Source organism: Elgaria multicarinata, chromosome 6, assembly GCF_023053635.1.
Source record: "Elgaria multicarinata webbii isolate HBS135686 ecotype San Diego chromosome 6, rElgMul1.1.pri, whole genome shotgun sequence".
NCBI classification, from domain to species: Eukaryota; Metazoa; Chordata; class Lepidosauria; order Squamata; family Anguidae; genus Elgaria; species Elgaria multicarinata.
The window spans coordinates 85966379-86077959 of NC_086176.1; the positions used below are offsets into that span (position 1 = coordinate 85966379).

At 40.1% G+C, this 111581-nt stretch overlaps 2 protein-coding genes across 5 annotated transcripts; one reads left to right on the top strand and one right to left on the bottom strand.

Annotated features, from left to right (window-relative positions):
* Positions 1-4704: 4704 nt before the first annotated feature.
* On the bottom strand, positions 4705-73003 carry DMGDH (dimethylglycine dehydrogenase). 3 transcript variants are annotated; one of them, XM_063127973.1, is made up of 17 exons: positions 72820-72838; positions 71324-71924; positions 68834-69005; positions 59911-60009; positions 58545-58709; positions 57340-57544; positions 50729-50977; positions 50007-50205; positions 45795-45964; positions 45335-45488; positions 43360-43525; positions 40672-40802; positions 35140-35357; positions 34709-34866; positions 31579-31638; positions 8683-8817; positions 4705-7827 (listed from the first exon to the last, which is right to left on the bottom strand). In XM_063127973.1, the coding sequence occupies exons 2-17, from the start codon at positions 71350-71352 to the stop codon at positions 7612-7614; spliced, it is 2526 nt and encodes an 841-aa protein (XP_062984043.1). In that variant the 5' UTR covers positions 71353-71924; positions 72820-72838; the 3' UTR covers positions 4705-7611. The 3 variants fall into 3 exon arrangements, with proteins under 3 accessions (XP_062984043.1, XP_062984042.1, XP_062984041.1); XM_063127972.1 differs by having other exon boundaries at positions 71324-71927; positions 72820-72835; XM_063127971.1 differs by lacking the exon at positions 71324-71924 and having other exon boundaries at positions 72820-73003.
* A 1351-nt stretch (positions 73004-74354) lies between these two features.
* LOC134399903 (betaine--homocysteine S-methyltransferase 1) lies at positions 74355-94782 on the top strand. Of its 2 annotated transcripts, none has more exons than XM_063127975.1 (8): positions 74355-74485; positions 78744-78876; positions 81092-81210; positions 84629-84820; positions 85958-86105; positions 89000-89182; positions 92018-92246; positions 93099-94782. In XM_063127975.1, exons 1-8 carry the CDS (start codon positions 74450-74452, stop codon positions 93286-93288), a joined length of 1230 nt encoding a protein of 409 aa, XP_062984045.1. In that variant the 5' UTR covers positions 74355-74449; the 3' UTR covers positions 93289-94782. The 2 variants fall into 2 exon arrangements, with proteins under 2 accessions (XP_062984045.1, XP_062984044.1); XM_063127974.1 differs by lacking the exon at positions 74355-74485 and adding an exon at positions 74680-74772.
* The last annotated feature ends 16799 nt before the right edge of the window (positions 94783-111581 follow it).

Consider the following 111581-nt stretch of genomic DNA (forward strand, 5'->3'; position numbering starts at 1 on the left):
GGGTGGCACAACGGGAGCAGCTGCCTTATCCATTTGCTCACTCACCTGTACACTCTCTGGGCTGCTTCCAGAAGGAGGCCACCACCTTCGCCTTGCACTACCAATTTGAAAGCATTGTGCAGCTGATTCATTGTGTTCTCCTTAACAGGTTTTTTGCGGAAAGAGAAAAGACAGCAGGAAAACACAAGGGTGTTTGGACACTCCTGTAAAATTCCATTGAGATATCAGGCCCATGGTGTGATAAAAGTCTTGTCTCGGTAGCACCCTGGAGACACTGGTGAGACACTCTTCCCTACTGTGCTACCCAGAGGGAGGGGTAGGTGTGAGCAAGCAAGGAACAGCCACAGCTTCTGTGATGGGTATTAAACCTTCAAATATTGGAGCTCACAAAGGGCCTGTTCAGATGTGCTGGGTGGGTAGGGGAACTGTGCAGGGGGGGATAAAGGAACCACAACAAGTGGGCCAGCCACACTATCGTGGAACCATTCTGTGCCCCGTGGTTCTGCTATCCACCCTCCGTAGTTAGATCACTTAGCCGCTCTGTTGATAAAAATGAAAAAAGTGGCCACCAACCATAAGGTGCCAGAGTTGAAACATCAAGTCTTGCCATTAACTGTTCTGGTAACCTTGGGTTCCCCAATTGTATGCCATCAGCTGGCAATTTATTGCCATAGTTTCCAGTGGGGTCTCTACCTGACCCTGATGATGATTTATTACATTTATATCCAAGCATTTTTTCCTCCAAGAAATTCAAGGGAGCATACATAATTCTCCTCTCCATTTTATCCTCACAATAACAACCCTGTGAGGTAGGTTGGACTGAGTCTGTGACTGGCCCAAAGTCACCCAGTGGGTTTCCATGGCTGAGTGGGGACTAGAACCCGGATATCACATCTCTGAGTCCAACACTGTAGCCACTACACACTGGCTCTCACACCAGCATATGCTCTCACAATGTGCACACCAGCAGCATTTTACTGAACTTCAAGGTTTTTCTGTCTAACCTTTGGTTGCTGCTTCAGATCTTGGTCTGTATGTCCCTGAGATGCTTTCACAAGACTCATTGGACAGCCAGCCAACATTGTGCTGGACTTGGAAACCTGACTGTGCTAGGTGCCTGATCCCTGACACTACCATATGAACTGCATTATTCAAATGCTTTAAATATCTCCACCCAGGTTATTTAGATTTGTGGTGAGACTGTATTATTGTGCATTTTTTAATATTGTTTTTCATCATGAAATTAACCCTGTTACTCAGAGCAACAATCTTAACTGAAATATTTGCAAAATTAAATTTCATAGAACTGTGTCGTAATGGTCTGATGTAAACCCTTGAGAAGAAAAGTTAAGAAAAAATGTCAGTTAATGTTTAGGAAGTGAAGTAATCCAGGTATGTCAACATTATTTCTTCAAGAGAACTTCTGTCGCTAACTTTTTTTAAAAAAAGTCATTACGATCTTCATATATAAAGATTAAATATTGTTGGTAAAGTAAAAATATGGAACTAGCAAGGAGTTTTTACTTAGTGTCTCTGGCGGAAAATTTGTGAATGCTAATATTAATGTTATTAATATTAACTTTTCTGTTCTACCAGGCAATCCCATGCATATTTAGACAGTAGAAACTCCTACAACTCCCAGTATGCACCCCTTAGGGTGAGATCCTATACATGCTTAGAAGTAAGTAAGTCCTACAATTCCCAGTGTCCTGCGGCTGGGGAACGCTAGGAGTTGTAGGACATATTTCTGTCTAAACGTGCATAGGATTGCGCCCTTAAAGTCTTTTAAAGTCTTAAGGCACAACCCAGGTTGCCACCCACCAGATGGAAAACTCTGATCTTGGAGGCTTCCGAGATTGCTATGCCCTGCCATACGGCTGCCAGCAGGGCAGGGGGAGTGACGGAGGTGATTTTCGCATCTCCATCCTTCTTTTCAAGTCTGGGCCCAGCTAATGGAGTCGTGCTGGCAGGGTCATGCCCAGGGTTGGAGAGGCCAGGATACGGAGGATCCTGACCTCTCCTTTTTGCCCACTGGCATTTCTTTTCCCTCTCCCTGTCCTTGACCAAGATTGTGACACTGACCTTGGAAAAGGAACTACTGCAAAAGTTTCTGCAGTGGCTGGGAGGGGGAGGGGGTGAAGATCTGAGGAGGGATTTTTACCTCCAAGGTCGTACCTCTGTCTATGGCCTTGGTAGTGAAAATCCCCAGTATCCTATGACCCTCAGACTTTGTCTAGGGGCCATAGAATTGTGCCCTTAAAACATTTTAGTATATTTGTGTTTTATTATCCTAGTCCTTGCAATGTGGTTTTACCTGATATATCTGATACTGTATTCCATGCTGTGTTGGCATGCTTATTAATTTTATATTTTGATTTTATTTGTAACAATATTGTTGTAAAATGCTGATTTTATTAAGTGTTTAAGAAATGTAGTAAGGAAACAATGCAATGAAGCAACAATTATATCACTTAGCAGGAATGGTATGCATAATCTGATTACCCATCCTGTGAAAGTAGTCAATAAATAAATAAAGTCAATAAATAATTAAGATATAATTAACTTATCTTAAATTATATTGTACTCATAGAATCACAGAATAGTAGAGTTGGAAGGGGCCTATAAGGCCATTGAGTCCAACCCCCTGCTCAATGCAGGAATCCACCTTAAAGCATCCCTGACAGATGGTTGTCCAGCTGCCTTTTGAATGCCTCTAGCGTGGGAGCGCCCACAACCTCCCTAGGTAACTGGTTCCATTGTCGTACTGCTCTAACAGTCAGGAAGTTTTTCCTGATGTCCAGCTGGAATCTGGCTTCCTTTAACTTGAGCCCGTTATTCCGTGTCCTGCACTCTGGGAGGATCGAGAAGAGATCCTGGCCCTCCTCTGTGTGACAACCTTTTAAGTATTTGAAGAGTGCTATCATGTCTCCCCTCCCCTCCCCTTTTAATGGATTTTAATTTTAAGCTGCTTTTGTAGATCATCTTGGTGAGAAAGTGAGGTATGAATATAATAAATAATTTGTAAATGACTCAATGAAGCACTGGCCATAATTTGAAATTGGGTAGTGTGTGTGCACCTGCATGCATATCTCTCATAGTAGCATCTAACCAGACTGCTTTGCACATATGCTCACCATGCTCCAAAGACAAATACCCTCCTCATGTGGTGTGATTTATTTATTTCGTTCCTATACCACCCAATAGCCAAAGCTAGAAACTACTATGATACAGGTTTCCAATTCCAGGTATAATGACTGTGCAAGTTGGGAAGGAAGCAAAGATTTCTTCTGAAACTCCCTTACTTGTGCAGAGTTCTGTGAGGTATGTGGGTAAGGCAGGAAGGTTTAGATTATGCCCCATCTTTCTATTTACTTTAATATTTAAAATAATTGTGTTGAATTCTAATTTTCTTTTTAAAATCTAGAAGAAAATATTGAAAATAATAATATATAAAGCACTTGATTGCAAACAATGTCACCTTTAAGAAAAATCTGATCCCTTGGTGGTTGAAAAAATAGGTTGAAATCACTTTAAGCATAAGAGAACAGTTTTCCAAATGGATTTCCCCTCTCAACTCCAACTAGCACAGTGGGCAATCCTGTCAGCTTCTATATTATATTGTGACCTGCTTTGTAAACGGATATTCAGATCTGTACAATGTAATGTCAGCTTGCATTAAATCCTTGGCAATGATAGGCACTCATTATTCAAACTGTGTTTCTACTGGCATGTCTTATTTATGCTTCAGCTTCTTTACTGAGGGTTTAGATGTATCAATTCCTTTGGAAGATTCTGCACTTTTGAGCATTTTTTGTTGAAATGACCTTTAAAAAAGGACAATGAAAGTTTAGGGTTGCATAATAAGAGCTCAAGTACAGCATTATTTTAAAAGTTACTATTAAGATTCATGGGGCTTATGGAAAGGAAAAACAATGGCTTAGTATGAAATTAATCAATGTTTTATGGATTTGATGCCTATCACTGACAATAACACTAGGTGTATTTAATGTCTAGCCCAAGGGCAATAACATTTAATCTAGGAGGGTTAACCCAACAGAAGGAAGAAAGTGACAAAGTAAAATTGTATCAGACCAAGGCCTCATCTACACCAAACAGGATATTGCAGTATAAAAGTGGTATGAAAGCGGTATAGAAAAGGCAGGAGCCACACTGCTGCTTTATAGCAGTATTAAAGTCACTGACAACTGTTGGGGCCAATTGACACATACTATATACCACTTTCATAGTGCTCTATCCTTCTTGGTGTAGATTAGGCCCAAAGGTCCATCTAACCTAGCAAAATCGTGGCCAGCAAAATGGACCTGGAAAGCAGTATTTTGCTGCTTGACCCACAGCATTTCAATATGGAGGATCCATTTTATCAGCCATGATTTATAGCCCATGATAACATCAATACATTTGTCTGCACTTTTAAAAACCTAAGGACTACATGCACGTTCATCAGGGCCTTGTCACTTGATTTGCTGCTAAGTGTAAACTGTCAATGGAAAAACATTTGGTTTGAGATTATGTGAGGCGATATAGTAATTTTGTCTGGCACTTGCCCTGTGATAGCTGTTTCATATGCACTAATAGTCATTTCATTTTGCTGGCATGAAGTTAAGCTTTCTGCCATCAATTTAGTTGAAACATCAAACAGATCAGAGTCCTAGTAGCTATATTAATCCCATAAAACAAAAGAAAGACAATTAAAGTGATACTTTTATTGGATCAATTATTATGTTCAAATGCTGGAAGCAAGTTTATATTATACAGGTATTCAAAGCAAAGCAATACAATAATAACAAAATAGTCAATGTTATAAGCCCAGGTTGATGTTACTCTAAAAAATGTAAATGCTTTTTTTAAAGGAATAGAAAGAGTTAAAGAAGAAGCCTCCTGGATTACAAACTGTCTGGCCTTACTGGAGGTTTTAGGTTGCATAAACTCCCCTCCCCAGGAAGACAGAGTGTGTGAGATTACACATGACTTCTGAGAGGGAGGAAGGATGATAGGAAAGCAGTAAGAACAAGGACCATATATAGGGTAGTGGGGAAGGACGTAGATTAACAAGAATCTACAGAGCAGAAGAATCAAGAATGATATGTGGTGTGGAAAATCATTAAGGCAGAAGAGAATTGGCAAGATCAGAAAAGTTCTAAGTGCACATACAGGGCCTCCCAGCAAACACTTTGGCTGCCTGAATGATTAAGTAACTTGGTCCAATCACAACCCAAGAGGCTCAGGCACAACAGAATACTCTCAGTGCTCACACTGGAATTGTTATTTCCTATGATAATATATTGTGTTCACATTCTGTATATTTAATGTCCAAAATCATCTTCAAATAACCAAACATTTCAAATGGAATAAAATATTGCAAATAATTGTTTTACATATTAATGTGGCTCATGTTGTACGTATTACTTTATTAGCTGAGAATAAATGAAAAATCGTGTTTAATTTAGTATAGGTATTTCAGTGATACCCTAAAATTAGCATCATAGACGATTCCACATCATCAATTTATAGCACAATAAATGTGCATTTGTTAGTGATTTGCTGTTTAAGATGCAGATGTCTTTCTTCAAGGCTCTTCCAGGAACATCACATTTTTCTTCCTGCTAGTATGTTCATTCCTTTTGTGCAACTACATTACATACTGTACCCAATGTGACACACTCCTATTTTGACATCACTAAGGATGAGCAATATAACCCATTGCCATTGCATTTTGTAAACTTTTAAAAATTATTTCTCAGCTGAACACTCTTGATGTTCAGCTCAAACACAGGAGCACTCATCTCGTTCTTTAAAAATTAAACTAAAGCAAACACCAGCAAGGTTGTTCTGTTCCAGCAAGAAAGACCCATGATTTTGTAAATCTCTGACTGTAAGGAAGCTTTTTCTGGTGTTCAACCAAGATCTACTGTCCTGTAACTTAATCCTGTTATTTTGTGTCCTACAGTCTTGGATGATAGAGAACAAGTTGTGGCTCTTTTCTGTGTTACAACCCTTTAGGTTACAGGGTAGGGAATACCTGGGGCCCATTTTCACCCACCAGACCCCCATGGGACCCCCATGGCCATGGGACCCCCATCCAAAAACCGCCTCCAAATCCACTAAAATTTAGCAGCAAACCACTCCATTGCACTACAACGGTTAAATTTAGCGTGTTGCCCACCATGCTTTAGGTGGTTCAAAGATGCTAGCATATCCCCCTTCAATCTTCTCTTCTCAAGGCTAAACATACCTAGTTCCTTCAAACTTTCTTTTTAGGACTTTGTTTCTTATCCCCTGATCATCTTTGTTACCCTTCTCTAAAGTCATTCCAGTTTATTTGAACTCATTCCAGTTCTGGATGCCTTCTTAGTGTGGGGTTGAGAACTGGACACAGTATTCAAGGTGAAGTCTGACCAGTACAGGGTAAAGTGGAACTATTATATAGTTTCCCATATTTAGAAACTATTTCTATTGATACAGCCTAAAATTGCATTAGCCTTCTTTGCAGCCACATCACACTGCTGACTCATATTCAGGTTGCTATTGACTATGACCCTTTCTAGACCTAAGGATTATCCCAGGAAAATGGAGGGATCATCCCTGCCTGTTCCTGGGATCCCCTGTGTGGCATTTGCATGCATAGGGATGATCCCTGGAAAAAAGGCAGGTATAGAAACGGCCTGTAACTCCAAGATTCCTGCATTGAGCAGGGTGTTGGACTCGATGGCCTTACAGGCCCCTTCAAACTCTACTATTCTATGATTCTACGATCCTGTTCACATGTGCTATTGTCAAGCTAAGCCTAAATGAAGAGCTTTGTGCTTGTTTCTATTGAATTTCATTCTGTTATTTTATGTCCAGTTTTTTTAACCTATCAAGTTAGTTTTGAATTTTGTTTCTGTCTTCTAAGGTATTAGCTATCCTACCCAATCCTGTATCATCTGCAAATGTGATAAGCATCACCACACTCTTCTTCCAAGTCATTAATAAAAATGTTGAAGAACGCAGAGCTCAGGTCCAAACCTTGTGGCACCTCACTGGATACCTTTGATAATGAACCATGAGGAATCCCTTTGATTTAAATGAATTTACTCTAATTATGCTCAGGCTAGTAGTGCAGAATCACATATCATCAAGCAAGAGTTAACGTTAAAAAGTAACAATTATTTCTTAATTGTCAATAAAATTGAATTATGTTATATTGCATAGTTCATATGCAATCTCCAATCAATTCAAGCCCTGTTCAGACATTAACCACCCACAAGATTAGAATTGCATGAGGAGAGCTGGACCATATTCGTTGGCCAGACCTCCTCTGTTAGTTCCTATCGCTCATCTCCATTTTTTCCTCCATGTCTTGGTGAGATAACTTTTGTAACAGGCTGTCTACTCTACTTGTGTAGGCTTTCTGTGCAATTTTGAACCCTGTTATGCAAGGTTCTAAATCATGCAGGGAGCCTATACTACCCCATTCCCACAATTCTAGTTCATGTGGCGAGGGTGACGGGGGAGGGAAATACCTGAACAGGCCTTCAAATCAAGTCAAATATGTCATATGTTAATCAAGTCTAGACTCTTAATATCAAAGAATTACATGTCTGACTTTGTTTATATTTTAGTACTCCCACCCTTCTTTTGAAGCCGTGTTCTTGTCGGTTCAGTCATTACCAGTGGTTCTTGGATGATAGTTGCTGGATACTTTTTGCCTAGTAGTTCAACTTCCAGTTTCTGCCCAACTTTACTGAGTTCCACAGGGACATAAGCAAAAGCCAGACTCTGTTGAGTACTATAGCTGTAACATCCAGATGTGGTGTTACCAATAACCTGAAAAATAACCAAATATAAAAAAAAATAGTACATGAAAGTCTACCCACTTGATGCAGTTTGTGTTAATATTTAACGTATAACACAGGCAATACATTATAAAATCAAATATATGACTTCATGTTGCACTGTTGATGTCTGTTTTAATCAAATCAGAAAAAGCTAGTATGTCTTAACAAAAGGCTTGCATCTATTTAAAGAAGAAATTCATTTTGCACAAAGAAGCCAAGAAATGGAGTGCAAACAGTGATTCGGTGTGATCTTTTCTAAGGTTTTACTGATTTAAATTGCTGTGCACTACCTTGATGGCTTTTTAGTAAGGAAAACGATATATAAATGTTAATAAAAATAATAAATAAACGGTGTCCCTTCGTTGGAAGCCCAACAAAGGATTGCATGAATTCCAAAGCCTTTATCATCTGTTCAGCTAACACAAAACACAGGGCTATTTTTTATTATTATTCACTTGTGCAAACACATGAGGTTTTATCCAATGGTGTCATTCTGCTGATGGAAACAGTTCCATCAGCAGAACTGGGGAGGGGGGGATTCCCCTCACCTCCTCACCTGCAGCCCCTGCACTCTCTTAAAATCTGCTCCAGAGGGCCAAAATACCCTCCGGAGCAGATTTTCAGACAATGTGGGTGGGGGCAGGGGTAAGGAGAGAGAAATTCCTGTCACGTTAGCAGACTTCCATTATAGTGACGTTGAATTTAACCCATGTTGGTGTTTGCAACCATGTAGGGCTATTTCCTTTAGCCCAAACTATTCTTGATTTTAAAAATGGATGGGAACACAGAATATGCTCCAGAAATATTAACTTTGGTTACTTGCAATAAAATCTACACTACTTGCCTTGTTCTTATACCAGACACTTTCATTTCCTTCTGGATCAACGTTATCTGTTTCCAAGGTGAGATACGCAAGTTGCCGTTCCAGCCCCTTTTCTTTAATCTGCTTCAGTGCTTGCTTTCCTATGAAGTCTGCTGGCTGGAAAAAAATAATGATGATAAATGATTAGTCAGGCTCTGTGACAAGGTTATAGATGCAAGCATTTAAATTTCCCTTCGCTTGTTTTCCCATCAATTAGGCTTTAGATAAAAGTAAAAATTATGGATTTCATGAATGTTATTTCATCTTGCCACAAAGTGGACATGTTCAGTTATTTTACTTCATGCTTTTCTACATTTATGACCTTTAAAATCTATACATTCCAATTATCAAAAGAAGAAGAAGAAGAATATGCTGAAAGGAGCTCTGTGGCTTCCTGCTGGGTTCTTTCTTGGGGAAGTTACTCAGGCAAAGTTACTGAAAGAAAACCAACAACCACTACTTTTAAAAATCCCCTCAAAGGAAAAGGTTGGAAACACCTATATCCCCAAGGCAGCAAATGGTAGGGATTAGGTAGAGGTCACAACTCTTGCTGTGAACAAATGGCTTTGTGTACAGAGTATTCCAGGTATCACCACTTAAAAGGATCTGAGGTAACAAGGATGGGAAAAACTCCATTTGCCCATGGAGAACCATGGCCAGCTGGATGTACCAAGGGTCTGACTCAGTATAAGATGTGTAGATGGCCACTGGCTTAGATGTCTTTAAAGGGGGATTAAACAAATCCACATATGATAGGTCTGTCAACAGCTCTAAATCATGATAGCTAAATGGCTGGTCTGTAGTCTTCCCAGCAGCATCTGACTGGCCCCTTGGTGTGATCCAGCGGGACTCTTCTTATGAATGGAGCCCTTGGTGTCTGAGTTCAACAGGAATAACTACATCAAGGGTTGGCATAACACTTCCATTGGTTATCTGAGTAGGACAGGGATGAACTCCTGCCTTCCTGCCTCTTGTCCCATAATTTGGATTTTTGTTAGGTTTCAAGGAAAAGAGACTGCTGCCAGAATCCCAGAGTGAAATAGTCACAGCACTTGGTAGAATGGGGAAACAGGGTGCTTCCAGATAGAGGGCTCCTATGGGATGCCTTCACGTTGCTGAGTTGGTGCTGTGTTCCCCCCAAACCCCGCAGTTTTGTTTACTTCGGGTGGCCAAGGAGGGAGTGTCGGGTTTCTGGCAGTCATCCAGGTACTGGATTTGCCATCCCAGCCCTCTTCCTAGCTTTTAGTTACCAATTGCTGGTTGCCTTCTGCCAGGACCAAACCCCACCCCACCCCACCCCGGATCAGCCATGGAGCAAGGTCAGATGGCGGAAGAGCCGGGGTGATCTCACTCCCACTGAAAAAGTTGGGGTAAGCCCCTGACTTTTTTAGTGTGCCGCTTTGTGGAAAAGCCCCACGGTGACTCCGAATCTGCGGCTGCGTCATGTAATTGACAGAGTGCAGATTTGCAGCCACCGTGGGGCTTTGAGCACATATAGATAGCCCCCTAGTGCTACAAACCAAAATGCATTGTGCAGCTATTCCGTCTTGATCTAATGAATTTTCTGCAGTAAGAAAAAAGATGAAATTAACTGTTGGAAAACATGGGAAAGACAATGACATCTGCACCAACACCCCACCCCTGCCTGGTAAAATTCTGTGAATAAGTCCAGTAAAAGCCTTGCCTGGAAGTACTTCCTGATCAGGCAATAATTTAACAGCCTTTTCCCATCCCCCCTACCCTGCAGTTAAGTCCCTTTCTTCCAAGTCAGGGAAAAAAACCCGAAGTCTGCTCGTGATTTCTTGTCCATTCCATAGGAAAATAATGCTGTGAAAAGGAAATTGTTGCTATTTCCTCCTACTTGTTCCTTTTCCTGAAACCTGTTCATCTGACCACACACACACACACACACATCTGAGCTTTGCTGTTCTGCTTAGTACCAGAAGTTAGGGTTTAAAAATTATGGATGAACAATTTTCTGATAAAGAAAAACATCATAAAAACAACACTGTATGAATCCAAAGTTTGTTATGCCCAGCACTCCCTAGAGATTAACATAATAACATTGATGATAATTTTAATTGAACTAATGGTAAAAGTATTCTTTGAGAGACAGGTTGTGCGTCTTGAACAGGGTGTCTAGTAGTTACCTCCTACACCATGAAATCTGGTTAACTAAATGCTGTACTGCAAATCTGCCACTTATGTCAGTTGATCTTAAAGGTCAATCCGGGCTCATTTAGGACTATAAAGCCCTGGCCTTAAGGCTAGCCAATTAGTCTGAGCAATTTGTTGCTATGAGTAGCATTTGCAGCCACTGCCTTTCCCCACCTCCTCTGAGTATGGACTCAATCCATTGCAATGCCATTTAGACTATACCATTTTCTCTGGCCCCTCAGAGCCTGTTCTGCTTGCTCGACTGTGCCTATTTGGGCTACAGCCCTGCCTCAGGTACCTCAAACCCTGACCCACTTTGTCCAGTCATCAAAGACGGGAGCTATTTTATAGCCTATGAGCAAGGTGGTGAAGTTGAGAGGCCATTTTGGCTCAACCCTAAAACTAAACCCTGATGAAGTTCCAAGAACTAAATTACTTTCCACTACTAGATTCTCGTGCAGTTTAAGAATCAATTTTGCTTATCTTGTGTGTGTAACATCACAACCTGTCTGGAACTTCATGCATCATAATTAATATACATACACACGGCCCCTTGAAGTTCAGTAAAATGCTACCGAGGTGCATATTGTAGAACAATATCCTTTACATGTATTTTTATGCAATAACGCAGGCAAAGGATAAAATAAAGCTTCCATCTGCCTATATTTGTTAAGTATATGAAAAGAAATACTTGCTTAGTCATTAAAATTGTGTGTGTATGGCTATCTCGGGGTTAAACAGAGAAAGACTATCTGTGGGTAATTACCTTGAGATAGAGGCTGTTCTGGGAACCTTGCCAAGATTCTAAGTTAGCCTCATCACAGCTGTATGTAATGTAGATAAGAATTGTGTAAGATGTGTATATAGTTTCTCACTTTGTAAAATGGAACTGATCACTGCTTACAGATCACTGCTCTATGATCACTGCTCTCTGTGTATGCCTCAGTGTGCTGATCTGAACTGATCTGAATTGAACTGCACAGAAGCCTGAAGGAAATAAACCAGCTCTGCTGTGTAAAACCTGTGTGATGTGTGTTTGTTTTCTGAGCACAAACAGAGTTCCAGAAGGAGAAAAGTTCTGGCAATAACCCAACAAAGGTTATGGGCCCAGTCCAGTCCAGGAAGCCTACGCCAGCCTAATCCAGGCAGAAGAACCAGAACTTGATGGGAACGGTGCAGTATCAGAACCAGGAGTCTGCTAAAACAGAAAACTGTTGATGAAGGAAGACATCAAGCTAAAGCCAGTGCTGCAAAGTGAGGAAAAATCTCAGTCGGCTGACTCTGAGGAGGACTCTGAGCAGAAGGACGGTGAGATACCAATTCCTAAAGCAGAGGAAATGGCAGGAGCTAATATGTCTGGTTTGCATCAATTGTTGGAAAAGCTGAATGACTCTAACTATGCATTATGGTCTTACAAAATGCAAATGTATCTGATTCAGGCTGAACTGTGGTATGTAGTCACAGAGGATCCACCAGATAGAGCAGATCCACAGAATGCTAAATGGTTTAAGGACGATGCAAAAGCAATGGCAGTTATTGCATTAGCTGTGGAAGACTCTCAAATTTCCTTCATTCAGTTTTTGAATACATCAAAAGAGTGCTGGAATGCGCTACAAGCTGTATATCAAAGAGAAACAGCGGGCAGTAAAATAATTCTAACCCAGAAACTGTATGGAATGAAGCTGAAACCAGGGGAGTCTATGTCAAACCATTTGAAAAGCATGAGAGAAATCTTCAATCAACTCAGGGCACGAGGGATGGAGTTTACAACTATACACCAAGTCTATGTGATTTTGTCAAGTCTTGATTCATCGTACGACGCGGTTGTCACCATGATGGAAAGTCAAGAGGAGAAAAATTTAACCCTCGAGTATGTAGCGGGAAAACTACTGGAAACCTATGAAAGAAGACAAGCTTCAAAACAACAGAGCTTTAAACATCCTGTGGCTGAATTTCAACAAAGCCATAAATCTTCTGACGTGGTGGCTGCATTAAAGGCAAGGAAATGCTTTAACTGTGGTTCCACAGAACACTTAAGGCGGGATTGCAACAACAAGAAGAAAAAACTGTCGACAGCAAAGTGGAGAGAAGAAAACAACATGAATGAAGCTGACTCAACAAAGAAGTGTCTTCTAGCAAGAGTCAAAGAAACAATGAATCCTTGGTTTTTGGACTCTGGGGCTTCAATAAGTATGGCAAAAGACAAACTTTCATTTGTAACCTTGGAAACTTCTACTTCAGAGCAAAAGTGTGTTACCCTTGCAAATGGAACAAAAATCCAGATTTGTGGTGTGGGTAATGTATATTTTGATTGTCTGGGAGTTGAACTACAAAGTGTTTTATATGTACCAGAATTAGAAACAAACCTTCTAAGTGTGTTTCAGTTAACAGAAATGGGGTATGAGGTTTGTTTTACTGAAGAAAATTGTACTATAAAACAGGGAAACAAGGTGTGTGTGCAGGGAATAATGAAAGAATCTTTGTATGTGATTAATACTTGTACAGAAAATGAAGTTGTAGCCAGCAAAGTCACAACAAAAACAATAGCCAATTGCAAACCACACCAAGAGTGTATCCATTTAACTCATAAAAGGTTTGGTCATGCTAACTATAAAACAATTTCTAAGATTCCAGAATTGTGTGAAGGAGTGAAAATCAAACCATGTTCTAACTATGTAGAATGTAATGTATGCAGTGAAACCAAGTGTCATAAGTCAAACATTCCAAAACATAGTGAGAGAACAACAAAAAGAATTTTTGAATTAATTCATGCAGATCTTGCAGGTCCTTTTGAGACAAGTCAAGGAGGAAACAGATTTTTCTTGTCTATTGTTGATGATTACAGTAGATTTGGATTTGTGTATGTGTTAAAACAGAAGAGTGAAACTTTTGGAAAGTTCAAAGCGTTTGTTAAGTGGAGTAAAAATAGATTTAAAGAACCTATAGCTAATCTAAGAACGGACCGGGGAGGTGAATTTCTTAGCAACCAATTTAAAAAATTCCTCAGTGATGAGGGTATACAACATGACCTTACTGCTCCATATTCACCATTTCAAAATGGAGTTGCAGAAAGGAAAAACAGAACCTTGCAGAACATGTTAAGAGCTCTATTGAAAGAGTCAGGATTGTCTAACCTGTTCTGGGCAGAAGCTTTGTCCACCTCAAATTATTTGTTAAACAGGCTTTACCACTCTGTACATGAAAAAACCCCATATGAAATGTTTTACAAAAGAAAACCTAGAGTGTCACATATAAGGGTTTTTGGAAGTAAATGTTTTGCTCATATTCAGAAAGAAAACAGACCAGGAAAACTAGCTCAAAGAGGTTTGGAATGTAAACTGTTGGGATATGATACACAAACAAAAGGCTATCGTTTGTGGTCTCCATATCACAAAAGTGTAATTGTGAGCAGAGATGTAGTTTTTCATGAACAAATGCAGGAAACAAAACAGTATGTAAGTTTGCCTGTAGAACAGAAAGCTGTAGAAACAGAAGAAATTCCTAAACAATCTCAGCAAGAGAGGGATGGGGAAGAAACTGTAGAGGAGGAAACTATGCCTGTAACTATGCCAAGACGATCAGAAAGGGAACGCAAAGCTCCAATTCGTTATTCAGATGAATACCAAAGCAAACAGGTTTCTCATAGAGCTTTACTAATAGCCTATGAACCTACTTCATTTGAGGAAATTCAGGAGATGGAACCTACAGAAGCTCAGGGCTGGCATGAAGCAATGTCAGAGGAAATCAAAGCAATGGAAAAAAATGAAACGTGGGAGCTAGTACCTTTACCTGAAGGTCGTAAAGCCATTACCTGTAAATGGGTATTCAAAGTAAAACAAAATGAGGAAGAACAGGTGGAACGTTCAATGGTAAAACACAAAGAGATGCTTTTAAAGCTGGGTCTCAGATTGTAACACAATTTAAACAACATGCGCAAGAGGAGGACTGTTAAGTATATGAAAAGAAATACTTGCTTAGTCATTAAAATTGTGTGTGTATGGCTATCTCGGGGTTAAACAGAGAAAGACTATCTGTGGGTAATTACCTTGAGATAGAGGCTGTTCTGGGAACCTTGCCAAGATTCTAAGTTAGCCTCATCACAGCTGTATGTAATGTAGATAAGAATTGTGTAAGATGTGTATATAGTTTCTCACTTTGTAAAATGGAACTGATCACTGCTTACAGATCACTGCTCTATGATCACTGCTCTCTGTGCATGCCTCAGTGTGCTGATCTGAACTGATCTGAATTGAACTGCACAGAAGCCTGAAGGAAATAAACCAGCTCTGCTGTGTAAAACCTGTGTGATGTGTGTTTGTTTTCTGAGCACAAACAGAGTTCCAGAAGGAGAAAAGTTCTGGCAATATCTCATTAAATATGGAGATTAAAGCAACCAGTATGTCCTTGTGAACCGAAGAGTTGGACAATAAGAGTCTGTAAACATTATACTTCTCATATTCAGTCAATCCAGTCAGTAATTTATTTTTGCTGGATGACGAATATCTCACAAAATAATATGAATCTGCAGGTAAGTTTTGATTTATATCCCTTAATGAAGACAATCTAAGGATTTTTATTATAATAGAAATATACTTCTCTTATAGCAGAAATAATAGTTGTGTTATTGTAAATTGTTTTTTTTTCAAGTAATGGGCAAATAGTATAATCAGTAGCCCTAGCCATTATCAGAGAAGGCATGTCTACAAAACATGAGCATTTAAAATGCATGTAGTATATCTTGAAACTTACTGAAGACAGGTGGTCTTCCGTCTTAGGACTCAACCTCTTAGGAAAGACAGCAGAGTACTAACTTTCATGCAATATCCCCAAACTCTCACATGTGCCTGCAAGGTGATTTTAAATAGCACACTAGCACTCCCATCTGCCAATTAATTTGCTTGTGATTAGCCCAGGACATTGTGTAATAGCAATCCGTGTGCTGGTTCTCCTACTGTCAAGTAAAAGTACTTGTGAGCAGGCATGGGCAGCTTCCAGTTTGAACACGCACAATTTATTTCTTGTTCTTGGTGTCTCCTTATACATATGCAGTAAATGCACTAAGCACTGGGATGATGAGAAAAAAATATTTATTATTGCATTTATATCCTGTCTTTTTTCCTCCAAGGAACCCAAGGAAGCATACATAATTCTCCTCCTCTCCATTTTATCCTCTCAACAACCCTGTGAGGTAGGTTGGGCTGAGAGTCTGTGACTGGCCCAAAGTCACCCAGTGGGTTTCCATGGCCAAGTGGGGACTAGAATCCAGATCTCCTGACTCCCAGTCCAACACCTTAGCCACTATACCACACTGAAGGACAAACCAAAACATGAGCCACCAGAGTGACTGTGGGGCAGACATACCCTTATAGAAAATGTCAATCAGGCTGTGCCCAGTAAAAGCAGCTATCCATAGTACACCAGCTGACATAAGTGAGCACACTGTTGCTTTTGGTTGTTTGCAGGAGATATGATGGAAAAGAGAGAAATCATAGGCAGAGTTTGACATTTAGATTTGTAGGATGTAAATGTGCCATGGTTAGCAGGCAGTAGTACTGCGTTTTGCCTCTACAAGCTGTAATGAAACTCTGCCTATAAAAGAAACATGCATTTAAATACTTCTAAGCTCCCCAGTGCTTACTCTTCAACATTATTCATTTGACTCTCATAAATCCATCACATATAAATGGAAAACACAGTTTGCATGAAGGTTAATGCAGCAATCATAATTGGAGCCTTGAGTATGACCTGGCAACAGATGTGAATTGCTTTAATGGGTCACTTCTAGATTAATTGCATAGAAGGCAGTTAACTCCTGTGAATATATAAACAGGGAGACAGGTAAAGTAATTTTGATTTGCCTTCGCCTTTTAAAAAAATCTCACAATTTGATTTATGCAAGAAAATTTAATATATATTATATTTATCCTTTTTTAAAAAAAACACACAACAGTTTACTAAGGGAGGAATACAATGTAGTGCAAGCTGACCTCTGCTTGTACAATAGAAACTTCCCCTCTCCTCTCCTCCCTGAAGCCCAGACGCCACCGAAATCTGCTCTGGAGGATCTTCAACCCTCTTGAGCAGATTTTGAGGGTGTGCAGAGGGAAGGTGCAGTGGGGCAAGGGAATCGCTCTACTCCCAGTTCCACTGATAGAAACTGTTCTGTCAGCAGGAGGGGATAGTTAGATATAACTTTTAGTTTACAAAATATTGTACAACAATTTATTCTATGAGCTAGAAATATTTTTATAAGTTTAATCTTTTTTTTTTCTGAAATAGCTGTTTAGTGAAGACATGAAGATTGTACATAATAGTAGAAAGAGATTTAGATTTAAAAAAAGAAAATGACAATTTGGAGTTTTGAAAAAGTATTTCCTTTCCTGTTGACAATAAGGAAGACATATAGAACTTTGATTTTCATATTCTGTCTCTCTCTGAATGACTTTCTTTATGTGTCCATGATCCACTGTAGGCATTCTGGGATAGTCACCACTTGCCCCCATGTTACAGCTCTCTCCGTCCTCGGCCTCGAAACCAATGGGGAAGGAGAAGGAGGCGCAGAGCGAGATGAGATTGCTCCGTGGCACCGCCTCTTTCCACAGCTGGGTCATAGAAACAAGGAAGAAGGTGTCTATAGCAACGTTTGCTAGAGCCGCCCCCTTCCTTATTTCTATGGCCCCACCGGAGAAGGAGGCAGCGGGGCAGAGCAAAGTCATCCCTTGCCAGGGGATGACTTCGCTCCCCACCACTACCTCCTTCCCTGGCTCAGCCACCTCCTTTCACAGTGGACGGATCTCCTCCCCTGACAACAAGGTGATCCATCTGCAGCTTTTTGTTTCGGTGGCGGCAGCGCGGAGGAATACACAGCCAAAAGCAAGAAGCCGCAGATGGGTCTCCTCCCTTGACAAGCGAGGAGACCCATTCACAGCTTCTTGACAGGCCCCTTCCAACTCTGTTATTGTAGGCCCCTTCCAACTCTGTTATTCTATGATTCTATGAATAGTGGTGCCCTGAAAAGATAAGGGGGAAGCAGCGCCACCATTCGGTGGGGAGGGCGGAGAGAGAGTAATAGCCAACCCTATCCTTATACTCTACTCCACGGATGACTTATTAGCATGTCACCCAAGAGCGACATGCAAATAACCATTCCTGGAGTGGACTATAAGGGCAGGGTTGGCTATTGTGTCATCCGAATGCGCCCTAAGCTTTAGATTGTCATAACCATATTACATACCTGTAGTAAACAACCATCACTTAAAGATAGAATTGTGTAGATACGTTTTTACAGGAATATAACTGTTGTTTCTTAATACAGTAATCAAGTATAAAATATTGTCTTTATTTTATTTATTTATTACATTACTATGTCATAGCTCTGTGTACACTACCAATATAAAAGTGATCCAATATAAAAGAGAGACATTCAAATAAACACATTTTTTAGAACTTATTCCAAAAATGTATGTCTTCATTTAGGATGAATTAATAATCTTTCAAAAACTGGTTTGTAAGAAATGTTTACCATTATAGCAAACATAATCATGTAACTTGGACTTCAAATAAATCTTCAGTGTCTAGATGCTCAAAACTCCCTAATTTACTTTTAAATTCTTCATGTAGAACTAAAAGCATAATATAGAGAAGTGATTCATATGAGCCATGCCTGACTATTCAGGGTAATAATGACTTCCTAACAGGAAAATGTTTTAGTACACTGTAGTTGTTCCATGTAGTTTGCCACTATACATGTATCAAGGTTGAATTCAGCGAAGTGAATGGCGACAGAGGTGGGATGTGGAGTACACAGTAAAAGTAATAAAGCACAGCCAAGCGTATGGGGAACGGCTCTTCCTGGCAGCTTCTGATGCTTTCCAGAGGAGAGGGTTAGGGGAAACAGGCTTGACTGGGAGCTCTCACCTCAAGGCAACTTGAAGCGGTGGCTCCTAAAGCTCTTCTCTTCACCCTTCTGTTGGGAAAAGCCCACAGGGGAGGGAGGGAGCCTCAGGAGCTGCCATTTCAAGAAACTCAAGGGATGTGTGTGTGTGAATGGATGAATGGAAATCTGTGTGTGTGTGTGTGTGTGTGTGAGAGAGAGAGAGAGAGAGAGAGAGAGAGAGAGAGAGAGAGAGAGAGAGAGAGAGAGAGAGGAGGGCAATCTACACTTCTGATTTGCTGTGGGCAACAGCACATCAGGGTTGCTTTCCACAGATGCTGTTGCCAATTCGCAGCCATTTTCCCCTGGAAAAGCCGCATTTTCAGAAACACCTTTTAGTGGGGCATTTTTTTTACATAAAGCAGCTCCCAAGCAGATCTGCTGCAGTGTGCCCCGTTCCCCTGCGTTAAATCCTAGGCATGCCTCTGTGATGTGGCTGTGATCTGGCAGTGACATGATCAAGGTCACCCCACCCCCATTACTGTTTTCCCCCAGAGTAGGACACATGGTCTGCAGCCTGTGTTGGGCAGTACTCACTTTCGCCAGTTGGAGTATACAGCTTACTTCCCCATTCATAAAAACGCCACTGCTGTTTTTCTGGGCTTCAGGGTTTTGGTATTGCTTCCTTTCTACAGGCAGAGTAAGTAGCCTGCCTTTCTCATTCATAAAAGCACCACTGTGCTGATTTGGAGCTTCAGGGTTTCCATATTGCTTCCTTTCCACAGGAAGATTAACTAGCCTGCATTCCTCGTTCATAAAAGCACCACTGCATTGTTTCAGGGGGAACTAGCCTTTCTCTCCCATTCATAAAAGAGTGGGCAGGAGGAGGAGTTCATGGTTGGGAAGCAGAGGCGGCAGCAGCAGCAGCAGCAGCCCTGCTGAAGTAGGGAAAACAATCAGATTGCTTTTTCATGAAACTTCCCTGAGCAGAGCAGCATGGAGAAGGGCAGGGAGCAAGCCTTTCTTATGGACTGAGCAGCATCAATGGGATTGGTGATGTTCACTTTTACTAGGCGGGACGCCACCCACTCTACCCCAAAGTAAGGGGAATTCAATGGCAGGGGTTTTAGGTACTGTTTACTCTGCTTTTCTAGCTGATAGACCAAAGCTGATTTCAAGAAAATTTGGATAATACCCCAACACCCTTCTCATTCTGTCCTCATTCAGACACCCCCAGAAAGACAAGGGGGGGGGGAGAGAATGGATGGACATGTGTGTTTGTGGGTGGGGGCGATCATCACCACCCCATCCTTATCTCTTTCTGTTTTGAGATTCGTAAGATCAAAATGGTTAAGAGCGGAAAAAAGAGGGATGTGTGGCTCTGGTCCTGCTCAGTGCTGGCACGCAGATCCTGAAACATTATCCCCAAGGGACTTCCCTTATCTAGCAGTGATGTCTCTTACAGAACAGCCGCTGAAATGAATGGTAGTACACAAGTATTTGTGTACAGCTTCCATTTATTTATTTATTTATTTATTTATTACATTTCTATATCGCCCAATAGCCGGAGCTCTCTGGGCGGTTCACAAATTTCAGTAAGGCTTACGTTAGGCAAATTCCTTCTGAATTGTGTGTTCCCTTTTTCTCTCCTATCCCTTATTTTTTCTTCATCTGTCATAATTCTCTTTATGGTGTACTGAATTTTCCATCATAACCAAATATAAGGAAATATGATTACACTAAAAGGGCAAAAATCAAAATAAAATCCCCAAACCCTAACAAATATGGGGAAAACACACACTAAAGTATTGTTTGCCTTTTCTTTTCTTTTTTCTTTTTTTAACAAATACTATATACTTCATGTTTTTCAGAGGAAAACCTGAGCTGGACATTGTTGTTTATAAAATGAATAAACAGTAAACTTAAATAAAAAGATATAGAACAGTAAGACAAGGACAGTTCAACAGCAATTATAGTCTGCCAACAAATTCTTTCTTTGGCATATACTGTATTTCTCTCATGGGTCTCAAAATAAATACTTAACCATAATCAGAAAAGTAATGTACATTACTAAAGTAAATGGCCAAATTTCTATATCAAATTTAAGACAATGTAGAGAAAGATGGAGAGTAACACTAACAGCAGAAACTCCAGAAACACATTAAATCTAAATTAGATGCATGAAGCCAACCAAATGCCTGCAGAAACTGAGCTCGGTATCAAACCTAAAATACCTTTTTAACAGGTCCAAATACTGACATTTTGACCTTATAGTCAAAGTAGTGATGGCACACATACATAGGGCTTTCTTTAACGTGAAAGTAGACCCAAAATGTGAAGTTCCGGGGGCGGGGGGGGGTAATGTGCAGTTCAAAAAGATCATTTATGCTGTTCAAAATTCAGGTAATGCAAAAGTTGTATTATGTTAGCTGATGTAAAGTGACTGACCCTGTTCAGATAACACACTAAGCCACAGTGGTTAAGCATTTTGAGCTAAACATCAGGGCTTATTGTGTCGTGTGAACCATTCCTAACCATGGTGGCACCCTAACCACGTTTTAAACATGCTCACTAACCATTTGCTGCAAGAGGGTTAGCAGCTTAACCATGGCCTAGCATGTTGTCTGAACAGGCCTACTGATAATAATGTGAAAAGTAAAGTGACTAATCCAAACTCTTTTAGAACCCCAGAGTGTGACAGTAAGCAACAAAGATTGCACACACAGAAGAAAAACACACAGGTGTGTTATAGTGGTGTGTGCTATGTATGTGAATTACAATCACATTTAATGGTACAGTTCTATTTCTTTCCCTTTAAAAAGCCCTGCATATACTACAATATTAGATTCAAAGGCTTGCGGGCCTGGCAATCTTTCTTCAAATATTCTGATTATGTGAAATGTGGAAAAATGAAAGAGCCTCCTTTAAACAACTGTCCTCCTCTTGGTTTTCACGCATGGATGATCTGTTAAAGCAAAGCTGTTTCCTTCATAAACCATTATCAGCCTTTTGTTCCTAAAAAGCAGAAGCACCAAGGCCAGGATGGAAATGAGAATATTTCTCACAACTGCTGCTGTAACAAAAAATGCTGCCTGTTGACTGCTTAGAATTGCTTAGTTGTTATGATTGCTTTAGTTTTGAAAATGAAGATAGAAGGGTGTCTAAAGAACAGATATATAGGCATCTAGCCTCCTATAAAAGCTAATGAAGACTAAAGCCACAGCCTTACATACATTTCAACTCAGTGAGACTTATTTCCAAATAAACAAGCATCTGATCCAGTTTAGGGTGACCATATGACAAGGAGGATAGGGCTTCTGTATCTTTAACAGTTGTACTGAAAGAATATCAGCAGGTGTTATTTGTATGCATGCAGTACCTGGTGAAATTCCCTCTTCATCACAACAGTTAAAGCTGCAGGAACTATACTAGAGTGACCAGATACAAAAGAGGGCAGGACTCTTGCAGCTTTAACTGTTGTGATGAAGAGGGAATTTCACCAGGTGCTTGCAAGCATACAAATGACACCTGCTGAAATTCCCCTTTCAAGACAAATGTTAAAGATACAGGAGCCCTGTCCTCCTTTTCATATGGTCACCCTACCTAACCAGTTGCACATAAGATTTAACTGGGTAGTTTAAACCCCTCAGTTTTCCATAGTTGAAATGAAATAACTATAAAAACAATCTGAGTTTTCTAGTGTCAACATATATGACAGAGTATGAAGAGGACTGTGTATCACATGGATACATTCATGCTTATTGTCACATATAAACTATCTAATGGAAATAATATCTCATTGGGAAGAATCCAATGGTGACCGCCCACAAGCAGCAAGCCCCACCGATTTTGTTCTGCAAGTAGCACTCAACCAAGGTGTAGTGCTTCCAGGGGCAAGCCAGAACAAGCTGAAACACTCGTTTCTGGAACAGGACAGGATGGAGGAGCTCACATAAGGGCACCACTTGCGGATGGGCAGCATTGGATACTGCCCAGAATCTGCAAGATGTTTCTAAATGAAGTATCTAAGGTTTGTCTTTCAGTGAAATGACCCGAGCAACTAATACTTTGCCTTTAGGGGGAAACATATATTCACACAACAAATTGCAAGTACTTTCCACATTCTGAATAAATTCACAAATACAAAAGAGCATCTTGGGAATATGTGATTTCCATGTAGGAAATGCTGTTGATTTTTGATGTCATTTGTCATGTGTGATGAACACAGGATTTACACAATTTCTTATTCAGTGAGACAGATTTTATCTTATTTGAAGCAGTCTGATAATAGTAGTGTGCCCATACATTTTTTTTAAGAAAATTGTTTAAAGGTTGTTTCCTAGATCTTTAAAAAATTAATGATTAGCAGGAAATTTATGTTAGTACTTTTTCTTTTTTGAAAAAGGAATAAAAATTACGAAGTGCTTTCATTTTATATTCCTGCAGTATAGGGGCTGATTTGAATATTCATAGACCAAATTGTAACACCTTAGCTGCCTTCAAGGGTTTAATACAAAGAATGTTCTCCTATACATATTTTTTTTTATCAAAGGTAACGAGAACCAGACCAGTCTCAGTAGCAGCTGCTAATCATGGTTTTAATTTGAAGTGTGCAGAGTGGTGTGGAATATAGAAAGAAACTCCCCAATTATGAGTTTGTTTTCTTATCCGGGCAGAAAAACAAAAGGAGACAATTAAGGACAATGATGCTTGTGTCCCTAGTTACAGAAATATTATAATTCAATCTGCAAAAAGCTGTCAAAAAGATATGCACACACCTTCTAGTAGTGCAATTTTTCTGGTAAATCTATTATGAAAGTTGGAATGGATCCAAATTATATACACAAAGCTACTCAACTGTGTAAGAGAGCACCAACATCTGCTGTAATCTGCTTTAACCATCACCTTACAACACACAGGAGGCCATGCCTGTGCAATATTTTGAAATTAATTATTCTTCATTGGCCATTCTTGAGTAATTTCAGGACAGCCTTCCAAATTAAATCCCCTTGATAGGTAAACATAGAAAATACTTTTTGCCCCTAGGGGCAACCAATATTTGACAGATTTTCTATCTCCAACAGCCATACCAAAACATTGGAAATATTGGATTTATTTATGAATTTCCAACTACCCATAGTTAAAACAAACCAACATAAGCCAGAACTGTGGTTTGTTCTTAAAGCGAAAGTGTCAGCTTTCACTCTCCTCCCTTTCTATGCAAAAGATGTGGAAAGGGGAGGAGGAGCACATGAGCCCAAGACTCACTGTTCCAGGTAGGATCATAATTTAGGTGGTTGTCTGAACTGAGCTATTTTATAATTGACAAAGCCAGCAGTTGGGAAGCCTCTCTCTACATAAGGAATGAAAAAGTTCAAACTGAAGGGTGCTTTGCATATTACACAATTCATACACAGAAGGCACTTCTGGAATTAAAATAAGACTTGTCTGCAGATTACAATATTTGACACATACATGCAGGTATTTTTCTCCACATGCATGCACTGGAAAGCTTCACATAATTATTAATGTGGGACTTTCAAGTTAATCTGATACAAAAGGTACTTCTATGAATTATGTCTCAGATAATTTGTTAACTAGCAGAAGTTCAATTAATCAACTCTGCTGCATAATGTCACTCAGCTTCCCAAGCCCTAATTGGGCCAGGATCTGGAGGTATGATCTTATTACCAAGGTGGGATGTGTTAGGTTTAAAAAGAGTCAGGAGCTGCAGGAGCCCTGCCCACTTTTGTGTAGCTATACTAGAGAGACCAGATACAAAAGACGGCAGGGCTCTTGCAGCTTTAACTGTTGTGATGAAGAGGGAATTTCACCAGGTGCTGCATGCATATAAGTGACATCTGCTGAAATTCCTTTTTTTTAATACAACTGTTAAAGATACAAGAGTCCTGTTCTCCTTTCCATGTGGTCATCTTAGGTGAGACTTCATGGCCATAACTTTATGGAGAAGGATAATATAGGGGTGTCCCTTGCCACAACTTCTTGCCCTCTCTATAGAGAGGTGATCTGCTTGAGGAACAACCAATCAATTAAGGGCATACACATAAATGACAAATAGATAAAATAAGGCGAATCCAATTGCTAATGATGTGTCTCTATAAACAACAAATTCTAATGAGGCCCTTGGTGCTGCATCAAAAAAACACCTGGCATCTTGTGGGAGAATCTCAAGATTCCAGATGCATTATGAAAATCCTCAACTGTCTTAAATATAAATGGACAGATGTGGACACATTTTAGCAAATCTACATGGTTTCATGATTTAAACTGGAGCTGGGAAATATCTAGAAGTTAATTTAAATGAAAATCACCCATAAAATTGGGTGATAAAATTCATCCATAGTTTCCTCTTGCTAAAAGAAAGTGAAAACAGAGATCCCGAAATGGAAATCATGCACTACATGTTTCAAATGCAAATGTGGATTTAACTGATCTATCAATACCAAATATTAGCCTCTTTACATCTTGCCTCCATATATACGCAGAATGGTTTGTCCCAACCTCTGCTGGTTCTGACCTCTGCCCTGCTTACATTGAATGGAAGGTGTGAAAGGGGCCACTTTGCATGTACAGCTGCACAATCCTGGTTCCCGAATGTGTGGAAGACATACACATATGCAGATGTACATACATGAGGTACATACAAGAGGCCGTAGCTCAGTGGTAGAGTGCATGCTTCACATGCAGAAAGTCCCAGGTTCAATCCCTGGAATCTCCAAGTAGGTCAGGAAAAATCCTGCCTGAAACCCTGGAGCCAATCTACACAGTGGATTCAATGTGGAACGAGAGATCATTAGGGCGCTGACAACGGATGACTTTATCGCCAATCTGCAGCAACCCTGCAACTTCCCTCTGGAAAAAGTGCATTTTTGGGAAAGTCATTTCAGTGCGTTGTTTTTCCTTAAATGAGGCTCCTGAGGGTTCCGGTGCAATGTGCCCCATAACCCCTCAGTAAATCCTGGGTGTGCCTATTTCTGTGACCTGGATCTGCCCCCTCCCCATTCCCTCTTTTCCCTCATTCGCAGTATGGCTGTTTTCACAATAAGTGGCCTCCTTTCTCCATTCACAATAGTGGAGTAGCTAGCTTAAATGTAGTGTACAATAAAGAATAAATAGCGGGGAAGGAGAGGGAGCAGCCAGTAGCAGGAGCCTGTAACAGCAGCATTTCACAGTATTGTTACTGCGATACACTGAAAATGCAAGACTACCCAGAGGGAACGAGAAAGGACAGCCAGTAGCTGGAGCCCGTAGCAGTGGCATTTTGCAGTGTAGTTACTGCGATACAGTGAAAACTAAATACACAGAGGAGAAGGAGAAGAGGCAACCCATAGTGGAAACATGGACAGGGTGGGGAACAAGCCTCTCTCATTCGCTGAGCAGCATCTCTGCAGTTAATGGTGTTCACTTCAATTGGTGGGACTCCACCCACTCAATCCCAAAATAAGGTGGTTTAAAGTGCTCTGTGGCTTGTGAATGCGGACTTTTAGGTGGTGTATACTCCAGTTTGCTTGCTTTGTGGGCCGCTGATGGACCAAAGTCAATTTCATGTAATCCAGGTAAAAGCTGAAAACGCTTCTGCATGCGTTTCCATGTAGATTGAGCTTTGGAGAGCCACGCCAGTCAGTGTTGACAATACTGGGCTAGACGGACCAATGGTCGGATTCAGTATGAAGCAGCTTCCTAGGTTCCTATGCATAGAACCCCTTTTTATATTTTCCACTGAACATGCAACAGTTGGGGGCAGAAAGACAGAGTCCTATTATTCTTAAACCATTCAATATATGTGTCGAGGGAAGATATGAAAAGGGCTACTAATACTTTGTAATCTACTTTATACAATAACCCATTAATCATATTTTGACTTCTTAGTTTTATTTCTCGTTTTATGTGGTTATTGATTTGTCTTTATGTTTTCTTCTTGTTTTACTATTTGTCATTTAATTTTTTATTGGTAATCAATACAAATTAATGCTACAAAAAGCTAGGGCAGGAAGCTTGCTCTCTTCCATCTTTCTCTCCATATGCTGGGTGTTATGTGATGCTTGAGTGAGAAACACGTGCATGAGATGAAGCTGTTCCAAGTTAGGGGCTTCTTAGAAGCCATGTGGTCAGTGCCATCTTGCAGTCTTTGAAATGGCCTGAACAAAAGACTTTCTAGATGTGTCAGTTTTGAACCCACAGGCAGTGCCCGATGGTGCGTTGGGAGCCACACATACATGTGCACCCTGATGGGGTGGGGTATTAAAGTCTTTCCAACTGGTAATCCTAATCCAGATTACTGTTTCTCCACTGCTATCCAGATTGGTCCAGATTGCTTTTTCTTAAGATTGCTGGGAGGGGGCAAAGTTACATATGTAAGCCACTCTGAGCTCTTCAGAGGAAGAGCAGGGGAACCTCTCGTGCAAGCACTGAGTCACTACTGACTCTTGGAGGGACGCCAGCTTTCGCTGATGTTTTCTTGGCAGGCCTTATAACGGGGTGGTTTGCTGTTGCCTTCCCCGGCCGTTATTACCTTTCCCCCAGATTACTGGTTACTCATTTTACCTACCTTGGGAGGATGGAAGGCTGAGTTGACCCGAGCCGGCTGCCTGAAACCAGCTTCCGCTGGGATCAAACTCAGGCCGTGGGGAGAGTTTCAGCTGCAGAAACTGCTGCTTTACCGCTCTGCGCCACACGAGGCTCTAGATAATAATAATAATAATAATAATAATAATAATAATAATAATAAACTACCTAGATGTTTTTAACAATGGGGCATATCAAGAGAAAATTCTCATGGCCCCACCACTGAATGACTAACACTCCAGCTTTCATTCTAAAATTCTGAGTCTCTAACTTACATGATTGTTGACTGGGGAAGTGTTGAAATATGCAGGGATGACTTTTTAAAGTCTCAGCTGTTGTGTCCTCGTCTGCAGTCTCCACAAAACCCTGTCTGTCCTATGGCTTCTGCTGTCATCCTCCTGCTTCTACTACTCATTTATGACAAATATCCTTTCCCTTCACCCACCCACCCATTTCAGCATGATTTTTGTTCTCTTCCACAAACTTTCAAGTTGCTTCTTAGAGCACTATGATAATATCCTAACAGAACACTAATGTATTCTTGGGAACATCACTACCAGTTTAGTCTGAGATCGGTTCACTTCTACATGTTGATGAAGAACTCAATTCTTCCCTCTACAGTGTGACATTTGATGTGAATAGCTCACATTTATTTATTTAGAAGACTTATATCTCGTCTTTCTGCTTGATGGTTCCCCCTCACATTTATTAGGCAGTAAAAGAGTGCACATTGCGTCTCTTTTGTATTTTATATTGGGAAAGTTCTCATTTTGTCCTTGATTATTGTCATATTATTTCTTTATATCTGCTACCAAAAAGTGCTACTCGCTGGATCAAGATTTAAAACGAAAATGAAACATTCACCGGTCCATAAGCGAGCATAGCCTTTTGTCAATGTTAGTTGCAATACTGTATCATATTAAATTCTGCATTTAGTTAAATCATAGATAAAGGTGTAGAATGTCTACTTCCCTATGCCCATCAAAGCAGTACAGTTGTCCTTCTACAGCACGGCTGCTGAACCAGCTCTCCTCTCCCCACCCACCAGAATGCCCCATGTTTGCCCCACCCAAGGATGACTACTTTTGTGACCTCAGGAAGCAGCTGCTATGGTTCTTTCTGCAGCTGCTGCAAAGGTATGGAAGGAAGAAGGGAGGGATCGGAACTCAGAGCACACCCCACACCTCACAGAGGTTGTAGGAGTGTCTACAGCCTCAGGAGGGGAATCTGTAAAATCCTATGCTCCCTGGAACACTCTTAGGAGTGCTCTCTTAGCTGCTTACTCCTGCATGCTTACAGCATTACCTGGAATAAAATTTTATAGAAACTGATGAGACACAGAAAACTAAGATGATCAACAGTATGGAGTACCTTCCCTCTAGAGAATGGTTAATGCATTTTTAGTTAAGAAAAGATGATTAAGGGGAAATATGGTAGAGGTTTATAAAATTAGGAATCGGATGGAGAGAATGGACAGACAGCTATTTTTCTCCCTTTTTCATTATAATAGAACCTGATAATGAGCTTTATCACACCAGCATTATACTGTGCAATCACTGCAAATTGCGTGCAAAGGACTCCGAAGTTTTCCACCTTATAATATGCTTTGACCGTGAAGTACTCCCATGCACCCTGCTTTAATTGTGCTACAAAGGCAAAAGACTCACCCTAATTTGCTACTAGTTTCCGAGCGTATCATTTGTTGTTTTCCGAGCAGCCACTGGGGCGCAGGAGCAGGGTTTGAAGAAAAATTAAACAAATGCTTACATTTGCGTAAGCTTTAAAGATAAAGACATCAAAATTGGCACAGTAATAGATATTAAGGTGAGCTTTAAGCATACCAAATTCGAATCGGATTGGGTCATCCGTTGATTTTTTATGATTTTTTTTACATTTCCCCCCTTAAACCCATTTCCTGGTATGCAAAGGAGCGCTGCCACCCGTTAGCAACAACAACAACAACAACAACGCTGACAGCTTAGCGCTGTAGGGGATAATTCGAGGGAAACAGGTACATGGGATGAAGCTAAATGCTGATTGGCATTAGATTTAGGACAGAAGTTCTCCCATACAGCACATAATTAACTTATGGAAGTTACTACCACTGGATGGCCTCTAGCTCTACAAAAGAACAGAACAACTTTATGAAGATTAGGTTTATCAACAGATATTAAACATCATAGCTAAGTGGAACCTCCATGTCCAGAGGTATATTCTTTTGAATACCAGATGTTAGGGTGACCAACTGTCAGGATTTCCCCGGATTTGTCCTGGTTTTTGTTCTTTCCATGGTGTCAGGGGGGATTTTCTATAATTTTCAATAATGTCCTGGAATGACACACCTTCCCCTTTAAGGCTGCCATTAGCATGGCAGGAGGGAATGACATGCTTTCTTGAGGCACATCATTCCCCCACCCCGAGCTCCAATTGAGGTCTTAAAGGGGAAAGTGGGTCATTCGTGGACATTATAGAAAAGGCCCCAATTGGAGTGGATGGTGGTGGTGCAGAATGAAATCCTTTCCCCTCCTCCACTCCAATTGGGTTCTTTAAGGTGGTGGGGGAATAACGTACTTTCTGCAGGACTCAGAAAGCTGCTTCCCCACACACACACTAGGTGTCCTCTTTTTTGGTTTCCCAAATATGGTCACCCTACCAGATGTACAACAAGAGATTATCATTTATTTATTATACATTATATTCCATCTTTCTTCCATGAACTCAGAGTGGCATACATGGGGTTTCCAAGCAGTCCCCCCTTCAGGTACAGATCAAACTCAGACCACCTTAGTTTTGGCAAGATTGCTACATCATGTCCCATTAGTAAGATTGCCAGAGGCATTTGGCTGGCTGTTGTTAGAAACAAAGGGCTGAATTCAGATTTAGTTATACTTATTATCTATTTATTTATTTATTTAAAACATTTATATCCCGCCCTATATCAATAAGATCTCTGGGCGGTGTACAGATAAAATTCTACTTAATGTAGAACCACTGGATTCAGTTAGCCATGGCTAACGTAAGGGCTTCTTCACATGAGCAAAATAAAGCACACTCATGACTGGCCAGTCACGGAAGTTCATGAGCCCTTTTGATGACCTCAGCACCAGCCAGGACGTCCCCTGCAGCTTCCCCCTTATTCCATTTTAAAAAAGATCAGAGAAAAGCTGGAATAACCCTAATGGCGCAAAGTTGGTAGTGGGTAAAGCTGATTGGCGCTATGAACTTGCTGAGGAAGGAATTTTCCCGGATCGAGGGAGAAGACGGTAAAATGCCAAGAGCACTCCTTTAAGTTCAATGGGGCTTACTCCCAAGTAAGTGTGCTGAGGGTTACAATGCGATCTTATGTAGTCAGAAGTAAGTCCCATTGTGTTCAATGAGGCTTACTCCCAAGTAAGTGTGCCTAGGGTTGCAGACTTAAAACATAATCTTACATCTTCTCAGAAGCAAGTCCTGGCTTTCCTGGGGCTGAGAGGAAACAGTACAATACAAGTTAATCTAGGAAAACAAGACTTCCCTCTTTTCCTCTGCACACATACCATGGAGGGAGGGAGGTGCTCTCTCAATTCAAACCTTTAAAGGAGCCCCAGGGAGACAGCAGGATCTTCCGCCTTGTCGCCCCTCTCCTCCTGTTTAATCAGCTCATATCAATCATGCTAAGAACCAGGAAGCACAACAGCCCCAGGTAAACAACGTGATTTCGCTTAATGTAGAGACACTCTAAGTCCCGTTTATTTCAATCAGTCTACTCTAGATCTGAAATCAACCCTGAATGTTGGACTAAATGGACTCAGGGCAAGTGATCTTTTTAAAAATCATTCATATACATTTCTGTTATCCATTAAGCAACTAAAACTTCTATGTAGTGCATTATCCACCACATTTACAGCTGGCTGATCTGATATATAAATAACAATATTGCAGTACAAATTGAGGATAGTGATTAATTAATCAGATCAATCCAGAACCCAATACCAAAACAAAACTAATTTCAAACAAATGAGGTATGTGGAAGGTAATCACTCAGATCATCAAATTCTTTATAGGTGTCAAAGATTAATTATTGGAGCATAATGAGGATCAAGCTGCCTATCAAAACAACTTCATGTATTGAAAGAATTCCTTTAACGAGCAAAAAGGAACAGCGCTGCAGAAAAGTATGAATAAATTTGGATGTTTGGCAGAGATGATATACAACATTTATTTGCAAACACAAGAATAATTTCATAAATAATTATATAGCTCTGAAAATGTTTCAGACTTACCTTATTTAATTTTATAAAATATTTCAGTCCAGCTTCCAAAGGATTGGTGTCACAATTCATCTGTTTAAAAAAAGATGAAATATTATATTTAATCACCATTATAACCACTAGGTGGCATATTTCCTTCACTTCTTTTGAATTTCTCATATTGTTTTGCAATTATTTATTTTATGTCCAGTAAATAAAATCTCTGCTTTGTTAAAGAATTGTAATTCTTAGTGACATTTGTATAACACTGTTCCTAACTACGTTGAGTCCCAGTACTGGGAAAAAGGCGGGATATAAATAATAATAATAATAATAATAATAATAATAATAATAATAATAAATATTAATAATAATCCAAAAATTCAAGTACACATTTCTTCATTATCCACTTTTAAAAGAAAAACAAAAATAAAAGTCTATCTTGCGAAACAAAAATAAGCATACACAAGCATAAATCACTGGAAGAGACTCACATTTTTGAAGAAGTGTAATAATAATAATTTGCTAGCAAATCTGCCTCCCTGTCCCTTGTCTCATGGAGAACAGGTGATCAGAAGCAGGAGGGATACCTCAACTGTTCTCATTTTCAACAGGTAGGATGGTGGGGAGGAATCCTCCAGTGGGACTGAGTTGGGATACCCTCTGGATGCTGCAGGGTATCTTGTGAATGAGGAGAGAATGATCTGCATTTTGAAGGACCTATTGTCATAATAATATTAGAGAGCTACCAGCCCAAAGGCCAGAGCACTCTGATGTCAGAGGCACTGGATCATCCCGTGCCCTGCTGGGCTGTTGCCAGCAGGGTGGGAGGAATGGCAGACAATTCCCCCCCCCCCCAGCTTCCTTAAAAGCATTTTGCATCAGAAGGCCATCTAATTTATTCTCCTTGGCCATTGGTCCATCCCAAACACTCTTATTTCCTCCCTTCCCAAGGTCAGAATTCTGACATTGGGAAAGAGATGCTGCAGAGCTTTTGTTGCAGCTGGGAGGGGAGTGGGTTCCACAGCTGGATTTCCTCCTCTGAGGTCAGAGCTATCTCCAGCCTCAGAGGGGTGGTTCGCTGTGTAGGGTCCATCTTAACATCTAGCAAGAAAATTTAGTATAGGAACCTGCCTTATACTGAGTCGTTTACTTCAGAATTGTTTGCGCTAACGAGCAATACCTCATCAGGGCTCGGACAGGAGTCTTTCCAAGGCTGACCTGGAGATGCCAGGTATTGAATCTGGGAATCAGCTCATCCAGCCCACCCCCTGCTCTGTCTTCCCGCGCTTACCCTGGACTTGTGTCCACCACCAGAAACGCCCACTGACTGAACCTGAACCGAGGCCACCACTGACAGACTGAGAAACAACGTGACCACCTCGGAGCAACAAGAACAACAAAAAACCACGGTAAAACCACACTGTGGGCTTATCTACACCAAGCAGGACATTCCACTATGAAAGTGGTATGAAAGCGGTATATAAAAGCCAGGAGCCACGCTACTGCTTTATAGTGGTACTGAAGTTCACTGACAACTGTTGGGGCCCATTGACACATACCATATACCACTTTTATACTGCTTTCATAGTGCTATATCTTGCTTGGTGTAGATGTGTCATGGGCCCCAACAGTTGTCAGTGCACTTCAATACTGCTGTAAAGCAGTAGTGTGGCTCCTGCCTTTTTCATACCACTTTCATAGTGGAATATCCTGTTTGGTGTAGATGAGCCCTGTGAAAAAGTGCAGCTTTGCGGGGTGGGTAGAAGCTTGATGCGGCTGCAAGTTGGCAGCTGCGCCTTATAAACAACACAGCACCTCTGCACATCCACGATGGGGTAAACAGAGCGTATAAACACCCCCTGAGCCTGCGAGTATCCTGGAAGAGGCCTGGCTGACTCACTCTCTATGTCTACTTAGAAGTCTCATTGAATACAGTGTGGCTTACTTCCCTAGTAACTAAGGCCCTTTCTACACCTAAGGATTCTCCCAGGAAAATGGAGGGATCATCACTGCCTGCTCCTGGGATCCCCTATGTGTCATTTGGATGCACAGGGATGATCCTGGGATGATCCCGGGGGGAAAGGCAGTTGTAGAAACGGCCTAAGCCTTTGGAGAGGCATTTCAACCTTTTAGAATGGGGGGATTTTCACAAAAGGGAGGGCTAAAGAATGAGGGGAAAGCGAAGGGGAATGGTTACCTGGGAAATACCTGGATTGGGATCCCAGGAGGGCCAGATTTGGCTCCTATGCCTAAGGCTCCTCTCCCATGATCTAGTTCTGAGCCCCCCTCCATCCCTGGCCTAGTCATCCTACACTACACACATTCTCTGTGGAAGTGCTCGTCTTGCCATTTTGTTAAGGACCAAGCCCCAGCAAGGTTTTCCCTATAAGCTTTCACCATTATCTTCTACTACAGCAATATTCATTTTTTTTACCTTTTGTTGAGTTGTATTTTTTAAAAAATTCTTTGGATGCTACGAGCTTAATCTCTCTCTTGATGTCAAGAGTACATTTATCCAACACTTATTAAAAGGATTGGGAAACAAACAACAGAAGGGGTAACTATCCCTATCTGGTATGTGACCACGAGATATTATACTAATGTTTTCAGAGAGCTAAAATGCTTTCAGTGCACATTTTGAGTGATGGAATAGAAACACCTTGAGACAAATGAAGAAGTTCGTATAAATGTCTCAGATAACATGGAAATGAATTAGTAACACTTCAAACATAAAGGCTGCACTCCTGGACTCAGCTGTCCAAATGTAGGTCCCATTGATTCCATATGTACTTGTTTTCTTTTTAGATATATTCTAAGCTATTAAAATAGTTTGCTAAAATGGGATTTGGCCACAACTTCCAAACATCTTGGGAGCCCAAAACTTTTTATAGTGAAATGACAAAGGGTTTAATAATGATCAGAACATGTCCTGGGTAAGAATTTCACCCAAACATTCCACTGTGACTTCTTAACCAAACAAACTCTCTATAACGTAAAGGAGAAAGAAACATTTCTGTATTAAGAAGGTGGGTTTGATTCCACAAGTATAATGGAACATACTATTTCCTGCAAAATAGAATTAACGTTTGATATGACTACTTGCAACTGCTACACAAAAAAACCTCCAGAAGGAAGTATACTGAAATTCCTAGATTCAAACCTCTGCCCCCCATGCCCGAAAAGCCTTTTCTAGTCTTAATGTATTCATTGCATATGTTCCAAAGTTGTCAATTCCTTCTTCACGGCCTGCTTCCATGACGGCAGAATATAAAGCTGCAGAATCTTCTTGTCTGTGATACAACTCCCAGCCCAGTTCACCTGTTAAAAACCAAATATTAGCATATTAATTAAATCCAAAATTAAACTGTGGCCATTAAAATTTAAACATGAACATAAACATTTATGATGCAATCTTATGCACATAACTTGGAGTAGCTACTACTGAACTCATTTCTTACTTCCTAATAGACATGTATAGAACTGCACTGTTAATGTTTTTTCATATAGCTGAATTATTTGAAAACACTGCTGTATTTTGGATAGACCAGTTATTTTACTTATGAATTTAATAATAATTTCCCTACCACTTACCTGTATAGGATATTCTAATTGCAGTAACAGGAATATCAGCAATTTTAAAATGTTTCGATAGTAGAAAACTAAATGCATCATGACTGAGATCTTCTGTTGTTAACTTCTGGAGAACTTTCCGTGCATATGGACCAGCTATACCTAATACTCCAATTTCTTCTGTAATATTTCTTATTTCAACATTATATTGTCCTCTAATTGCCTCCTCTTCAATCCATCTGAAGATAAAATACAACATTTTATAAGTCCCCTCCAAAAGAGGGTGTGAAATATTGAATTATATGAATAGTAGTTATTAGGAATAAAAGCTGCTCATAATGCCTAAAAGTTTTAGTCAAATGTGACGATCGGATAGACCAAAGCATGAAGAACGGCCCCCACCCCAGCAAAATCTACCTCCAAGAGAAAATGGTCTTGGGCCTTTGGGTCAAGTTCATCCTAGTTCACTATCCCGTCTCCCATTAAGTTTTTGGGAAACCTCAGGAAATAATGAAAAATGCAATCTGAGATGCCCGTTTAAATAATAAAATATATTTTCTACATTTAACGAACTCATTGTTGAAACTAATGAAATTAGTTCTGTTAAATTCACAATAAAAAAGGGGGGAAACTAACAAAATTCTTTTCTCCCATGGCTTTTCTGAGGCTACAACGTCATTTAACACTGCCAATATTTATAATATAATATTTATAATATAATATTGGCAGGAAAAGTTAAGCCTCAGGCTCAGGAGTCCCATCCTTCTGCTAAGGACTGGGAACTCCTTGCCACCTGAGTCTGGGCACGAACTCAGAATCCATAGCATATGCAAGTCCAAGTCGATGAAAAGCCTCACTACTGTTCATGGCACAGTTCTTAGGTATCTAAAGTCCACATAGCAAAGCGTCCATGTGCAGAGTGCTTTCAAAGTCCCAAGCGGAGATGGAATCCAAAGGAGGGAGGTCAGGCGTTGTGTCGAGAGATGAAACCTAGCAAAGATTTTTCAGCTTTGCACCAGCCTTTAAGGCCTATTCAAAGTCACTTGACAGACAGGTCCTCTGACCTGTAAACCATGCCCACGTGCCAAGAGGGCAGGAAGTTACAACCCACTTCGAAGAGTGTCCCCCACCTTTTCCAAAACACTCTGAAGTTCCCAGAGAACCAGCTACTTCAAGGCCGAAGCAAAGGAGTGAACCAGCTACTCCCATGGGAACTACTTACAGAGATAAGCTTGTAGGGAACATCTGACACACTCAAAACATTTCCTAACAAATCTAACCACTAGGTACAAGGCCTATGCCTGACAGATGTGTTAAGTATATAAAAAGAAATACTTGCTTAGTCATTAAAATTGTGTGTGTATGGCTATCTCAAGGTTAAACAGAGAAAGACTATCTGTGGGCAATTACCTTGAGATAGAGGCTGTTCTGGGAACCTTGCTAAGATTCTAAGTTAGCTTCATCACAGCTGTATGTAATGTAGATAAGAATTGTGTAGATCTGTATATAGCTTCTCACTTGTGTAAAATGGAACTGATCACTGCTTACTGATCACTGCTCTATGATCACTGCTCTCTGTGTATGCCTCAGTGTGCTGATCTGAACTGATCTGAATTGGACTGCACAGAAGCCTGAAGGAAATAAACCAGCTCTGCTGTGTAAGACCTGCGTGATGTGTGTTTGTTTCTGAGCACAAACAGAGTTCCAAAGAAAGAAAAGTTCTAGCACAATAACCCAACAAAGGTTATGGGCCCAGTCAAGTCCAGTCTAGCCTAGACCAGCCTACGCCAGCCTAATCCAGGCAGAAGAACCAGAACTTGATGGGAACGGTGCAGTATCAGAACCAGGAGTCTGCTAAAACAGAAAACTGTTGATGAATGAAGACATCAAGCTAAAGCCAGTGCTGCAAAGTGAGGAAAAATCTCAGTCGGCTGACTCTGAGGAGGACTCTGAGCAGGAGGACGGTGAGATACCAATTCCTAAAGCAGAGGGAATGGCAGGAGCTAATATGTCTGGTTTGCATCAATTGTTAGAAAAGCTGAATGACTCTAACTATGCATTATGGTCTTACAAAATGCAAATGTATCTGATTCAGGCTGAACTGTGGTATGTAGTCACAGAGGATCCACCAGATAGAGCAGATCCACAGAATGCTAAATGGTTTAAAGACGATGCAAAAGCAATAGCAGTTATTGCATTAGCTGTGGAAGACTCTCAAATTTCCTTCATTCAGTTTTTGAATACATCAAAAGAGTGCTGGAATGCGCTACAAGCTGTATATCAAAGAGAAACAGCGGGCAGTAAAATAATTCTAACCCGGAAACTGTATGGAATGAAGCTGAAACCAAAGGAGTCTATGTCAAACCATTTGAAAAGCATGAGAGAAATCTTCAATCAACTCAGGGCACGAGAGATAGAGTTTACAACTATACACCAAGTCTATGTGATTTTGTCAAGTCTTGATTCATCGTACGACGCAGTTGTCACCATGATAGAAAGTCAAGAAGAGAAAAATTTAACCCTTGAGTATGTAGCTGGAAAACTACTGGAAACCTATGAAAGAAGACAAACTTCAAAACAACAGAGTTTTAAACATCCTGTAGCTGAATTTCAACAAAGCCATAAATCTTCTGATGTGGTGGCTGCATTAAAGGCAAGGAAATGCTTTAATTGTGGTTCCACGGAACATTTACGGCGGGATTGCAACAACAAGAAGAAAAAGCAGTCAACAGCAAAGTAGAGAGAAGAGAACAACATGAATGAAGCTGAATCAACAAAGAAGTGTCTTCTAGCAAGAGTCAAAGAGACAATGAATCCTTGGTTTTTAGACTCTGGGGCTTCAATAAGTATGGCAAAAGACAAACTTTCATTTGTAACCTTAGAAACTTCTACTTCAGAGCAAAAGTGTGTTACCCTTGCAAATAGAACAAAAATCCAGATATGTGGTGTAAGTAATGTATATTTTGATTGTCTGGGAGTTGAACTACAAAGTGTTTTATATGTACCAGAATTAGAAACAAACCTTCTAAGTGTGTTTCAGTTAACAGAAATGAAGTATGAGGTTTGTTTTACTGAAGAAAATTGTACTATAAAACAGGGAAACAAGGTGTGTGTGCAAAGAATAATGAAAGAATCTTTGTATGTAATTAATACTTGTACAGAAAATGAAGTTGTAGCCAGCAAAGTCACAACAAAAACAATAGCCAATTGCAAACCACACCAAGAGTGTATCCATTTAACTCATAAAAGGTTTGGTCATGCTAACTATAAAACAATTTCTAAGATTCCAGAATTGTGTGAAGGAGTGAAAATCAAACCATGTTCTAACTATCTAGAATGTAATGTATGCAGTGAAACCAAGTGTCATAAGTCAAACATTCCAAAACATAGTGAGAGAACAACAAAAAGAATTTTTGAATTAATTCATGCAGATCTTGCAGGTCCTTTTGAGACAAGTCAAGGAGGAAACAGATTTTTCTTGTCTATTGTTGATGATTACAGTAGATTTGGATTTGTGTATGTGTTAAAACAGAAGAGTGAAACTTTTGGAAAGTTCAAAGCGTTTGTTAAGTAGAATAAAAACAGATTTAAAGAACCTATAGCTAATCTAAGAACGGACCGGGGAGGTGAATTTCTTAGCAACCAATTTAAAAAATTCCTCAGTGATGAAGGTATACAACATGACCTTACTGCTCCATATTCACCATTTCAAAATGGAGTTGCAGAAAAGAAAAACAGAACCTTGCAGAACATGTTAAGAGCTCTATTGAAAGAGTCAAGATTGTCTAATCTGTTCTGGGCAGAAGCTTTGTCCACCTCAAATTATTTATTAAACAGGCTTTACCACTCTGTACATGAAAAAACCCCATATGAAATGTTTTACAAAAGAAAACCTAGAGTGTCACATATAAGAGTTTTTAGAAGTAAATGTTTTGCTCATGTTCAGAAAGAAAACAGACCAAGAAAGCTAGCTCAAAGAAGTTTAGAATGTAAACTGTTGGGATATAATACACAAACAAAAGGCTACCGTTTGTGGTCTCCATATCACAAAAGTGTAATTGTAAGCAGAGATGTAGTTTTTCATGAACAAATGCAGAAAACAAAACAGTATGTAAGTTTGCCTGTAGAACAGAAAGCTGTAGAAACAGAAGAAATTCCTGAACAATCTCAGCAAGAGAGGGATGGGGAAGAAACTGTAAAAGAAGAAACTATGCCTGTAACTATGCCAAAGCGACCAGAAAGAGAACGCAAAGCTCCAATTCGTTATTCAGATGAATACCAAAGCAAACAGGTTTCTCATAGAGCTTTACTAATAGCCTATGAACCTACTTCATTTGAAGAAATTCAGGAAATGGAACCTAAAGAAGCTCAGGGCTGGCATGAAACAATGTCAGAAGAAATCAGAGCAATAGAAAAAAATGAAACGTAAGAGCTAGTACCTTTACCTGAAGGTCGTAAAGCCATTACCTGTAAATGGGTATTCAAAGTAAAACAAAATGAGAAAGGACAAGTGGAACGTATCAATGGTAAAACACAAAGAGATGCTTTTAAAGCTGGGTCTCAGATTGTAACACAATTTAAACAACATGCGCAAGAGGAGGACTGTTAAGTATATAAAAAGAAATACTTGCTTAGTCATTAAAATTGTGTGTGTATGGCTATCTCAAGGTTAAACAGAGAAAGACTATCTGTGGGCAATTACCTTGAGATAGAGGCTGTTCTGGGAACCTTGCCAAGATTCTAAGTTAGCCTCATCACAGCTGTATGTAATGTAGATAAGAATTGTGTAGATCTGTATATAGTTTCTCACTTGTGTAAAATGGAACTGATCACTGCTTACTGATCACTGCTCTATGATCACTGCTCTCTGTGTATGCCTCAGTGTGCTGATCTGAACTGATCTGAATTGGACTGCACAGAAGCCTGAAGGAAATAAACCAGCTCTGCTGTGTAAGACCTGCGTGATGTGTGTTTGTTTCTGAGCACAAACAGAGTTCCAGAGAAAGAAAAGTTCTAACACAATAACCCAACAAGATGGTCACTTTTGACTGGCCAGGCCCCAGCAGCAGCCATTATGTGCACAGTAATATTCACTAAAGGAGCCATTTTGTGTTGGTGCCCACAGCAATTTCTCAAATTCCCAAATGTGACCACAGGTTCAAAAAGTTGGGGTGCTTGTTCTACAGTATTTGCAATGTGTTTTGCAGCCATTGCTTCATTTTTTTTGCTCCATTTTACCAGACTAAACAGATTCACTGACTGGTGGATAAGACGTCTGCATACTTTTGCAGACAAGTCACTTCTGGAGAAAAGACAAGCACTCTCAGTATTTTATGATAGATGGAGTCATTCATAATTTGGATCAGGTTCAATAAGCTCCATTATTGTTATTATCTTCATCATAATCAAGTCTGCATTTTACGGTAAAATCCTTGCAGTATGCACAGTACGTTTGTGCCCAAGACCTTCGGACTTTCCTGAACTGCTGCTCCTCCTCTATTCCTAGCATCACAAGTGGATTTCAAAACTTCGATAGTTGAAATGTACACCTACCTCAAGTCATGAAGCTCTGAGCCAGAACCAGTAATTAACAGAAATTCCCCTGGCCTCAGATGAGAGACTGTGAGTTCAGCATAGACTCTGCCCCTTGGGGTTAACATATGGCTTATATTGGTGAAACCTGTCTGTATAGAAAAAAATCAGTGAAAATGATACCACAATATAGTAACTTGTAAATGTTTAGTACAAATTAGTTATTTCTACGATACATGGGTTAGAAATCAGTACAGAGTTAGCATACAATTCCATGCATGTTTAGAGAGAAGGAAGTCGTACAACTCCCTACATCCCTCAGCCAGGGATGCTGGGAGCTGTAGGTTTTTCTCTCTCTCTAAACATGCATATGGTTGTCTCCTTAGACTTGCTTAAGCCCCACTGATTTGTATAAAACCTCTGGAGCCCTAAGTTCTTGATAATTTTTCTAATAGAAATGCTTATTACACAGAATTAATCTGATAAAATTTCTTCAATGTAGACCTCCAAAACTCTTTTTTGCCTTTGAATTCATTTTATACTTACTTTTTGAGGTAAGAAAGAATAGACCAAAATACTACACTTGCCTTGGTCTACAAACTCCCAAATGAATAGCAGGTACGTACAATGAGTGAGCAGAATTATGCCCACATCTGTCCACTTAATTTGGATCTGATTCACAATCCAAGAAGTGGAAGTAATGTTTATATGAGGCTTATGTTCATACTGATTACATCTGTGTACATCTTTGATGCAATCTTTGCTGCACTTCATTCTGAGGTTTGCAGATTCCATAAAACAGACATAAAAGTGATATATAGGTGCCAATCCAACATAACATCCAGGACTGTGTCCAAGAGTGTCATCACAAAGAGGATCATTGCATTTCCTTACTGTTGCTTCTCCACCTGCTTGATTGTCCCTCATTACTTCCTCTTTCAAAAGAGGAAGTAAACAACATGCACGTGGCTCATTTAGTAGGCCATTTTGATTGCGCTGCTTCCTCCTGCACACAGCAGGAGATAGCAGCAACTTCCGTCTCCAAAAATAAGTCTGAGTTACTGGGATATTTTTTTTGTTGTTGCACGAAGAAGGCTAGAAGGGGCAGGAGGCGGGTGCGATGCCAACATCGTCATGAGAGGGACCCGCGAAAATTCGTGAGTGCCCAGCAACGAGCGTGCAATAAAACACTTGTCTGACGCCTAGATGCATGCAGGAGGTGAGGTGAATATTATCCTTTACTAGAGATGTAAAATTTCCAGATATGTTGAAGCCATGGGGGGGGGGGAACGAAAATTTTGGAAAAATTAAAATAATGCAACATTAGCACTTTTTACAGATTGAAAGTCACTTTGTTACTTTAGGAACATAAAATGTAATCATATCCAGGTTGGTTTGGCATAAATTTATTACATTTGGTATATTAAAAGTACAGTTTATTCAAACAATTATTACAAAGCGAATTTACTTCTTCTTTTTTTCTTTCTTTCTTTTTTTTTGGTAACAAATGGAGCTACAAGCTCCTGAACTGTTAGGAACACCTGAAATGTAAGGAACCTCTTTGGTTTTGCCAGTTTATGAGCAGGCAAAAAACAAAAGCGCCCATTCTCATAAAAAGAAATGAGAGAAAGGGGGGAACAAGATTCAATGAATAAGCATGGAATTTAATCAGACTCATTTTCTGAGCTATAGCTATCACTATCAGTTGTCAAAGGAAGTGAGGCAGGTGGCTACTAGGAGGAAGGCTTTCTCTGCTGTGGCACCCAGGTTGTGGAATGAGCTCCCCAGAGAGGTCCGCCTGGTGCCTACACTGTACTCTTTTCGTCGCCAGCTGAAGACCTTTTTATTCTCTCAGTATTTTAACAATTTTAACTTAAATTTATTGTTCTAACTCTGTATTTTAATCTTATATCAATTTTGCTGTGTGGTTTTATCCTGGTTGTGCTTTTTATACTGTATTTTGTATTTGTGTTTTTAACCTGTTGGTTGTTTTATTATGGTTTTGGTTTTTGTGAACCGCCCAGAGAGCTTCGGCTATTGGGAGGTATACAAATGTAATAAATAAATAAATATAAATAAAGTTTCAGTCTCTGCCGCCCCCTAAAGGCAGAAATGCAACTTGGTCTTGCATTTGAGAGTTATAGTCTCATTTTGCAACCAAGAACTTGCTTGTCCTTGGTGCAAAGAAATTGTAATAATCTGATACTGTACATACTTTTTAGAAATCATTTGGAGAAGTAAATATCTGAACACCTTGTCTCAAACATTTTATTCATTATGCTAAAATAAAGCACCCCATAATCCATTTCTTCATTTCTCTCCCATTTTTTCCATTTTTTCGGAAAAACCCTAAAAAAAGCTTTGAAAAAAAAATGGGGGGGAAACATTTTTTATTTTTTTAAAAAAACTGGTTTTTCCCAGGCCTTTACATTTCTATCTTTTACCACATTTAGGACCAAACTAGACAAGCCACCAATCATGCTATTAGCATTTTACAAAATAAATTGCAGACATGGGGTCCCCAGTCCAAATCAGCATATGCCTGCAATTTACTTTTAAAACATCAGTCATGCAATTGCTACTTTCATGATTGGTGTCTGTCCGGTTTGGCCCGAAGATTTCATATGAACAGGGATATGAACTTCAACTCCTTTCCAGCCTGTATAGAATCAGTTCCCTCACTAATATAGTTGTCATATTTCCATTTACCTTTGGGATTACATTTGCAAAAAGACGATCCAAAAGTTTGACAGAATCACTGCCTTTGATGCTAATCTTGCCAAATGGAGTAAGATCAATCACACCGACTTTTTCCATCACCTGTTTATATTCACGGCCCACAGGTTCAAACCAATTTGTGCGTTGAAAACTAGGCCTAGAAAAAGAATGTTTAGGTGCGTTAAGTAGCAAAACAATACCGGTCTAAATTTTCAATTTAGTTTTAAGCAACCAGATCAACTCAAAACAGTCTTGACATTGTTTCTTCCCCATTTCTTTTCCTCACTTTTGGGAAATAATTTGAAATGGATGTTAGACTTACTTATTTGACAAGTTTGTTTATTACTTTGCATTGTGTAACAATAGGTAATCGTTAACTCAATTACAAATCCAGATCAATCAAATCAAATGAGTTCATATTTTGTAATACAAGCAAAATCCTTTCTAACCTTTCATCTGACGTTCAGAATCCCAGAACATTTTTCTACAGCTTCAGCGAATTGTTAATATCATTGATTGTTTTGCATTTTATTGTGATCTGGAGATTATCATAATTTCTCATAATATATTTTGAACAATAAAGATGGATCTCATAAGCACTGCTAGTAGTAAAGCGGGATCATTGCAGAAAGTCCTGTTACAATACTATTCCGCACTATGCATTGTTGAAGATCTAAACAGTGCTATAACATTTCAGAGTATGAGAAAGTGTGTTTATTTGTTCAGGTCCCTTGTAAGTAAGTGGAAAATAAAAGGACAGACTGAAATGTGAATTGGCCCTTACTCGCAGTGGTTTGAATGTAATGCAAAACATGGTTTGTTTAGCTTAATTGTGGTTTGTTTATACATCTGAATCCACCCCAGTTATCTTGGCTTGTGTTAATTACAGTTTGCTGTTATGTTTGAAACTGCTATACTGCTGCATCTGCTATCTCGCTGCACAATGGCTGCCCATATAGCTACAGAGTCACAAGGCAAGAGTGGTCAATCCTTCCTCTAGCTGGCAATAGGCTTCTTTCCCCAAATACCTCCTGGCTGACAAGACCTCTGCCTCCAGCTTGCCCAGCTATCTCTGCAGCAGCCTTGCAAGGAAAAATAAGAGCCATGGGGCATTTTACTGACTTCTATCCAAGAATACATGTTGAACGCACAGCTTTGCTCTTAGCAATCCACCTCAATTTTAAAAACTGTTCCAGTCTCACAAAAACTCTCTCAAAAGGAAGTACACGTTTAAGTGCTTTTAACCCTTGCTATTTAAGTTTTTGTTTTTTTTCCAAACTAGGACTGGGGGAGGTTCAAATTCTTACTCAGCCATGAAGCTCACTGGTGTCCTTAGCCTGTCATTGTCTTTCAGCATAACCTACTGGAGGGAAACCATGTATGCAGCCCTGAGCTCCTTGGAGGAAAGCAGGATATAGATGTAATAAATAAGTTAATAGATGTACAGCTTTCATAACAGTCTTAAATATATGAACTCAAGCTACACAACAAAAGGAAAATAGGATGTGGTTCCCCTAAATTCTGAAAGAACTCAACTAACTGGCATGTATTAACACCAAGGCCAGATCCACACACAGGCTTCGGGACGCCCTGAAGGCGCTTTAGGGCGCCCCGAAATCGATGATGTAGACCCTACCTTAACCGTTCCAAGAAGAGGCGGAGGAGGAGGAGGAGGAGGTGGCCCCGCATCGCCCCTCACGGGGATGGGATGAAGAGTTGCCAAGCCCGGCGGCTTTGCCGGGGAATCAGCTGCCGCCCACCTACCCGCCGGCCTCCTTTTGCCGGCAAAAGAGCCACCCGGGCCCACCCGGGTCAGAGAGCTCGGCGGAAGAAGCCGCCACCGGCTTCCGCCGAGCTCTATGATCCGGGCGGAAGCCGGCGGCGGCTTCTTCTGCCGAGCTCCCGAAGCCTGTGTGTGGATCTGCCCCAATTCAACACAATAAATAAATGTTAAACTTTCATTTACTTGTATCCAGTCTCATCCCCAGGTTTGTAGAACCAATGAGGTTGCTCCCATCCTGCATGGAATCCCATGGAACATTTAGACTTAAGGACATCATAAAGCCCACTGACTCTTTCTGTAGGTCTCCCAGCAAATCTTTCTTCCTTGGGATAACCCACTGCAAAGGTGAAAAACACACACACTGAAAAGGAATCACTTATTGCACATATACACAGAATTATTTTTCATGGGCCTTCAAGTAATCTTTCTGTGAAGTGTCATAATAGTGGATATAAAATAAGGTGACATTTTTATAGGTACTATCTTCAGTGTAGATTGACTCAGCAAACAATATGGGAAAGTATATCCAAGACCTATTCTCCATTACTACAAAAGAAGAAAACAAGGTGAAAAGCTTTAGCACAAGTATCTTTGATACAAGTGCCAATTTTACTTGGGAAAAAATGAAAAGCAATCATCTTACCAATATTGTTAAATCCGTAAGATTCCCTTGCTTTTGCTTCTGTGTATTCTGTAGTTGTCCATTTTCCATATCTATTCGGATCTAATTCTATTAGATCAAAAGGAGGCTCCCCATGAAGTATCCAGTCGCTGAGATATTTTCCTATGCCCCCAGCATGGATGATGCCATATCTGAAGGGGGGAAATAAATAAATATTTCCCTCACAAATGTATTTCAGATAACATTTCAGCAGAGGACTTTGGGATTTTAAACACACCTACTCTTTTTTTCCTAGGAAATGTTTCCCCCCTAATTGTGTTAATTATTGGCAAATTAGTCCAGTTAATTAAGCAGCACTCAGCCAGCCTCATTTAGGGCCAGTGCAAGTCTCAGCAAACCAGAGGTGGTTAGGTCAGAACTTTACGGTTAGAGCCAGAAATCTGGGCATAATTCCCAAATAAGGCACTAATATAGGTCCATATCAACTCAAAATCTCCTACAAAGAAGTCAAATGCCCAGACAGCCTATGTCACCATGTGTTCATACAGTACAAAGCTGCTGCTAACTGCATCTTTCCCACTACATATATGCATGATAAATAGACATATGCACACACATGACATACTGGATACCTGCAGATGTGCCTTCTGTGTAGGAAATGCATCTTGTATGGAGCAGTCTTCACATGATGGTCCTAGTGACTCAGTGTGTGTGTGTGTGTGTGTGTATGTGTGTGTATGCTTTAGCTGTCCATCTGTAAAATGGGGAAGACAGTGACCTCATACAATTGCTATGGAGATAAGTGAAATTTTAAAAGCTGCCCTGACTCACACCATAACAGGAGGTTATGCATTTTATTTAATAATAAGACAATTGTAAGAAATGGGGCCACCATGGACAATGAATGTTAGAGATAATTATTATTTCTAAGAGTGGTTTACACTGTATAATTATTTCATAGGAGAAAAATGGAGTATTGGATCATTGAACTTTGATACCACTGTTGAGAAGAGTATCGGAACTCTGCTGCACGGTTTAGTGAAGTCAATAGGACAGCTGTCATTTGCTACCACAGTAGCATTGCAAGGTCAAGGTACGGGTAGGGCAATGTTTTGAAGGGCTATTTAATAAAAAAAAATTCAAAGACAACATTTCAAACACTTTCATATTCCAAAAGAAAAATGTATTTTAATATGAATGTAGTCTGAAATTATGAATATTACTTATTTAAAAAAAAAACTTGAGAAAAATTATTATTATAGATATGATATGACAGTTTATAAACAGAATTTGAGGGCAAGACTTGATTAACTAAAATATATTAAGTGGAAAATGTACACCAGAAACTTGGTTTCTAAAATTCATATATATCTAAAAATGATTTAATTTCCCCAATATAACCCATACTAATGAACAACTTCATTAAAAGGACTTCCATTTATCCCAGGTTTTCTTCATTAGAGTTGGTACAGCATACTGCTTATCTTCACACAAGAAAAATTTTGTGCATAAAGTGACCTTTATTAAATGTAATTTAATTATACATTTTGCTATAGGAACATGGATCTAGCAACAGCTATACACATCAGCTTGGAAAAAAATCAACTTCACTTCATAAATGATGATATACATGGTTTTCCCAGTTCATCTATTTTCTCCATATGGAAAAAAAATAATGTATAAATTTCTGGTTGTCTGCATTCAATAGAAATATTCTTAGGAATCTGAATGAGGTTCCCTCCCCCTCAGGTTACCACATGTAGCATATTAACTAATGTACAGATACTCTACAAGACAAACCATGTTTTTAGGATGTTTTAACAATGTATATTATGTTTTAATTCAGTTTTATGTATTTTATATTTACTGTTGTTCCCCACCTCGATCAAAATGGAGAGGCGGGTAAGAAATAAAATTATTATTTTATAATAATATAAGGAGTAAACTAAAGCTTAACCCGGAGAAGACTGAGCTGATGGTGATTGGCTGAGGTCAGCGGCTGGCAGATTTGAGGCAGGAGCTCGTAGATCTGCCTATTTCAGGAATCCGACCAAGGATTGTGACTGAGGCATGGGACCTGGGTGTTATTCTTGACCAGTCCCTAACTATGTCATCACAGGTCGGGGCCGTGGTTCGGAGTTGCTTTTATCAACTCCATGTGCTCCGCCAAGTTCGCCCCTTTCTGTCAGAGGCTAATCTTACCACCGCAGTGCAGGCCCTGGTTCTTTCCAGACTGGACGGTTGCAACCTGTTGTATACAGGGCTTCCCTTGAAGCAAATCCAACGCCTACACTAAGGCTGTACAAAATGCAGCAGCCTGGTTGGTCAAGGGGCTCCCAAAGTGGTTTTCTATCACTTTGGTGCTTCAAGAGCGCCATTGGCTGCCGGTGGCTGCTAGGGTGCGCTACAAGGTCTTGTTGACCATGTATAAAGCCCTGCATTGCTTGGGTCCTGGATACCTGAGCACTCGCCTTTCTCCTGTGTCTCACCATTGGCAGACTCGCTCTCAGGAGCAGGGTGCCCTGATGGTCCCTCGCTACAAATTGGAATGTGCGGGGGCCAGGGCTTTTTCAGTGGCTGTCCCCCGGTTATGGAACAATGTGCCACTGGAGTTGAGACAGGCTCCCACTCTCAATTGCTTCAAACGCCTTTGTAAGGCGTTTTTATTTTCACAAGAGTTTGGGGAGGGGTGGTTTAAATTGGGGTTGAGGGCTTTTAATGGTTTGAGGGTGAGGGTTTTAATGGAATTGTCTTAATGTGGGTTGAGGGTTTTAATGGAATTGTTTTATATGTTATTGTAAAGCGCGTCGATGCCAGAAATGGTGAGGCAGCGCTATAAAAATGCTTTAAATAAATAAAATAAATTATTATTCTGTTCTGAAAAGCTGTACTGCACAGCAGATTACTGGGCTCAGAATAGAAGATACAAAAGGCAGGGAAAGTTGGGCATGCTTGGAAAAAAAATATAGCCAACAATAACAAAACATGCAAACCAGTATGATGAGACCACTGATAATCTAGAATTTCCAGCTCTACCACAAAAATCCCACAACCACACATTGAGATGCAGCAACTGTGCATAGTATTCCATTTGTGTCTGCACCATAAAAGTATTGTGATATTGGCAGTTTTATTTTCAATTCATTTCCTATGATCCCTAACATGGAATTTTCCTTTTTCATAGCACCTGCCCACCAGTCTGTCATTTTCGTTGAGCTATCCACCACAATCCCAAAAACTCTTTCCTGTCTCAGAACCTATTAGTGCATATATGAAGTTAGGATTTTTTACCCCAGTGTGCCTCTCTTTACATTTTCTTACACTAAATTGCACTTGTCATTTTATTGCATATTCAGCCAGGTTGGGGAGATCCTTTTGGATCTCTTCCCAACCTCTTTTTATTTATACCACCCTAAATGATTTGGTGTCATCAGCAAACCTGATTACCTCACTGTTCATCCTCAACTCTGGGTCATTTATGAAGAAATTAAAAAGCACCAATCTGGATACAGATCACTGGGGGACCTTGCACCCTTCCGTAATGAGACTTGTCCATTTATTCCAATCTCAGCTTCCTGTTGTTTCACCAGTTACTGGTCCATAAGAGGATCTGTTATCTTATCCCATGACTCCTAAGTTTGTACAGTAGCCTTTTGTCAGGGACTTCATCAAAGATTTTTTGAAAGACCAAGAAAAGGTGAGTGAGACAAGACTTGCCTTTGGAGGCGCTGTATTGATTCTTCTTCAGCAAGACTTGTTCTATATTCTCAATATTTTTCATCTTTAGTATTGCTTTCTACAATTTACCCAATACAGAGACATTAAGCCAATTGCCATGTAATTTCCTGGTTCCCCTCACTGGATCCCTTTTTAAAAATCTGGTGTTACACTGGCCACTTTTCTGTCCTCTGACATGGAGGCAAAGCTTAGGAACAAGTTGTATATTTTGTTAGAAAATCAGTAATTTCACATTTGAGTTACTTAAAGATTCTTAAAGACCTTTGGACCTGGTGATTTGTTAATTTTTAATAAACACTAGAACTTCAACTCTTTTCACTGCTACTTGCCTCAGTTCTCCAGTCTCCCTTCCTGAAAAAGTCAGCCCAGGCATGGATATCTGCTCTACATCTTTTGCAGTAAAAAGACAGACATATAAATGGCAATTTAATTTCAACAAAGTTGCTCATAATTATTGATTGACAATAATTTTACTTGAGAGATCAATTTACTTACCCAAAACCAATAGCCACCCAATAATTTTGAACACCCTGATGTGGTCCCACCATAGGCAAAATATCTGGAGAATACGTTATAGGACCTGCAACTACATTGATTATGTCTGCTTGTTTCAAGACTGGGACTGTTTCCATAGCGGCCTCAACATGTTCCATTATTCGGTCCAAATCAGACTCAAAAAGCTCCTTCCCGAAACCTAGAAAAATGTTTGACTTATTATGTATTTGTTAACTTTACACTTTAAAAGCTTTTTCATTATATAGATAGCAAAGTGAAGCACTCCTTTTCTCAGTACACTCAAATACTACAGGATACAAATTGTAAAAAAAACACCACTGGAATAGCGCAAAGTGAAAGCAAGTGAATTACATAGGAAGTTTGTGAACAAGATACCAGAACTGGTATTTGTCTAAAAATATGAATGACCCTATTCAAACAACATGTTAGACCACAGTGGTTAAGTATTCTGAGGTAAATATTAGTGTGTCGTGTTGTGTGACCCATTACTTAGCGTGTTGTGTGAACCATTCCTAACCATGGTGGCTACATAACCATGGTTTAAACACACTCATTAACTATTTGCTGCAAAAGGGTTAGCAACCTAACCGTGGCTTAATGTGTCATCTGAACAGGCCCTATGTGTAATCATCAATCACAGATTAACATTAATAGGCAGCAGCATATTCAAGTAGTCTGAGGGGGGAAATGAGCAAAATTACCTGGTGGGACTCCATGTGAGACCCAGGATTCCTGTAGTTTCATTTTGTCTTGACTTTCATATGGGCCAAATAAAAGTCCATCTCTTTCTTGTCTCAGATAATATGAACCTTCTAAATCACGAAGCACAGGCAATTCCTTTTCAAGGACTTTAACTTCAGGGATAGTTGCAGTAACAACATACTGGTGATGAACTGGTATGACTGGATGATGCATTCCAACCATTTTACCTATTTCAAGAGCCCAGAAGCCTAGGGGGAAAAATGCACAGAAACACAAATATTAGAACAGCAAAGCAATTAGAAACTAAAGGCACTTTTTTTTTAGAGTAAACACTATATCTTTTTAAGTAGGATAGGGACTGTGCCACTTCCTATGCTGTTCTAGAGTCTCCCCACTAGGGGCTGAAGGGGATATAAGAGAAAATTCTCCCCCCCACCCCCCAGTGCAGAGGTGGGCAGTCTCACAGGGTCTGGGCTCAAATTTCCATTGCCCTGGAACCCACCAGGGGCCACACCCTCCACCACCTTGCAAACGCCACTGTTGCAAATGCCACTGCCACATTACTGCTGAATTGCAGCAGGAATGCAGCGGCAAGAAAAATCCAAATTTTCACTTTAAAATAAGGTATGCAGTGAGCACGTGCCTTGTTTAAATGCAAAATCTACCTCCCAAACTCTCAGGGAGCGTGCAGTTTTATACCAAAACAAGGTATATGTTCCCTGTGTGCCTTGGTTTAAAGCAAAAATGCAGCTCCCCACCCCCCGCCATCACTGCACCCCACCAAAGTTCGGCAGAAACTCCCCAGGATGGAGGCACGCATTTGGGGGTGGCAGGGTGCAAAATTTTGGGGAGGTGTTGCATGTTGCCCACCCCTGCTTCAGTGGTATTCTGCTAAGTTCAAATCTGGATCCAGCTTTGGATACTACCCTTTGTACTGTGTTTGTTTATCACACACAAAAATTGACAGAAACACTGAATGCAGTACAATGTTTGTTTGATATACAATGCGAAATTAATCTCTACGTAAAAATTGTAATGTATGAAGTAGCTGACACATCTCAATTCACTTGAATATATAGTGTGATACACTTTACACTGTTCTAATGCAATTTGAGACATTAGGGCTTCAATTCTAACCACACTTACTAGAAAGTAAGTGGCACTGAACACATTGGAACTCTGAATAACATACATAGGATTGTGCTGCACTACTGTGAGACACATTTTTGCATACATTGCCAAATTCTAGACTTATGTGGATTCACTAAAATGAATGAATGAATAGTCAGGCCGACACTGAATTTAGAATGATGTAATTAAACCAAGGTGATAAACTTATTATTATTATTATTATTATTATTATTATTATTAATAATAATAATAATAATAATAATAATAATAATAATAATTAATTGTATCCCACATTTTCCCCAATACTGGGACTCAAGGTGGCTTTACAAAATTGAAACATATACAATTAAAACATATAAATAGAAATATACAAAAGTTAAAAATATAATTAAACCAGCTGTAGTATTAAAACAATTAAAAGGCAAATGACAATTCAAAACCCAGTGCATTAACAGAGGTCCAGATTATTCCCAAAGGCCTGCTAGAACAAAAAAGTCTTTGCCTGCATCCGGAAACATAACAAGGAGGGAGCCAGTCTAACTTTCCTGGGCAGGGAGTTACAGAACCTTGGAGCAGCCACAAAGAAGGCCCTCTCCTGCATTCCCACCAGGAGTGCCTGTGATGATGGTGGGACCGAGAGAACGGCCTCCCCTGAAGATCTCACTGCATGGGCAGCCTCATAAAGGAGAATACAGTCTTTCAGATAACCTGGACCCAAGCCAAGGAGGGCTTTATAGGTCATAACCAGTGCTCTGAATTGAGCCCAGAAACACCGGAAGCCAGTAGAGCTGTTATAACAGGGGAGTTGTATGCTCCCTGGAACCAGTCCCAGTCAACAATTTGGTGGCAGCTCTTTGAACCAGCTTATGTTTCCAAACACTCTTCAAAAGCAGCCCCACATAGAGCACATTACAGTAATCCAAGCAGGATGTAACTAAGGCATGGGTCACTGTGGCCAGATCAGACTTCTTGGGTAACAGGCGCAGCTGGTGCACTAGCTTTAAATGTGCAAATACATTCCTAGACACTGCTGAAACTTGGGCATCCAGGCTCAGGGTTGAATTCAGGAACACACCCAAGCTGCGAACCTGTGTCTTCAGGGGGAGTGTAACCCCATCCAGGACAAGCTGAATCCGTATTCCCTGATCTTCCTTTTGACTGACCAGGAGCATCTCTGTCTTGTCAGGATTAAGCTTCAATTTGTTTGCCCTCATCTAGTCCATTACTGCCAACAGACATCGGTTTAGCACCAAAACAGCTTCCTTGGAATTGGGTGATAATGAGAAGTAGAATTGGGTGTCATCAGTGTATTGGTACCGCCCAGAGAGCCCTGGCTATGGAAGCGGTATATAAGTTTAATAAATGAATATATAAATAAATAAATTTTTAAAAGCACATTTGTAAGCTAATAGTTTGTGGCAATTAATTGGAAACTGTTGGTGTTTGGTGCTTTTGAGAACTAAAGATTAGGTCAATTTTGACACAAAATTGCTCAATTTTGACACAAAATTGCTCAATTTTGACACAAAATTAGCTCAATTTTGACACAAAATTGGGTGGGATAGCTAATACCCTGGAAGACAGAGACAAATTTCAAAGTGATCTTGATAGGCTGGAGTGCTGGGCGGAAAACAACAGAATGAAATTTAATAGGGATAAATGCCAAGTTCTACATTTAGGAAATAGAAACCAAAGGCACAGTTACAAGATGGTGGATACTTGGTTCATCAATACTACAAACGAGAAGGATCTTGGAATTGTTGTAGATCGCAAGCTGAATATGAGCCAACAGTACGATATGGCTGCAAGAAAGGCAAATGCTGTTTTGGGCTGCATTAATAGAAGTATAGCTTCCAAATCACGTGAGGTACTCGTTCCTCTCTATTCGGCCCTGGTTAGGCCTCATCTAGAGTATTGCGTCCAGTTCTGGGCTCCACAATTTAAGAAGGACGCAAACAAGCTGGAGCGTGTTCAGAGGAGGGCAACCAGGATGATCAGGGGTCTGGAAACAAAGCCCTATGAAGAGAGACTGAAAGAACTGGGCATGTTTAGCCTGGAGAAGAGAAGATTGAGGGGAGACATGATAGCACTCTTCAAATACTTAAAAGGTTGTCACACAGAAGAGGGCCAGGATCTCTTCTCGATCCTCCCAGAGTGCAGGACACGGAATAACGGGCTCAAGTTAAAGGAAGCCAGATTCCAGCTGGACATCAGGAAAAACTTCCTGACTGTTAGAGCAGTACGACAATGGAATCAGTTACCTAGGGAGGTTGTGGGCTCTCCCACACTAGAGGCATTCAAGAGGCAGCTGGACAAGCATCTGTCAGGGATGCTTTAGGGTGGATTCCTGCATTGAGCAGGGGGTTGGACTCGATGGCCTTGTAGGCCCCTTCCAACTCTGCTATTCTATGATTCTCTGTGTAGCACCACTTCTCTCTAATGTCCTTTTTAAAATATAACTGGAACTATGGCCTGATTTTAAAAGATGTGCAGGGCTTGGAACATGGGAATATGCATTATATTGAAGTAAACCAATAGTTTATCCAGCACAGTATTCTCAGTGTTGAGGAATACTCTGCAACGTTAAGGTGAATGGACATAGGTAGTGGCTTTCCAGGGTTTCAGACGGAGGTATTTCCCAGCCCTATCTGGAGATGCCAGAGACTGAACCTAGGACTTTTATACATAGAGCATTTGTTCTGAGCTGTAGCTCCTCTGTGCAGTTTCATATGAGTTTCGCACTGAGGAATGCTCTGTAGCTTTAAAGTGAATAAGCCAGGAAGTCTCCCTTGCAGTCTGTACACATGAATCAGAACTACTCTATGGACTCCACAGCTAGTGGACTGAGGCAGTTGCCTCACTCTTATTACTATTTTATACATGTTCTTACCTACTTTGCAATTGGAGTATTTTAATACTGAATTTGTGAATCTCTTCAGGCTTTCTCATTTTTGTCATTAACGTATTAAACCAAAGCCTTACTTGTATAGTTTCAATGTTCAACTAAAAGGAATATTTAAACCTGGTACTGATTAATGACCTGAGTCATTGTAGGTAAATACAACCATGACAAGAGTGTGTTTAACAACTGTTACAGCCAATCTTCTTTCTCCCTTTCCTATCCTCCTCTCCAAAATAAATAATTATTTACTTTCATGCCAGTCCTATTGTGCTAAGTCCATCTTGCTAACTTAGAACACAGTGGGTTCATTCGAGAACAGCTTACCCTCATCCAATTGCTCAGTTCATGGCTTGGAGATGAGGAATGTTCTGTCCTACTGGCCTGCATGCTTGCCCAAACACCACCACCTTTTTCATATAGAGATTCCCTCCTCCACTTCCCGGTTTGATGTCCAACTCAGCAGACTGCACTAACCATAGCTTGCCAATTTGGATATCATTGCAAATTACTGACAGAAAAAACTGGGAAGCAAAGGAGGTCACCCATACATGAGAAGAAAAGGGGAAAGGAAGGAGAGAAAAAATGTTAGCTTTTGTCACATTCCTAGTCTCCAAACCATGATTTATTAAGCACAAAATTGATTTGTTAATTACATCTGAATTAAGACCATTCAGTTCAGATGGGAGCTGTAAAAATGAAGTGAATGAATTTAAATGAACTTTTAGCTGTTCAAGTACAAGTGCAAAGCAATATTCTAATGACTGATATAACTATTTCTTAAGGAAGCTCATGCAGTATATTCATGAAATAGTCAGTAATAATGTATCTGTAAAAATTGGCTTAATCTTTATTCCAGTCAATAAACATATGAAATACATAAAGTGCAATTTCACAACTCTTGATCAATTTTTTCAGCACTTTTTTATATCCAAAAAAGTACTTTTGGAGGTATAATATAAATTTATTTTCCTGATTGCATCTTTTTAAAGAAGAGTAGTGGTTACAGTCATCATTTATTTCATTAATATTTCAGTGACTAATGTTTTCGAATCTCTGAAATATAGAAAATGATCATAAATACCCTATATTGTGCTTTATGTCTTTTATCCCTTATAGGAGATAAGGCATCGACATATTAGTATTTTCTGCAGACAACAATTCCAAGCTCCTTCTCGCTTGTAGTATTGCTGAGCCAAGTTTTCCCCCTCTTGTAAATGTGCATCTGGTTTCTTTTTCCTAGGTGAAGAACTTGGCATTTATTCCTACTAAATTTCATTCTGTTGTTTTCAGCCCAGCCCTCCAGCCTATCAAGATCACTTCAAAGTTTGTTTATGTCTTCTAGGGTATTAGCTATCCCACCCAATTTTGTGTCATCTGTAAATCTGATAAGCATTCCCTGCATCTCCTCATTCAGGTCATGAATAAAAATGTCATCCTGGATGAAAGTATGAAACCAATCTTGGATGGGCTTGCACTTTTCCTGGAGGACGAAGTGAATAGTTTGGGGGTTCTCCTGGACTCAGCATTATCTATTGAAGTATAGGTGGCATCAGTTACCAGGAGTGTCTTTCATCAGCTTTGGCTGATTTGCAAGCTGCATCCCTATCTGGAGAAAACAGGCCTTGATACAGTAATTCATGCCCTGCTTACATGATACATTCAGACATGACTATGCAAGGCTGTCTTGAAGAAGATTCAGAAACTTCAGCTGGAGCAGAATGCATCTGCCTGGTTGCTTGTGGGGAACAGGCAATCTGAGACCAATTCTGTACCAACTACACTGATTGCCTGGGCATTTCTCAGCCCAATTTAAAGCCCCAAAGACCAGGTTATTTCAAGGACAGCCCACTCCTATATGAACCTACTTGGGCCCTAAGATCAGCTATGGAGCCCCTGTTCATGTGCCCATGGGTAAAAACTATCAGATTGGTGAGCACAAGAGACGGTCTTCTCTGCGGTGGCATCATCCTTATGGAATGCCCTTCTTTGGGAGGTATACTTGGCTCCCCCATGACCATTTTTAAATAGATTTTTAAAGACTTCCATATTTTAGTCTGCTTTTAATTGAAGCTACCCTATATGGCCCTATTTTTAACTATTGCTGATAGAATACAGTTTTCACAATTCATGGACATCTGTGTACTGGAATTGCACAATAGTGTGACTCATGTCCTCTGTTTTTAAAGTGAAAGGCCAAACTATAATCAGGAACACTGGTTTCATATCCTAGTCCTAAACTAATTTGCATGGAAGTAAGATCCGTTGATTTATGTTAATGGAAACTTTAAAGATATTACTAATAATACAATGTGCTTATTATCCTATCATTAAACACTGAAATATGTTATTCTACTATTCTACAAACTTTTAAAATTATAGGGCACGGGCATATCACAACTTTATGCCAAATCATGTTTCATGAAGTCATCAGATAGCTAAAGTAAAGCATAAATCACCCACTTTCTACAATGTATTCATTATAGCACTGTGTTTCGTGTGAATTACCAAATCCTGCATAGCTGCTGCTGTTGTTTTTGTTAAACTTGCAAAGGCATGAAAATATCTATAATTTCTTACCAGCTGTATTCACAACTCTGTTTGCTTGAATTATTCCATGTGGAGTTTCAACTTCCCATGTCCCATCTAATCTAGGCTTTAGATTAGTTACTTGAACTGGATAATTTAACTGAGCACCGTATTTCCTGGCCCCTGCAGCCAACGCCATAGTGAGTGAGTAAGGGTCAATATGACCATCTCCAGGATTGTATAGACCAGCTAATACCTATGTAGGTCAAACAGAAGAAGTTACATTAGTTCTGCTATATTTCTCTACAATCAACAGCTGAGAAATAGGGAGATCTTAATATCAGTGAGTTCCACTGAGTGGAGAACTGGGAAGCAGTAATTTCTAGAAATTCAAAATCTGGCCATTAAGGTGAACAAAATGGCTAAAGATTTTTTTAAAAATGCAAATGAACAAATATTTGATGGAGATTCAACTTTCGTTGTTATTAATCAAGGCCTGCAACCATGCTTCCTTAAAATCAGTGGCTCTTTTGCTACTATTTTCAACAGAATAGGATTATAACACCTTTGTACCTGTGTTTCCCCATTGGAACTCAGGCTGGGAGTAGATTTAATGAAAACCATTGTTACATTTGTCCCAATTTTCCTGAGTGGTGAGAAGTTCCAGTGTTGTTGTTTTTTAAAGAGGTCCCTGGAGGTTTATAGCAGGAAACTTTTGGTCCATAAGCCAATCCAACCCACAGGCTTCCCCGTCATACAATGCCCCTCCCTTTCTGAGAGGGCATGGGTGGAGGGGGGCTGTGCCATAGCATCAATGAACACTCCTCAAGGCCAAGGCTCAGTCTGCTTTGCTTCTTTTTCTTGCTGTGCACGCAGGTAGCAACTTGAGGAGCCATCTGAGTCTCAATCTATATCCATTCACCCATCATCTTCTCCAATTGGGAAAGGGAGAAGCTGAAGAGCATGTGGAAGAGCAGTCCCAGAGATGAGAGGTGGGTGAACTTGGTTCTACGCTTCTTTCTCCATGGATGATGTCAAGGGCAGGGCTATGGGACAGAGGCTTCGGTTGAAGAGGCCTACTGCTGACATCATCTCCCATCTCTGGTCCTGGTTTCCCATCCGTGACCTATGCCGTTTTGTTCCAGGTGTCTAGTTTTCATGGTATTGGAGCTATGGAGCTCTCTCTCACACACACACCCTCTATTATGATGATGATTATCACAGATTTTATAAATAAAATAATTGGATTTATTTACCTTTTCCATGTTTAATAAAGGGAATAATTCTTGTACTCCCTCTGGCTCAATAAGATATTGCTCTGCTGGATGCCAACCAGCTCGAGTCATTTGGTATTTCAATTCATCCACTCTTGTCGGGGTTGAAGCAATTCTAATACTCCCTGGTTGATGAAACCCCACAGCCTAATAATAACATAAAAAGACGATCAGGTTGCAGATATATAGGCCTAAATTCAGCACAGGGCTAGGCATGCTTAAATCCATTGAAATCAATAGGCTTAAACATACCTAATTTTGCCATAGAATACTTATGCGTAGTCCAATAAAGCACTAAATAATCACAACAAAATGTACTTTCACAACAAACTACAGAATAAATACAAGGTTACTAGGTTGCTATGGAACTAATATGTTTTCAGTTATTTGTGATCAAACAAAAATAGTAACTGACACTACAAAACTTAACTCTCAAAGCTTTCTGTGCACTCTTTATAATTCAATATGCCCTCCATCTTCAACAGTGCTTCTACACTATTCTGCTGCTTTCATTTGCACCTTAGTTTCTGCCAAATGTTTCACGATTAAGTCGTGTGATCAATGGTCTTTCCATGGATATATTTTAAAAAGCCTCACAGGCCATTATGACTTAATGTTCAAATAATTTTTAAACTATTCAAACCTACCCATTTTTTTAAAAAATTGAGAGGGCAGTAAGCTTTCGCTTGTTAGTTTATACAATTTAATACTGAAAGCTCATGGACGACAATGTTCTCCATTTTGGCTGCTCTTCAAAAAATAAAAAGAAGAAGAAAGATCAATGACCTCTGGCTTCCATAATGGGCACCACATATTGACATTAGCAATGTTCCCTGATGATGCCAAATCTTATTTGGCCCTTTGTTTCACTTCACAAATGTAGTAACTGCAATTGTGAACTTTGCCACATTTTCTGGTTCTATTTTCTTTTTTGTTCTCCCCCAAGTATTTTAACAACCTTATATATACCATTTATAAACTACTTTTGAATTAATTATTAAACAATGTGTGATATAGCAAGGTAGGTTCAGAATGAATTAAGATGTAATACAATATCCCCAGGGGTTATAGTAGATGTAGGTCCTATATTATAGGAGGATGCCTAGATATAAAAGTGCTTAATATCCCAAGACAGATTGTGGAAACTAAGACATATTTAAAATTGTGTATGAGACAACACTAAAAAGACAAACTGTTCTTTTGCTACATACAGATTACTGTCTGAAGTTGTCAAAATGCTCCAAGCATGCAAATCATTCTAGAATTGCATAGCATAGCATATTTCACAAAACTAATATGGATATAAATAAATAAATAAATATTTAATCAATATATTAAAAGTTATTACCTGTCCAGTCTCTTCTTCTAGTTTTTCATAAAGCTTAATGCTGTAGTAATGGATGTTCTTCAGATTTATTCCAGGGTGGAAATACGTTGTCAAACCTGCCTTAAAAAAGGAACCGACAAAAAGATTATATAAGGATATTATATTTTGAAAAATGCTGCTTAGTTTTTCTACTCCCCATCTAAGTCAATTTGCAGAGCGGTTTTGTCAATCTGTTCCAGCAAAAACAGTGAATGATCCTGTGCACCTGAAAGACTAAAGTTGGATCTAGGTTAAGTTAGTTGCAATTAGATCCCATGAAAATCAATGTGAAAAGTCAGTAATGACTAAGAGCTCCATCACACCAGCGATTAATCACACACTGACCATGCCTCGTATGCGGTTTTGCAGCCCGGTATTCACATGACGTCACCCACGTCCTGCACTCATTTCACTTCTTCCCCTCCACGTTTTGTTTCTTTTTGGAGTAGGGAAAGTCTGGATTATTTTCCCTCCTTGCGAAATAAATGCGCTCCTCTCTCCCGTGTATTGCTGTCATTGTGTTCTATTTGACTATCCTGTTCTTCGTTGGTGGGGGGGGTGTCTAAGGGCGGTCTCGCTAACAAAAGAGGAGGGCAGGGCAGTTCTGTGCTCAACCGTGAAGGGGGAGGGAGAGAGGTCCCATTTAACTCTATGTTCTTACTCCTGAGTAAGCATTTTCACCTTAAAAGAAATATGGAAAATGCATCTTTCACGCCTGCAGCTCCCTCATTTTTAAAGCTAAAGAGATCAAAATTTGGCACAGTGATAGCTCCTGAGGAGGGCTTTAGCCAACCCCAAATTTGAATCAGATCGACTCATCCCTTGATTTTAAGGAATTTTTTAATGTAATTTTTTTAAATGCTTACATCTGCGAAATTTTTAAAGATAAAGTGATCAAAATTGGCATAATGATAGCTCTTAAGAAGGGCTTTCAGCATGCCCAGTTGGAATCAGATTGGCTCATCCCTTGATGTTTTTGGAATTTTAAAATTTTCCTTTCTTAAGCCCTTTTCTTCAGAGTCCACCAGTGCAAAGGATCGCTTTTCCTTTCCTTTGATCATGTGAAGCTATGCATCTCCAAGTTCATAAACTACAGATCTACTGGTTCCCTTACTCAAGAGTAAATCCCTTTGATTTCAATTGCATTTACATCCAAGTCATACTAAAATCAGATTCATGCTTACCTTTGAGTAAACCCCATTGAACAGAGAGAGATTTACTTTTGAGTAAACAGAAGTAAGACCTGAGATGTAAGCATAGGGTTGCAGAGTAGTTCTTTTCAGTTTGCTCTTTTAGACTTTAAAATAAAGCTTTTGAGTGACCACACTATTAAAAGTCAGTTTTCCCCTCCATTTCCTCAGCTGGGCACTTTCACGTCTGTGCATTGTTCTGCTCTTTCAGCTCATGTATCTTTTCACCTGGAGCACTACTATGCCGGTGAAATCTCCCGCCCCGCCCCCTATGTTCTCCTTTACCTTAAAGTTAATTTTTTACTTTTAAAAAATATGCTTTTATTTCTGTGTAAATACAATATGGCAGCCTGAAACTGCACAATTACTGTAAAACAACATACTATACCTTCCCCTAAGATCATATTAAACAAACTCTGTGGAGAGAAGGAAGGGAGGCCGTTTGTAGGAAACAGGAGGGAGTGCATGGGCAAAGACTATTGCTGCCACTTGGCTTGGGAAAGGTTTACAGGAAAGGAGGAGCGAACGTACACTGCAGCTGGGGTACCAGACATGCTGGTGCCTCGCTCCATTTCTGAAAAAAACACAAGTCCTAACTGCGAAGCTTCACAGTTCTAGGGAGGCGCAGGAGTGAACCACCAACACCCCTGTCCCGATGCATTTTCCACATTTATTTTAAGGTGAAAATGTACCCCTGGTCATGCCTACTCAGGAGTAAGAACATAGAGTTAAATGAGACTTACCTACCTCCCCCTTCACAGGTGAGCAGAGAACAGCCTCATCCTCCTCTTTCATCAGTGAGACCCCCCCTTAGACACACATGCCCGCAACAAAGAATGGGATGTTCTAATAGAGTGCAATGACAGCAATACATGGGAGGGAGGAACATATTTATTTCACATGGAGGGAACAAAAGCAGACTTTCCCTACTCCAAATTGAAATGAAAAACGGAGGGGAAGAGGTGAAATGAGTGCAGGAAAGGGATGATGTCATGTGAGTACCATGCAGCAAAACCTCATACCAGGCATGGCGAGTGTGTGATAAATCGCTGGTGTGATGAAGCTCAAAATGTAACAGGCAGTGGTAAGGTCATTTCTATATAGAGCCATAATATCTGCAAGAAGAGTGCTCATTCACAACAGCAATAATTGGCAATAACGTCTTTCTAGTTTTGCTACGCTGATTTAGATTGTACCAGACTCTTCGTTATCTTAAGATAGTTGTAATTACAGACAAATAAATTGCAATAACTGCAACAATCTGATCTATGTTTTCCAGCGTTCTTTTTCCACAGACACTTTCTCACTTACCCTATCAATCTATTGTCACAATACTCAACTTACTGTGTTTTTAAATAGCATTTTTATCTTATTTTCTCCACAAGAATCTTGAGGTTGAATTAAAATGTTGACTAGCAGTTAAATTTAGTAAGCAACTGAGTACATTTTAGGACTGTCAGTTAAGACACTCTCCATAACACTTACCTAATGTAATCGTTCAATTCTAATCTAATGTAATTTTGGTTATACAGTTGCCACATTTTACAGAGGGATGAAATAATCTCTGAACGAAGGGATTCTGTAATTTCAGGCAGCTCAGTTTACTCTGTATCTAATAACCTGATCCTATCCTTTGGCCAGACATATGAATGGAAGAAAATGGCACGTAAGTATATTTGTTCTGGTCTCATATACATAGTCACTGTATTGCACCAGTATAGCTACAAGTACAGGCCTGCCAGAAACCTGAACCATATAGTCCTGCTGAGGAATCAGCTGAGTGGCAAAGTACATGCTTTGCAGGCAGAAGGTGCAAGGTTCAGTTGCTAGTATCTCCAGTTAAAGGGATCAGATAGCAGGTACTGGGAAAGACCCTTCTCTCCTGAAACTTGGGAGAGCTGCTGCCAGTTGGAGAAACCAAGAGTGAGCAGGTAAATAGTCTGTCAAGGAGCAACATCATGCCTACTTTTTTTCCGGATATGCACCCGCAATTTTGACCTCCATTTCATTAGCGCAGCAAGCGCTGGTCACTTTCACGTGCGTACATTGTTGTGCTATTTCACTTTGTTCGCTATCCCACTCCACCCCGGCCCCACATCCTTCCCCCTCCAGTTCATTGGTTCTTGTTGCTGATGGACGGCTGCCTTCCTGTCCCCCTGGCTTTGTAGTCTAGTAGAGGTGTGCAGAGGGGGTCTGCTCCGCCCTGAACTGTTCCGTTTTCAAATAAGCACTCTATTATAGCCTATGGAAATTCACCAAAATGCTTACAGCTCTGTCATTCTTAAAGATCAAGAGATGAAACTTGGCATGGTGATAGCTCTTAAGTTTGAATCAGATTGGTTCATTCCTCAATTTTTAGAATTTTTAAGAAGTTTGAGGTTTTAAATTATTTTAAAAAATCAATGTCATTTTTAAAGATAAAGAGATAAAATTTGGCACCTTGATAGCTCTTAGGTAGGGCTTTAGGTATGCCAAGTTTGAAGATCAGTTCATCCCTTGATTTGTTAAGGAATTTTTTAATTTCCTCCCCTCAAACCACCCCCATAAACACACATACACTTCTGATTCTGTGTCAATTTACCTCTGCACATTTATGAAGGGAGTTTTTATCTTTTAGTTTGGGGATGCCAAGGTGATCTCTATTTTTATAAACTGAAAAATAGAGATTAGCTGTGCAACCACAAAGCAAAGGATAAAAGCTCCCTCTATAAATGTGTAGGGGTGAATTTACACAGAATCAGAGAGGTGTGTGTGTGTGTATTCATGAGGGGAATGGTTTGGGGGAGAAAAACCTAAAAATTCCAAAAAGAATCAAGGGATGAACCAATCTGATTCAAACCTGGTTGTGTAAAGCCCTATTTAGGAGCTATCATGGTGCCAAGCTTCATCTCTTTGTCTTTAAATATGACGGAGATAGGTGGGGTGAGGTTGGAGCAGCGAAAGTCTGTTCAACCGACTCAGCACAAGCCCGTTTGTTTGACACAGCGTTCTGGAGAAGGAGAACCGTCCTGTCCACCTCTTTTGTCAGTGAGACCACCCTTCAAAGCACACTCCCCAACAAAGGACATAGTGCAAGGATGGCAATACACAGGGGCAGAAGAATGTTTTAATCCCACATAGAGGAAATAAACCAGACTTTCCCCATTCTAGGAATACACAAAAAATGGAGAGGATGAGACAAGGTGACTGCAGGACAGGCACAACGTTATGTGAGGACCATGCTGCAAAACAGTAAAATGACTCACAAGGGCACAAAAAGGGAATGCAGTAGAGGGTCATCAACAGTAGTCAGCATACTACTCACTTATTTCTATTTAACATGAGCACATTTTATTGCATCAGCACATTTTGCTACTCAAACAGTGCTGCAGTGCTTCTTGTGTCTTATTATTTGAGCTGTGCTTCCCTCTGCCTTCACTTCTATGACAGGATTTGGTATCACTGAGGGTATCTATTTCTGCAGGAATTTTAGTGCTCATTTATTTAAAAAAATCCACACTAATATATTATTATTATTATTATTATTATTATTATTATTTATTTATTTATTTATTTATATAGCACCATCAGTGTACATGGTGCTGTACAGAGTAAAACAGTAAATAGCAAGACCCTGCCGCATAGGCTTACAATCTAATAAAATCATAGTAAAACAATAAGGAGGGGAAGAGAATGCAAACAGGTACAGGGTAGGGTAAGCAGGGACAGGGTAGGGTAAAACTAACAGTAGAAAGTAACAGTAGAAGTCTGCACAACATCAAGTTTTAAAAGCTTTAGGAAAAAGAAAAGTTTTTAGTTGGGCTTTAAAAGCTGCGGTTGAACTTGTAGTTCTCAAATGTTCTGGAAGAGCGTTCCAGGCGTAAGGGGCAGCAGAAGAGAATGGACGAAGCCGAGCAAGGGAAGTAGAGGCCCTTGGGCAGGCGAGAAACATGGCATCAGAGGAGCGAAGAGCACGAGCGGGGCAATAGTGTGAGATGAGAGAGGAGAGATAGGAAGGAGCTAGACCGTGAAAAGCTTTGAAGGTTAACAGGAGAAGTTTATATTGGATTCTGAAGTGAATTGGAAGCCAATGAAGAGATTTCAGAAGCGGAGTAACATGGTCGGAGCGGCGAGCCAAGAAGATGATCTTTGCGGCAGAGTGGTGAACAGAAACCAACGGACTGATGTGAGAAGAAGGAAGGCCAGAGAGAAGAAGGTTGCAGTAGTCCAACCGTGAAATAACCAGTGCATGAACAAGCGTTTTGGCAGAAGAGACAGACAAAAATGATCGAATCCTGGCAATATTATACAGGAAAAATCGACAAGATTTAGCTACTGCCTCAATATGAGGAATAAAGGAGAGCGAGGAGTCGAATATAAAGCCAAGGCTACGAGCTTCCTTGACCGGAGTAAGCGTAACATCATTGACACTAAGAGAGAATGAGAGATGAGGAGAAGGTTTAGGAGGAAAAACAAGCAATTCAGTCTTTGCCATGTTAAGTTTCAAGCGACGATGAAGCAGCCAAGCTGAGATATCTGAAAGACATGCCGAGATACGATCGTGAACATCAGGAGAAAGTTCCGGAGATGACAGATATAGTTGTGTATCATCGGCGTACAGATGATATTGGAGGCCATGAGATTGAATAAGCTTGCCCAAGGGCAACATGTATAAGGAAAACAACAACGGGCCAAGCACCGAGCCTTGCGGAACCCCTACTGAAAGGGAAAGGAGGAAGACGAGCTGCCATTAGTCAACACGCTGAAAGAGCGACCCGCTAGATAGGAGGCAAACCAGTTATAGACAGAGCCACAAAATCCAAGGTCATGAAGGGAATCTAAGAGAAGATCATGATCAACCGTGTCAAAGGCTGCAGTTAGATCAAGGAGAATAAGATACATTGTGATAGTTCACACGTAGTTATTAGAATGATTCCTGTGATCACATGCTCTGTCCTTCCTGTTCCTTCTTCCCGTCCCCTCGTTCACTTCACTTAATTAGTTATGGAAAACCATTGCATCTGATTTGGTAAACTATGGTTTGCATTTGCTCTGCAAATATGGTTGTAAACCAGGATCACGACAGACAGTCAAATGCGTAGTGTGGTGGGAAATAGCATGCATGATAACTCAGTGGGCTCCCCAAGGAGGATGGAGGAGGTGGAGGAGCAGCTATGCTGGCTCCAATGTTGCATGTGTATGGTTTTTATTTAATTAAATATTCATAAACCATATTTGGGGGGCAATTAGATTGGTGTACATTGGTGACCTCTTACCAAGCATAACATTCTAACTAAAGCACACTCCTCCATCTTTATGTTCTCAAATGCTACTTTGTTCCCCTTGTGCTAGTGATGTTGTACTAGTGCAATACAACAACAGCAGAAAACGGTCCAGAATTGGTACAAACCCACTATGCCAATATTTTGTTTTTTATCATTTATTTTGGAGTCCAAGTCCTGCCCCCTGGTGGAACCTGGTGTTCCATAGGTCGTATTAGGGAGCAAGGGGAGCCATATTGGGTCTGCAGGCTGGGGGTTCAGCACCTCTGTGCTAGAGGAAGGATCAGAATAGATTGATTGTTTGAATGAAAAAGAATTAAGGAATGTTTTTTGAAAAGGACTGGTTGGAATATGGAAGAAGGATGAAGATGAGCCATGGTAGATTGGAACTGTGGACTAGAATCAGAAATGACATTGTACACAAAAGAGTGTATGTGTGTGTAACACAATGATTCACTGCACAGTAATACGTTACTTACAGCAATGTTTGTGAATGAAATAAAATTATTCACACACAACAAAGAGAGTAAAATTAAAACTACTAAGACCCACACATACCACAAAGGAAAACTCATCAAGACAGAACAGTGAAATAATAATAATTGCAACAACAAAGTTATATAACTAATATATAAATTGCTGACACTCCCACGGTACTGAAAGGAAAAGGAACACAGAATTTGCTTCAAAATAAAACCTGACCTAGAAAACTAAGGCAAAAATGGGGCAATGGAGTAGGGTAAAAGGAGGTGACATTGCCTAGACAACTAAGTTCTAAAGACAATCAGATCGACTAAGCTAAGACACACAAAGAAGGATATGAATGACATTAATGAATGGAAAAGATTTGGAACAGAAAAGAAATATTTAGGACTGAGAAGTTGGAATAAGGATGATTGGTTTAAGAAGGAGAATTGAATGATAAAGAAATCAGGAAGATGCACAAGCCACAGCACAATCAGCTCTTCTCTTACACACCAAAGTTCTTCAAAAGCCCTAAACCCGAACCCCAATTTGACTCCAAATTCAGCCAAATCTGATGCATAATCCTAAAAACTACAGTTCCCAGGATAAACTCTTCCAAGCAGTGCTCCTGAGAAGCCTGGGAACATAAGGATGAAGCATCCAACCTTGACAGTCCTCCTCAGTGTCAGTTCCGCCACTTGATTGCAGGATAGGTTTGGAAAGACAGCTTAGTGACAAAAAGAGAGTTGGCACTGATGTAAAGCTCCCCTGGGTTCATGGTCATCCAAGCATTCTTAGAGAACTCTTGGAAGTCCTTGATCTTTCTCTGAGAATTCCCCAATAAAGCTTGGAACAAAAGAGCAAAGTATGAAGCAAGCTCACTCATCACTAGGTATACCGGGCCTTTCTCTCAGGGATTTCTAAGACTGCAGCCTAAACATTTAACAAAGAACACATTAAAATGATGTGAAGGCCAAATACTGCCTATGCTTAAGCAGCTAATAGCACCAAAGTATAAACTGGGGTTTGAACTTGGGATAACACACATTGTGCAGTACAATGTAATCAAAATATCACGATATGTTTTATGAATATGCCTATCAAATACTATGATTATTTATTATTAATGACCATGACTATATTACTTATATAGTATAAGTATTATACTTATATTACTTACTAATATAAGTAATATTACTAATATTACTTATATCTAAGTTGGCTTTCCTAAAGCAACCTCTATTGACATATGATATGTTATCTAGCATTACCCTGTGACTGCAAGATACTGAAAACAACTTCTTCTTGGCAACTAGCTATGTCACCACATAGTTAGTGTAATATGGATCCACCTACTGAGCTATAATCCCCTCATGATGTTCTGGAGCAGAATGTCTTTTCTAACTATGGAAATATAAATAGCTTGCTTTCCAGTGAATGCTATGGTTAGTATATGCAGGGGATCGTGCTAAAATTACTTCCTGTCTCCATTGCATAAGTGTAAATTTATCACTTTAAAACACAACCTTAACAATCTTAACAAGGTAGAGACAGAATTAAGATAATATCTTAACTATGATGCAACCGTGAAGACTTGTCATCTTCACCTCTACCACTATTTGTTCCTTATTTTTAAAACTCTTCACATCTCTGCCTCTAAATATGCTCCAACGTGGTAGCTACCAAAAAACTACTTCTGCTTGCATTGGCATTGGCCAATCAATTGCCAAGCACACAATTTCTTGCCAGAACAGCAGCCCCAATGACTTCTGTCACACTCTGACATTAAAGCATGGGTAATTAATGAGTTTCAGATTTATGGCACTTTCCATTGCATTAAACAAAGCTAATTTAAATGATTTGCCAAACTATATTTACACTCATATTAAACATTTTATGGAATTGGTATGATCTGGGAAACAACAACAACAACAACATAACAAAACTGATGTTTTGTTTCATGTTTAATAAATTAGAAATTTCCCTTACTGCATGCCAAGTAGATCCAGCAGTGAGTTCAGATTTTTCAAGCAGAAGCACATCCTTCATGCCAGCCTTGGCCAGATGATAGGCAAGGCTCACACCAACACAGCCACCTCCAATAATTACTGTTTCTGCTGTATCTTTCCATTTTGCTTCTAATGAAGATGGTTTTTCTTCCCTAGGAAAAATGTAGCAAGCAGGATGCTTGATTCTGCATCTTCGTACGTACTTTACATAAAACTAGGACATACAAATGTTTTAAATAAACAGTTCAACATATAGAGTCAATATTAATACTTTTCTTTTAGAATATTAATACAATATTTTCATACGCATATGAAAATCACAAGCCATAAGCCCTAACCAATGGATCACCTAAGACACAGGTCTATAACATAACTCCCACAAGGACCTCCAAAGGTGCCCACGAATCTCTCCACTCCCTGCCCGCTTCAAAAAAACTTTTTTTAAAATAAAAACCTTGGCAAATGTGAAGACAGTCTTCTTTCTCTCTTTCTTGCCTCTAGCGTTGCTCTTTCTCTCCTCTCTACCACTTCGCTTTGCTATTTCCCTCTCCCTCCCAGCCTCACTATTTCACCCAAATTTCTTTAGCTCACTCTTCCTAGCTTCTACCCTTTGCCTCCCATAAATTTACCCTTCCAAAAAGGCATACCCTGCCCCAATTAATTTTCCACACTGCTCCCCAACCCCTCCCCCAATTACCCAGCTTTGTCTCCCCTTCAGCAGCAACCTGATGCCTTGCATGAATGCTTGAGTCTTTGTTGCCCTGGATCTCCCTCTAGTTTAAGGAAATGGGAGAACAAAGGCAATGAAAACTTTAAACCGGACAGCTGGCCAGTCAACAGTGGGATTGTTTAGCTTGGAAAAAAGGAGGCTAAGGAGAGACATGATAGAGGTCTACAAAATTATGCATGGTATGGAGAATATAGATAGGGAGACATTTTTCTCCCTCTCTCAAAATCCTAGAACCTGGGGTCATCCCATGAAGATGATTGGTGGGAGATTGAGGACAAATAAAAAGAAGTACTTCTTCACACAGCACATAGTTAAATTATGGAACTCACTACCACAAGATGTAGTGATGGCCACCAATTTGGATGGCTTTAGAAGGGGGTTGGATAAATTCCTGGAGGCAAAGGCTATCAATGGCTACTATCTCTTATGGTTGTGTGCTATCTCCAGTATTCAAGGCAGTAAGCCTGTGTGCACCAGTTGCTGGGGAACATGGGTGGGAGGGTGCTGTTGCACCATGTCCTGCTTGTTCATCCCTGGCCGATGACTGGTTGGCCACTGTGTGAACAGAGTGCTGGACTAGATGGACCCTTGGTCTGATCCAGCATGGCAGTTCTTAGGTTCTTAACAATAGTTACCAAGTAAAGCCAGAATGCCTCCCTCTACATATCCATGCTGCCCAACAGCACAGGTGCCTGTGCAGCACTCAGCAGCTTGTGCTGTAGGGAAGCACGAATAAGTAGAGGAGTGGTGAGGGATGGTAGGCTTCTAAAAGGACATACTCTCCCCCAATTAATTTTCCACTCAGCTCCCCAATTACTCAGCTTTGTCTCCCCTTCAGCAGCAACCTAATCCTTGCACTAATGCTTGAGTCTTTGTTGCCTTGATTCTCCATCTATCTTAAAGTGGTGGTAGGACAAAGGCACTGAAATTTTTTAAAAAATGGATTGCAAAACTGGACTGTGCTCCTCCTGGCACACAAGCACAATAGGATACTGCCCAGAAAGTTGCACAAAGTTGTGGGAGCTGTCTGTCTGGATGTACTCTTGGGTGTACTAAAAGATGTAGGCACAATGAAGTCTTTCAGATGTCATTAAATCAGTATTATCAGTTCAACATGGGAGTTTCCAAGCTGCATTTATGGTACATGAACCTGCAGTTGATTGTGTTGGTGAGACAAAATTCAGTGGTGCCAGAAAGATTTTAAAAAGAGGAAGGGGAACCCATGTAATCTATCCTACATATAATCCAGAGCAAACAGTGGTAAACCATGCTGAATGCTCTTGTAATGGTTAATCAGAAGTACTTGACACATAATGATGATTGTGGCTTCTTGCAGACTGCCATCCTAGGGGCAGCCCCTCCCCAAATTCAGCCAACAATCACTTAAGAGAAAAAAAGGTATTAATAGTCAGCACTTGTCAAATAAAAAAAGTGGGATTACTAGCGGTGCTAATGTGCACAAAAATGATTTACAGGGTTCACCAACTGCCTCCTCATCCTTGCATGCTGAAATGTATGTATGTGGGTGGGACTAAGTTCTGTGCATGTGTGAGCACACACTTGTATGTGCCACCCCCAACCCACCACCCGGTCTGCATGCAGTTCTCAGGGCCAAAAAGATTGACCACCCCTGCTATAGGATAGTCTTTTTTTCTTTAATATGTTTTCTGTTGTAAGAACATAAAATAAGTGGTGGGAAAACACTGAAATTCCATGAGTGAGGCTGGGTAAATAACTCACCTGGAAGCACCCCAAGTGGGAGCCACCATGAATGAGTCTCTCTCTCACTTTCTGTTGAACTCCAAACAAAATTGTTATGGGTGGGGAAGAGAGAGGAACATCTCACTGTCACCAATATATGCAAGCACTTGGAGGGCAGCATTGACATGTTTTATCCAAGGAAATTTCACAATCACACATAGTCTACAATGGAATATGTACACATTTATTATTGTTATTTATTCAAAGCATTTCTGGCCCACTCTTCAATCAAAAGATTCACAGAATGACTTACAAGAAACAACTATCGGTCTCTGGCCTCAGGCTCACAATCTAAAAAGACAGGAGGCCCAAGAAAAGAAATTGGGAGGGAAGGTGGGGAAGCATGGTGGTGATGATTGATTCAGTTGTCCAGATGGATGGGAATATATCAATTGAACTCAACTTTGCGCTGCGTCAATTGTCCTTCTAGGTTGGCCTGTTCTTCTCTTCTGGTTTCTCTTCTTCTAAATCCAAGCCTAATTGGCTTCTTCTCACATGCCCTCAGGGCAAAAAGATTCACAGCTGTCCTTTTGAGGGAAATGCACCCCCAAAGCACTTCCTCTATTAAATCCCACAGAAGCTGCTGGTGAGAATACATTATTATAATGTTTAAACATGTACGAATGCATGCATGAGAAATGGGACCAAGACAAACAGGAGTTAAACTACATGGTACCTTTTGAAGAAGAAATTCTGTACTTCCACTTGTCCCTTGCTTTACTGCTATTCACCATTTGCACAGAAATTGAGTATTGAGCATCACAGTCTAGGACTTGTGTGTAAACACTGACTAAAGAAGGGGTTTCTAAAAGCAGCATGTTATTGAGACATGTGTGATGCAGTGCCTAGGTGTTGGATTTAGACCAAAGAGACCTGGGTTGAACTTCCTGTTCAGCCAAAGCTTCTTGGGTGATTATGGGCAAAGTCACTCCGTGTGTGTGTGTGTGTGTGTTGTAGCCTACTTCACAGGATCGTTGTGAAGTTTAAAGGACAGGATCAGGTATGCTAGGCTGAACACTTTGGAGGAAGGACAGGATAAAAATGTAATAAACCCATATTAATTTGACTTCCAACCTAGATTAAATTCGCTCAGGTATAATAATATGCAATCATGCGCAGTGTTTACTAATTTTATCTATTTAAAAGCCGACCCGTCTCTTAAGCCAATTTCATGAACTATGAAAACAGCACTTTCAAGTCAATTTAACTTCCTGCAATAGCGCTCATTTCACGGATATCCTCAAACTGCTAGGGGTTGGGGTATGTGTGGATTGGACCGGGAGCTTGAGAATTCACTTTATGGACGCCGCAGCTACACACCCACTCACACTACGGCATACTTAACTGCCTATGCAAAGAGTAAACCTTTATTTGTGGGCCGGAGATGGCACTGCTGCTGTTACTGTCTGGAAAACAGACTCAAGACTATACCGCCAGCAACACGAGGCAGAGACAGAGCCTGAGGCTGGACTCACCACCTCTTAGTGGTCGGGCCGCTGGCAAAGGACCGAGCAGACAGCGAGAAGGCGGGCTCTCCGCCTCGTAGCTTTGGCGGGAGCAATCTCAGGGCTCCCCGGAACATGGCTTCTCCCTCACCGACGCTGGTCGCGGTTAGCGGCGGATAAAAATTTTCCCCGGTTTTTTCTTCCCCCAAGACAAACAAGCCTAACGTCCAAGTTCTTCCAGTTAGCAATGCAAGCCCCGCCGACCACGCGGCCAATCCTCGCAGCAGAGGGAACCGGATCCGCCCCTCCCAGGCTAAAGAGGGGATTAAGTTTTCTTACATTCTTGTCCCTGAGGGGAGGGGACGGTTCCTGGAAGTAATGTTCCGAATGGCCTCGACCCACCTTAGTTGAGCACCGTGAAGCTGCCAGGGCAGCTTTTTGGAAACCACGGAGAAGTAGGGCTGAGATGAAATCAGGGATAAAATAATAGTGGGCTGAAGTGAAGCAATGGGGTGCGGGAGTGAAAAAACTTGAGGTAATAATACTGATGTTCGCGAGAGTTATGGGGTAATAAAAAGTAGCAATGTTGCATTGTGCGCACAAACGTTGCCTTCTCTCCAACAGGACATCTTTAAAAAGCACATCCAGGGATCTCCCCCAGTGTACCGGTGATGTTCTAAAACGGGTCCCCAACCTTTTTGGACCCTGTTGACATTTGGGAATTTGAGAAACTGCTGTAGGAAACACCACAAATTGTCTAAAACCTGATATCTACTAGCTGAGACTCATCTTACTCGGCAGGTTAGAAGAAGAAAAAGCCGTCTGGATTAGTCTGTTATAGCACAAAAACAAAAAACCGGAAAGGTGCTTGTGGCAGCTTAAAGACGATTTTTTAATTTAGTTTTGCTTCCTATAGAACGGGATCTCAAAAAAGTTATTAATATACACAAGTTTTGAAATCCTGAATATTTGTGAACTTAGCTCCGTAGAGCGCTGGAAAATGTAGTGGGGTATCTAGATATTGGGGAGGAGGGAATAAAGCGCGTCGATGGAGTTATGTGTATGTGGTGGTAGTGGTGGAAATCAGGTCAAATCGCTCCATTAAATTCCCCTCACCGAATGAAATTGAATCCTTAATACCTCGTCATTATTACTTATATATTTACTGTATATACGGTGTGTGTGCCTGCGTGCTTCTGCTTCGACAAGGGCTATATTAGGCTCTTGGCTTTGCTCAGCAGCAGCTCATTCAGCCAGTGGAGGCGGATGGCTCCGGTTTCGGTGGAGCTGTAGATCTATTCTGAGGGTTTCAGGCAGAACTCTAAAGGAGCTGGTTCTGAATGAAATCCAGAATGGATTCACTGCGCCACCGAAATCCGAGCCAACAGCCTCCACCACTCCCAGCCAAGCTCGAGTTTGCTTTACTGGGGAAAGAGTCGCTTGTGCGAATGGAACTATAAAGAGACCGCGGCTCCTCCAATCGGCAGCCAGCTCAGGATACGCCCACCCGCCCCAGGCATCCTTTCAAGGGATTTAAGACGCGGGATTGGCTCATCGTGCTTTCTATGCCTCTTTCTGGGAGCGCTTGTTTGTATTCTCGGCGCCAGAGGAGGGCTGGCGCAGTGCTGTGCAGCGTCTGCTAGGAGCAACAGGGCATATAATGGCACCTATTGGAGGGACCTTGAAAACCAAGAAGGTAAAATCGACTGGCCGTTTGGGACGTTGCCTTGCTTCGTTTTGTTTTGAAGCGAAGTCCGTAACCATGTTCGTGGAAGCTGCCAATGTTGCAGATCGTTTCTCCTGAGAAGCGATCTATCACAGGGGCCGTTTCTACACCTACCTTTTTTCCAGGGATCGTCCCTGGGTATCCAAATGCCACACAGGGGATCCCGGGAGCAGGCAAGGATGATCCCTCCATTTTCCTGGGATAACCTTAGGTGTAGAAAGGGCCAAGGATGCCACCGAAGAAAACGGTGCTGTATAGTAAGCGGGAGGACTACTTAGGCTTGTGGCTAAATTGACTGGGGAATTAAAACTAAGCCAAGACCGTGCCACGTGTTCAGGCATAGACTCTGGCGTATGCCGCATAGGCGCTAGGAGACTTGAGCCACATACACACAGGCTTATCTCGAAGATACTTTAGTCAGTGGTGGTAGACGCTGCAGAAAAAGAGCAGGCACAAAACACAAGTTGTAGTAGGATCTATCTCTTTCTGACGTATTTTTGATACCCCAAATTAGTCACTTCTATGCGGCAGGGTCTTGCTATTTACTGCTTTACTCTGTACAGCACCATGTACATTGATGGTGCTATATAAATAAATTAATAATAATAATAATGTGGATTTGCAAACGCTGCACTGATTTGAATCTTCATTGACTTTGGAGAACTTGGCTTGTTAACAGATTTTAACTTCATAGCATAGTAATAAACATTTAGTTTAAAATTTAAAATCGATTTTTCTGACTATTAGTTTAATATTATTAACTGCCATTGATAAAAGTGAAAGTTAATGTAAGATAATGGCCTGTAATGATAAGACCTAAAGATAATATGCTGGTTGGAGACTATATGTAGCGTTGGGTGGGTGCGTAGCTGTGTTGTAATTATTTGGGAAGTGATAAAATAGAACAAAAATCATTGAAGGATAGATAAAATTAGATTCAAGATGTTGTCTACATTTAGGAAGAAATGTTCAATCTTTGCTTCTATAAACAGCTGGTAATTTCCATATATATTCTCTTCCTAAGTTTGTAAATTAAGGAAGCCCTTTGTTTTTACATGAGGTTATAAATATTCAAGTATTCCATACGCAAATTGTTCTCTTGTAGAATAGTTTTCTTAACTCTGTTTTTTTGATTGCATGCTACTTTTTTTTTCTTTGGATGCCACTTTTAATTTAAAATAATCTGAGCCTTATAAATGTCTGCAACAGACAGTAACAAGCAAAGAGACAACATAGCAATTAATGGAAATTTCCTGTCTTCATTTAGAAATTAAATAGTTATATTTAATAATTACTTGGGAGAAAGATGAATTTGGGCACTGCTGTGTAGATGGAAGAACAGAAGAATTTGACAAAATCCTGGTAGATAAGTGGACCATTAAAAAAAAGAAGAAGCTATACTTAGACATCAGTTTAGTATGTAATAAAGATAGTATTGGGAATTATACTCCTAAAAAAATCTCATAGCAGGTGAAGGAGAAAGAGGGAAATGTTTTAACAACAACCCAGGCTTCAGCAACAACCACCCATGCTCAACCACTGTTGTAGGTTAGACTGTTATGTGAACCCAGTGCACAGGCATAAAAAGAGTCTGCACTTCTGAGGCACACTGTCATGTTTCTCTAGCTGCAGGGAACAGCAAATGTGGATGATAAACCCCTAGCAAAACATTTGGTGGAATGTTCTGGACAAGGCTAGCCCTGCCATTAGGCAGAGTGAGACCATTGTTTTATGCAGCTGGTGAATAATAATAATTATAATAATAATAATAATAATAATAATAATAATAATAATAGTTCTTACCTGCCTCTCCATTCTCATCGAGGCAGGGAACAACAATGTGTTGGGAGGACAGCTGTGTGTGCCACACTGCCTGCCCTGTGTCCCCTGGAGTAACCTGCTATCCTGTTGTCGGTATTGAAATCGGATCGAACTGCCGGTTTGCACCGCTTCTGGATGTGCGATGGGGGGAGCACTATCTTACCATTCACTTCAGGCAGCAAAACATCTTGGATTGGTCCTGATTCTGGAAAGTTTTGTCGGTTAGCTAAAAGGTTAAGTTGCCCTTTTCATAAATGATGGAAGGGGCAATGTTTTGGTGGCATTGTTTGTTTTTAAAGGCAAGGCTGCTGCAAATACGTTTCCACAGCATATGGGTAGGCACAGTGTGTAACATACCATACATATAAACTTTATTGAATATAGCCATGTAACATATCAACGGTTAGGGCCAATTAACATTTGGGAAACAAAGTTTTATAAAGCAGTTCTGATAAATCAATGTGTGTGTAATTTGCAACTCCTTGAAGAGAGCAGTTTGAAGGGGGCACAGGCATTTAGAAAGAACTCAGTGACCTCTGCCTGAAGGTTAACAGGGAACAACTGTCACTGCAATTATGAAAAGAAAACACAGGTCAGCTGCCACTCATGCCTTAGCAGTTGTGTATGACTCTGAGATGACAAGGAATATGGGTAAGTCATCCATATGGTACCTCATGCATGGTACCTTAAAACTTTCTTTTAAGAAAGGTCTGGCGCTAAATGCTCAGAATACTTTGAAAATGCTCTCCAGATATTCTCTTGCTGAAGTATCTGACATTTGGATAAGATCTGCTGTTGAGCACATATTGGAGTTAGAACTCAAAAGGGCATCGTGGATTAGGAAGTGCCACATGCTTTGCATGTTAAAGGTCCCAGATTCAGAAACCAATATAGGACTCATAAATTCAGGTCTTCCTAATTACTTAAGTGAAGCAAGGCTGGTATGCTGTTAATGCAGGCTTGTAAAAAGACACTGGGCAAATAGTTTGGGGTGTGTAAGGATCATCTCTAGATTACCATGCAGGGGAGTTTTACAATAGCATTTTGTTTTTTTAAAAAAATAGGCCCACTATGAGTAACAAATATGTTTGGACTTGCAGACTAGTAAAAGAGTTTTTGAACAAGTGATTTTTTAAAAAACTTTATTGCAAAGTTTCTGTGACAGTTCCTCAGACTCTAAGAAGGAATTCCAGGAGGTGGGGGCATGCTTTTATGAAGTGCAAGGAAAAGTGCAGATGATGTTACTTATGCAGTTGATGTTCCCCATTGTATGAAATTGCAGACTTCCATTTCTTGCAAGAATGGTACAAAAATACCTTTATGCTTACATGGATAGTTTAAAAACAATAAATGTCTAAGATCCACAACAAATTCAAGGTATGACACTAGATGTGTAGTTAAACATCTCTCCAAATACAGTAGAATAATGGTATGTTGTAGGAGTATGTGCAAGATCTGTTTTGAGAAAAGCACAGGAATATTTAGATCCTGCTAGGTAGATTCGAAGTCTACTAGAAGATCAAAAAGTTTGCTGTCAACCCAGGACCAACTGGTGGGTTTTGGAGTTGTTGCAATTTTGCATAAAAGAAAAGCAGCGATGATGCAAAAAATTATTGGGATGTACAATTGGCAAAAGTGTATATCAGTGGATGTCTCAAAGAGCAGACACACCAAGACATTTGAGACGGATATGCTAGCAAGGATGGTGGTAGTTTTCGATATGGCAATGCACCACCAGACTCCTAAGGAAATTCTTCAGAGGCATTGCCAAACATAGAATATTTAGCATAGGTACTTAGTAATGATGTTCTGTCTGATCCCCTCTGTACAGGTGATAACCCACTTAGTACAGGGCTGAATAATGAAGCAAGAGAGGAATGGTTGCAGGTTGTTAGCCCATTGGTTTAATTTATCAGCATGGAAAAGCTATGCACTCTAGGGAAAAGAAAGCCTAGGGTGTAATTCTATGCATATTTAGAAAGAAAAAAGACTGAATGTGGCCTAACAAATTGAAACTGATTCCAGACAAAGCAGAGGTGCTCTTGAATAGTACATATGACCCAGGAATTGGGATTCAGCCTATACCGCATGGGGTAGAACTTCCCTTGAAAACTCAGGATCAAAGATTTGGGTTTGGTTTTTTTCTGGACTTAGTCTTTATTTTTAATGCCCAGGTCTTTAATGCCCAGGTCAGCTATGAGAAGGCCAGGAGAGCCTTCTCATAGCTGAGGCTGAACTGCCAACTATGCCCATTCCTGAAGAATGCAGGTATAGCCAGAGTGACACATGCCTTAGAGGGATAATAACAGTGACTTATTTTACAGGATTACAACAAGATAGTATATCTGAAAAGCTCTAAATACTCTAAAGCACTGTACAAGTGTTGTTGTTTGTCATTTATTTCCAGGGTATTCTAGAACGTCTAGATGCTGGAGAAGTTGTGATTGGTGATGGTGGCTTTGTCATTGCTCTTGAAAAGAGGGGTTATGTAAAAGCTGGACCTTGGACTCCAGAAGCTACAGTAGAACACCCAGAAGCAGGTTAGTCTAATCTGTAATGAATACATTGTGAGTTGTGTAAAATTATCCAGCTGAAGAATAAATTTGTTAGCCCTAATCTACTTAAAAATGGTCATGGTTAAGGCTACAATCCTAAACATACTTATTAGAGACTAAGGCCATGGCTAGACCAGGTTTATATCCCGGGATTGTCCCGGGACCATCCCTGTGCGACCACATGATGCACAGGGGATCCCAGGAGCAGGGAGGGATGATCCTTCCCTTGGCCCGGGATTTCACCTTACCCTTTAATCCCGCTTTAATTCAGTGGTCTCTTAGTAATCCTCTTTCTGATGCTGTTAAATGCTAGGTTTGCTGGTACCATTTTCAATAGTAGTTCTATCTGCCTCTTCAAAGACGAAACTGTCCCCGCCACAGCATGAGGGAGGTGAAATTAATCCTGGTGTCACTCCTGTTGCCCACCAATGCAATTCCACATGCATGATTTGAAGTCCTTGAAGGGACTTCATAAAAATATATAATAAACACATATTTTGCAACTGGGATACATTGCAAAAGGCTTATAAACCAGTCAGGCAAATATGGATCTCCGGCATGAAACAGATGTGATTTTAAAGAGCAGTTCTATGGCTCCTAGACAGAATCCCAGGGGTCATAAGTGTTGTGCAGGGAAAAACCCCTGAGGCCTTAGAAACAGCAATAACCTCAGAAAAGTTTTCCTGAAGTTGGGGGCCTCATTTTGGCTACACCCAGCCACCACAGAGATTGATAGGATGGCTTCTTCTATGAAGTCAGAACTCCGACGCGTGTTGGGGAGGAAAATTGGTGTTTTCGGGGAGGGCTGATGGTCAGGAAGGGAGTGACTGAGAATCCAAAGCCAGCTCCTGAAGGATCTTAAGCCTTCCCAGTTTTTAACCACACCTGTCTAAATGTTTCCTTCCCATTGCTGACAATGGAACAGAAGAAAAATACTGTAAGCCTTGCCTCCCTCTTGACTTTTGCCCAGTTTGCAAGAGCCAGCAGGGTATAGGAAGGAACAGAGGGGTCCATCAAAAGCATAGGTTTGCTCTGTAAATAATTCTAAAGTGACATTTGTACACATCAAGACATTAGTGTGATAAAAGAGATGGGCCCTTTCTACACCTAAGGATTATCCCAGGAAAATGGAGGGATCATCCCTGCCTGCTCCCGGGATCCCTTGTGTGTCATTTGGATGCACAGGGATGATCCTAGGATGATCCCAGGGGAAAAAGACAGGTGTAGAAACAGCCAGAGAGAGAGAGAAGTAGTGTTAGAAGCGGCCTTGAAACTAGATAGGAAATCCGAGAATATAAGTTGAGCAATATAGCCTGTGCTCCTGGCTTTGGTTATTGTGCAATAGGTGACATCAGCTGCATCCTAAGAATACTGTGGAATTCAAGAGGGCTTATTCTGGAATCATAATTATAAACACATTTACTTGAAAGCAAGTCTCTTTTATTTCAGTCAGTAGAAATTTCTTTCTAAATGAAGTCATCAATGGGCTATCTATGCATATAACAGTGCCCTCTACTGTAGCAAAATATATAAATTAGGTGTAGTTGTGTCTCCTGCAACTAGTTGGAGGTAGATCTGTGTCTTGATACATCCCCATTTTAAATGTTCTTATATATTGAAGCAAAGACTAAATTGAATTAGAGACTAAGGATACAAAAGATTATGCCTCTCTTCGCAACTTCATATATAGAGGTTTTTATTAGATATTATCACATGAATCCTTTTTGTTCATATAGTGCTTTGAACTTAGAGTTTTCACAACACTGATGTAAACTACCATGATAACTGTTTTTACTGGCAAGAAAAGGAGGGTGAAAGATAGTGATTTGTGCTTGTGAAAGCTACATTTATTGCAGAAGTGAGCCTGGAACTTCCTGCCTTCCAGGTTGAAATCCATCTCAATCTGTCCAGCCCTACATATGAAATAGTTTAACAGTTTTGGATGCCTTTTGCATTTGTCACGTACCTCCTATAAGCTGAAAGTAATGTGCAGGATTTCTAACTGCTAAAATGCATATAGCCTTTGTTAAGAATGCATATAGCCTTTTTAACAGTACAACATTTGACCAATTAAAAATGTAGTAAATCATGATCATTAGGGCATAAAATGCAACGTATTAAGGAAATACAATGTAAAAGGTGTTGCTGCCACAATACTAACATTACATTTGACTCTTCATTTTGTTTAAACATTTTGCAGTTCGTCAGCTGCATCGAGAATTTCTCAGGGCTGGAGCAAATGTTTTACAGACATTCACCTTTTATGCCAGTGATGACAAATTAGAGAACAGGGGGAACTATGTAGCTGATAAAATAACTGTGAGTAATTTCAACCACTTTTTATTAATATTTTTGACAAGTAGGCAGAGTTATGATATCAACACAGAAAAAAGTTTCAACTTTGCACCTCAAACCCATGGACTCAGATGAAAAAGAGAAGCGGGGAGAGGGAGCTACATTAGAGCCTGTGTGTCAGGCTGCACTGTGACAGTACTTCTGCAAAATGCATTCATTACTGTCAGGGCAAACGGTAATGAATACAGCGCAGTATCTACTATGTCGATAACACAATTCAGCCCCAAACACAATTGCAATTGTGAGAAAAGTAGGAGGAGCTGGAAAGGTCATGTGTGTTCAAGTCAAGCACATGACACAAGCTTCTGCAATTGTGGGGGAAATGGATGTTTCAATTTCCTCTTTTTTAAATTGATTGATTTATTTACTCCTCTGCCTGTATGTGCACCTTTGATGGTATGTAGAAATGGAGACTTACAAATGAAATGCAGGATAATTCACAGATCCTCCTAAAAAACAAAATGAGGAGGAGAAGGACAGGGTTGAGAGAGAAGGAGGGGAGATCATGTTGTTGCTTCCCACTGCCATAGCTGTGCTCTCATGGGGCGAAACCAGCAACGGTGGCTCCTCCTTTGCCCCTCCACCCAGAAGCATTTCTCAAAAGCCAATGCACACCTCTCCTGTGCTTCCCTTTCAGGAGTGAATACCATTAAAGACAATGTGATTTACTTCTGAGTAGACATGTATATTATTGTGTTTTCAATTAGTATTTTTTTTGAGGCAAGGAAAAGAAAAGGGAAAAGGAGATAATTGTGAAGACTTGAAAAGACATTCCAAACTTTATTTTTTTCAAAGGAGGCAGAGAGGTGAGGGGAAGCACCAGGAAATGCTTCTTCACACAGCCCATAGTTAAACTATGGAATTCACTACCACAAGACGTAGTGATGGCCATCAATTTGGATGGCTTTAAAAGGGGATTGAACAAATTCCTGGAAGAAAAGGCTATGAATGGCTACTAGTCCTGATGGCTATATACTACCTCCAGTATCAGAGGCAGGATGCCTGTGTATGCCAATTGTTGGGGAACATGGATGGAAAGGTGCTGTTTCACTCATGTCCTGCTTGTGGGTTCCCTGTGGGCAGCTGGTTGGCCCCTGTGTGAACAGAATGCTGGACTGGATGGATTCTTCGTCTGATCCAGCATGGCTCTTCTTAGGTTCTTATGAGTTCACTCTCCATTTCACTGGGCAAGGCAGAAAGAGGGAGAGAAAAGAGAATATAAGCTGTTTGGGGAAAGTAGTTGAGAAAGGCTGATCGCTGTCATTTGCCTCGAAGATGCTGCTGCTTACTTTGCTTGCAAGGATTTTGCCAAGGGTGCTGAGCATGCAGGGCTGAGTATGCTGCCCTCTTTGGCCAGCACTGGGGACTGAGAGGGAGACCTGGCTGGATGCAGATTTCACCACCACCACCACCACCTTCTCTTGTTCCTTCTTCGGCAATTGTTCCTTCTCCCTGGGAAGCCCCTTTCAGTCAGCCATACTTTTTTAAAACAACTATATGCTTGATCTTGCTCTGCTAATACTCCAGAGAGGGGGAAGTGTTCTTTTCCACATTTAGAGATTATAGCTATTTGTGTAGCTGTTAATAAACAACACATCATTTCTATATCTTGCAATGAGACCACATTTTTAACATAACATAATATTATTGGATCTAAAGGTAAGATTTATCCTGTCATCTTTAAAAATGCCCTTAATGACAATCTTTTGTGTGACCACACTTGAAATGCTGTGTATAATTCTAGTTATCGCACCAGAAAAAGGATATTGTAGGGTTTGAAAAAGATTGGAAAAGGCAACTAAAATTATCAATGGGCTGGAGCAACAATTGATACAATGTCTGGGTCTGTTTAGCTTAGGGGGAAAAAAGTGAGAAATGTAAGGCATGATCGCATGGTGTGGAGAAAGTGGGTTGGGAGACATTTTTCTCCCTCTCATAATACTAGGACCTGGGGTCATCCTGTAAAGCTGATTGGTGGGAGATTCAGGACCAATAAAAGGAAGTACTTCTTCACACTGTGCATATTTAAACTATGGAATTCGCTACCACAAGAAGTAGTGATGGCCACCGATTTGGATGGCTTTAAAAGAGGGATTATTATTTTTGAAGAATAAGGCTACCAATGGTTACTAGTCCTGATAGCTATATGCTACCTCCAGTATCAGAGGTGGTATGGTTATGAACATCAGTTGCTGAGGAACACCAGCAAGAGAGTGCTATTGCACTCGTCTCCTACTTAGGCAGCCTTTCTCAACCTGGGGCGCTCCAGATGTGTTGGACTACAACTCCCAGAATGCCCCAGCCAGCTCTGCTGGCTGGGGCATTCTGGGAGATGCAGTCCAACACATCTGGAGCGCCCCAGGTTGAGAACCACTGTACTTAGGGGTTTCCCGCAGGCAGCTGGTTGGCTACCTTGTGAATGGAATACTGGACTAGATGAACCTTTGGTCTGAACCAGCGTGGCCCTTATGTTCATTCCAAACCTCTGACTGTCTTCTCACCAGTTTCCTATAGATCAAATAACATGGAGACAGGAGAACTCTGTCCTATCCCAAAATATATATGTCATGGGATGGAGCAACACCATTTCTGAAATGTTCCTGCAGATAGAAATGACACCGCAATGTCAATGTCACAGCAACCTACACAGCAATTGACACAGCAATGTCAATGTCGCAGCAACCTACAATTTGCAACCCAGCAGGTGTTCTAAAAGGATACCGTAGTCAGTGGTATTGAAACTTGCCAAGAAATCAGGAGAATTAACCAAATTAATTCCCCTAGCTGTCTCGTGGCATAGGTTGTCAGCCAAAGAGACTAAGGAAGTTTCTGACCCCATGACAGACAAACTGAAATGGATCCAGATAGTCAGTTCCAGGAATATCTGGAGCTAGACTGTGACCATGTGCTCAAGTACCTTGCCCCAAAATGGGGTATAAATGACTAATGAATATTTAGATACATCATCTGGTTCCAGGGATATATATATTTTAGGAATAGTCTCAACTAAGACTTTATCTATGGCCCCATCTGGTCATTTCACCCTTGGCCAGATGTTATTAGCGATGATGGGCAAAGATCAGACATGCAGGTGGTAGGTTCTCAAAGCACTCTGTCCACAGCCTTAGGCTGCAGAAAATGAAATTCATCAAAGTATTGCTATGTTTACACAGGTCACTTGGGAGCGTTCTCAATGAAATCCTTTGCGCTTGCCCACTACTGAAAATCACCACTTTCTTTGTGAAATTGTATAGTGCTGATTGATAAAATGTGAAAGATCTTAGTTGAATAGCATATGTAACTTTTATTCATTTTTCCTACAGTAGAAGTGTAGTTATGCATATGGCATATGTCAGCACTAATGGTGTTTTCCTACTGTCAGGGCCATAAAGTAAACGAAGCTGCTTGTGACATTGCAAAAGAAGTGGCCCAAGAAGGAGATGCTTTGGTGGCTGGAGGCGTCAGTCAAACACCTTCATACCTAAGTGGCAGGTCTGAAGCTGATGTTAAAAAAAGCTTTCGAAAGCAGCTAGAAGTTTTTACCAAAAACAATGTGGACTTCTTAATTGCAGAGGTAATTGAAACAATTAAAGAAGAGATAAATGTTGATAATAGGCTTCATCATGTTGCTTTATAACTGAAGTGTTTCTATTTTAGGGTATCAGAAATTGTTACTGGTTTTTGGGGTGTTTTGTTTAAAGCAATCCACTTGTCATAAAATCTAGAATGTATACTGCAATCTTCCTCAATCTGGTGACTTCCTGATATTTTAGACAACTCCCAGCATTCCTGAACATTGGCAATTCTGCCTGGAGCTGATAGCTAATGTAGTTGTAGTCTAAAACATCTGGAAAGTCACAGGTTGGGGAAGAGTGGTGCAGAGTATGCATTCTGTGCTCTCTCTCTCTCTCTCTCTCTCTCTCTCTCTCTCTCTCTCTCTCTCTCTCTGTGTGTGTGTGTGTGTGTGTGTGTGTGTGTGTGTGTGTGTGTGTGAACTAAGGTTTAAAGGCATAGAGTTGTATCCAGATTTTGTGTTAATGGAAGTCTGCTCACACAATAGGGCTTTAGAGCCCTTTGTACCCTCTCCTTAAAAGCATGTCCTGATGGTCAAGGCATTATTAAGAAAGGTTTGGAATATGATTTGGAGTCTGCAGTTGGAAAAGATAATCTCTAAATCTTGGGTGGACGCAGGACATGCTTTTGGAGCTTGAATGAGGCTGCAGTGGGGAGGAATGGTGGAAAAGCCTCATTGTATAAGTAATCTTCTATTTGTGCAGTCAGGATACAACCCATAGATGGATAACATTTCATTGTTCCAAATTCTAATAGGTTTCTCAGCATATTTTTTAGTTACTATATCCCTCCTTTGGCTCAATGACTATGGCCCAAGACACTGCCAAACTGACCATTGAGTCCACTATCTTCATTTTGTGGGTAGATACCACTTATATTCAACAACTCTTCTCATTTATTATAAATATTTGAAACCAATCCACATTTAAACATACATTGTGACTTACCATAAGCTTCAAAGTAATCTACTATTTCATTAAAAGTAGTCATGACAGATGCAAAGTTTTTGACAGGAATGTTTTGAATATTTGAAGGCTTAATATAAAAGCTATTTTTCATTTATTTTTATCATGTTTTGCAACAAAAATAGTCTAGTAGCCCTGAACTTCTTTTCTACTGCTTTAATTTAATGTTTTAGTATTTTGAACATGTTGAAGAAGCTGTGTGGGCAGTTGAAACCTTAAAAGAATCTGGGATGCCAGTTGCAGTTACTCTGTGCATTGGTCCAGAAGGAGACATGCATGGTATACTACCTGGAGAATGTGCTGTTCGACTTGTCAAAGCTGGTAAGACCATATTTGTCATATCTATGGATTGGTGGGGGGAAATCTTAGCAGTATAAGATGAGCAGAAAGAAGCTAAATGAAAGTAGTTACACTTCTATACTCAAAGTGTATTGTGCTAGCCCAAGGCTGTGACAGATGCATCAAAATAATATAGAAAGGTTTAACAATTTCAAACATAAAATAATACAAATGAATCATAGATTACTATAGGCAAACATGTCTTCAACTTAACGCTGAATCTCCAAGGCAATTTATGGCAATTTTGTCTAATTCTCTCTTCCTAACCTTTTTTGCTACCAAGGCAAAGAGCCACATAGCATTTGGGGTGTCACATAGCATTTGGTATAGCTTAGGGTGACCATATGAAAAGGAGGACAGGGCTCCTGTATCTTTAACAGTTGCATAGAAAAGGGAATTTCAGCAGGGGTCATTTGTATATATGGGGAACCTGGTGACATTCTCTCTTCATCACCACAGTTAAAGTTGCAGGATCCCTGCCCTTTTGACCAGATACAAACGAAGTCAGGGCTCCTGCAGCTTTAAATGCTGTGATGAGGAGGAAATTTCACCAGGTGCTGCATGCATGCAAATGACACCTGCTGAAATTCCCTTTTCCATGCAACTGTTAAAGATACAGGAGCCCTGTCCTCCTTTTCATATGGTCACCCTAGTATAGCTCAAAAAATAAAATTAAAAATGAACCGTTCTGCAATATCCATAAGTTAGCAATGTACAATGCCTTCCACTTGGTGTTGGCCAGAGATTTAGAGCTCCGTCACACCTAGGAAAAAATGCTGGCTACCGTGGCTTCTCCATTCCTGGTTTCGTCCCTCAGTTGCTTCCTGTTTAAAAACAGGAAGTAAACAGTGAGCACAAGGCCCATTCAGTCAGGCGTTGTAATCAGCGCAAGAAAGGCCAGAAGGGGCGGAAGGCGCTAGAGGGGCTGACGACGTCATGTGAGGGACCTGCAAAAAATCCATGAGTGCCCAGTACGAGTGTGCAATAAAATGCTCGTCGGCTGGAGCTCAGATAATCTGCATTAAAATGGCATTTTGTTATAATATCCATCCAGAACTGCAGTTGGCATAACTTGAAAACACAGCTCAATAAAAGTGTTTCTTAGGGAAAGAGGCATCAATTTAGACAAATAACTGGCTCTAAAATGTTCTGTTTCCAAAAGAGGAAACTACAGGGAAATTTTAGAGCTCTTAGTTATTTGCAGATCCCTCCGATATCTATGCAAAACAGCCAACCCCTTAGTTGCCTCTTATCCATATCAAAGGCGGTGCTCAGCTCAGGAAAGTAATAGCTATGTGGGAGCTTTTGGAGCATTGACTTCTAATAATGATTTTTATTCATTTCCAGGTAACACATAGCTGGAAAACGTCTGTCTAGTAGAGTAGCAATTAATTTAAAATATCTCAACTGAGCACAAACTATTCTTGTCCTAATTGATGTCCATCCAGATTCTGTACTCAAACAAGCTGCAGGAGTTCTGGATGGAAGAGAATAAAGTGCTCAGAAAAAAGTGTTCTGCACAATTTCCAGGACATTAATGGTGATGCTGTCAAACACCCAGATTTCAGCCCCATAAAGCATTTGCATTATCTCTTTGCTGTTAATTTTTCTAGGGCAGGTTCAATCAACTGTCCCCCCGCCCTTATTACAATAAAACATTAATGCCCCTATAGTTTACTGTGCCTTCAGCATTTCTATATTTATTTATTTATTTATTACATTTATATACCGCCCCACAGCTGAAGCTCTTTGGGCGGTTTACAAAAGTTAAAAACGATGAACATTAAAAACAGATATACAAAATTTTAAACCACCAAAACTATAAAAACAACAATACCCATTTAAAACAACTATTCTCGGGTCAGTTAAAAACTCAGCATATACTGTTAGATGCTGTTATATAGGAAAATGTAGAGCAAGGGTAAAGGTGGAAGAGAAGACACACTGGATTACAACAGTGATGAATAAGATGCTTCCTTTACTGGTGTACTTTGGTCTCTCTGTCTCCCTTCTCCAGGCTCCCTCTCACTAGCATACCTAGGCCTCAACTTGCCTTCCCTTTTGCTTGTTTTGGCAGGAAGGTGCTAGTAAAGAAATACAGGCTGGACCATGCCAGGAAGGACTTATTTGCACTGGGATTTTTTCTTGGTGCAGTAACAACTCGATGCGCTTCCTTCCTAGCCTGTTGTAATGATGCTATTTTTCCTTCAATAGTCTGGTTTTTTTTTTTACATTAATCAGTTTATGTCTTCGCTGTTTCCATTCAGTACTGAGTTTTGTATGTTCCAGCCTAGCTATAACTCTTACTAGTGAGAGTGGCTTCAAAGCTTTAGAATCTGTCTTACAACATATTTCCACACCTAATCCTTTGAGCTCAGGTGGGGGAAAGGGATTTGCAGGCAGGATATACATGGCTGTCTTCCATTTCCATTCCTTCAATGACCAGGGTGGTTGGTCAGCCATTTTATGGTAGGGGTTTTCCAATTTGCGTTTGCATAGATGTGAATAATCACACAATCTTTTTACTTTAAAAATTGTATTCCTGCACAGCTGCAGGTGCACATGCATTTACCAATTTTTTAAAAAACAACAACCCAGTAACTTGAACATAAACATAAATGATAAGTACACGTGACCTTTCAAAATTCTCCTACTTCTCCCATAATTTGAACACGATGCATTGGTATATAGCACTTGATCACATTATGGACAAGGTAGATATTGTGCTACGTCCATTAACATATGTGTGTAGACTAGCGATTGCATGTGAAAAAAATACTGGCCCTGTATACAATGAGCAGTTAGCTTTATAACACTGAATTACAGATCATTTCATAATAAAATACATTCTGGAAAACTTTCCCTTTATTCTTTAGGTGCTTCTATTGTCGGAGTAAACTGCCATTTTGATCCAGCTACTTCCCTCCAAACTGTGAAACTCATGAAAGAGGGTTTAGCAGCTGCTAAACTAAAAGCCCATTTGATGTCACAACCACTTGCTTTTCATACTCCTGATTGTGGGAAACAGGGTTTCATTGATCTACCAGAATTTCCTTTCGGTAAGACTTGAATGTTTTTGTTCTTAGTAAATGTCAAGCTGAAACAAAAATAGCACAATACATCAAATACTATTAAGGCTGAATTCTTCTGTACAAGTACTGGGAATAAATCCCATTGCATTCAGTAAGACTTACTTCAGAGAAAGCATGCATACAGTTGGTCTGGAATGGAAAGCATATACCGCTTAAAAGTTCAGATAAAGGCAATTCATGTTGGGTAACGTTAACCTAAATGACAATCTTTTCAAAGATAATAATTCTTCGAAAGATTTTGTAATTCAATAGAATTCAAAAAAGTTAATGCATTATGATTTAATGAGTGCTTCAGCAATTTATTGTATAATGTAGGAATCAGCCCCCCTCTTAGTCCTAAATTACAATGGGATTTTTGTCTTCCTCTGATTCCCCACCCCCACCCTAGACTAAGTGTAAAACTAAAGGCCAAATAATTTGGTATTCAGTCATGTGTAGTTTCTCCAACTTTCTAAAATGGAGGTCTTGTGTGAAGACTGTGATTTTTCTACTAAAACATAATTTTACCACCCCAGCTACTTTCCCTTCTATTGACAGAAAAGGTCATTTTTAGCAGAATACCCACAGGATGGGAAAAGGTTAAGAAGCCCCTCCTCGCAGTCCTTGTTAATGTATGTCCTGAATCACACATTCACATGCATGTGTACTTGACTGACATGTATTTTTGGATCTTGATCTTAGAGTCATAGTGCATCATGGGAAGGTTATCCCTTACATTTCAGTACACGGCAGAACAAGGCTTCGATCAAAAGAATATGTATTTTAATACAAAATATAGAGATGTTAATTAATATGTAAGTTCAGTACAAAATATGTATGAGGACTATTTTTGCACAAGGCACCTGTGAAAAGAGGGTTTAGAAACAGAGCATACCAGCAGCTTATTTGATTAACAATAAGGAGAGAAAATAAACTTATTTACTGCATTTACTCCTACAATTATTGTCTCCCATAGCAATTCGCATCAATAGAAAATGAGAGACAGGCCCTGCCGTCAGGCTAAAATGACATGACACGGAAGGGAACAGAGCTATAAATGGGCTTACAAAGGAGGAGAGATTAGATGTTGGATCACTAATATTTACCTCTCCTAGAGCAAGAGACTAAAGGGGTTGCTTCTTTGGGGAATGATTGTAGATCAGGAGGCTTCCCTGGTCCCAGCCCACTGGGGTTGCTTGAGAAGTCACTGACGAGGAATTGGGCAAATGGAGCCCCACAAATGCCCAGAACCTTCTACATTACGATCCATTAAATACAGGCTTTGAGAGGGACACAAAGCAGCACATTCCCATGTGTCCCTAACTAAACTGAAGGAAAATAATATTAAAGGAGTAGGACACTGATAGAAGAGAGATAGGAGCGGGAAGCACAAGCAAGCTAAGAGGTAGTGAGCAAAACTCCAGGGAAAAGAACTTTTTGCATACCTTTTTGAAACCTTGGGTTTATGGAGAGATTTTTCTTCCAGAACAAAGTTAGGCCCTTTCCATAGCTTAGGGATGGTGTGCAAAACTGAAAAGATCATCTAGGTTTCTAAACCCTCTTGCCACAGGAACCTTGTGCAAAATCCAATAAGGTATCTAGGTTGACTTTGGATTTAACAAGGGTTCCATGTGTGCAAACCCTTGGAAGAAATTCCTAACCTTAACTCATGCTAATCACTGCTGATCGCTTTACCGGTAGAAACAGTACTTTCTTGCATTGTGCTTTAATTTTCCAAGACTCAGATTGGCTAATTAAAACAGTTGTATCTGAAATGGCTGGATGCAGAAGTGCAGTTTAGGGTAAGATCTATTTGGAGTTCTCACATCTCTATGTAAGGCAGGGGTAAGCCACTCCTAGTGAACACCGTAAGATGAGGAAAGCAAACACATGTTGACTCAACTTGTCCTGATTTCTCAAACCTTTCCTTGATTCACCTTCCCCAGATAAAATGTGTTATTTTCTTTTTAGTGTTAAGGTGCTAGGAATATATTTAAATTGGCAGAGAGATTGAGCTGCTTGGTAATGACCCCCTTCCCACACAGGTCTTTTCCTTTTGGATTGCAGCCTCTGTGGCTGCATTTTGTCAAAGAAAAAATATTGGGGACAAACCACACAGACACATTTTAGACCTTGAGTGTCAATGTGGCAAAATGGATAGACCGTTGGAACTGGAAACAGAGCTAGTAGACTGTGGGGATTCACTTCCTGGCCTCAGATTGCTGCTTGTTCAGGCCGGGTGGGGAGTTTTTACAACCATTTGAATTCTTTTCTGAAGGACTTGAAGTAGCTGCATTTTCTTCTCACAAAGTCTTCCTACTACCCTATACATTTCTCTTAACTAAGATGGGCAAGGGTTTGGAAAAATAATTTTGAAAGTGTAGGTAAATCTAGGGATTGGAAGAGAATAAGAAAAAGTGATGTAAAAGAAAAGAAAAGCACGGATCACTTTGTAAATCAGGGGGCCTTACCTGAAGGGAAAGGCAGTGTATAAGTTGGGAACTATTCCTCCCAGAGTGACTCTTCAGATTGGCTCTGCCTTCTGATACTTGGAAAAACACTATTCCCAAAGGTAGATTGACCTCTTGCTGCTGTCTGGGAACTGTTTAGAAAATAAAAAGTAATGAATAAACATATAATTAACCTAGTTTGTGGTGTCTAAAAGAAACAAATATGTTTCCCATGGCTGGATGGGGAATGCTTGGGGATTGCGGGATGTTTTTTCTGTCTAAACAGGCATTGGATTGCACCCTTACATAACCTGTGCAAAATACTACCGTATTCAGGTAATAGTGAAGTTAAAGCAATTGCATATCATTACAGGTTTGGAGCCAAGAATTCTAACCAGATGGGATGTTCACAAATATGCAAGAGAGGCCTATAACCTAGGGATCCGATATATTGGAGGGTGCTGTGGATTTGAACCGTATCATATCAGAGCAATTGCTGAGGAGCTGGCCCCTGAAAGAGGCTTTTTACCACGTGCTTCTGAAAAGCATGGCAACTGGGGGAGCGATTTGAGCATGCATACCAAACCCTGGGTCAGAGCAAGGTAAATATATTTTTAACTCTCAGGCTAAAATAGGCCGACTAAACACATTTCCTTTAAGACATTTGTGGTCTCAGATAGCAAACTTCTTAGTAGTAGAAATCTGTGTTGTCATACAAAACGATGCACGCTAGCAGTTTTGGAGGGGAAAATGTATAGGCCCAAAGAGCAATACAGGAGAAATGGGTGCAAGACCCTCCTCAACATATAAAGATGAATATTCTGATTAAGTTAAATGTCCTCCAGCTTGCTGTAGACTGTTCAACAGTTCTACATTCCATTCAGATTTACTGACCATAGAAATGCTGTTCTCCACATTGGACTGGACCTTGGACTAGCAGTTCTTCTCTGTAAATAAACCCGAGGCAATTGAATTCACTCAGAATTTTGACTTCTTAATTCATATGAGTGACTTCCCTGAGAAAGAACACTTATGTTCAAAACATGTTGGCAAATTTGGAAAAATTTGATAATCAAACTGTTTTGCCTTCTATTCATACTACTGTGTGGTATTTCCCTCCTTCTGGTTGAATCTTAGCCCCAGGTCAACAGAAATGTTCCATATAAATCTGGAACGTAGTAAAGAAGCTTCTCAGAGGACTTGAAATCTCACTTATTACAGATCATAGTATTGATTACCATTTAGGTTCAGGAATGTTTTTGTTTCAATTCTATATTGGGGCAATTTCTTTCAACTATAGATGAGATTTCTAGTAACATACTGTCCATATCCCAGAAAGCCTAAAATCAAATATTCAAAATAACCCTTTGCACTATTAGGGTTCAAACTCCGATTCTTTTATGAGTATCTCTTTGATTGAATATATTCCATACGGTGTGTCTTTTTATACCTAGGGCTAGGAAGGAGTACTGGGAGAATCTGTTGCCTGCTTCAGGCCGACCATATTGTCCCTCACTATCAAAGCCAGATGACTGGGGAGTGACCAAAGGAGATGCTGAACTGATGCAGCAGAAAGAAGCAACAACTGAGAAACAGCAGAAAGAGCTCTTTGAGAAACAGAAATTCAAATCCAAAATTGTCTAAGTTATTAGCAATTTCATATGTCCTAAAGTAATGGCATTAGGATGCAATCCTATGCATGTTTAGACAGAAAAAGTCCTGCAACTCCCAGAATTCCCCAGCCATCAGGGTGGGCTAGGAAAGGCTGGGACTTGTAAGCCTATTTTCTATCTAAACATGCATAGGATTGTGCCCTTAATGTATAATTGATGATGTCAGAAAATTATACAGGAAGAATTTGTTAATTACAAGTTTAAACCTCAACAATGCAGTATTTTCTTTACGAAAAGTACTCTTAATCATATGTGAGACTTCAGGAGTTCATATATTAGAGGAATCCATAATGTACACTTCAAGGTTTTTGTATATTTCAGCTTGCTTACAATATGACCTATTCAGAGAAAGTTAATCCTCCTCCAGTCCTATTGAAATAATTGTGAATCAAGCACACAAAAGTGTTAAATAAACAGCCCAGTCCTAAGCACATTTTCTCAACATTTGCAAAACAATCTCATGGTTGTGGTGGGGAGGGGAAGGTTTCATGGTGGAGTTTTCACTTCTCAAGCTCTCCTGACATACTGTGGCCAGGACAGGAGGGCGTGGGGGAGGACAGATTTTTAATTTCCTTCCCCTCCCCCCTCTGCCATTGACTTGTTAGGGAGTATCAAGGGAATGCGGGGGGGGGGGGGATTCTGTGGATCTTCAGCTGTGCTGACACACCCTTAAAACGGCCCATTTTGCCCCACACTGTCGTCATTCCATTGTTGGGCCATTCATGCCCATGGGAGTCTCCAGCAGTGTAAGTACCATCCCACAAGCGAGTCTCCCTCTCCACCGGCAGAGCAATACTTATGGCTCCTCGGCTGGTCAATTGCCAGCTTCAGGACTCCAGCCTAAGCCACACTACATTTAAGACTTCCTAGTGAAGTATTATGTTTAGGATTGCAAACAAAATAGGACTTAGGTGCATTTTGAATTGTGCCCATTCTCTGAGATACATAGGTTTGATCTCTTCCCCCCCCCCTTCCTGCAGTGAAAGCACATAAAGGTATAAGTGCTTCTTTTGGAAATAATTGTTATGCTCAGTATAATAATTTAAAATGTATAATTTCCTTACTACTATAGAATTCTAAAATTTACTTTAAAAATGGAAGAATATACTTCCAATAAGCAGAAAATTACTTTTCAAATACTTGTTAGTTGCATTTGCAATGATTTCATCACTCCATATGAGTGATCCATTCCAATATATTTCATTGGTGCATCTGATCAAGTAGTTGAGATGATTTCCCCCAGGTCTCTGCTCATATGATGAGGATAATGGGCTTTAAAACGAATTCTCCATTGCTGTGTGGAACCAAGGTCATATATTAAAACATTTAATGAATTAAAATGCTCTGACGTGTAGCTAAATTTATATCTACTATATACTGAAAGAGGCACAACAGATATGACTCCAATGGTCTTCATAACTAATAGTAATATTCTGTATTAATACCAATAAAGATTTATAAATTATCTTAGTTGTTTGAAAGAGTTAATGTTCAAAATGTGCACAGTTAGGAAAATGCAGTTACAAAAAAGATATATTACACAATATTTTAACATGGGTTAGGATGTGCTTAGTGCCCTAAATATGTTCATCCTGCCACAGTATCACTGAAATACTGGATAACCAGCCCTGGATGGTACAGTACAGAGAAACTTGATGTAAGAATAAGTTTGGAAAGTTAACATCACTCTTGTAACTTGAGGGAATTGTGTGCAATTGAAAGCAGTCCCCTAATTATAAAGGAAAAGTTTGAGATTTAATATTTTGACCAGAACTACAATAATTTGTTTTATTTATGTGCCACATTTATATCATTCCTGGGAGTTAATTTCCAGAGGTGTTGCCATGTTTGTCTATTACAGCAAAACCAACAAAGCCATGTGGCACCTTAAAAACTAACAGACACGCTTTCATGGACTACAGTCCACTTCAGTAGACTAGGGGCATGTCTACACCATTAGAGGGAATTATCTGCTGGAAGGGAAGAGGGATGCTGCACCCGCCTTTTTTTTTTTTTTTAAACACAGACAGGAACTGGAGTGCACTTGCACTCCAGAGAAAAAGTAAGTTAAAAAAAAGGCCCGACCCTGTTCCCCCCCACCCCTGAGGTCCCTGGACTCCCCCTGTCCTGGATCTTTCCCTCTGCTGACCCCCCACTACTCACGGGGAGGAAGAACGAAGCAGGGATGGGCGCCCACACCACTCGCGGTCCTTGGGATCGTCCCAGGACTGTGGGGAAAAACATGTCTGCAGATATCCTGGGGAAATGGAGGGATCGTCCCTGCCTGCTCCTGGGATCCCCTGTGTGTCATGTGGACACACAGGGATGATCCCCAGGATATATGCTGGTGTAGACATGCCCTAGGCTTAAAGATAGCAATTGGTCAAAGGTATCCAGGCCTGCATAGTCCAAGTTTGATACATGAGCCATTACACCACATTGCTTTACTTCATAGATAATGCTTTAACTTTGCATTTTTAATATTTAGAACATTAACGATATATAAAATGTTCTTTATCACCCTATCCCATGCTATAGGCCTAATTTGAACCTAGATTTTCCTAAATTCCACCTGTTTTCCCTTTATATTTTTTCCTTTCTGATGTTCTCGAGCAACAGAAAACCTTTCAGACTCAAATGTTTTCAGTCAATAATCCACTGCGAATTGAACATCTGCTGTATATCATGGAAGCCAACCAGCAACAGTTTCTGCAGGAGTTATTGAGTGTGCATTCACTGTATACACAATTAATGTACTGGGCTCTAGGCTCCAATTTCTCCACAAGGAGGAACAGGCTGAGTTATGTCATATCACAATGGCCTCATTTACATGTAAAAACTACCCATGGATTGTTTAAATCATGGGTAGTTGAGAGCAAGTGTGCTGCATCCTGACTGCTCACCACTTCTGCTTTATTTCCACTTTTGTAAACAACTAAGGACAGATTGTGTTCCGTGATGTCCAAACCTAACACTCTAGGTTATTAAGGGAGCAACAACCCAGAGTTTTAATGCAATAACAAACTATGGATTAAAAGTCTGGGTTGTTTCTCCCTCAACAGTCTAGAATTCTGGGTTCAGATGTTACAGAGCTTTACCAAAACAGAAGCAGTGAGCAGTTGGGAGACAGCATGTTTGCGCCCTCCCATGTGGTCCCAACTACTACCCATGGTTTGAACAACCCATAGGTAGTTGTTACATGTGAACTGGGTGATTGTCTCAATCCTCAAACAGCCCTCTGTAGGTTGGGCAGAGGAGTCATATGGGTTCTATTCCAGTAATTTACACATTAACACCATAGGGAGGTAACATCTGATTTGAGAGTGTCTGGGCTGAAAAATGGGATGATGATGATGATGATGATGATGATGATGATACTCCTTCACTAACTTCTCTGACAAGCACAAATTAAGTGTTAAGGATGTATTAAATGAAAATAACTGCCGTAACATAGCCTGAAGTATTTGCTACTACATTGCCTGTTAGAAGAATGTTTTATCAAGGCTGCAAGTAAGCTTAACGTAACACCTGGGACTTACTTCTGAATAGACATGCATAGGATTGTGCTGTAAACAACTGTGAAACTTTTCAGCTGAATCTAAATATATAATTAGCAGTACACCAAATTAAACGTAAGTCCTTTTTTAGAGCCTGTATTCTAGAACATATTAAATCTGTCCATAAGCTATGCACAATCATAAAATATAGTATGTCAGGTTTTGTGTAGTGTGTTTTTTAATAACTGCCCATCTGTTTGCAATTTGTGGTACAATGCATCTCTTTCCCACCACTGGCTGTGATAGCATCATTGGACTGTATTATTACCACTATGCTAGGGTGTACGGGGGATGTCTATTGTTCAATTCTTTACAAACAGAAGTGGAATCCCAGTATACATCTTATTTTACAACTGGGCATTTTTGTTGCTATTCTGGGATATCAGACATAAGGTTCAGAATGGGAAGAACGTAATTCAACAGGAAAATCAAATCGTTATTTGATGAAGCCATAGAAGATACAACTAATGGAAGAATATCTACAGATCTGCAGCCTATGATTCCCCCCCCCCTTCCTTCCCCAGAGATGAAGGGAGGAAACATGAGCCAAAGCAAAGGTTAACAGAAAATGCATGTGTTTTGTGTTCAGTGGAATCTGCACATGAAGAATGTGGTTTCTTTCTCTGTGTGTGGTACCAAGCAGTCATGTAGGCAGGCATGTGGTATTGTTACACATTAACAAGACATTTTATTTATATTTAAATAAAAAATAAATTATTTTAGGCCACCTTTAAGGGTAGAACCCTTTCAAGGCAGTGTACAAGATAAAAACAATACAAAACTATACCAAACAAATACAAAAGAAAATGAACAAATATTCAATAAAATGCTATTAAAAATAGGCACATTTAAGGCGCAATCCTATGCATGTTTAGACAGAAAAAAGGCCTAGAATTCCCAGCTTGCCCTTGACAAAAAGGCATCACCACAAAAGGACTCAGATTTACATAAAACTTGCAAATGCTAATATGTGTGTTCAAATTCCAAAATAATTGCTATAAAATAGAAACACTATAGCATTCACCCTAGTGGGTATTGGGGAAGACTGGCCAAAGGACCAGTGTACGTGCCTGCTTAGTTGTCGAGGAGTTAGCTGTCGATAGACAATTTCAAGGCCCCTGGGCTCTTCCTTCTTATGGTTTTATATCTCTAAACCAGATACTGATTGGGCAACACTTCAAACAGGAGGGCAACTTCAAATTGAGGACTTTTTTTGACAGCCCTTAAAGCAGATAAGGTGGCAATTTACACATCACAAAAAAGAGGAACTCAGTCCCCCCCCCAAAAAAAATACTATAAAAGAGGACACAGAATTGCATACAGTTGCATATGCTAATTTGCATGGTAGAGATGCAAATTTAGAAATACAATGCATCCAACCACAGCATGTAAGATTTTGATCAGGTGTCCTCCCTGCCTGACTGCTCAGTTGGTTGTCCAGGTGCTAACTGTTGATTGACAACTTCAAGGTCCCTGGGCTCTTTTTTCTTATGGTTCTTTAACTTTAAAGTGGATTTGGACTAGATAGCCCATCGAATAGAGGATGCTTTCAAATGGAGGGCTGTCCTCTGTAGAGTATGACACATGTCTAGCCTGGTTAGGAAGAAAGAGCTAAATCCAGTTATGTATTTACAAAACTACCATAAGGGTGTGCCAGCATAGCAGAATCTCACACTTTTTATTTAGTGCTTCAGCACTAATCTAAAAATATAGGAAGTGTCCCTAGAAAACATTTTAAAACATCTTATATTTTCCCTTTGTCAGCAGCACTACCGAAACCATCTAGTGATGATAAATATATACTATAAAAATGTAAATGCACTGCCTCCTTGTGGCAACCCATATACATCCAAAATCAAAGAAAAAAACAACTAAGATTCCAGTAGCATTATTATGGCATAAACTATCGTGGACCTCAGACTCAATGAGTAATGCTTTTTGAATGCTGGGACAGTCTGGACTGGTCCTAATAGTACTTTACTTAGTTTCTTTTCCCATTCAGAGCCAATGAGGGGACAGCAGGCAAAGCCAAGGTTCTTTTCCCCCCAAGAAATTTCCTTAGCCCAAATATTAATTCTCCTTTGAATCAGATTCCAAGTATAATTTTTGTGAACCGCCCAGAGAGCTCCGGCTATTGGGCAGTATAGAAATGTAATAAATAAATAATAAATAAATAAATGTGAACGAACAAATATCATAGTTAAAAGCATAATAAAAGTCATACAGTAATGCAAATTCCCTGAACTGTTCATGTGGACCTTATCCCCCAATAAATAACTTGAAATAAAAGAAGAAAGTTCCTTGTTGCTTGGTATGTTGTTCCATGTTGGTATGTGAACATGGAAAGACAGAGTATACTTATATCAATGCAATTTAACACAAACAAAATATACATTTTCTTACGTATTGTTATGCCCACCCTATTTTTCCAAGTGGTTAGAATTTCTGGGATACAACAAAGCAGAGCCGCCCAACCGCCCAGAGAGCTTCGGCTATTGGGAGGTATAGAAATGCAATAAATAAATAATAAATAAATAAAACCACCCACTCAATGATTTTGCTCAGGAAAGGAATCTGCAAAACCGTCCTCAAATTGTTCAGATTTTCCAGATTCAAGGAGGGCCTCTTAAGAAATGGTCTTAAGGAAATCTTTGAATTTTTACAAATGTGGAGGCTGAACATAACGGAAGGCACAGTCTAAACATTCTGACAAAGTCTACTACTTCTACATCAGATCTCCAGGTCATCAAGCACCCCCAAAATGCTATTAAAACCTAAACTTCTCTCTCTCTCCTACTCAAAATGGAGTTTCTATCATTTCTCTTCACACAGAGACATAGGTCACATCATCCTCACCAGGAGTGGAGAGCAAAAGGCATGCACCCTTTCAGGTATTTCCTAACCATTCAGAAGACTTAAGGAAGATAATCTAAGAATTATCTTCCATGAAGACAGGTCACCTGAATAACTTGAGCTCTTGACACCCCTTTGTCAAGTCTGAGTTTCTGGCCAGATATTGCCTTAAGGCAAATCACAGTGAAAGTCCTATTCACAGAAATCTGATAGCAAAAACTCGGAAGTAGGTTACACTAAGTTCAAATTTACTTCCTAGTAAAAATAAATAAATAAATTCAGGATTGCAGATATAATGTTGAATACATGGTATAACTGTAATCTTTAAAACCCAGTGATGTCTGTACAGGAAAATTGTCTTGTGGGGGGTCAGACTTTATTCTCTTGAGTTTATGTAGTTTTTTATGCTGTATAAGAAGTACAAAAGGGGATGAAATTGCTGCTACATAAGGATGATCATCTCATGTGTTGGTGTACTTGAATTTCAGCAAATCAATGCATCCAGTAAGTAGGAATGAAGAACTGTGTACTGAGTCAGGAAATAAACAAACAACTTCAGCAGTGATGAGAAAGGGTGTGTTGCTGTTCACAATGATGTGATTCTAATAGTTTTTTTGGATAACTAACCTCAGAATAAGTCTGAGAGACCTGCCTTACTCATCGTTTGGTAAATTAGGTATGCCTATGTCTTGTTAACATACCTGGCTAATAAGCTACTATTTCAAGCATGAATATGAGCATAGCAACATTTCCTATTTTAGGATAAACCTAGCTATTTGCAACATCTTTGTAAACCGCCCAGAGAGCTTCGGCTATGGGGTGATATATAAATGATGTAGTAGTAGTAGTAGTAGTAGTAGTAATAACAGGGCATCAAAGCTTTTCACATTCTTGTGCCCTCTCATTAGGTCATTAAATGTAATATGAACATAAAGTATAGGTTTGTTGAGACAGAGGCCCTTTCTACACCTAAGGATTATCCCAGGGAAATGGAGGGATCGTCCCCGCCTGCTCCCGGGATCCCCTGTGTGTCATTTGCATGCACAGGGATGATCCCAGGGGTGGGTGGGAAGGCAGGTGTAGAAACAGCCACAGTCTCCAGTATGTCACCTACATCCATACCATGAAAATATTTTCTGACTTTGAGATTATGATAGTTATTATGTATAAAGCATCTCAAGAACTAGGTACTGTAAACTGATGGAATTAAAAAGAAGAAAACCTACTCACTGTCTTATAATGAAAGAACAAAACTGTAGGATCGTAAGGAAAACAGAAAGGATGCACAAGTAAAGAGAAAGGAAAAGGATAGGCAGATATTAGAGATCAAAGACTTGGGAGAAGAATATATATATATTTTCAATTCTATTTTAAACAACTGCGGTGTGGAAAGTACAGAAGCTGGGAAGCCACAAATTCCAGAGAACAGGCAGCAAGAAAGATGGGAGATAGAAAAACTAACTCAAGGTTTAGCCAAGTGGAAAGTACTGGTAGAACAAAGACAGCAAAAAGTTATTTAAGCGATGGTGGTCTTTAAGGAGAATTTCAGGAAAATGTATGTTGGGGGAAATTAAGATAAATTCTAAATTTGGCTTTCAGATTTTATTTTCAGAAATAACAATAATTATTTCTCAAATGAGATACTGGGGTGGAAAGGATTTCAAGATTTCCTTTAGAGAATTTTAAAGAGAAATGAATGAGACAGGATAAACCCATTTAATGCTCAAATCAGTCAAGGAACTATTAGGCTGGCGGGTACTAGGGACAGGGCTTTCTAGGTGGTGACTCCACACCTTTGGAACTCCCTCTCTATGGAGATATGTATGGCTTCATTACTCCTGGCTTTTATAAAATCCCTGAAGACTAATTTATTCTAGTCTGCATTTAGTGCTTAAAAATCATTAGCTGATATTACTGCTGAAGTGTGTACGCATGTGTGGTATGTGTGTATCTGTCTGTGTTTAATTGTGGACAGTGGTGCTTAACTCTAAGTACAAAGCACAAAATAAATCATTGATTTTAAATTTATTTACAGGATCCCCCCCCCAATGGCCACGCAAGTAAATTAGACCTTCCCCTCCCCCACCCACAGCAGGTATGTCACAGCTCCTGGTGTGTACAGATCAAAGCAGGATGAACATGGGGAAAGCCCAATATCCCCAATAGAATTGCAATTCTACTTGTAGTAGCTTATAATAAAAGAAGAACAATTAATTTTTAGTGATAGGAGCCACCTATCTGGAAGCATCCAAGAGCACTAGAAGAAGGATGGAGACAGCATGTAGGCAACGTGTCATAAGTAAAAAATCAAGCACAGTCCATATCAGAATATTCAGCCCAATGGGGAATATATTCTGAGATACCCATGATCAACACAGGACATCACAGGCATCAGATCAGTATCAGGCATGATATAAGATAAGAACTTTATAGATCAGGCTATTTTTCCCAAAAAAACAGAGAGGTTGTGACATTTGTAAGGACCTACATCACCTAACCAAAAGCATTGCACACCCCACCAAAGGGCTTTTGCTCCATTGTCGGCAAATTTGGGGACACTCCTATATGCAGTTTTAAACAAAGGCGGCTTAAAATTATTTAATAATTTAATGTCATGTATTCCTTTTTAACAAATCTAAACTGCTTTAAAATGTGCTTAAGACAAGTAAAAAGTGTGTGTGTTGATGTGTGTGTATATATGTTATGAACAGTCACTACACATACTGAAACTATAATTAAAACCAAAACATTAAAACCTGAACAAGAAATAGCCTCAATACTTGGGAAGCTAAAAAGGAGGGTGGAATAAATAGATCCCAATTTGCCATGTAAACCAGTACAATGAGATTCCCTGGAGAGCTCATTCCAAAGCTGGAGTGTCACAGTTATGAATTTACTCTCTTATGGGACTAGGACCTGGGGCAGGGCATTATATATAGACCTCAATACATCAAGAGACTCATATGAGAAGATCCTGGGTATCATGTAAATTGCTTCCAATTGCCGAGAGAGCTTCAACTGATGGGTGGTATAGAATTGTAATACATAAATAATTTTTTACCAACAGACATCAGAGGGAGAAGAGAGCTTTTCCTCTGCGTTGGTATCAGGAGCATTGTGGAAGCCAATGAATTGACTGTTACTTATGGTAGCTTGAGGTTTATGCTGCATGTTCAACCACATTGCTATAAAAGATAGTGGATGCAGCTGGCAGCTCTCTGATCTACCCAACATGAAACTCTAGCAGCTGCCCTCTCCTGCAGTAGGTTCCCTTTTCTTTATATGATTCAGTTAAGTCCTCTTTATTCTCTGACCTGCTTTCTCCATTTAATAGAGCTTCATGTTCATCTCTACAGAAGATAATTATAATTGTTGGGAATTATCCGTAGGCGTTTGACACATGCCATTCAGAATGAATCAAAACTGTGCATCTGGCCATTATCCAGGCATTGAAAAGGTTTCGATCCAGTTTTAAATCTGATTCTGAAGTTAATCTCTTGTTTTATTATTATTTTGTATTCTATAGTGTAAATAATTACCATTCTATAGTGAGGAAAACATATCAAACTAATAGAATGAAATAACCTGGGGGAAAGCATCCTTGAAAAAATAACTTGTAACAAATTTTTAGTTCTACTATGAGCAGAATTGTCAATGGTTCTTTAAAGTGGCATCACAGTATTTAAAAGAATTATGTCCGTTCCTTTTGTATCACTATAGCACAGATTCATATAATTTAGTAGAAAATGCACAATAGTCCATAGCTCCAGAGTGTTCCTAATTATTAATTTTTTAAAAAAACACACAAACCCAAATGTATCTGGAAGCATAACAAAGGCTCTTTGTGTGATTGCACAGGAGAGCCAAAAAGCTCTTGAAGCAGTTTGTTTACAAGAACACCAGATGCAATTCTTCCATAAAACAAACTGTTTTTCTGTATATCGGATACATTTTTTTAGAGAATGTAAGGAAGGCAGAGGTGTTGTGTAGTAATAGAAGGAAATGTATGCTACTATAACTCCCTGCGTCCTTGAAAATTCTGTACTCTGGTTAACTCAGCTCAATGCTACAGTTCTATTTTCAGTATTTTTCTTTGTAACCTGCCAGCTACATTGGAGGTATTTCCAGACAAAGGCACGACCAAATGAATCAGTTCACCTTATCCTTGGAGTTAGGGATGAATGGATTTTGTAAAATCCATTCATCTGTGTTTTGTGGATTGTCAAGTGCTTTTGTTCCATCATCCACTCATTGACTAAGTTATATTTTTTCCAATTTCCAGAATTTGTGCAAATTCGCACCTGCACAAATTTGCACTTACAGAAATGCACAAATAACCTACCCATCCCAAAATGTGCAAATCCTTCCCAAAATGAGCAGATCCCTGCAAAATGCTCATCTTAATGCTGTGGTCAAAATGTGAATTTTCAGCCAGTGTTCTTTTATTTTACATATTTTTCTGTGACTAAATTTGCGTAAAATTCTCGAAAGTATAAAAAAGGTCCAGAAATCCGTAAAATCCATGCAGCTCAGTAAAAGCCAGAATCCATGGATCACATTATGTGCATCCATGGATGTGCACATTAACAGTCCCTTCTGACTATAACTTTTCTAGAATTCATTTTATATGGTCAAATCCAACATTATGTGAGTGGACTTTTGCCCATGCAGCAGGAATCCCCTTTCCTCTCCTCCCCTCTGCAGCCCCCCTGCACAGCCCAAATCTGCTATGGGGAGTCCCCCAAACCACTGGTGCTGGTGTGGGGGGGGATGCAGGGAAAGAGGAAATCTATTTCACCAGTGATTTCCATTCCAGTGGTTGTCATGGCATTGGATCCAACCCATAATGATTTATAGTGCAATCCTATATGTGCCTACTCAGGAATACATCTAATGGGACTTAATCCCAGGTAAATAGATATAATAATAATTTATTGCATTTTTATATAGCCCAATAGCCAAAGCTCCCTGGGCGGTTCACAAAAACTAAAACAATTCAAAGTGTAAAACAAACAGTATAAAAACATAATATAAAATACACATTAAAACGAATTAAAACATACCATACATGATGAAAACATCCTGAAAACATTCTAAAATTTCACTGGATAGGCCTGCCGAAATAGATCAGTCTTTATTTTTTTTAAATTCTAAAAGACTGTCAAGTTGACAAATCTCCTCCGGCAGGCCATTCCACAGTCTGGGAGCAGCAGAAGAGAAGGTCCTCTGGGTAACAGTTGTTAATCTAGTTTTTGCTAGCTGAAGTGGATTCTTCCCAGAAGACCTGAGTATGCGGGGCGGATTGTACGAGAGAAGGCGATCCCGCAGGTAGCCTGGACCCAAACCATGTAGGGCTTTAAAGGTAATAACCATCACTTTGTACTTCGCCCGGAAACTAATTGGCAGCCAGTGAAGAGATTTTAAAACTGGTGTAATGTGGTCACCCCTAGGTGTACCAGTGACCAGCCTGGCTGCGATATTTTGGACTAATTGAAGTTTCCGGACTAGGCACAGAGGTAGCCCCATGTAGAGCGCATTACAGAAGTCGAGCCTCGAAGTTACCAGCACGTGCACAACTGTCTTTAGGTTTTCCAACTCTAGGAAGGGGCGCAGCTGGCGTATCAGCCAAAGCTGGTAGTAGGCACTCCTGGCTGTTGCATCTATCTGGGCTGTCATTTGGAGCGACAGATCCAGAAGCACCCCCAAGCTGCGAACACAGTCTTTCAGGGGGAGTGTAACCCCATCCAGAACTGGTTGACACACCTCCAAACCTAGGTTATGGCCTTTGACAGCGAGCACCTCCGTCTTGTCTGGATTCAGCTTCAGTTTGTTTTTCCCCATCCAACCCATTACCGTCTCCAAGCATTCATTCAGAGGAGACACACTATCCTTAGCTGACGCTGTTGTCAAAGGCATAGAGAAATACATTTGAGTGTCATCAGCATACTGATAGCACCCCGCCCCATGCCTCTGGATGATCTCTCCCAGCGGTTTCATGTAAATATTAAATAGCATTGGGGAAAGGATGGCACCTTGCGGTACGCCACACAGCAGCTCCTTTTTTGAGGAGCAGATATCCCCAAGCATCACCATCTGGAACCTGCCCGAGAGGTAGGACTGGAACCACCGAAGGACAGTGCCCCCGATTCCCAATCCCCTCAGGCGATCCAGAAGGATACCATGCTCAGTGGTATCGAAAGCCGCTGAGAGGTCCAAGAGTACCAGCAGGGACACACTCCCCCTGTCAATACTCCGGTGTAGATCATCCGCTAAGGCAACCATGGCAGTCTCACCTCCGTATCCTGCTCTAAATGGGTCTAGAAAATCTGTGTCATCCAAAACTGCTTGGAGTTGGTGAGCAACCGCCCTTTCGATCACCTTGCCCAGAAATGGAAGATTTAATACTGGTCAATAGTTGTTAAGATCCAGAGGGTCCAGTAGTTGTAATCTAACTGCATCTCCTCCCGGGGCGACCAACCAAGAAGGACAGGGATCGAGAGGGCAAGTCATCTTCCTCACTCTTCCAATGCACAGTATAATTTCAATTTTGGCAGTCTGAGAAGGAAGCATCACTTAGTTAATTTACAATTTTATCCAATTTGCAATGTTCAATGAAAAAATGCATAAAATCATTGTGCTACTTCCGGCACTCCTGAAAACAGCTCTTTTCCAGGAAGTATTCCAGCCACCATTTTTATTAGTATTCTGTTCAAATTTTAATATGCTGTTTTAATCTTTTAATCTTTTTACTGTTTTATTTCTATGTTCACCACTTCAGAATCTATTTTAGATATGGAGTGGTATACAAATATTGTAAATAAAATCAACAGGTAAAGTATGTTTTAAAAACTCTTTACTTCTTATGATATATAGAAGATATACTGCAATTACAAAATGGTAACAACAAAATCTACCAACTTCTTGAATGCACACATTACATTCCTGTAAAGAGTGTTTTAAACAACAATAGTTACTTTAGGTGACAAACCGATTTATTTATTTATTTATTGCACTTATATACCGCTCCCATAGCCAGGGCTCTCTGGGCGGTTTACAGAAATTCTAAAATTGAGATAAAAACACGTATACAAAATTTAAAATTCTAAAACATAGAACATATACACATAAAGCATTAAAAACCGTTAAAAAACTAAACATGTGGGTGATTAAGATGTGCTGCCATATGCCTGGGCAAAGAGGAAAGTCTTAACCTGGCGCCGGAAAGATAGCAGTGTTGGTGCTAGGCGAGCCTCGTCAGGGAGATCATTCCATAGTCTGGGGGCCACCACCGAAAAAGGCCCTGTCCCTCGTTGCCACACACCGAGCCTCCCTCGGAGTAGGCACCTGGAGGAGGACCTTAGATGTTGAACGTAGTGACCGGGTATATTCACATCGAGAGAGGCGTTCCGTCAGGTATTGTGGTCCCAAGCCGTGTAAGGCTTTATAGGTCAAAACCAGCACCTTGAATTGGGCTCAGAAACATACAGGCAGCCAGTGCAAGTGGACCAGAGCAGGTGTTATATGGTTGAACCTTCTGGTTCCCGAAATCAATCTGGCCGCTGCATTTTGCACAAGCTGCAGCTTCCGAACCATCTTCAAAGGCAGCCCTACGTAGAGTGCATTGCAGTAATCTAACTTGAAGATTACCAGAGCATGGACAATTGAAGCCAGGTTATCCCTGTCTATATAGGGGCGTAGCTGGGCCACCAACCGAAGTTTGTAGAAGGCACTCCATGCCACTGAGGTCACCTGAGCCTCAAGTGACAATGATGGATCTAAAAGAACCCCCAAGCTACGAACCTGGTCCTTCAGGGTGAGTGCAATCTCATCCAGAACCGGTAGAACACCCCCCATCCGATCAGAAGAACCACCCACCAGCAGCATCTCAGTCTTGTCTGGATTGAGTTTCAGTTTATTAGCCCTCATCCAGTCCATTGTCGCAGCCAGGCACCGGTTCAACACATCTACAGCCATTCCTGCTGATGATGAAAAGGAGAAATAGAGCTGCGTGTCATCAGCATACTGATGACAGCACACTCCAAAGCTCCGGATGACAGCACCCAGTGGCTTCATGTAAATGTTAAACAGCATGGGGGACAAAACCGACCCCTGCGGGACCCCATACTTGAAAGTCCACGGGGCCGAGTAATGTTCCCCAAGCACCATCTTCTGTATCCAACCCGCCAAATAAGAGCGGAACCACTGCAGAGCAGTACCTCCCACTCCCAGCTCAGTGAGTCATCCCAGAAGGATACCATGGTCAATGGTATCGAAAGCCGCTGAGAGGTCGAGGAGAATCAACAGAGTCACACTTCCTCTCCTGTCTTTCTCCCGACATAGATCCGATATAAGGAGTTCCCTAAAGTCAAGAGGCAAGAAGTCATCAAACAGGAAGGTATGACAAATTATATATTATTTATATACTGCCTCATATGAAAAAGAATGCAAAAAATATGACACACCCCTAGAAGCAAAACTTTGGCAAAACAAGGTGTAGAACTAGATTTATAAAGGAAAAAGGAGTAAGCTGTCTTACTAAAGACAAACACTTCACAATAATAAGTATTTTAGGGTATAAAAATGCAGAAGTGGAACAACATTAAAAGACTGACATGCCTCAAATATATGACAGCATACTAAGATATAATATATAATTTCTCCATTTTGCCATGATAGCTTAGTCTTGATCCTTATGTATTATCAAACAAGGACACCATTAAATTGATGTTTTTATGCAAATATCACATGTGAGATTCAATAAACCATGAATAAAATGATGGCCTACAGTGAGTGTGGTCTCATTATGGATTTTTAGGACAGTTTTTTTTTTCAATCGTGTTCTTCTGCAACAGAAAAGTTGATCACAAAAATAAATATTTTAGGTAATTAATACCACAAAGCCACTGGAATCCTACACAGATCAAAGACCATCAATATCAAACAGAGCAATAAGTAAATGTTATGTGAAATAAAATGTACCTGTAATGAGGAATGCAATGTGAATTATAAACATACTATATGTGATAAGATACTATATCTAGGCAAAGGTACAGTTAAAGATGTTTGCAGATCTTATGAACCTACTGAAAGTACAGAGTTAAAGATACATTGGCATTTAGTCCTGCGAAGGTCCTTAGATAAGCTTTAAGGGCAAGTGTCATTTTTCTGGGGATAGGCAATTTAGCAAAATATCAGAGGCGCAATCGTATGCATGTTGAGAAAGAAAAATGTCCTACAACTCCCAGCATTCCCCATCCTGCACTGCTTTTTCTGCCATTGACTTTTTTATATCTAAAAATGCATAGGATTGCACCCTAACTAATGTTACATGAAAACCCTTAACTAGTATTATATATATGTATGGAGGTGACATGGTAGATTAAAACATTTGTCTGGTTCTTTGTAGGCAAAGATTTTCAATCAAGCTATAGCTGATGCATATTTGAAGAAGTGACCATATTAAAAAAAGTCTTGACTGGATGGTTTACAGATCAAATAGCAGTATTGCTGTTTCTGCCAAACTCATGGGCAAAGTCTTGCTCTGAGCAGAAAATGACACTGTTAGTGATGGTGCTATGAAAGTGATGAGTCAGAGGAATGGTCTATAAATCATGTGGAATATATAAACATGTAAGCTTAAATATTACATCTCTATCCTACATATTTTAAATAAAAGCCAGTCAATACAATGTTAGAATATGCTAAGATAATATGTACTATTATAATTATTATATATTTTCCTTCATAAATATTTTCTTGCTAGGAAAAAAAACTTTGCAGATTGACTGTGCTTATAGCAAAATCAATGTGACTGTAACTTCTGTTAACATGTTACTCATGGTATAGGAGAAGGCAGGTTGGCTGTCTGGCTGGCAGGAGTACCTGAAGGGAACTAGATTTGTTAGAAGCTAGTAAACCACATTGTACATACTAGATTCCCAAACTAGTGGTGACACTGATAACATGGACCAACCTTCAGGTTAAATAACTCTGACTACTCATGACGTAAACATCAGTTATGGGTGGCATTCTTATGAAAATACTTAACAAAGAAGCCATTCATCAATTTCCAAAATATACCTTGTTTTACATTGAAATCAGCAGTTTAGTCCAAATGTTACTACCTCCTAGCTGTTGGTTGGTTTACGAAGCAAGAGGGAGACAATTGTATTTTGGTATCCTCTTGCAATTCAAGAAAAATGTATACCAAAATAATTGGTGGAGAGGGGCAGTTGAAGTCTTGAATTACTATATACACAGTCCATGCTGTTACACAGTTATTTTGAGATTCAACTACTGTAACATGGCATGAGTGGGGCTGCCTTTGAAAATGATTTGGAAACTGCAGTTAATAAAGAATATGACTAATAATTACAAACTGGGATCAGCCATTACGGATATATTACACCAATACTTTGTCAATTGAACAGATCCATTTCTGAAACCAATTCAAAGTTCTGGTTTTGACATTTAAAGCTCTTCACAAGGTTTTTGAAGCATTGCCTATCAACAAATATGCTGGCGTATCAGTTATAGTCTTCAATAGATATCCTTCTCTGGGTGTCCCCCATCATCCAAGATCCAGCAGGTAGCTATCAAGGAGAGTTTGAGAAAGCTTTTACAGTAATGGTGCACCCTTTACAGAATGCTCTCCCCAGGGAGGCTCACCTGGCACTAACCTTGATCTTGTTTTGGTAGCAGCCAAATACCTTTCCCCCCACCCCCAAGCTTAAAAAATGGTATCATCATCATCATCATCATCATCATTTAATAGACTGTATTTATAAGCTGCTATCTTAGATCTGTTTATGTTAATATTGATTGTATATTTTCATCGTTTTAATTATGTTCTATTTTTGCTTTATAAATTGCCCAAGGAGCTTGGTTGATTAGTGGAATAAAAATATCTATTTATTTTCCATGAATGAGTATCTAAGGTAACAAGAGGGAGGTTCTTACTATGTTAAATAAAGAGTCTGTCTGCTGTTAATTAGATAAGATACTGTCTTTCAATACAATTTTTACTTCTCTACAAAGGCCTTTTACCTCTACGGTGACCAGATGACCCAGAAAACCCCGGAGACCTCTGGAAAAACGAGGCTTCTCTACCTCCTCCCAAGTTGCAAGTATTTTCCAGTATTTTCCATTGTGAAATGTGATGGGAAGCACATTTACATGAAGATATCCATATTATTGGCTATTTTCTCAATTATAAAGAATTCTTACGAAGGATGAAGGCTGGAAAATCCATTCTGAAATAGTGCTGAAAAAGTTTATGGGGAAATGCTCTGGATGAGAAAATGACTGGGAATTTCTACCTACTTGAGAAGCAGGTTCGTCTGGGAATCAAATCTACCTGGTTGGGAAAAGGCAGACAGACATGGGTGTGTGCCAGAAAGACAGAGAAAAGGAACTGCTGGCATGCAGCCCAGGCCAGATTACCTCTAATGGAATGCAGCCCTCAAAGGGCAAAGGGTTCTCCACTCCTAGGTGTGGATCAAGATTTTGCTGCATCAACTGTGCAGGCAGAAGTGGACCGCCCCACCCTTTCCTTCCCATGGCAGCCCATTCAGCCTCTTGAAAATGGTACACAGAGAATCAGGAGGCACTGCTGAAAGGGGTGAGCTGTGGTATGTGTGTGTGTGTGTGTGTCAGGGGGAGGGGGATTCCCAAAAATAAGGCAGAAGGACGTTTTGCAAGCGAAGCCCTTCTTCTCACAGAAGATCACTTCCTCTCACAGATCCTAGATCTAACCCCTACTCTAGAGCGCTAGATAAATGTTTACATAGTCAACACTGGTTAGTCTTTTCTTATATGAATAAGCTATATTTCCACTTTAAGAAAATGTACCAAG

Coding starts and splice junctions, on each gene's coding strand:
- DMGDH (XM_063127971.1), bottom strand. CDS start 72,926: ATGTTCCGGGGAGCCCTGAGATTGCTCCCGCCAAAGCTACGAGGCGGA. Junction 60,010..68,833: donor CTGGATCTACTTGGCATGCA/GTAAGGGAAATT, acceptor TCCTTTTTTAAG/GCAGGTTTGACAACGTATTT. Junction 50,978..57,339: donor CAGAGTTGTGAATACAGCTG/GTAAGAAATTAT, acceptor TTTTCCCCCTAG/GCTTCTGGGCTCTTGAAATA.
- LOC134399903 (XM_063127974.1), top strand. CDS start 74,695: ATGATCCCTCCATTTTCCTGGGATAACCTTAGGTGTAGAAAGGGCCAA. Junction 86,106..88,999: donor TGTTCGACTTGTCAAAGCTG/GTAAGACCATAT, acceptor TTTATTCTTTAG/GTGCTTCTATTGTCGGAGTA. Junction 89,183..92,017: donor TCTACCAGAATTTCCTTTCG/GTAAGACTTGAA, acceptor ATATCATTACAG/GTTTGGAGCCAAGAATTCTA.